The 123,079-nt window shown below is 40.7% G+C and overlaps 1 protein-coding gene across 1 annotated transcript; it reads left to right on the top strand.

Annotated features, from left to right (window-relative positions):
- Positions 1-11,577: 11,577 nt before the first annotated feature.
- LOC121166901 (potassium channel subfamily U member 1-like) lies at positions 11,578-104,517 on the top strand. The gene is given in 28 exon segments (XM_040996236.1): positions 11,578-11,772; positions 17,328-17,447; positions 25,003-25,064; positions 26,374-26,464; positions 28,227-28,338; positions 29,213-29,288; positions 31,745-31,820; positions 35,185-35,355; positions 36,391-36,482; positions 38,879-38,989; positions 49,497-49,602; positions 51,112-51,194; positions 52,331-52,400; positions 52,782-52,934; positions 53,177-53,289; positions 53,608-53,679; positions 57,121-57,210; positions 57,349-57,446; positions 69,166-69,280; positions 77,742-77,838; positions 80,901-81,125; positions 81,501-81,696; positions 86,993-87,002; positions 88,135-88,202; positions 91,174-91,313; positions 99,499-99,693; positions 101,481-101,605; positions 104,097-104,517. Coding segments are annotated over 28 exon segments (3,483 nt in total).
- The last annotated feature ends 18,562 nt before the right edge of the window (positions 104,518-123,079 follow it).

Consider the following 123,079-nt stretch of genomic DNA (forward strand, 5'->3'; position numbering starts at 1 on the left):
CTTTGGTTTTATACAAAATTAATGTTCCTGGGGCCCAGTGCAGCGGTTTAGCAGCTAAAGTCCTTGCCTTGAACACACTCAGATTCCATATGTGTGCTATTTCTAATCCCAGTGGCCGCACTTCGCATCCAGCTCCCTGATTCTGATAGGAAACCAGTTGAGGATGGCCCAAAGCCTTGGGACCCTGCACCCACCTGGGAGACCCAAAAGATTCATCGGATGAAAGATCTTCCTGTCTCTTCTCTCTGTATATCTGACTTTGCAATAAAAATAAATCTCCTAAAAAATTAGTGCTTCCAAGTATGTTTCTAGGTCAGCCTACATTTTCATGAATTTCAGTAGGACAAGTAGAACAAGTCCCATTCAAACCATTATCCCTTTCCCAAAACCCATCCAAGTTTCTGTCCTGAAAGACCTAGCAGCCTAGTGCTCCCTTCCTTCTGTTCTCACTTGCCCGCTTCCGGCCACAATGGTTGGCTGGGGTGTTAAGGAAAGCCTCTATCAAAAGGCACAGAAAAGCCTCATATGTGAAAGGTACCATTAAAATGTATGTAACAAATCAAGGATGGGAATATATGGTACGCAAGACAAAGTAGGAATATAAAATTAGCTTAGTAAAATAGAATCACCAAGTAGAGTCACCAAGAGCAAGTGCATTTACATCAAGCATTCCCAAGAAAATGGTCTATAAAGCAAAGGAAAGCAAGCATTTCTTTCTATCCAAAGCCTAGCTGAGCACATGGCTGGTACACAGCAAGGCACACCTTAATGGTGCTAAGTGTGTGTGGGATTGTATGTTACCTGGCTTCCTGAACTTTGGATGGAAGTGGTCTCTCTCCAAGTGACTGTGAGATAGACCTCAGGAAGATCTAAGAATCCAAAGCAAAGATCAATGAACTACACCCCATAGGTCAAATCCAGCCACTGCTTGTTTTGTGAATAAAGCCTTACGGGAACGTAGCAATGGTCAATTAAGCATAAATTATTTATGATTACTTCCATGCTACAAAGCAGCCAGCAGAGGCAAAGAGTTGGGAAATGATCTCAATAACTTCCATGCCTAAAATAATCACATAGCCCTTTCTAAAATAAATAAAATCCTGATGGACTGATCTAGGCCATCACATAATCTTTCTTTTTTTAAAAAAGATTTATTTATTATTTTGTATTACAAAGTCAGATATACTTAGAGGAGGAGAGACAGAGAAGAATGATTCACTCCCTAAGTGAGCAGCATGGCCGGTTCTGCACTGATCCAAAGCCAGGAACCTGGAACTTCTTCCAGGCACCCCACATGGGTGCAGGGTCCCAAGGCTTTGGGCCATCCTCAACTGCTTTCCTAGGCCACAAGCAGGGAGCTGAATGGGAAGTGTAGCTGCCGGGATTACAACCGGCGCCCATATGGAATCCTGGTGAGTTCAAGGTGAGGACTTTAGCCACTAGGCCACGCTGCCAGGCCCTCATCACATAATCTTTCAACTTCATTCACTCCTTGGACCTCAAAAAGAGAGACAATGACTGAACCATACCAGAAGGTGATACTTTAACATCACAGTTGGAAGTCCACTGATGCTTAACTGACACTTCTCCATTCTCCCTCCACATACTCACCTGTAGTTCTTGCAGTCTTCCTCATCTTTCTCCACGATGACCAGATCACTGGAACATGCTACACTGTCCAGCAGGCTGAGGTACTCTAGGTCTGGAGTCACTTTTTCCAGTAGACACTCCAAATCACTAATGTGACAAGAGTCGATGATCTGTGTCCAGGAAGCAAGAAAAGGCCTAGAAAGAAGCATGGACCATTAGCCTCACAGTGACCTATCCATGCTGCTCAGACAAAATGACACAGTAAGGGTCAAAATCAACTTAATTTGTAACAAGCCTACTTTTTCATCACATTGTCAGAAACCCTACTGAAGTTTTCTCTGGACAAGCAGGAATAACTCTAGCTCACCTGCAAGAGAATGAATACACAGAAGACTTATCACACTTTCTTCTTTAGTTCTTTTTTTTTTTTAAAGATAAAGCAAAAAGTTTGTATAGTAAAATATTTTATTATAATATGCAAGGGTTATTATTTTCTAGTAATGAAAACAATAGCTTATTTTCAAACACCACATTAAAAAATAAATATGCATTCAAAGAATTCCAGAACAACCATAAGCACAAAACAAACAAACCAGTCAAGAAATGGGAAAAGGGAGAATCAAGATGTCAGAACAGGGTAAGGACACATCTGAACAGAGAAATGTTTAATCAGGATGAAGCAGAGAGGTTACAGTCCAAGAAAGAGGAGAGAACAGAACAACAGCAGAGGGGTATCTGGAGACTGACAGACACAAGAAACCAGCAGACACAATGGTGTGGTGTTGCAGTGACTGATACTCCAGCGGCATTCAGCTAATGATGATCTGAACTCCACCAGCAGCTGGAACTCCACCAGCAACCAGGTGCGAAGGAACTTTTACCGGGAGCTTGGGAGGTGAACCCAGACCAAAAACAAACAAAAAAAAAAAACAGTCCATCCTGCTGGTATGTTTGATTTGACCAGGAGCAGAGACAGAGCAGCAGATCACAGATAGGCAGTGCAAGAACAGTGTGGATTTATCAGCCCAATTTGCTTCCTAGAGCTGAACTGGGCACCATTTTGGAAAACATCCCAAACTTTAACAATGCAAAATTATTGGTTGGTGTGGAGAAAGCCAGACAGCTTTTGTTTTCTTCTCTTTATGAAATAACAAAATGCAAATGAATCATTGTTTTTTTTTTTTTAAAGATTTATTTTTATTATTTTTTCATTGGAAAGGTGGATGTACAGAGAGAGGAGAGAGAGAGAGGAAGATCTTCCGTCCGATGATTCACTCCCCAAGTGAGCGCAACGGGCCGATACTATGCCGATCCGAAGCCAGGAGCCTCTTCCGGGTCTCCCGCACGGGTGCAGGTTCCCAAAGCTTTGGGCCGTCCTCCACTGCTTTCCCAGGCCACAGGCAGGGAGCTGGAAGGGAAGCGGGGCTGCCGGGATTAGAACCGGCGCCCATATGGGATCCCGGGCGTGCAAGGCGAGGACTTAACCACTTGCGCCACCGCGCCGGGCCCCCCAAATGAATCATTGTTAAAAAAAAAAAAAAAGAAATATGCCTCTCCCAAACCTGCCCTATAAACGATACTTCAAGATATTCTCTTGACAGAGAAGAGGAACAGCACCAAACAAAACCAAAGGCAACAAAATGACAACAGAAGACTAAACCAATGAACAATCCATTGCTAAAATGACAGGACCAAAGTAACACCCATACATATTAATCCTGAATGTAAATGGCTTAAACTCAATCATACGCCACAGTTTAGTAGACTGGATTAAAGAAAAAAAAAAAAAAAAACATCTATTTGTTGCCTACAGTAGACACACTTCACCAACAAAGATAAGCGGAAACTATATCTCATGGATTTTGATGTTTTTGTTGTTGTTAGTTTCATCTCTTCAAAACATTTTCTTGGGTAAGTAGCTGCTTGTGCAGTCACCCCGCCTGCTGGAAGGGTAGGGTTTTAAGGCACCTTTATAGCCCTGGACCTTCCTCTGCCCATCCAAGGTCTTCCACCCGGCCAGGAGCCCGCCATCTCAGCCTGGTGACCCTTCGCACCGGCCCGGCCCTCAGCACTGACTCGCAGGCCAGTGACCGCCCCCACCCCGGCCCGGCAGCCCACCACCCCGGCCCGGTGACTCTCAAGCCTCAGCCCGGTCCCTCACACTCACTATCCCGGCCGCGACTCACCTGGGCTCCCACGCGACTGCTCAGCTCAGCGTCCTGGCTCGACTGGTCTGTGTGAGTGATCCTGACGCCAGCGTGACCCCAGCGTGTGCGTGACCCCGGCGCCGACGTGAGGACGCACCTACGGGAGCCCAGAGTGCTGAAAATTGGCCGTCTTGCAGTTCGGCCAGAAGAGGAGAGCTGAGGTGCGCAAAACTGTAAGTTGATGATCTTCTTTAGCTGTCCTCTTCTCTAAATCTTCAATAACAATAAAATAAATCTTAAAAAACAAAAAAGTGAATCCTGATCTTCAGTCTCCAGGAAGCACATTGGTGCTTCTTCCGCAGGCCTGGGCAGGGTCTGCTCGGGGCTGACCCTTGGCCTCCTGGAGTGTTAGGGGATCCGGGGGCCTTCTGCGGCCCAGGTCGGGGGATGCTGCTTCAGCCCTCGGCCTCCTGGAGGGTTAGGGGATCCGGGGGCCTTCTGTGATCTGGGTCGGGGGTTGCTGTGTTAGCCCATAGCATCCAGGAGGGTTAGGGGATCTGGGGGCCTTCTACAGCCCAGGTTGGGGGATGCTCTTTGGGCTCCCGGCCTGCTGGAGGATTGTGGGATCTGAGGGCCTTCTGCAGCCCGGGTTGCACAATGCTCTGTCAGCCCCCAGCATCCTGGAGAGTAAAGGGATCTGGGGGGCTTCTGTGGCCCTGGTTGATGGATACTCTCAGCTGTTGGCCTCCCGGAGGATTAGGTGGTCTGGGGGCCTTCTGTGGCCCGAATGGGATGATGCTTTGTCTGGCCTTAGCATCTTGGAGGGGTAGGGGAACTGGGGGCGTTCTGCGGTCCTAGTTAGTGATGCTCTGTCACCCAGGCCTCCTGGAGGGTTAGGGGATCTGGGGGCGTTCTTTGGCAGAGGTCATGGGATGCACCATTGGCTGTTAGCATCCTGGAGGCTTAGAGGATCTTGGGGCCTTCTGTAGCCTGAGTCAGGGGATGCTCTTTCAGCCACCAGCATCCTGGAGGGTTAGGGGATCTTGGGGTCTTCTGCGGCCAATGTCTGTGTATGCTCTGACAGGCTGCAGCATCATTGAGGGTTAGGGTACTGGTGGCCTTCTGTGTCCCGGGTTGAGGGATGCTCTGTTGCCCCGGCCTTCTGGAGGGTTGGGGATCACAGAAACTTACATGATTCACTTGACATTGTATCTTAATGTCCCTCTAAAGTTTTTTTCAAGTTTCTTGAATTAAAAGGAATATTTACATTCCCTATGGTGACAGTAACAGTTTGAAATAGAACAACAGTTATATTCTCAGTTCACACTGTTACAATGGAAATAGTAAAATAAATCCCTGTCTAGGAATAACATACCAGTAAAATCCTCAGATACTGATAATGACTTAAAAGTCTCCCCTAAGATTAGAATCTTAGTATTATTCTTTGTGGATTTAACAAGATAGTGAAATAAACAGTCAAGCCAACTTCAATTCACTGAAGATATTGAGCATCAAATGGTTATGAAACTGTATGAAAGATTTTTCCACTTAAGACCTGTGGATGATCCCTCTAAGGAGATTGGGGCCCAAGCTGTGATGACCATGCTCAGAAAGATGGGATCACAGGAGATGCAAGGTGAGTAAAACAACACACAATGTATTGAACTCAACAGGGTGTATATATACTAGGCAGATTACATAGGCAACCACAGAAAGTCCCTCCAAAGATAGCCAAAGGAGTGAAATAACAATCACCATAGCAGCAATGGATTAAACATGTGTTTCAGGAATGGATCCTAGCAGTCAAACCAATGAACTGAGAAAGGGGATACAATCGGCTACAAGCAACTAATGAGAGAGTAGGCACAGGGAGGCACTGCTGATTCCCACCCTGCTTGGCCGGTGAAGCAGTCACAGTTGCACATAAGAAGTCTGCTTCCTGCTAACACTCTGTCTGCTGAGAGTGTGTGAGTTCTGGGATCCTTGGGCATCTGATGAACTGGTTCAGAGGCACACTTCCACAGTTCCTCCCATTTGATTTCTTAGACCAAAGCTTAGCCAAAAGATTTTCTAATGAACTGATTCAGAGGCACACTTCCACAAAGACCCCATCTAAAGTGAAAATGAGGGGTAGGCTTTTGAGAAATTTAGACAAAAGCATGCTTTTCAGATGTTCTTCATCATTCCATTCCTTAGATTGCCTAATATTTTTTCCCATTTCACTGTATTTTTTTAAAAAATGCACAAGAGGTGTCTTAAATATATTAAATATACATAATGAATACTTAAAAAGCAGATTCTTATGCCCTAGACAAAATTTCTTAAATTGTCTTCTAAAACAAGCCTGTAGTTTGTCACCTCACCTGTGCTCATAGGGAGGTGAGAGGTTGATCACGTATTTCTCAGCAGGACAGTGGGGTTAGGGCATAGATTAGCTTGTGTGTGTGAAGCTCTTCATAAATTTTTTCCAAGTTCGAAAGTCCAAGCAATATGCATGTGTATGTGTGCATTATTATTATTACGTGCCCTTTAACTAGTCCAACTTAAATTAAAATTGTTCAACTTTTGTTAATGCATGCTATTTAAATAAGGCTCAGTTTTATCAATATGTCCTAACGTTACATAGAGTGAGAACGTTAGCTTATTTGATTCAAAATCTACACTCCATTGTTTTGTTTTTTAATATTTATTTATGGGCCACAGGCATCATTGCCTAGCAGCTAAAGTCCTAGCCTTACGTGTGCCAGAATTCCATATAGGCACCAGTTCATGTCCTGGCAGTCCCTCTTTCCATCCAGCTCCCTGACTGTAGCCAGGGAAAGCAGTTGAAGATGGCCCAAAGCCTTGGGACTCTGCACTCACATGGGATATCAAGAAGAAGCTCCTGGCTCCTGTCTTTGGATTGGCTCATCTCTGGCCATTTCAGCCACTTGGGTAGTGAATCATTGGACAGAAAATCTTCCTCTCTATATTATACTTTCCAGTAAAAAGAAATAAATCTTGAAAAATAGATTTATTTACTTTTTGAAAGTTGAAACAAATCCTATTGTTTAAACATTAGAATGGTGTTTGTATTTAAGTTCAGTACAGTTGTAGAATACTGGAGTTATTCAAAACTATTCAAAGTTCATATGTTCATATGTTCATATATTCTAACTGTTGAAATACAATAATAAATTCTGGTATGTTGAGGAATTGCAAACCAGTGCAGCCAGTCTTCCTTTTCTCCACTCTTTTCAACCCCCAATGCTTCCCACCCAGCTAGTCTCACACAGCCTCCCCAAAACAACCTGGGGAGTAACTGCCTCCAGGCCTCAGCTGCTAACACAATGCATGGGCGTCCCCTGCACTCCTCTCTCCTTGAGAAATTGTATTCCCCCATCTACCAGGAATTCTTCCTTCCCACTTTCCTGTTTCTAATCATCACTGCTTTCCAGGATCAACCATACACTTTAGGAGCATGTGGACCAAATGGACCTGTTCAATTCATCCCTGTGCTCCCAGGGTCTAGCTGTTGGAACAATGTGTATCCCATATCTATGGATGCTACACCTGGGGAGTTTGCCAACCGTAATGGAAAATAACTGCAAGAAAAAAAAAAAGGGACAGGTTTATTATTGCTGATTTGTCCCATGCAGTGAGGCCTGGGACAGTTGTTTCTATACAAAACATTTCCTTGTCATTCATCAAAGCACATGAGATAGCCACCATAGAACCACAAATGGTATTACCTTCATGAGTATTATAAGTGAACCAGAGTTGATGTGCAATGCACAAGGTGATTATTCAGTCACTGCATCATTTTATATATGAACCTGGTGGCCTTGGATTTGGGACTCTGCTGGATCATGGAACCATCCGCCTTTAGATGGGCATGATTGTGGTTGTTCAGTATAAACACACACATATCAGGGATTCTGGCTTGTAGCAGAGAATTGATAGAATGATGACTTTTGATTTTCATCGATCTATCGAGCATAATGAGTGCCTCCTTAGATATTAAGTGTGGTAGCATGGCTTTGGAAATATCTATCACTCATGTCCTAAGTACCAAATGACTACCAACTTTCCTGGTGGCACATAGCCACCATGACAAACCAACTCAATCATGCCCGCAAAGATGATAACACTTTGGATATTACTTGACCCAACTCAGGTGCCCTTTACATTGTCCATGTACACATTTGCTTACACATTGAGCACACATACAATTGTTGTACCAGGGCTGGTGGACATTTTCTTCCTTGGAGCAGTTGACAGATGGGTGCTATAGTCAACTGTGGCTAACTCAGGCTATGGTCCATGCATTCTCAGTATTTTGATCATCTTAGAAACATTTTTGATGTTTTGCAACTTATTCATTGAATCTTCAACATATTACGTGTGTACAAAGGCCTGGTGTGTGCTAGGTAGAGAAGTGGATTCAGGGCATCTGTTGAAGAGTAAAACAGATGCAGTTTTCTATATCTATGAAACTTAGGGCCTTGTGAGAGATGCAAATCAGGCAACAAGGAAATGCCAGCAGCAAATAGGAGCACACTATGTGTTCTACAGGAAGTGGTCTGTTTGCAGTCCTGCAATGAGCGACTTGGACCCCGGACTGATGGTCAATAGGTGCAGTTTACCAGTAGCATCAGACTTTTTTTGGTAAGATTTATTTATTTTTATTGCAAATCAGATATATATAGACAGAGGAGGAGAAACAGAGAGAAATATTTTCCATCCAGTGATTCACTGCCCAAGTGATCAAAAGGGTTGGTACAGCACCAATTCGAAGCCAGGAGCCAGGAGCTCTTCTGGGTCTCCCATGAGGGTTCAGGGTGCCAAGGCTTTGAGCTGTCCTAGACTGCTTTCCCAGGCCACAAGCAGGGAGCTTGATGGGAAGCAGGGCTGCCAGGATTAGAACCAGCACCCGTATGGGATCCTGGCATGTTCAAGGTGAAGACTTTAGCCACTAGGCCACAGCACTGGACCCATGGCATCAAACTTTTATATACCAAGGTTCATATAGGATAAAGGAGGAGTTATTGAGCTTATCTATGGAACCCATCAATTGTTTCTACACCCTAGTTTGGAACTCTTTGGCTTTGTATATACCACCAAGTGTTCTCATTCACATGCTATCCACTCAGTTGTTCTCATACAAATCATGTCCAGTCAGTTATACAAAAGGTATCCATTTGGTTGTTTTCATACGAATTCTTTCCAGTCAGTCACACAATGGCATCCATACAGTTGTTCTCATACAAATGTTATCCTATCAATTGTAATCCTGTGCCCGTTGACCTTCTAGGGTCACAACGTTCTTCTACAGTGGTCAGAACAACAGCAGAGACCAGAGGGCAAGAATGGTCAGTGGGAACCAAGGCAACCTGAACAATGACCCAATACAGCAGCTAGAGATGTTGGAACGGAGACCACTCAGATCTGAGGGGTGCAGGGTGACCAGAACTGTGGTGTTTTTTATGATGCTCCAGCTACCCAGGGACAATGCGACAGCCTGGTTTCAAGAAAAATTTAGAGGTTCAGACTGTGAGACCACCCAGCCTGGATTATTACCCTGAATGCTGGAGGGACAGATTACCTTGCTATCTTCCCTGAACAAGCATCATCTTCGTTCAAAGAACAAATCCTGGGAAATACTGGAGGAGGCCCAGGTGACACTCTGCCCAGAATCAAACACATTGAAATCATTGCATAGATAGATATAAAAAAATGGCAAAGTCAAATTGGGGATGACGCTCATTGAATGATGCGGATGATGCATCATAGATGAACAAGCAAACTTTTTAGTGAAGACTTCATATGAATTACTCCAAATTATGTAAGCCCGTATGTATTTACATAAAGTCATAATATTTTAAATAGCCAATCATACACTTAAAAAAAAAAGAAAAGAAAATGCGTGAGTTTTGACTTGGACATGTTGATCTTATATTCCAAGTACCTATAAACCTAATTGTGTGTAGCTGATAATTTCGCTCCTTTCTCCTCCTCCTTCCACAGTTTCTTCCTATTTCCCTTCTCTCTCTTTTATTTTCCATAGTCAATGACATTCATAGAAGGAATGGAAATGACTGCAGGCATCTTTTCTGGTATACAGTTACATGTTTCTGAATATGCTCATACCATCTTGTGCAGTCATCACAATAATTCTTGTCAAACAGGTATTATCTCCAACATAAAGCAGGATTGTGAAAAATAAGACCACGTGTTAGATATTACACAACAACTTAACAGAAGCTCTCACCCCACCCCTAACTGGCTCCCAACTTGAAGATGGGAGTTCTTCCTAAGCCTGCCTTACATTATCAGTCAGTAATGAGACAACTGAGGTCTCATTCCTGTAAATGCTCTGTTTTCATGTAGATATAGTCCGCTACTCAGAGGTTTGTGTTCCCAGGGTAATACCTTTCCTCCAGGGTCTCCTCACCTTGCATCAGGTCACCTTCCTATTAACAGGGGTGAGCCAGACTCTGACATTTCACCTGCTACTTGGGCACACATAAAGGCATCACATTTTTCCACCATTGAAAGGGATGAAAGAAAGTCAAAGCCTCTGTCGTGCTGAGGCTTACCACTGTTGGACCAAAGGGGTGGCTCACAGGGCAGGGATGAAGAAAGGGATGTGTCCCATGAAGAAGACATAAGTGGACAATGTGAATCAACCAATGCTCACAAAGCAACACTGCCTACTGTAGTATCTGCACTCAATGCCATTCTTTCTTTTTAAATTATCTAGGAGATGCAAGTGTATGTGAGAGAAGGAGAGAGAGGGAAAAAGAAGAAAGAAAAAAGAGAGCAACTCCAACCTGCTGGTTCACTCCTCAAACACCCTGAATAGCCTGGAGACCAAAGTAAAGAAGCTGGAATTCAGCCCAGGTCTTCCAGCTGGCTGGCAGGAACCCACCTTCCTGAGTCATCACTGATGCCTCCACAGGTCTGCAGTAGTGGGAAATGACAGGCAAAAGCCACAGGTGGACAGAATCAAAACCAGGCACAGTGATACAAGACAGGAGTGTCGTACCCAACAACTTTGCCACTAAGTCAAACACGTATAACATCTCATTGTAGTGATTTATTGTTTTTAAGGTCATCCTTATTATATATTTAAGCAGTGTGGCATAATGTTTTGATATACAAGGAGACTTGAAATGCTTGTGTAAGTGCATTTTTGCAGCAAAATAGACTTCTCTTTTAATGCTGTGTTTCATGAGTGTTTTGGATTCCTCCACAGACATAGGGAAATGATTAATATAGTTGAGCAAAGCGACTTATTCCATCAACCCATTTGGTGTAGGTGTGTGACAAGAGCACCTAGGATCTTCTTGTTTCACAAAACAACAGAACATGATGCAATATTATTCACTTTCCTCTCCAGTTATACACCTCAGTCTCCAGACTTGTTTCCACCTACCTACTTGCACCTTTGTTTACAAGACAAACAAGAATTGGATTCTCTAAGAACACAGACTTGGATTCTCTAAGAACCAGTTAGTCATGTGACGGTTGATGGGCTTGGTTTCTTGCAAAGGCCACTGCCTTGAAATTGAATAAGCAGATTACATAGCCAACTAGTCCTAGCCAAGAGGAAGTGACTTTCTCAAAGTCAGGAACCCCCGAAGGGTGGAGCTCTTATCTTCTGACTGTTGAGATTTTGGGCCTTCTCTATTTGGTCACTCATTCGTTGGCCGTACAGTGAGCAGACAGTGATTGGCAGACCCTCATCCTTGGTCATCGTTCTGCCATTCAGAACACTACATTCCAAAGAACCCGAACTCGTGGGACAGTTGCCGTGCAATCATGACATCATAGAATAGTCTGACAATTCCGTCTCACCATGTTGCGAGCTCAAGAGGAAGATGAAAATGAGGAACCTTTGGGGAAAATATCCTGTACTGCAGAGATCCGGGCAGCCTTCATCCTCTCTTCCTTCGTGTTCTTCATCACAGGACTCATGATCTTGTTCATTTGCAGGCTGCTCTGGAGAGTCTTCAGGAAATGGAGAACTATCAAGGGAACAGGAATTATCTTGGTAAGTCTCATTCCAGACCCCTTTCTGTGAGACCAGGTTTGACACACATTTGTGTTTGGCTAATGATTTAGGCTGCACTGGGTTGTTTTTTCTGTTTGTTTATTTGTTTTCAGACTGATAGAGCCACCTATGGCCTGGTGCCTGGAAAGGGTGGGCCTTAGAGCCACTGGCCACCATGCCAAAGTTCTCAAGTGCCAAGCTAGGCCTCCCACCCCTCTACAAAGCCCTCTACTATGAAAGCCTTTTCTGATTGACAGCGATGATGTATTCAAACTGGAAACTGCTCACTCTTCCAAGAGAGTTCATGTATGCCTCTGCTTTGAATGTTGACAAGATAGTCACTAGGTACTACAGGGCAGGTGAAAGGCAACAAGACATTCATGCCAAACACACTTGCATGAATCATTCATGCACAATGGATTTGTGCTGTCAACTTCCCAGTGATGCGCAAACACATCCAACCCAGTCATACATAGCTACATCCAGAAATCTGCACACATCCCACACACACCTGTGCTTACCCCAGGCATCCAAGATCAAGCTCTCAGATGCTACCAAGGGATTGTTGTATTTTCTTTTTTTGCCAGAGATCAAAGACAAGATTGATTTGTTATATCCTGTGGACTCAGCTTATGTTTCTATTCTGCAAGTATTTTTTCTGTGTCTGACATTTTATCCACACGTGGTTGTACCTCTTGAAATCTGCTTTGATCATCCCTTTTCACAATAAATATTGACGCAAAATGACAGGACTTAGTATGTCTTGGCAAAAATTTAAGGCTATTGACAATAGGGACTTTAGGTTTCTATTTGGAAAAAAGGAACCAAGGTTGAAAATCAAGGATCTGGTGGCTAAATGGGTTCATTCTGTCAGTGGCTATGTCTGCATGAAAGACTTGTCTCCAAATTAGGGGACCAAATCTGGGATGTTGATAATGAGTGAGGGAGTCTGGCAGATCTGGCCCTCTGGTTTCTGTCTTTTTAAAAATTTTGTTGTAGTGAACAACTGATGCCTAGATGTTTATATCTCTATTCCTCTGCTCCGGGACACGCTCCTTCTTCTCCACTTACGTTCGTTCTGATGTGATTGGAGAAATGTAGGAGCACGTTTGTCAATCCGTGTTAACAATGCATTTCTTTTAAGTCAAGACACACTTTCAATTTCAAATATCAAACAAAATGGCACAAAATTTTCAGTGGCACCTGAGTACCCGCAACCACACTGCTCTGCCTTTAAATCTTGGGAGAATTTGAGAAAAGCTGAGTGACTTTTCAATAATGCATTACATTTAATTAAATTCAGAGTGGTCTGTTTTGCTCCAAGTCTGTGGAACAATATCACTAATGTGGGTAACTGTGAAAAGTTCTTTTAAAAATTATTTTGAGAGTTATGGTTTCTCCTGAAGTATGCATCTTAATGGTTTGCCTCATCATGAGATAATTTGGTTATATCTTAGGGTCAAATTGTTAAGCTGTAGATGAAAATTTAATGAAATTTTAAATGTGTGTTTTAATGTGTGCTTAATAATATCACACTATTATTTCAGTTTTAGAATATTTGTTTGTTTTTTGTATTTAAAATGCACAGTGACAGAGGAGAGAGAGAGAAATAGAGAGAAAAATGATCTTCCATCCACTGGTTCACTCCCCAGATGTCTGCAACGGCCAGTTATCTGGAATCCTATCAAGTCTCCCCTGTGGGTTGCAGAAGCCCAAGTTCTTTCTCATTCTCTGATGCCTTCCAAAGCATATTGGTAGGGATTTGGATTGGAAGTGCAACAGCTAACACTTGAAGCAGCATGGGCTACAGAATGCCCATGTCACAAGTGGTGCCTAACCCATGGCACCACAGCACATGACATGAGAATTGGAAAAAATATATATATATATATATGTATTTATGAAGTCAGATATATAGAGAGGAAGGGGAACAGAGAGAAATATCTTCCATCCAATGAGTCTCACCCAATGTGGCTGCAATGGCTGGAGCTGTGCTAAAATGAAGGCAGGAGCCAGGGGCCTCTTCCAGGGCTCCCAAGCAGTTTCAGGGTACCAAGGCTTTGGGTCATCCTCAACTGCTTTTCCAGGCCACAAGCAAGAAGCCAAATAGGAAGCAGGGCCACTGGGATTAGAACCGAAGCCCATATGGGATCCTGGCACGTTCATGGCAAGTACTTTAGCTGCTGGGCTACCGTGCCAGGCCCCTGGGTATTTTTTTAAACCAATTTCCAGACATTATCTCAGAAATGCAATTGAGATACCACTTGCACTGGGGGCAGATCAAAGGGCAAGATGTGAATTCTGCCAAGAGTCATTTTTTTGATATATTTTTATTTTGAATTTTGAATTATGTGGTACAATTTTGTATAGGCTGGGATTCCTCCCTCAAACTCACACCCCCCCATCAGATTTTTCCCATTTTGTAACAATAGTGTAGTCCTTCATAAGGAATCATGATTCTATCAGTCTCTTATTTAAGTGTACCCTGACACTGTTGGTACAGACAGTGTCAGACAGTCCAGCATCCCATTGACTACACATGTCTAACAGTTTCATTGGGAATCTATCTTTCGTTTGAATGCTGGGATGCATGTTCCCAAGAGTCTTTTATTGAGAAAAATAATTAAATGACTTAGAAACCTTGATTCCATGTAAGGTCACCTTTCCTGTAGGTCAGGGGAGACCCTAAGTGGCCATTTCCTGTTGGCAGCTTCTTTGGTATCAGCTTGAGGCCCCACTGCTTAGTTCTCAAAAAGGATATTCAACTCCTAGAATTTTCTCACTGCTGGAGCCTTAGGGAGACCATGGGATGGCCCTTTCCCTTAACTTCCTTAATAATCTAACTTTGAGGGCCTGGCGCGATGACACAGTGGTTAAGGTCCTCACCTTGCACGCCCGGGATCCCATATGGGCGCCAGTTCTAATCCCGGCAGTCCCGCTTCCCATCCAGCTCCCTGCCTGTGGCCTGGGAAAGCAGTCTAGGACGGCCAAAGCCTTGGGCCCCTGCCCCCTTGTGGGAGACCAGGAAGAGGCTTCTGGCTTCAGATTGGCATAGCATAGGCCATTGCGCTCACTTGGGGAGTGAATCATTGGACAAAAGATCTTCCTCTCTGTCTCTCCTCTCTGTATATCTGACTTTCCAATAAAAAAATAAAAATAAATCTTTCAAAAAAAAATCTAACATTGAGCCAACCATTCTTATTTCATCTACCTCATAGATGACTACACATTTCAAATACAGTCAGTAAAGGTACTGTATAAATGCTATGAAGGGTTATAAATTCAGGAGGATCTGACACCAGAAAAGGAATAGAAAGCCACATACAATAACTACAACTTTTCCCTCTTCCTTCCCTATTTTTGTACTTTTTAAAATGGAGGTTAGTTGGCACTGGACTCTTCCTTCCCCTTCCCCCAAGCTCCTTCCCCTGCTTTCCGTTCTCCCTTCCAGTTTCACAATTTGTGTCTTACGTGAATTTTCCAAAGTTCATCACGCTGTTGCTGGAGTGTCTGCCAACCATGTAGGAAACTGTCAGTCGTTTTGTTCAGAGTTCAGTCATGTATCCCAGTGCCCGAATGTAGGTACAATGAGGATTAGATCTTCCTTATTCATGGACAGTACAAATAACAGTGAGAAAAGAGCCATTGACCATATCAGGTGCTTATGAACAATTAGCCTCTTACGGATAGTTGATCAATTAATTTTATCTCATGATCTTATTACATAAGATACAGGTAAGTATTGTTTTCATAGCTGAGTAGTATTCCATAGTTTCTTTATCCAGTCCTCCGTTAATGGGTATTTAGGTTGCTTCCATGTTCTCATGGTATTGCTGGGTCATATGGTAGTGGGTTTTTAATCGCCCAAGTGTTCTCCATGCTGACATCCATAGTGGTTGCACCAGCCTGCACTCCCACCAGCAGTGCAGTAGGGTTCGTTTTTCCCTGCAACCTTGCCAGCAGGTGTTGTTGGTAGTTTGCTATATGTGGACATTTCTTTCTGGCGTTAAGTGGAACCTCAGTGTTGTTTTTTCTTGAATTCCCCTTGTTGCCAGAGAGCTTGAGCATTTCTTTTCATGTGTCTGCTAGTCATTTGAATTTGTTCCTTTGTAAAGTGTCTGCCCATTTCCTGTGCCCATTACTTGACTGGTTTGCATGTTTTGATGTTATTGTTCTGCAGTTCTTTCTAACTTTTTGAAATTAGCCCTTTGTCTCCTGTGTAGGCTAGAAAGATTTTCTCCCATTTTGTTGGTTGCTGTTTTTATTTTGTTGATTGTTTCCTTTGCCGTGCAGAAACTTCTTAGCTTAATGTAGTTTCATTTGTTTATTTTGGTCTTGACTTCCTTTGCTTTTGATGATTTTTCTAGGAAGTCTATGCCTACACCTCTATCTTGCAGAGTATTTCCAACTTTTTCTTCCAAACGTTTGATGGTTTCTGAGTGTAGGTTTAGATCTTTTACCCATTTAGGTTTGATCTTTGGGTATGGTGAAAGGTGTGCATCTTGCTTTTTATTTCTGCAGGATTTTAGCTGATTGTCCAAACAGCATCTACTGAAAAGACCTTCCTTTTTCTTTTCATTGTAGAAAATTAGATAGTTGTGTATTTGTGGGTTCTCTTCTGGATTTTCTATCCTACTCCATTGATCTACCTCTCTGTTTCTGTTCTAGTACCAGGCTGTTTTGATAACTACCACTTTATAATAAGTTTAAAGATCTGGGATTATGGTTCTTCCCACTAGCTTCTTAGTCTTCAGGACAGGTCAGGCTATTCGTGGTTTTTGTATTTCCAGATGAACCTTTGGGTCCTTTATGGCCAGCTCTGTAAAGAATGTTCTTGATAGTTTGACTCACCAGGTTTTGGTTGAGTCCCTGTTTGGTCCAGGTTGTATCCATCTCCGCCAGCTCAGGCTGCAGGTTGCCATTGTGAGGGTTTGTTTTTTTTTTTTCCCGGATTACTTTCTTGCCTGTGTGAGTTGTTTTGTTTCTGCTTACTCTGGGGAGCTTTGGACACCTTTAGCTATGATTCTACACTTCCTGCTCTCTCCTCTGCTTAATTCTTTCCCTCTCTCTTTTCACACTCAGCTACACCAACCTTCTGCAGTTGACCATCTTCTTTGTCAGCCTTTCTTCTCTCCTAAAAAAAAAAAACCAAGCAGACTTAAATTATCCACCTGATGTTGATGTGCAGTCTGTTTTCTTTGCTGGTGAATGGATGGAAAGTGTGAGGACACTCCCAGAGAAGAAATAATTCCTCCTGACCCTGTCTTCACCGTGAGGTCTGTTGGAAGGGCCTGGGACTGAGCATAGCAAAGAAGATACACAAGTGAAAACTGCAAAAATCAGTATGCAGAAACTGTGCAGAAAGCAAGGAAATGCACTCCCACGGAAACTCATCCTGTGAGATCCTGAGGTAGCCAGCCCTTCAGGCTTCCCAGGGCACAGTAAGACACCATTGATTCTAGCTCATGCAGGAGGCTCCATCAATGGGAATATGAGAGGTCACTCTTCATGCGGTAACCCCACTCACTCTGCCAATCCTTCTCTCTTGCCTGTAGGAACTCTTCACATCAGGTACCATTGATAGCAACCCATTAAGAAGACTTTATTTTAGTGACCTATTCCGCGATCGTATAGAAATGCTGCTTTCTGCACAGACTATTGTGGGGCAAGTGCTGGTAAGTGCGTTCATGGCTAGCTAACCAACTTCATCTGCTTTCTTGGCTTTTCCTAACAGATGCTAAAGCCCAGCCTTCCTGGGCTTACCCCAGTCCCAACAGTGAGAAAAGGAGAGAAAGCACTTCACTTTTTTGATACATTCCCCAGATGGCTGCAATGACCAGGGTCAGTACAGCTGAAAGTCAGAAATCCAAACATTTTGGAGTCCTCACACAGGTGACAGGGTCCAAGACACCAGGGCCATCTTTTGCTGCCTTCGCAGGCACCTTAGCAGAGAGCTGCCTAGGATGTTCTCATGTGATGTGTCAGCATCACGGACCATGGTTTAGCCCTCTTCATCACCATGCCAGTCCCTTAACTTTTAATTCCTTGTTTCTGTGATCTTTTAGAAGTCCCCTCATAGGTGAGACTATGCTTTACTTATATTTTTCACTTTTTCATTATTATCATCATTTTATGATACAGTTCCATAAGCCCTGGGATTTCCCTTACCTCTCCATAAATCCTCCATTCCCCACTGATTTCCCCTATATTATTACTATAGTATAGTTCTTCATAGAGTCGTAAGTCCATCATTGTGGGCATGGACAATGGCAGTAAGTCCAGTATCCTGTTGTCAAGATGTATTTAACAGTTTCATTGGGAAACCATCTTTAATCTGGAAGTAGAGATGTATACTGCATTGTATCCTCATATCTGGATGTGATAATCTCCATTAGGTAGTAGCTATACATACCCTTAGATGAAAAAAAAAAAACAACAAAACAAAATCAACAGGAAGAAAAATAGAAACTTACAACACCATGAAGTTAAATAACGTGCTACTGAATGACTGATGTGTCACTGAAGAAATGAAAAAGAAAATGAAAAAACCTTGAAGAAATTGCTGCTGCTGTATGACGTATGAGACAGTGAAGAATTCAATGAGAGAAAAATGTTTTGAAGAATGAAACTGAAAATCATTCTTTTTATGATCAAAAGACTAGCAGGAAATGTTATACTATTTGCACAGATTGTTTTGGTTTCATTGTTACCTTTTATGCTTTGGTCACTTCTGGATCATTGCATTGCCCTTTTAGGCACACAGTCTAATATTCAACTATAAACCTGAAAGCATGCATGATGAAAATTGAATTTTGTCTTCTCTCCAATTCCAAAAGCAAGCAGAGTTTCTTTCTTTCAAGCTGCAAATCCTTTGCAACATTGTCAAATGTTTTTTGATCTACAAAACATAAAATTGGAAATAAAGCAATTCATTATCCCCCGGTGACCATTCTTCATAGTGAGTAATAGAATGACTGGTTGATGGAAGTAGTGGAGTAAAATTAGATTTGAATTCAGTCAGCTCATTGATTTGTCTGCAAACAGAGACACAGCCTAGAGGAAGAGGAGGGAACTGGATGTCCTAAAGCTTGTCCGGGTTCTGTAACTCCAACTTTCCCAGGAGTTGTAACCTAAGACAACTCCTGCTGGGGACGCCTCTGCCAGTTTTCCATCCCCTCTGCTTTATCACCACGTGTTTTATCTAAGAAAGTTACTGTCGGGCCCGGCGCGGTGGCGCAAGTGGTTAAAGGTCCTCGCCTTGCACGCCCGGGATCCCATATGGGCGCCAGTTCTAATCCCGGCAGCCCTGCTTCCCTTCCAGCTCCCTGCCTGTGGCATGGGAAAGCAGTCCAGGACGGCCCAAAGCTTTGGGAACCTGCACCCGCGTGGGAGACCCGGAAGAGGCTCCTGGCTTCAGATCGGCATAGTATCGGCCCGTTGCGCTCACTTGGGGAGTGAATCATCGGACGGAAGATCTTCCTCTCTGTCTCTCCTCTCTGTATATACGCCTTTCCAATGAAAAAATAATAAAAATAAATCTTTAAAAAAAAAAAAAAGAAAGTTACTGTCATCACCTCCTTTTGGCCAAGGAAGCAACTCCGATATAGACAAGGAATAACACAGAAAACATAAACTAGAAATGAAACTATCCTGTATTAATTTCAAGGGGATCAATAAAATGTGAAAGTATCAACATAATATATCATTATATGATTAAGTGTACAGTATATCTGTGCCTAGCACTTTTGCTTTTATTTAAAAATATTACTATAAATATATTGATATTTATTAACATTTCGTAAATAGGATAACTCAGTGATTATATTCATAAACATGAGAGCACTAGTATTGATATTGAACAGTCTATCATCCTGGCAATCAGAAATATTCATAAAAAGATGTATTTGTTGAAAGCCTTCCTTTCATTTGATGGATTATGCATATTTTTACTAATCATGGAAAATCAGCAGCTTATAAAATACTATGTTGCTTTAATCAATTTTGTCTTACAATTATAATTACTATCCAACCCAGAGAAAATTTATAAAATAATAGTTACAGACAGTTATCAGGAACTTTAGATTCCCTTTTAGTTTCTTGCCCCTCTACTGAGATTTCAAGCCTGTTCCCCAATTCTTCATTTGACTACCATTTGTTGCAAGTGTGTTAAGCAGTGATTGCTAGTTCAATGTGATATTTTACATTATAACCAGGATGATCACATGGCCAAGCTTTTTTGGGTGTTCTAGTTTTGTTGTGAATAAATCCTCTTGCATTTTTGAGGTGTATATATCTGTACAATAAGTAACACAAATGGACTTCAAAACATTTGAGAAAAATCAATTATATAATTGTATATTTATGTAATTATCTATAATTACATAATTATAGATAATTATCTATATCTATGATAATGTAGTATAATTAGAATCTATATTATATCTATATCATAATATAGTGTAATTATAATTTACCTAGGTATAGATATAGATATATGATATATAATTATAGATTTGCTTGAATGTGTATGTGCAGACTTCATATACCTATATGTGTGTGTAATTATTATCATTTTTCCTTTTAAACAGTATCCATGTTTTTTCTACTTAACATGCTTTGTTTCTTTTTTTTTTGATAAGATTTCTTTTTTAAAAAGGCAGATTTACAGAGAGGAAGATCTTCCATCTGCTGGCTCCCCGAATGGCCACAAAAGCTGGAGTTGAGCCAGTCCCAAGCCAGGATCCAGGACCTTCTTCTGGATCTCACACATGAGTGCAGGATCCCAAAGGATTTGGGTCATCCTCCACTATTTTCCCAGGCCACAAGCAGGGAACTAGATCAAAAGTACAGCTGCCAGGACGTGAACTAGAGCCTGTATGGAATTGCAGCACTTACAAGTCAATTGAGCAACTGCACTGCATTTCTCTTATTTCCATTCTCCAGTTTTAATGAGTGATACTACTGTGCCCCATGATACACCAGTGTTAAAATCACTTCCTTTCATTTTATCTGACATTCCACCCAAAGCTCAGGGACAATGGTTGAATCGGTCTTCAAAGATGTTTTGGTAAGTGATTCCCAAAAGACATGTTTCATCTTTACAAGCAGTCAGGGCAAAGTTCTGGACCAAGGGAGAAGAGGTAGATAAGCAATAAACTCAATCCTTCTTGTAAAAGCCTGTTCTTGAAAAGAAACCTCCTGAAGGCATAGGTGTAATCGGCATAGCAGCAGCTCCTGTTGTCTCCTTGCACCCTCTGCATCTCACCAGCACTGGTGTCCTAGGCCTGAGCCATCTCAAGTTCTGCACTTTCTCCTAGTCAAGGGTCCTAGTGTTGCAAGCACCCAACAGTTCAACACCCCACTACCAACCTACATGAACTCCTTCCCCAGGCATCAGCAAACAAAATCTTCAAGGTGAAAGCAGCTGGTCAGCAAGGGCCACAGGAACAAGGGAAATGGCCATCCTTGAGAATGCCAGACAAGCCACCCAGGCTGATCTCCAGGTGTGACTTTTCAGTGCAGCACTGAGTTGTACCCAATGACTGCTTGGCATTTATTAATTGGCCACCTTTCCATGACTTCCCTGTATCTGTGATGTGAGGGATGTCTCTTTGCATCACCGTGTTGGTGAACCTGTTGATTACTGCATGTTCAGCTTCATCTGGCTGCCTTTCTTGACTCTGGTTGAGCTTCCCCTGGGGCAGCTCTGCCCAGTTGCTGGTGGTAGTATTCCTTGCCACTCCCCTGGATTCAGGATGATCAAGGTCCCTCTGCCATTGAGCAGCAAGGAAGCAGTTATTGCAAAGCATCTGCTGCATGCATCATCGGCCACCTTCTCACAGCCTTGTCTTCAGAATAGTTGTCTTGGTTGGAGTCATGTTTCAAGCTTTGTGAACCAAAACGGATCAAATTTTTTTTAGAGCCTTTTACCAACCGTTTCTCAAAGTCTCATAGAATTTTACAAGTAACATTCTTATTTTCAGTCATGCCTAATTCATTTTCTAAATTGTTTTACATTTTAACTTTGATTTCTCCTTTGAGAGTCATGATCTATGTCTTAGAGGAATGTTGCATATTTTTATGATTTTCCCCTTCTCTTTGGAGGAGGACTATTCGTTCTACTTCATCAGGAATGTGTGGTTTGCAAATAACTGCTTTTACGATTTTTACTTTATTGAATTGAGGAAGAAGTGTTTGTTCTCTTATGTGATCAATTTTTTTTAAACCACAGTTTACTGGATGTATATTCACTGTTGATATGCAGGCAGCACTGACTGCTTTATTTATTTTCTGTGTCCTCCATTATTTGATGAATGACTGAAGGGGTCATGTCAAACACCTTTATTTATGATTTGTCTTTTTTAGTATCTTTCATTTCCCATGGAATGCTGTGTTCCTATGTGGCAGCAATCACTGCATTTAGTTGCCTTTGAGTCTTCTCTGTTGTTCCCTTTGCCAAAGCAAATTATCGTTTCCACTGCTTTTTGTTGGAATGTCCAACACAGCATGGACTCCCCTGCTTCCATTTTATTAGTGCTTGACTAGTATGCCGTTGGCCAACTTTTTTCCATATTGTATTCTTTCATGTGTGTCTGTTATAAATGTCATGAAGCTGGATTTTATTCTTGCATTGATTTAAGAATACATTCACTTTTTATTTACCAAGGAAATTTAATCATGCCTCTTGATGATGATCCATTATATTGCTATTTATAATACTTAAAATTTAATTTCCTGCATAATGAGATATCTAAATCTCAGTGGCGTAGACAGAATTGTAGATGGGCAGTCAGAGGACAAGGAAACACAATGAGTATCAGTTCCACTACTGAGCCTCTGTGTGGTCTCTTTTTTTTTAGAGATTTATTTTTATTATTTTTTATTGGAAAGGCGTATATACAGAGAGGAGAGACAGAGAGGAAGATCTTCCATCCGATGATTCACTCCCCAAGTGAGCACAACAGTAGATGCTATGCCAATCCCAAGCCAGGAGCCTCTTCCGGGTCTCCCACGCGGGTGCAGGGTCCCAAAGCTTTGGGCCGTCCTCGACTGCTTTCCCGGGCCACAGGCAGGGAGCTGGAAGGGAAGTGGGGCTGCCGGGATAGAACCAGCGCCCATATGGGATCCCGGGCGTGCAAGGAGAGGACCTTAGCCACTGTGCCACCGCGCCGGGCCCATGTGTGGTCTCTTATTTTACTGAAGAAACCATGAGTCCTCCCTCCACTTCTCCTTCAGGAAAGCTTAATTATTGTAACCTGGATTTCATTCATAACCTTTAGTGGAATGTTAATTTCCCTGTCACATTCCTTCCACACTTGGTCCCGTATGTCTCTGTTGTCCCTCTCTGCATGGCTTGTTTGGCATGACCCCTCTCCCTCAGATGTCACCAGAAGCACTAGGAGACCCATGGAAACATTTAATCTGATCTGTTTACCTCGTTCGTGGGAGGCCCTTTCATGTATTTCCACTGCCTAATCTTCATGATTTTTTGCATTTTTCAATTGACTGGCAGTTTCTCAACATCTGTGAATACCCACAAGTTGAGGTTTAGATTTGCAGTGGTGTAAAACATCTGGCCTCCAGGCTGTGTAACAGCAGTAAAGCCATTTGGTCCAGACCTGCCAAAGCAGCCGCAGATGGGACTCCAATGCACTTATTATCGCAGGGTAATTTCTAAGTTGATCCTTATGTAATGAACCTTAGCAGAAAGAAAATATTCCCCTTCTCAACTTCATCCCCCACAATATCACTTATGAGTAGTTTCTCGTCCAAGGCCTCCCTGACTGATTATCCACTAACTTAATGGGAATTCTTTGCAACTTTTCCTGTAGAGATCACAGCCTCAGTGAAGTTTCTCTGCTCAAAAATAAACATGAGGGGTGTTGCTGGGACCAGCAACCCCACACACCAGGCTTTCTCTTGGTGAGATCTCATGGCTGATTTTCTCCACTGATATTCCAGGGTTTCTCTGAGAAACAGAAGCTGCTGCTGTTGCTAACCAGAGGTTCCTTTCCAGGAGTTTCTTGGCTTCAGGGTGGCTCCTGCAGGCTGCTGTTTGCTGAAGGACTCCATTCTCCCATCCACAGCCTCTGCAGCTCAGAGGGCATCTCCAACCCCAGGAACATCTGTGGGTCCTCACACAATGGGCTTCCATTTCTGCCTAATTCCTTACACAGGGCTCACAAGCAACAAGCTCTGATTGTCCTCTGTTGACTTATGAAATGCTTTTTCTGTTAATTCGTATTCCTTGATGATTTTCTATAGCATGACATAAGGACTCCTGAGTTTCAGTAAAACTAAACTTTTCTTCTTTAGCTTATGGTTGTTGTTGTCGTTCATCTCCTTGGTTTATAGAGTAAACACCTGACATGCTACCCCTTGGCAGATCTGTTGAAGTGTGATATATACTTGCATCTCTTTCTGGATTTAGGAAGAAAAGGGAAAAGAAATTTCATAAGTAGAAATTCAAAAGATTTAATGAAAAGCAATTAATAATGATCAATGTATTAAATATAAGGAAATCAATGCATTAGGTATCAATGTATAAGAATAAGATAAGCAGGAGTAAGTGGCAGATGTGTAATTGCCTACAGCTAACCTTAGCAGTCATGGAGCCTGCAATGATTTTCCTGCAAAGCAAGAAGGCTTTAAGTGGCGTTTTTTTAGATGACAGCCTGCTAGCCCTGTTTATGCTCCAGACCAGATAAGTGGACATATTGCAAGGACTGATTGTCTTCTTCTCATATGTAGCACTTTCTCTCCTGTCAAAATTCTCCCCTTTAGGGTGGATCTGTTAGGGATATTTCCTCCATAGTATCTTGGGCAAGTCAAACCTAGGATCTTTATGCAGCATTCTCCATTGTCTAGCAAGTAATAAAGGACATAATGCATGGATAAGCACTGAATAAATGTTTGGTAAGCTCCAGGAGAACAAAGGAAAAATTCTAAAATGTATGGGAGTTATAACTGCATAAATAAACTAGGCCCATGTTTCATTTATTCAGTGATTGGTAGAAGTCTCGTATATTTTCCCCAAGTAATGACTGAATAAATCTTCACATGTAAATAAACCACTACATATTCGCAGGCCAGGTAAAAAGAGAAAATGCAAGTCCTTTTCCTCCACCACTGCAGTAACAATGTGCACGCTACAAGAAAAAAAAAAGTACTGTTGTTTTATTTGTTCATGTCAGTGAAATGAAGTACACGTGTCTCTTTTTGTGCTTCCAGATGATCCTTGTCTTTGTGCTAAGCATTGGGTCTCTTATCATCTATTTCATCAATTCTACCGAGTGAGTACAATCCCCAGTCTCTTTCCTCACCCTCTCAGTCACTTGCTCAGCTAACTTCAAGGTTTTTACTATAAGAAAAACACACACACATGCTCTTAAATGATGCTAGGTGCTCAGCTTCCCCAGTAAGCACTCAGCCTCACTTTGCAAGAGAGGTGTGTTTCTCCTGCGTACTGCCATCTTCCTTACAGAAGGGTGGAAGTGGTGACCACTCTTAGGTTAAGAGGAGATTGAAAGAAATAGATAGCAGCTTTTAGGATAGGTAAAGGGTTTTATTAATCAGAGGAGAGAGTCTGTCGGACTGCTCCCTGGTAAGAGATTGCCTGGGAACCATTTTCACTTGTTGGAGTGACCACCTGAGGGAAATGGCAGCCCAAGATATACAGCACTGGGGCTTTTTAAGTCTTAGGCTCAAGGGATGGGGGAAGGTGGCAGCTCCTCTGTTTTTGCGTGTTTGTGACATGTAGCAGGGTGCTCATCATGGCTATTTCTTCTGTGCAGAAACAAAGCTAGGGTGTTCTTCCACACAGAAATGAACTTAGGGTGACTCTGCACTCCAGACATTTTAGGATGAGCGTGTCCATTTTCACCTCCGCAGGATGATGGAGTCACTTCTGCTCTGCACAACCTAACAACCTCAGATTTGCTCTAGGGCTTCCACCACTCTGAGCCCCCAACTCTCATATGTGCACCTGAACCCGTTAACATCTTCAAATACCTTGGGTATCAAAGCAGAAGTTCTGTAGCAGCTTCTAGGATTTCTTAGAGGTTTCCAAAACTTTTAAAGATTTTGGAAAGGAAAATGCTAACTCACGCACTTGGGATAAACCCATAGATTGTTGTCTGCTCCTGTTGAAATCACTCTCCCTTTCAATGGCTAGATTATTCTTTTTTCACAAACCCCAGTCCGATTGCACTGCATTCCTCCTCTCTGGTAATTATACTGGACTTCCAGCCAAACGGAAAGGGTACAACAATTAAAATATCCTAAACCAAGAAGAGCCACATAATTTCTCAGGGTCCAAATATCATTGATACAATTTAAATAGAACCATGAGCACTAGGAAAGAGATGGCACCTGATTCTCCCATTATTTTTTAGTCCTCTGGAATGTCCAATCATTTGCATTTATCTAGAATTCTACTCCCAAGAGAAAAGCAATTTCCTTGGGATGTGAACATTAGTGTGTGGACTGACCATTCATGAAAGATAAATAGAAAATCATCAGTTTTATCCTTTTTATTTGGTGTTATAGAGCCATAGTTTTATAATATTCATCTTCATAAATCTGTCCTTGTTTCTTTGGCAGCCCTGTAAGAAGCTGTTCTTCATACCAAGACAAAACCATCCCTTTTGATTTGATTATCAATGCCTTCTTCAGTTTCTATTTTGGATTGAGAGTAAGTACCCATCAGATGTGGGAATGAACCCAAAACCACAGTGCAACAGATATCTGTTACATTTTCAGGATGTACAGATGGGGAGTCTATGCTCTGAACTGTGAAACAGACAAAAAGAAAGAAAATCTATCCTATAGTTGGAACTACAAGCCGGGCCAAAGAATCCAATGCAATTGAGAATGATTTCCTTGTTAAATATCATCACCCAATCATCATGTCTACCTTATCGGTTGACATCTATCACTGAGAAAGCTTTAACAATAATTAGCAGTTGGCAGAATTAACAAATATCAGAAGAAGAGATTTCCTTTGCTCCATTAGTGATATGTTGCACCATGTAACCCTATATAGTGTTTTTGTACCTTTGCTTCATTTTGCAACCCACACTTACTAAATAGTTCTATTATCCCATAGCTGTTTATTAAATCCTGATTCTAGACCTACATTTACCCATTCCAAGTTTCTAGAAGACTGTATTTACACAGTGTACACACGTACACACCCACACTCACACAACAGTACAAAAACTGTGCAAAAATGAAATTGAATTACCACAAAAATTTTGCAGTTCATCCAGAATTTTCAAAATATGGCTTCCAAAAGCATTTTGGAGTACCTCTCTGTATTTGCATGTGCATAAAATCTGCTTAATATATATCCATGTATTATTAATATGTACAAATATATGACACAAATATATTTCATTAAATTCATGTGAAACAGAATTATAGCACAGGTTTAAACGTTTTAGTATTCAACATCTTGAAATCCATGCATATATGTATCTTTACAAGTCAATAAAATTTCTTTTTTTAGAAGAAAGTTTTGACTTGAAAGTCAGAGTTACAAAGACAGAGAGAGGGAGAGACAGAAAGAGCTCCACTTGCTTGTTCACTCCCCAAATGCCAGCAACAGCAAAAGCTGGGCTGATCCGAAGCAGGATCCAGGAGCATCTCTCCCACATGTGCCCATGACTTTGGTTCTTCTCCACTGCTTTCTCATGTCATAAGAAGGGGGCGGGATCAGAAAATGGAGCAGCCAGGATTTAAACTAGTGCCCATATGCAATGTCAACTCTTATAGGTAGAAGACTAGCCTAATATGCCACTATACTTGTGTGGTCGATAAAATTTCTTATTATGAAAAAAGTAAGCATGGATTTCAACTTTTTCTGTACCAATAGACTTATCATTTAATTCAATTTTTTCACAATTCTCTTTAAAGTACTCTCATGTACATGTCTACAACTTTCCTTTAACACCTATTCAGAACGTACTTTTCATCAGAATCTCATTTTGATAGCAGCCTGTCATTTTCTGGAAATGCTTGTTTAACCTCATTAGGGAAGTTCATAAATGTATGTCCTTCCAGCCAAGCTGCTCAGAAATTGTACTTTGACACTGGGGTTTATCCTAACTTACATCTAAACCATGGTGCTCACCAAGAGGGGCTACTGATATATCTACTTTTGTACACAGTTCACTTCCAGGAAGGTCCAGAGAGAAGTGCTAGTGTCAAGACCTAGTCAGTTAAAAAAAAAAGTCTGTGTGTTCCTTTGGTGCGTTCCCTTCAAAGTACAGCCTTTATAACTACATAGACATTGGCAGATCTGTGTGATGCATGTAGCATTGTATACCTGTGAAACAGAATGAGATCAAAACCTGAATGCATGAATGAAAGGTGGCTGAATGATGTCATCACTTATGCTCACTTTAAAATTCTTGAAGATAAGGGAGTTTGAATATTCTCTTTCCCTTCCATAGTTTTTAGCAGCTGATGACAAGATCAAGTTCTGGCTGGAGATGAATTCCATTGTAGACATTTTTACCATCCCACCAACATTTATTTCTTATTATTTGAAGAGCAATTGGCTAGGTGAGTGTTTTGTGGCTACTAAGTGATAATACCTATAAAATATTTCAACAATCTTTGATTTTTTTTTTCAATACTTAAGTGCCAAGAAAAAACTCCCCAACCTTGCTTGGGTAGTTTTGTCATATATTTGTAGAAACAACTCTAAAGACCAAACCCTATTCCTGGTAGACTCTAGGTGGCCAACCGTAGTTGTTGGGCTGAGTGTATACCCAACCTGTGAAGAAAGACCCCCAAAAGTTGCCTTTACGAGGCATCTTCATGCTGGAATCCCCAAAATGCTGGAAGACGTGAGAAGGCACTCTTGGCCTTTCAAAGCTCATTGCCATGTTCAGACCAGTATGACATGTTTGAGAATTAGGCAGTTGGTTGTTCTGTCTTCAAGACTGATGTGTTGCCAGTACTTGGGTACTATGCAGCCTTGAACAGTTTACATGCAACTTTATGTTATTATTTATTACTTGAAAAAGGCCTTTCCATAGTTTATGACCAAACTACCTAGAGCTAAATGCAACACAAACCTGAAGAAACATACCGTAGAGATTGCAAAATCAGGGGTTGAAGTGATTTATGGAAAATGTGTTAAGTTGAATAGAGCAAGATGAACAGTGCTGCTTTTGTGTTCTGTGCTCTGGGTTCACTCCACCTCTCCATGAGCATAAACACTCTTGTAATTCTCATTTGAAATTAAGGAGATTGCCTGAAATGGTAAGGATTCTGACCAGGATTTGAATTGTGTGGCTCAAATGGTTAAATCTATAATACTGTATTTGAGCATGTCAGGGCTCAAAGTACTGTGTGCCATCCCAATTGTGATGTAATTCAGCATGTACTGGATGACCCTTTTGACAACTTTCTCATTTTCATTGCCTTGTAGGTCTAAGATTCCTACGAGCACTGCGACTACTAGAACTGCCTCAAATCCTGCAAATTCTACAAGCCATCAGGACCAGGTAAATGCTAAACCTGCTTCACTGCTAGTTGCTAAGAATTTGAAAATGTGAGGACTCAATCTTCAGATCAACACATTTGATATCAGAATTTCAGTGCAGAAGTTATGAAATCTTTCTGTTCTCAAACTACTTCTCATTTACTTTCTCTATGTTTTATTGCACATACGTTGGATGGAAACTTTGAAATTCTCTTTGTTCTTTGCCTTTAAAACAACACACCTATTTACTTTTAGTTTAAAAGGTACAATGACAGAAAGATGGAGAGGCATATAGAGAGACCTTCCACTCATTAGTTCACTTGACTGATGTTTGCAGGAGCCAGGAACTCCATCCGAGTTCCCCTATGGGTGACTGGAACTGACACACTGGTGCAATCATTTATTGCCTCCCAAGCACAGTAATGGAGAGCTGGATTTATATAAGCAAAGTGCCTAAGATTTGAGCCAGCACTTTAATAGGTATTTATGCATTTCAAATAGCAGTTTAATCCAGTGCATCACAATGCCCCCTCCAATTGATTTTTAAAATGAGAGTGTGTGGAGGCCAGTGCTACCTGCTCAACTGGCTAACCCTCTGCCTACAAGCATCAAGATCTCCTATTGGTTCATGTCTCAGCTACTCCACTTCTAATCCAGCTCCTTGCTTATTACCTGGGAAAGCAGCAAAAGATGCCCCAAATTTGGAAACCCTGAACCAGCATGAGAGACCTCGTAGGCTCTGGCTCCTGGCTTCAGATCAGCTCAACTCTGGTTATTGCAGCCAATTTGGGGAGTGAAGCAGCAGATGGAAAAACTTTCTCTCTGTATCTCTCTCTATGGATCTGTCTTTTCAGTAAAAATAAATTAACCTGTAAGAAAAAGAGTACAATATATAAGCCCATATCGATCTTTGTTCTGTGTCCCTGCACCAGACATTCATGCATACACATACACAGTTACATACAAATGAAATCATTTCAAAGGTTTTGGATCTACATATTGTTTTTCATAAATCATGCCCATCCTGGCTAAGTAAAATAAATCTTTTATCATCTTAGAAGTATAGGGCCTGGCTCTGGGTATAAGCATTGTGTTGTCCATTATTATCACTGAACTATTCTCTACACATAGGGCTAACCATGTATCTCCCTAAGCAACAAAAATTCAAAGTATTTTTTAAATTATGATTTATTATATATACTTAATTATGTAATGTATCATATATAAAATACATAAAATTTTTGTAATATTGAAATATAATATTTTGAAGTTTTAAGCCAGATCATGTATCACTTAAAAATCTCCAATGCCTATACTTTCTCAATAGAAATGGCACATAATATTGGCCAGGTGGATTTCACTGCCATGTACCAGAAGGTTATGGGGAATCCTGGGAGGGGAAAGGCTGCACTTGTGTGACAGGTGGCCCTGGCTGAAAAACACAAAGTTTCCAGCTGAGCTCCAAGGTTTGTTGGGAAATAGGAGAGCCTCCGCCTATTGCTCCTTTTTCAACAACCTTTCAGTGGTTTCCAAAAATGTGAGCAAACTCACATCCCTGTGACTTACCTTAAACTTCACTTTGCCAGTCTACACTCAGAACCCCTTGCATAATGTGTTTTGCACCAAATGTTTAGACAACATTCCGACCTATTAAATCCATCTTACATGGGTACACCTGGCAGTACATCATTAAAAGCTTTAATATCAAGCTAACAAACGTCACCACAAAATCCAAACTTTGGAAGGAGTGTTTGTGGCCAGGGGGTTTCAGTCTGTGTTTCTCAAACTCTGTAATATGAGCACGAATGAAGTAGAAGCAGTTGTGTAGTGCAGGATGCCTAGACTGGGCTGTTGCCAGGTGTGAGAGAGATCACACTGACCCCAAGTGTAGGATGTTAGGAGGATTCTTTATTTCCCAAGCTTGGTGGCAGCAGCTCCCACTACACTCCATAGGCTGCTTCATCCAGTTGCAGAAGTCAGGGGTTTTAAGCTCTCATCTTCCAATCAGATTGAGAGTCATGCAATACAAAGTTTCAGGCAGGAAGGGAGTTACCAGAGACCAAAGTTACAGTTAACTAGCCTAAGGTAGCACAACAGGTTGCAGGAGGGGCCAGGTGCACAGAGCCTCCGAAGAAATTCCCACATGGTCAGGTGTGATGGTGCGAAAGGCAGGAGCAGGGTGCACTTTTTCACCTTCAATTAACTTGAATGTTGGGAGGGGATGTAGGAAGGGTGGAGTGCGGTTCTGTACACTGTCCACTGTCAAGCAGGAGTAAGCCATCAATGGTGATGCCCCATTATGGGGCAGGTCCTAGGCTTCTGTGTTTGTCATTTGCTCCCAGGTAAGGCCATCTATTCTTGTCCATGATGCCCACTTGAAGTAACAAGATCATAGAGGATGAGATGTTTGTGCTGCCCTAGAGCCCGTCCTACCAGAGGAAACCTGGGAGCTTCTTGTCTTTTTCTCTTTTTTTGTAGCCATTCAGTGAAGTTTGCCAAGCTGCTTTCAATAGTTCTAAGCACCTGGTTCACAGCTGCAGGATTTATTCACCTGGTAAGCATCTGGTCACAGTCCCTGTCATCCTTGCAGAGTCCTTGCAGAATTCTTTTTTCCACCCCTTTCCAACCCAGTATGAGGTTGCTCTCCACACCCACATTTCTCCCAAGCATGTGGCTCGTACAGGCAACAAGCCTCAGTTTCCTCCCTCTTTCCATGTCCAAAGCCTGCTCTTGGGGAAAGGCCTCATCGATTCCAGTGGTAGATGCAAGAGGTAAAACACATCACTCTGTCTCATGGTGAACAGCAATAGGTCCTGGGTTACTTGCCTTCTTTCTCTAACAAGGCAAAAAAGAATGAAATCAGTCTGAGTATTTCAAACTCACACAAAATGGACAGTTTTAGGGGAAGCTGCCACTGCAAAAGGGGCTCTGTTGAAACTAGCTGCTCAGGACACGAATCTGCACACTGAGGTGCCTCCTTAATTTATAGGAAAAGCTGTCACTTAGGATGAGGGCACCAAGGGCACAGCATGGTAAATGATGGTTGGCAGCAGGTCAGAAATCCCTGGGGCTAGACTGAGGACAGTGGCTGCCATCCAAAAATACAAAAACCGAAGAGGGATAGTAAAAGCCTGCAGAGGATTTGAGAGAAATAAAGCAGAGAATGGAGCAGAAGTCTTTAAGAGACTAAGAGAAATAGGGGGTTCTTGCCAGCTGTTCTATTCTCCAAATGGCCAGAATAACCCAAGCCTGGAATGGGTTGAAACTAGGAATTGAGAGCTTGGAATTTGGAATCCAATTGAATCTTCTATATGAGACGCAGAGACCCAATTATATGGGCCATCAGCTGCTGCCTCCAGAGTCTGCAGAAACAGGAAGTGGAGTTGAGAGAAAGAGTCATCACTCCCCAATGCAGCACTTTCATCATTAAGCCAACACCTGTCCCAAGTTGAATCTTTCAAACTTGATGAAGACAATAGCAATTAAATAGAAAAAAAAAACTGTTTAAAAAACCATCTTATTAATTAATCGGGAAAAATATTATGGGGGTGAGGGCAATTGGCACAGCTGGTAAGTCCACATTTGGGACACGCTCATCCTGCTTCCAAGGCTTCGTGCTAATGCACTCCCTGGTTGGCAGCTGGTGAGGCTTCACGCGGTTGCAGACTCTTTCACGGGAGACCCAGATTGAGTTTTAGACTTTAGCTTTGGGCCAGCTTGGTCTCATCTATTGTTGACATTTGAAGAGTAAGCCAATGGTTAAAAACTCTTTTGTCTCTGCCTCCCTGCTTTTCCAATAAACACAAATAGTAAATGCTTCAACCTTGGAAAAAGGAAACAGATATCAAAGCAAACTGCTTTATGAACATTCTAAAAATATGAAAATAGACCCATCCCTCCTCAGTACTCAAACAGGAGAGAAATTGTTTCAAAAGTAGTGACACAGTAGTCCCATCAAGTCCCTGGAGCCGTGAGCAAGCCATGACCATCAGTGCTCCTCGTCAGACCCATACCGATCATAGAATGCTAAAGCGTGAGCATGGGGGCACTCCTGTGGCTTTTCCCTGTAATCCCAACATGAGGCCTACATGTTTAGTGTGGCCTACAGGCATTTCATGTTTTTATTTTCTACTTTCCTCTTTTGTTATTAGTTGTCTATTTGTATGAAATGTTGACATGGAAGTTTGAGTTTCTGGATTCTTTGGGAAAGCAGAAGATTCAGGGACCCCCGCTTCCCCAACACCATCACCTGTCCCGGCTGGAAGCAGCGAGTGCTCTTGGATTGGGTAGTCATTCAGTCCCCTGGCGGTTTACTGTTGGCTTCTCCCTGTCAGCCAAGGGAGGTGAGCGAAGACATGCAATCGCTGTCCTCTCAGTCAATGCAGTATTACCAGTGCCCATATTCTTAACCTCAGTCTTAAAAAGTACGAACTTCTTCAAGTGGTGCTTTGCTTTAAAAAAGTGACCAGATAGCTGAGCAAACTACATGATTACTTTTTTTATTCCTGCCATTAACAAAACAACAAAAAACCTGTTTTCTGTAGATATCTTCATCACTTGATCATAATTTGTGCTAAAAAGAAACAGAAAACAAGTAGAAAATAGGCAAGCTATGAGGAAGAAAATTCATAAAATGGAATAAATAAGTTAATTGCACATAAGTGTACATATGTGTTATGTATAAAGCATGCATATAAAAGGAAACTTCCAGAAGTTCACAGATAATGGAATTAAAATATACATTTACTTTGGTATAACATTTTTGAAACCTATCCGTATTAAAAGATTTTCAGAAAGCTGATAGAAAGCTTATGTGAAAAACAGGTTAATAAATTTCAAAAACCCTTTGCAAAAAAATCATCTTTGTTTTCATATTCCCAGACCTTTTTGGAGAGTTCTGATTTAACACAGTAAAAGCAAGGTATATAAGCATGATAACACCATAAATATGAATTATAATATTATAATTTGTAGCCAATTTATCTATATATTCATGTATTATAAATAAAAATGCCTGCTATTCTTTATGTAATGTAAAAGGGATACTTTGATGAATTTAGTTTGCCTTAAAAGGTAAAAAAGGAGAAAATCAGAAGAAAATACTGTTGGGTGCTTTTTTAAAAGGTTATTTCCGTTTATTTGAAAGGCAGAGCAGCAGAGAGGGGAGCAGACAGGGAAAGAGCTATCCCATCCACCAGCTTACCCCCCACATGACTGCCATTTGTCTGGGGCTGGGTCAGGCCAAGGTCCGGAGCCCAGAACTCCATCTGGGTCTTTCACGTGGGTGTCAGGAGCCCGAGTACTTGGGCCAGTTTTCACCCCAGTGCACGCTCAGGGAGCCGAATGAGAATCAGAACAACCAAGCCAGGCCATTCACGTGAAATACTGTTGCAGCAGGCAGCATTCCAACTTGCTGGGCCATAGTGTTATCCTCCAGAGAGTTTTTATTTTAATCATTGAGTGAAGTTGGGCATGGAGGAAGAAGTCACAAGGTAACTTGATTGGCTTTCTTTACACGCTGGCATAAGCTCCATGAAGTGAAGTGCTTCTGTAGCTGTTCCCTGTTTTACTGTCACTCCTGATCAAGTGTGAATATGTGACTGAGCAGCAATTGCTCAGTCTGAGTGACTTCAGGGTGTGAAGATGTGCCACAAAGCCCATGGACAGCATAGTATTCCAGATCTAGTACTCTTGTCACATGTCCCTCAGGTCTCATCCATAATTACAACTAAGGAACCCACAGCTTCACAGTCATTGCTCACAATCGGAAAACCCTTTGCAGCTTGGGACTCATTTGTTATTTTCTTTGGTAGAATTAAAATGAAATGAACTCAACGTTTCTCCTGTTTTTCTTTTTTTTTAAACTTTCCCTTGTATTTCATCTAACTGCTTTTCCTGAGTCTTCTTTCTTTGGACAGGTGGAAAATTCTGGTGATCCCTGGCTCAAAATTGGAAATTCACAGAATATATCCTACTTTGACTCGGTTTACCTGGTGATGGCGACAACCTCAACTGTTGGCTTTGGTGATGTGGTGGCCAAGACTTCCCTGGGACGGGCCTTCATCATATTCTTCACTCTAGGGAGCTTGGTGAAGAATATTTTTAATAAGTTTTCAATATAGCTACCTAAACAAACAAAAAATTTCCTGGTTAATGGTGAGAAACAAAGCCATCTAGGTCAGTGGTGCATGGTGTAACTGCCTGGTTGCAAGAGATGAATAATGGTGGATAAGAGAGGTGATTTCCTTTACTGGCTCTTGCATGGTCACACAACCCTGTCTTCCCTCTTTAGCTAAGCAGATTACAGTAGTTATTTCTTTAAAATTTGATCTTAGGAAAGTTCTGTTCCTCCCAGGCCAGACAAGTAAGCCCTCACTATGCATGACAGCATTTAATTTTGAATGACTGCAGACTCTGCATTGTCCAGCAGCATAGCAAAGCCAAAACAAATGTCTTTTTTTTTTAAGACTTCCAATTCAATTTCTTCAAACTCTCGCCACTCCACCTCTATAATATTTTCTATTCATGTCAATCATTACCTAATTTTTAATGTTTGTTTGTTGTCTATTTGTAGTATAGAGAAGGACAGAAAGAGAGAGATTTTTGTTCCAGGGTTCAGTCCCTAAATGCCCAGAATCGCCATGGCTGGGCCAGACTCAAGCTGACAGAAATTCCCAGTATGAGTTACATGGGCCTCAGCACCTGAGTCATCATTTACATCTTTAGCATGAAACCTATTAGCCTGGACTCTAACCCATACTCTAATATAAGATGTGGTTGCTCTAAGTGTCGGCTTAAACCGCTAAGCCACACACCCGTGTGCTTAACTGTTCTCAAGCCTCAAAAGAGTGTGAAGCAAGGAAAGAAGTTAGGATGATGAGCAGAACCAGCAGGGAAGTTGCCTTACTGTCTCCCTTTGCTGTAATTGTTGGATATTAAATTTTAACCAAATCCAAAGGGTAAAATCACAAAAAATAGCGCTTTTTTTCTCAGCATGCAATTCAACATCATGCCCCTTCTCTATGGGAGAACATTGTGTATACCTTCTATCTCCCTGATAGTCATAGACTTCTGGGGAATCTGTCTAAATAATGAAACCAAAGGTTTTTGGCTGCCCATTTTAGGTGTTAGTTGCAAACTACATCCCTGAAATGCTGGAACTTTTGGCTAAAACAAGAAACTACACCGGCTCCTATGAAGTGGTAAAAGGAAAAAAGTAAGTAATCTTTCTGTTGTAATTTCCACGGTTTGAGATATTCGTTTATCATACATCCTGTTCTAGACGCCTTGTGCCTGCTGGTCTGGTTATAAAACCAAATGTGGAAAATGAATTGAAAAGAGAGGTTTATTTGGTGGAAAAAAACATACATGCTTTGAAGTTCATTCATATGAAGGAGCTTCAAAACATTCTTGGGAGGCCGACATGGCAGCGTAGCGGCTAAATGCTCACCTTGCATCTGCTGGAATCCCATATGGACATCGTTTCACGTCCCAGCTGCTCTACTTCCCATCCAGCTCCTTGCTTTGGTCTGAGAAAGCAGTCAAGGTTGAGCCAAAGTCTTGAGACCCTGCACCTGTGTGGGAGACCAGAAGATAATCCTGGCCCTGGATTTAGATGGGTTCAGCTCCAGCCATTGCAGCTACTTGGGGAGTAAACCAGTGGACAGAAGTTCTTTCTCTCAGTGTCTTCCCAACTCTGTAAATCTGCCTTTCCAATAAAAATAGATTTTCAAAAAAGAGTTCTTGGAAAATACATGTTTTGAGAAAACTGTGTTTGGCTTTTAAAATTTTTGTATGAAAGTAAGCTTCTGCTTTCATTCCATATCCTGCAAAGTTAAAATTTAGCCATTTTGCCAAGGTTCTTTTCTGCTAAAGAGAACACTGTGGGAATAAAAAACATGTGGAGATACTTGATACTGAATGCAGACTACTATGTAGCTACTCAGAAGAGCAGTAAATGAGCCATTGTGGCATATGATGTAATTTACCAGCACTAAAATATTAATTGTGGTCATATTTCTACATTCCACACTACTATAGTCTCATATCCATTACTGATTTTTTTTTACTCATTTTCATGAACACTTGACTTTGTACAGTGGATCAAATTAAAACCAAGTTTCACATTTTACTTATTTATATATATTTATATATCTATTTGAAAAGCTGAGTTACACAGAGAGATAAGGATATATGCAGAGAGAAAAGTCTTTCATCTACTGGTTCCCTCCCCAAATGACCAAAATGGACAGAGACAGTCCAGGCCAAAGTTAGGCATCAGGAACAGCTTACGGGTTTCCTTCATGGGCACAAGTCCCCGAACACTTGGGACATCTTTCTCTGCTTTCCAAGCATATTAGCAGGGAGTTTTATCATGCTGACAATGCGGGTGGCAGCTTTATGTGCTATGCCACAGCACTGACTCCCCAAGTTTCCCATTTTAAATAATTCTGTTCTGTTATCTTAGCAAACCCTCCCCATCACCCCAGATTTATGGAGCTCACTATGGGTAGATACATTTTTGAGGGAGGAGCATTTTCCTCCCTCCATTCTGCAGTATTTCCTGGGACATTGCGTTTGACCATGCAGGTGTTGGTTTCCAGGAGGCCCAATGCTTCTGTGACTGCAGGTAACCTCAGCTTCAGTGGCTCTTTTTCCCAAGTAATAGAAAGAAGGTGTTGGAGCAATTAAATTCAGTGTGTTTTTGTGTGTATTCAGTTGCTATGTGCTTGTTAGGAAAAAAAAAAAAACAGACAAACAAACAACTCCCTTGCAGTGGTCTCTCTATACAGTTCAAACCACTATTGGCTGAGGAGTATGAAGAAGAAAGGAAAAGAAAATACAGTGAAATGAATGAAACCATGAGGAACAGTGAAACAAATTAAGACATGTCAAAATCTTAAGAAAATCAACAGCTCTTTTCCTTAACCAGACCGTGTGCACAGATGTCTGCACCTGCTATACATGCTTTTCCAATGTACTCAATTTTCTGCTACTACCCCATCATTTCAGGCACAAAAAAAGTCACAAACAGAAATAACCTAGAATGTGGTGGTGCTACCTCAGTTGTAGGGTCTGACTGTGGAGGAAATCTCCATTCCCACTTAGGGAAACAAACAAACAAACAAATAAAAAAAAAAACTTAACCTACTTACAGATCAAGTTATCACTTAGTTCATCAAATGAGCCATCATCTTCAAAAAGTCCATGGTAAATCTGGATGTTGGAAAAATAATGCCTGGAGTTTCAATGCTTTCGGCACCAATGTAAACTTGACTTTTTCATTCTATTTTCCATGGATTTTTTGAACCACCTTCATCTACTAGGAAGAATTTAGTTAAAACAATGGTTACCCTCCTTATGTCTGAAGAGCTATCTGCAACTCAGATGTTTGGGATCATATTGCACTCAAGATGGACTAGAAGACTCCAGAAGTCTGATATTCCTACCATTGGCAAGACAGTCATTCCTGTTTCTCTTTTTAAAATCTGGAGTGAATCATGTATCAGCTGTATTGACAACAAAGTTTACCTTCGCTCACTGTCTCTAAACCTTGACAGCAAGGTGCTTCTGCTCCTCACAGGGTCCCCCTCCCCTGTTCTTGCTGCCTAGGTACATTGTGGTCTGTGGAAACATCACCGTAGACAGTGTGACGGCTTTCCTGAGGAATTTTCTTCGCCACAACTCAGGGGAGATCAACACAGAAATTGTTTTCCTGGGAGAGTAAGTGTGGCTAGGTTGTGATGTGTGAGTGCTACAGTGAGTACTGGACACGCATGTGGGTATCTTTAGTGGAATACAGTGACGTATGTCACATTCATAGAAAACTCACAAAGTGATAACAAGCAACAGCTGAACAAAGCAGAGAGGGGTAGTCTCATGACTTACGGTAATGTCTGCAAATAATCGGGACTGTCTCCTTCCGGCCGTTTTTCTGTGTGCGTGCTGACATGAAGTGGCCACTCTTTCGCCTTTAAACTTCCTGCTCTTATCATACACAATGATAGTTGTGGGCACAAGCCTAGAGCATTTGATCATTTTCATTGGTTGGTTCTCAGAATGTGAAATTCAGTTCTCCAAATGGAGGATGACTCCTCATGTATGCAATTCATGCACTTTCCTTTTCTATTAGCGTTTCAAGTCATATTGTTTGTCAAATATTGGGGAACACATGTTTAGTGCAAAAAGAAATTTAACTAGTATTTAAATATGCAAAATTGTTTCTTTTATTTTACGGTTTTCAATTTTGGTTTATAGTGAGATGGAGTGATTTTACACCTTAATCTGAGATCAATATGTTTTCATGTAAATTTTTTTCATAGATTGTGTCTATTTTGATGCTTCTTTTACCTTCTGATTTATTTACACTTTTGTTTTAATGCAGAAGCATGTGATTTTCATATGCTCCAGTCCATCACTTTTTCTCTTGCTTTTCTGTCATCCTTAGCTCTCTTTGTTCTACATTTAAGTGAATGTTTTCCTAGCGTTTCTGAGTTTGTATTGTAATTTTAGTATTTAGGCTCATGATAGTTTATTTTGTTCACTATGTCTAGAATCAAGTCGGTTTTTTTCTCAAGTTGACTAGTCAGTCACCCAAACATCATTCACTAAATATAGGACTCTTCAACTCTTCATGGAAAACGTATGTTACAAAAAATGTGGACATGAATTTCAAAACTTTTCACACAAAAATAAGCTTAACCTTTAATTCCATTTCCATAGACTTTTTGAAGGACCCTTGACAGTGAGCCAGATTTGAAGTGATATTTTGATTTTTTTTAAGAGTTTATTTCATTTTTATTGGAAAGGCAGATGTACAGAGGAGGAGAGGCAGAGAAGAAGATCTGCCCGATGGTTCATTCCCCAGGCGGCCACAACTGCTGGAGCTGAGCCAATCCCAAGCCAGGAGCCTCTTCCGGGTCTCCCACATGGGTGCAGGGTCCCAAAGCTTTGGGCCGTCCTTGACTGCTTTCCCAGGCCACAGGTGGGGAGCTGGATGGGAAGCGGGGCTGCCGGGATTAGAACTGGCGCCCATATGGGATCCCGGGCGTGCAAGGCAAGGACCTTAACCTCTATGCCATTGCGCCGGGCCCAATATTTTGATATTATATAGGATGGTGTGTGGGGCCACCTTAACCTTCACAGTTTTTTTTTTTAGTTGAACAGTCAGTACTTTCACACAGAGATGTCTGATACACCATAAAGTTGAATTTCTATAAATGTGAGATCCAACAGCATTTTCACCTACTTTATAATGCTGTAAGTGAATAGCCAGTGTTTTTGTTTCTTTAGCATGTCACTGTCTTTTGAGCAATTTGTGCATTCTTTTCATCATTAACAGGAAAAAATAAAAATTGAAAGTACTAAAACTAGTAATAAGCTCATAATTATAATCCAGGGTTTGAAAAATTGAATTATGAAGAATGATTTTATTGAATACTACATTTCTATGGGCTACTGTGGATTGTTTTTCATAATTATCAAGGTAATAAATAAAGTTTTATAAACAATGCAAATTTTAGAGGCATCTTCAGAATTTTGTTAGTTACATTTATACTCTAAGGACTGCAATTTACGTTCTTCATCAAATATTTTTGTAGATTATAAATTCAAGCATCCAATTGCTTACTGAAATTTTCCATAATCATATTTTAAGGTACCCTCTTCACCATTTTTTTTAAACAGGATTTCAGCTTTTAAACAAAATTAAAAAAAAAAGTTTTGGGACGAGCACAGTAGCCCAGTGTTTAAACCCTTGCCTTGCATCTGCCAGAATCCCATATAGGCACTGGATCATGTCCCGGCTACTCCATTTCCCTTCCAGCTCCCTATTTGTTGCCTGGGAAAGCAGTCAAGGATGGCTCAAAGCCTTGGGACCCTTCACCTAGGAGAAAATGGAAGAGGCTCCTGGCTCCTGGCTTCGGACACACTCAACTCTGGCCATTGTAGCCACCTGGAGAGTAAACCAGTAGCTGGAAGATCTCTCTCTCTGTCTTTTGTTCTCTCTGTAAATCTGATTTTCCGATAGATACTTATTTTAAGTGCAGAGTTACATAAAATGGGAAAGACAGAGAAATAGATCTTTTACCTGCTGGTTCACTCCCAAAACGGCAGTAATGGCTTGAGCTGAGCTGATCCAATCCAGAAGCCCGGGACTTCTTTTAGGTCTCTCATGTGGGTGTTGGGGCCCAAAGACCTGCATCATCCCCCACTTCTTTTCAGGAAGTAAGCAGAAAGATGGATTAAAGAAGTGAAGAAGGGCCTGCCATGTTAGCAAAAGGTTAAAGTTCCTGCCTTGAATGCTCCTGGGTACCATACAGGCATCAGTTGTAATCCTGGCAACCCCACTTCCCATCCAGCTCCCTGCCTGTGGCCTGGGAAAGCAGTGGAGGATGGCCCAAAGCTTTGGGACCCTGCACCTGTGTGGGAGACCTGGAAAAAGCTCCTGGCTCCTGGCTTGGGATTGGCTCAGCTCCAGCAGTTGTGGCTGCTAGGGGAGTGAACCATCGGGCGGATCTTCTTCTCTGCCTCTCATCCTCTCTGTACATCTGCCTTTCCAATGAAAAAGTTATAAATAAAAAAGTTCAAAAACGATTTTTATCAAAAAAATTTCAATTTTTTTTTCAAAAAAAAATCTTCAAAAGCAAGCTCATGTTTTACTCCATTTTCCACCTCATGAGAAAAAACAGGCAAAGGTTAAATGTGGAAAGCAAGGTGGCCAGTGTAGCTCAGCAGGTTAAGCTACTGTTTAAAGCACGTGACTCCTATGTTGCAGTTGCTCCACCTGCAATCCAGCCCCCAGTTACCACATAGTCAAGGCAAAGGATGATGGATCAAGTACTTGTGTACCTGCCACCTCTTTGGGAGATCTGCAAGGAATTCCGGGATGGTTCTGGCTTCTGCCTGGCCCAGCCTTGGCTAGTGCAGGCATCTGGGAAGTTTGTCAGCAGATAGAAGCTCTTCCTCTCTGTGTGTGTTGCTCTCTTTCTGTCTCTTTCTCACACTCTGCTTTTGAAGTGGAGACAATGAATCATAAATTATCATTCAAAAAGTTAAGGAATGTGAACAGCATCTTCCATCTGGGAAATGGGATAGGACTAGTGCAGCATCTGGAAACAGTGAGACGGGCATTTTCCTGGCAATCCCTGCCTCCCTTCATTCCCTTATAGATTTGTATCAGTCTCATCCACTTAGTTTCATAACAAAACCCGAATTCTGTTTTTGCTACCTTTTCCCACTATGATGATCCCATTTAGTTAAACCGTGTCTTCTGTGGATTAATAGGAAAAAAAAAAAAAAACAAAAACCCCTTCTCATTGGTTTGTGCTTTTGGTTCCTGGATCTGTTCCCATCCTTTAATACCCCCAGAGACCTTCCCATCCATCTTGTCTAAATAGGTATCCTTGACTTTCTTCTATCTCATTACTCTGCTCTATTCCCTTTTTTCTTTTTTTATAAAATTTATTTTGACATTCTTTACATAGTTAATTAGGGTAAGAAGGTTCAAGGGCTACAGGAAAGTTCTATTCCCTTTTATATAGTCATTACCCTTTGACTCTGCAGCTGATTTTCCTTTAATAAATACAACTGCTAGCATTTCCTTTTTCTACTGTGTAATCATGCTACCACTCTCCTTGAGTCTTGACTTGCAATGACTTGTGTTGATAAAGAGGATGTAGAGGCTCGGTTTGCCACATCCAGACTAGCCCTTCAGAGGAGGGTGTTTTCAGCTTTCACAGAGTATCCTGAGCCATCATGGAGAGAATGTCCAACCACCGATCAGCTCACCCACCTGCAACAGCAGTCACATGTGCAGTCATTTTGGATATTCTAAGTCTCAATCAAGCCCTCAGATGCACAGCCCCACTTAGCCAATGTTATACTGAGCAGAAGAAGTTAAATATCTGACACCATTCAAGCTACGAAAGTAGGAAGATTGTGTTGCTTAAGCTAATAAACAGTAGAAAGGTTTGCTTTACTAAAATGGACACCTGATACAAAAAGTGGTTATGTCAACATAAATTTCAACATGTAACCTTTTCCTATGACCTGGCAGTAGATACAGGCTCTGGAATTTGAAGGAGACTGTTGATAAATGCTAGAAATGCAGCGAAGAAATGGTTAATTAAAAGGAAAGCTATTCACGTTACCATAGCAGAATATCGGTAGCACTGTCAGTGGCAACAACCTGAGACATAGAAAATATAACCAATGAAATTATGAAGGTGGATAATAAAATTTCCCAAAAGAATGTCATCATTGGAGAAAAGATACTATAAGAAAGTTGAGCCAAAAGGAGAAATTCTTTGGTTTTCAAGCAGAACTTCAAATGTTGAAAGCCTAGAATATGGCTCCACTCACACAAAAAGCATGAAATCACAGGAAAATCAAATCTAACCTATAATATGCGTAAGATAGGATCTTCGGGGCCAAGACACGATCGAGAACACAGCTGTAAGGATAAGTGTCGGACGTGCATATGATTTAGGATGCCGAGTTAGAATGCTCACATCAGGTGAAAGGGTTTCAAGTATGCGCAAAGACCTTTCCAGAAGCCCGAGAAGCTCAAAATAAGGTGTTCTGTTCAGGGTTCTGTTCAGAGTTGTGTGTCGTGAAAGGAACCTAAATAAGCTTCACAGATAATCGTAATGCCTTCAACAAGCCTTCAGTGCTGTTATTCCTGTCAATTTGGAGTGCAAATTGCTTCCAGTGTTGGCTGTCCTGTCCTTCAGCCTTTCAGGGTCTGCTGGATGCCGAGGAGCGAGGAGGAGAATGTAGCCTATCCCAACCCAAGGGATTCAGACAGGGAGAGCAGTTGCCTTATCACCCCATCCAGGATTTTCACCGACAAGATCCAGGATTTTCAGCTGATGTCGAAGAGGTGGGACTCCAAGGGGAGAAAGTACCTTGAACAAGACTGGGATGGATGTGTTTAACAGACAGATCCTAGCAACATGACGACTCTTCTCCACTCTGTTGACTCTTGACTCATTTTAACCAATAAAATATGCACTAGTCACAGTGTTATCAGTTTGATCAGCCCTTACAGGTATGAAAGCTCCCATGTTTAGTTTCTGCAAGTAATGAACTACCACATAAGCAAATCAACCACCTGAGCTGGTGGGGTTGTGTAGCAAGGTAATCTTCCACTGTGGTGCTGGCATCTCAAATGGACATTGATTCAGATCCTCACTGCACTACTTCTACTCCAACACCCTGCACATTGCCTGAGAAAATAGTAAAGGATGGCTTTGAGTCCTTCCACCCATGTGGGAGACCTGGAGGAAATGCTTGGCTCCTCACGCCTGGCTCAGCACTGGCTGTTGTGACCATTTAAGGAGTTATTAAGCAGATGGAACATCTCTCTTTGTGTCTCTGCCTCTCCCTCCTTGAAACTCTGATTTTCATGTAAAATAAACAATAAATCTAAGAGGAAATTAAACCATTTACTGCCTGCTGTCTTGGTTGTCACCACCTTGTTAAACGCGTCAGGACTAGTGGTTCCCTAAATTTTGTTTGGTCTTTTATTTCTACAGATAAATGAATAAATGGTTAACAAAAGGAATCACAAAACTGGAACCACAAATGCAAATAAAAATCACAAAAAAGCTATTATTCATCTCAGTTAGAATGGCAACTAGCTAGCAAGAAGACAAAGGATAACAAAATTCAGTGATGATATGCAGAAAATGCGAACTGCTGGTAGTGTGGGCCAGAATGTAAATCACTGCATCTATTATGATAATTCATCTAGCATGGCAATTCCTAAAAAATTAAAACAGAATCATATAACCCAGCTATGTCACTACTGTGGTCCAAAGTGTGTGAAATTTGTATGGTGAAGAGATACTTGCATTGCCACATATTCTCTACAGTGCTGTTGACAATACCAAGAAACAGAATCAAATGTCCATCAAAAGAGGATTGGATAAAGAAATTGTCGTACATCTGCTCCATGAACTACCAGTTGGCCATGAAAAAGAGTGAAATTCTATTTCCAATAAAATGGTCCCAACTAGAGACTATTATGTTTAAATAAGCCAGTCACAAAAGGACAAATATAAAATGGCATTCATGCAAAATTCAAAACAAATAGATATATAGGTGAACAAGTATATAAATATATTTTCATAGAGGAACTATATGATAGAAACTAGCATACAAGGAAGTGAAAATATATAGTAGTACACACATTTGCTGGCTGTAACTAAACTGTTAAATATACCTTGACAATAAGATAATAGATTTTTCTACCATTGCCCAAGCCTACAATGTTATGATGCACTTAGATAGCAAAATTTTAAATTTATAACTTACTAAACTAATATAGTACATATTATATATAATATATAGGTATATATACACATATTATTATGTAATAATAGTATTCTATATAAACATTATCATATAATAATATGAGAAGAAATGGTGGGAGGGGACTACAGGGAGAAAGAAAAGGGAAGTAAGAGGGGAATCTCCATACCTACAAAACTATATCATGGAAAATAGTACAAATGCTTTTAAAATGCCTGAACAAAGAGGTAAGACACTCTTCATTCAGTGTACAGCCTTTTTATCTTTATTTTTTTCTCCATCAGTTTTAGCACAGCTTTAACTATAATATTAGGTTATTTTGCAAGGACCCAGGTTTTGCCCTCCTATCACTTCTGTTCTTTTGTTTCTCTTTTTCATTTTCTCACACTCTGTTTTTATTATCATCTGCTTATTTCTTTGTGTTTTTATATTATTTTTAATATTGAATTTTTGAATTATGTAGTATAATTTTGTATAGACTGGGTTTTCCTCCAAACTCCCACACCTCAACAAATTTTCTCCATTTTACTACAGTAGTGTAGTCCTTCATAAGAAATCATAATTCCATCAGTCTCTTCTTTAAGTGTACCCCAACATTGATGGTACAGAGGAAGTCAGACAGCCCAGCATCCCATGGTCTACACATGTCCAACAGTTTCATTGGGAATTTTTTTTTGTCTGGAAGCAAGAATGCATGTTGCATTATACCCCCACATCTGGATATATTAGACCCCAGAACTCAATCATTACACATTTTCATAATTGAGAAGCCATGAAACAAGGTAAACAACTAGTATGAGTTAGAACAACAGCCTCAACAGTGACAACATCATCAAATTACAGCACCATGAAAAAACATGCCATTGACTAACCAACTCATGGGTGACAAAAAAGGAAATACAAAATTCTCTTGGGAAAAATGATGCCACTGTGTAATCCATGAGCCAGCAATGAATTCAACAAGAAAAGAGAAAGTATTTGGATAAATAAAACTGAAATAAAAAACATTAAAACACATGGGATGCAGAAAAAAAAAACCCAGTATGGATCAGATGATTGAAGTTACACATTCCATGCTGGTTTCCTTATCATAGAGAGAACATATGGTATTTGTTCTCTTGTGATTGACTCATTTCACTGAGCATAAGAGTCTCCAGTTGGGACCACCTATTTGTAAATAGTATGCTTTCATTCCTCTCAATAGCTGAATAACATTCAATGGAGTAGTTGTACCACAGTTTTTTTAACCACTCCTCTTTGGATGGGCATCTGGATTGTTTTGATCGCTTTGCTATCATAGATTGTGCTGCTGATAAATATAAGATTTTAGATACCTTTCTTATAAACAGTTTTCATTTCTTTTTGGTATATTTCTAGGAGTGGGATAGCTGGCTCATAAGGCAGATTTATTTGCAATTCTCCAGGCACTCTCCATACTGATTTCCACAGTGGTTGTATTAGCCTACACTCCCACCAGCAGTGAAGGAAGGCACCTTTCTCCCCACATCCATGCCATCAGGTGTTGTGACCATACTACCAAAAGCAATATATAGATTTAATGCAATCCCAATCAAAATCCCAACATCATCCTTCTCAGAAATAGAAAAGATGATACAAAAGTTCATCTGGAATCACCAAAGACCACGAATAGCCAAAGCTATCCTGAAAAATAGAAATCAAGCCGGAGGAATAACAATTCCAGACCTCAAGACATAATATAGAGAAGTGGTTCTCAAAACAGTCTGAGACTGGCACAGAAACAGAGAAGATCAATGGAACAGGATAGAAACACTACAAGGGAGCCCGCACATGTGTAGCCAACTAATTTTTGACAAGAAAAGTGAAAACAAGCCAGGCAAAATGCCTGGTCTATTCAACAAATGCTGTTGGGAAAACTGGATAGCAGCCTGCAGAATTAAGAATCAAGACTCACATCAGTCACATTATATGAAAATCAGCTCTAAATGGATCAAGGACCTAAATCTACACCCAGAAACCATCAGACTATTAAAGGGAAACAGAGTAGGCACACTCCAAGATATAGGAACAGTGCAAGACTTCTTAGAAAAGACGCCAAAAGCACAGGCAACCAAAGCCAAAATGAACAAATGGGACTACATCAAATAGGAAGCTTCTGCACAGCAAAGGAAATGATCAAGAAAGTGAAGAAAAACCAAGAGAATGGGAGAAAATGTTTGCACACTACACAAATGATAGGGGACTAATATCCAGGATTTACTAAGAGTGTCAGAAATCCAGGGGCAGTTTTGAAAAAACTATTAAAATATGGGCAAAGGAAACAAACAGACATTTTGCAAAAGAACAGATTCAAATGGCTAACAGATATATGAAAAGATGCTCAGGCTTCCTAGCCATCAGGGAGTTACAAATGAAAACCACATTGAAGTACCACCTAACTCCAGTGAGACTGCCCTACATTCAGAACTCAACTTATTTCTTTGGTTTTATTCAAATATTAGTGTCTAAAACTATAAATTCCACTCAAACACTGTTGTTATTATATCCAAAGATATATGTAGTATTTTCCAAGTAATTTATTTCCAAGTTGTAAGTGTAAGAATCTCAACTGAACTTGAACTATGGTTATGCAGCAAGGTGGAGGAATCCACCATGGGGGGAGGGATATGGGGAGGGGTGGGGGGAATCCCCAGCGCCTATAAAACTGTACTACATAATACAGTGTAAGCAACAATAAAAAAAAAAAAGAATTATTTTAGATTTCTTCTTTGTCCACAACATTTTTAAGTATGTAGTTTTTATCATTCCTAAATGTGAGAAATATTTTTAGTCACCTCTTGGTTATTAACTTCTAACTTTATTATGTTGTATTCAAAATGATGATGTAGACAATATCTTTTGTAGTGTGTTGAGGCTTTCCTTCTTGGTTAAGTTAATTATCACTTTGGTAAACATCTCTGTGCTGTTGAGAAGACCTGATTTTTTAATGTTGACTGAAGAATTTCTGCATATGAAATGATGAATATATGTTCCAATTCCTGATTTCTTCTGTTTAGTGTATTAAAAATGGAGACATGTAGTGACGTTTCTCTTCACAGTAGGCAATTCATGAATTTCTCCTTCTAGTTGTGCCCGTTTGTGCTCATATTGTTGCAAGCTCTTTTATTCCATTCATTTTTGCTTTAAAATGTGATGTTTTTAATTAATTCAAATATTTGTATTATTTAGTGAACTTCTTCATTCACAGTCATTCCTTTTTGATTTTAAATTAGCATCCATTTCATTAGTATGTGTAAATTTGATAGTGCATCAACTACATGTGTATGGATGGAATTGGGTCATTGTTATGAATATTGCCTAATTCTTTAGATTAATATGAGAGGACAGATATTTCCTGAAGCATGGTAGTCATTAGGGACTGCTTAGTGTTTGAAATTAGATGCAAAACAGAGAAGGTGGTGGAGTAGGAACTCTAGACAAATTTATTAAAGATTAATAAATTCAGCAGCAATAGCCAACTTCAAGTATGCAAGTTGGAGCAGACACTTGGCAGGTACCCAGTCCTCCCACAGACTGGGCTGTTGATAGTTTAAAGGTCTCCAAGTATTTGGAGGTATTTGGAGGGGTGAGGGTGCAGGTGGAGCTTAGGCAGCTTTTCAGGGGCATTTCAAATGTCAGTGGACTTTTTCTCCCTGGGAGCTAGGTGGGTGGAGAGAAATGCAGAGGGTAAGGTGTGGTACAGTACCTGGCACAGATTGGGCTGATGTACTGAAACCCAAGAGCAAGTGTCTAAGGGAACTGGCTTTGTTTCCTGTCTGTGAGCTGCCTGGCTGAGGCTTCATTCCTTGCTCCATCATTAAGAGCATCTTACTGATTGCACCAATGAATAAGAGACAACATTCTCTTTTACATGTTTACCACTGCACTCCTTTGCCAGGACCCCTCCTTCCTTCGAACTGGAAACCATATTTAAGTGTAATTTGGCCTACACAACTTTTATCTGTGGATCTGCCATGAAGTGGAAGGACTTAAAGCGTGTTGCGGTAAGGCCTAGTTATCATTCTCCATGAAGTCTCTCTGGGCCACAAGACTTAAGATTGGGGCATATATGATGGTAGTGCAAGCTGATCCTCTGCCCTATGGCTCTGGCATTCTGTGTAAGCACTGGTTTGTGTCCCAGATGTTCTACCGCCAGTGCAAGTCTTTGCTTATGGCCTGGGAAAATAGTAGAGGGTGGCTCTAAAAAAAGCCTTGAATCCCCCTACCATGTGGGATTCTTGGAAGAAACTTATGATCTCCAGCTTCGTATCAGCTAAGCTCTGGGCTCTATAGGCATTTTGGGAAGTGAACGAGTAGATAGAAGACCTTTTCTGTGTCTCGCTCTGGGCAAATTCATCTTTAAAATAAAAAGAAATCTTTTCTAAAAACAGACCTAAAATGATAAATCTATGATTCTTTTGAAAGACTTTTTTAACAAATGTATTATTTCGCTTTTATTTGAAAGGCAAGAGATACAGTGAGCTAGAGAATTAGAGAGGAATATCTTCCACCCGCTGGTCTTGTTCTAGATTCTTTGATTGGTGGAGGGAGTATGCAGGGTGGGAGTATTGACCCCTTTCACTTCAGTAACTTCTCAGAAAGTTATGGATTAAACTCCCAACCTCCTATGATAACTATCAAGTACACCACAATACTTCTGACACATGTATACATTGTTCCTTTTATCAAGTTGTCTATTTACATAGGGTAGTTTTCTCACTGTAAGAAATAGAAAACATTTTTGGAAAGCAAAAGTGTATTTGATCTTGCTCCCAAATAGAGTTTTTAGCAGCAAAGCTCATCAGCTTTGCCCAATGTCTCTTCCTAAAACATGCTGAAGTGGCTTCTACTAGGAGAAACCAGAGGGAACATAGCAGAAATCCTAGCAAGGTTGGAGATTAAAATGATAAGCCAATGCTCTCTAGAGAGTTTTTGTTGAAGGTTTAAGCCAGCTTCCTGTCATGTTCTAAATTTTAAGGACTCAATAAACACTGAGATTTTAGTTGGAAGTTGAGACCTAGAGATCCAATATGAAGAACTGAAGCAGAAGATGACAGACTCAGCAGATTTTATCTTTCTCAATGCTTTGTGCTGGAATACCCACCCATAGCCTCTTAGCACTATCAGAGTCAAAATCCAGAAATGTGAAGGACCACTTCCTTGGGGCTGCACCAGCTCCCATGTCCTACAAAAGGTGAAAATACAGGCAGTTTCATTCCAAAGCTCTTATTGCTCATCATTTGCCATTTAAAGAGGGTGGTAGGTAATAAGAAAAGTGTGACTTGGTACTTGACCCACTTAAAAATAATCTTGCGTCTTACCTTAGGGACCTGTGCTCTGGTCCATCAGCTGCAATCCTCACTGGACTAAGAATGAATGTAAAAGCTGCTTCTCAAAGCATTCCTGTTCTTGTTGGCCATTCAGCGATGAAACCATTCAAGATCCCCAAAAGGAATGTTAGTGCATTTCTCGTGTGATTAACAAGATGGCTTCTGTTTCATCTTGAAACACAGGTGGAATCTGCAGAGGCATGCCTGATTCTAGCCAACCCTCTGTGCAGCGATTCGCATGCTGAAGATACTTCCAACATCATGAGGTAAGGATCCGGCATTGTGTCGGCTGGGTTATCGCTTACTCTACTTCCTCTGAAACAGAATCAAGTGCAGCGCATGTCGTCTGCTGCAGCATGGGTTTCATCATTTTCCACAACTTCGCATCTTTTTTTTGCCTTAATCTCCTACCAACTATGCAAACAGCTCCAAAGAGGTGCGAAGCAGAGTGCAAGGAGTGTGTACATGATGCTTTATGTATGACTCAGAAGTTGCATGAGGCTAGTACAAGGTGTCTTCAAAAATTCATGAAAGATTTGCATTACTTTTTAAAGTCCATTTTTTTCATGAGGTGCCTCAAAACTATCAGAATTCTAAAAAAATCAATCACACCAACAACTGATTACTGCTTGGCTAGGATAATGAATATAGTTAAGGTACTCTCCTCCTCAAAAAAAGTGTCGATTGAGAACTCTCACTAGCACAAATTTATTGAGATTATTTTTCACCAGTACAATGAAATATCATGTGAAGTTCAGTATGACACAATGAATAGTTAGTATCAATGGCCTCAGTTGTGAACTATCTCTGAGCAGTAACTTGATTTAAAGTGATAGTTAATGATGGTTTTGATGATAGTAGCACTACACCCAATGCAGATGAACTTCTGGTTCCCAGGAAAACACAAGTTCATGTAGCTGAGGATTATCCAGCAAGCAGCAAGAGACAGTTAAAAAATTATATCATGCCTAAACAGTAAAGTTGGCATAGATCTTATTTCTTGATTTCTAAAATGAGAAAATTCAATTACATAGCCTGTGACCTAGTTGATGTTAGATAAAACAGTAAAATCTCCATTGTTTTCTGTAATTCTTGTATTTGCATTTCAGGACAAATCTAAAAAATGTGAAACTGTTTATCTCTTCTTCAAGAGCTGGCCCTTACTTTTTGAATATCAATAGCTGACTTTTTCAGGTGATTTGGTTTAGGAAGTCACTGAACCAGTAGCACCCCACTGAGTATGTTGTTTAACAGACTATTTTTAGAAACCAGCATAGCAATGAACTTTGTAATATGATAAGTTTTCCTAGATTTACCCACACTCCAATTGAACTCTAAATTGAATAATACAGACACTTGGCTTCATGTGTGTTGCTGATGAGCACATTTTTTATTTGTGCAGGGTTCTCTCTGTCAAGAACTACTACCCTAAGACCAGAATCATCATACAGATTCTTCAGTCTCATAACAAGGTATTAGGATATATGAGAATTTTCAGTCCATTTCTCACTGAGTGTTTAAATTGCCATGAACCTGATTACTAGATAAAGAATCTACAAATAAAAACTTTCTGCCAACTGGACATGAAATTTGGAGCCTCACTGAGAATGTTAATCACTTGGTGGATACATTGGGAGCAGAATTAGAAATCTAAACCATTTGACCTAATGTTGTAATTGTAGCATTGCATTTGTTCTTATCACCTCCATTGTCCTGGGCAAAACATTATCCCAACCATGGTAAGGGATAAGTGGTATCAAGTAATTAAATGAAAGAAAACAACATCCATGCAAATAAGCTTCCTTGGGAAATCTGTACTCTGAATGATTGAACTACTTTCTCCTACAAAACAGGTCTATCTGCCGAAAATTCCCAGTTGGGACTGGAGCATGGGAGATAATATAATCTGCTTTGCTGAATTAAAGCTTGGATTCCTTGCCCAAGGCTGTTTGGTGCCTGGCTTGTGCACCTTTCTAACATCTCTATTTGTTGAGCAAAACAAAAAGGTAACCTTGTACATTGACATCAAACCTTGTCTCTAACCCCACGTCCCAATCTTAGGACAAGCTTTACAAAAACAAGCTAACAAAAAGCCTGAAGGCAAGTATTTTTCCCCCAATAAATGAGATTTGACTGCTACTGGAAGTGTCAAGGAGACTAGCTTACCATGTCACGTAAATTTCCTCTTGAATGACAGAATCCCAGATCCATGTGAACATGCTGTGTATGCCTGGGTTATATATTTCAGGTTATTCCTAAACAGACCTGGGAAAAACAATTCTTGGATGGACTGAAGAACAAAATTCTAACTCAACGTCTATCTGATGATTTTGCTGGAATGAGTTTCCCTGATGTTTCCCGGTAGGTTAAAGTCAAATATCCTCTCCTTATTCTTTCACACAACTGTTTCTATCCCACACTGGTCATCAAGGCCTCACCCTAGGCCAGCCTCTGTTATAAACCCTGAAGATAAAATCATGGACAGCTTTGAGTGTTTGTGGCACCCTTACTTCTGTCAGTTGCCTCAGGTGGTTTCCAGTCCCAGTGCCAATTCCTGCTGTGGGAGACCCTTGCTCTTCTGCTCACACTCGTGTTTCCTCTCTGTCACGCTCAAATTCTGATAAACCAAGCTCCCTAATCCTTCCTCTAATTCTCACACTTTCTTGTCTTACTCCCTAGGCTCTGCTTCGTGAAGTTAAACCTCATGCTGATAGCCATTGAAAACAGATCTGCCTTTCACGGTGTTTACTGGTACTATTAAGGCTTCTCATGTCTACAGTTACTTTCTAAGGAGAACAAGATTAAGACTGTTCAAAAGATACAATTAGAGCTGGGCTCATTGCCATGTGCTGGGAGTCAGCCTCCAGGTTGCTAAGCTCCCACCACTGTAGTGCCCTGAGTGCTGTCTCTAAGACTGGGGTTGGAACAGTAGCTCCAATGGGTAAACACTATGCCTTTGCACTTGTTCAGGTGGTCCCAGCCTGGTTCTCTCTCATGATCTTTTCAGATCTGTTCTTCTTAACAATATAATTAGATCTTATAAATCTCAGCCTTGAAAGGAAGCTAGGAAATAGAATAGCCTCTGATAAGATGCATAATTGTTCAGATTGGAGGTTTTATTGGCCCACTGGATCAAGTCGGCCATTGATAGAGTGAATAAAAGAAAGAGGCAATCTTAATAGGACATTAGCCTTTCCAGAGAATCCATAAGTCATAGAATGGTAACTTGTGTCATACCAAAAAAAAAAAAAAAAATCCAGGACGGAGGGAATCTGCATAGCCAGGTGGGAAACATAACAAAAGAATATGAATGAGCTACAGTGATCTTCTATAGAGACAAAAGATGCAGCAAAAAAAAAAAAAAAGAAAGAAAGAAAGAAAGAAAGAAAAAAAGAAAAAGTAGAGACCCAAATGTGATGGGGAGCAAGAAAGACTGTTATTACACTGGCTCATCTGTGTTCCTTAGTAGAAAATTAACTCAAGTTATAAACTGGAATCAACATGTTTGATGCTGATTTTGATTCTGATTTGCCAGCCTTGTGGCTTAAGTGAAGTTGATTAAATTAATCTCTAAAATCCTTTCCAGCTATAAAATTGGAATCCCTGGAAATTCTAGAATTGTAGAGAACCATTAAAATGTGTGCAGTATTGTAAGATGTTAGATAGAGCATGAAGGAATAATTTTATGTGAAAAAATTGAAAGAATTAAACTCCTGTTTGGATACAGAAGATCTAGAAAAAAACTGGATAGCAAAAATGTCAATAGATTACTGTTTAAAGTCATTAAGGAGACACTAGCAAGGGGTATTACTTGATAAAATTCTGTTTAACAATTCTGCCATGTTTAAGAATATCTCACAGCCTAAACCTATGCATATAGTTATCTGCACAAATGGACTTTGTTCTATAATATGTCGTATGCAAAGTGTAGACCTACAGCTGTAAGCTAGCCAGGTTGGGTCTCAGATTGACTAACATCTTGCTCAAATTTCAGTAGCATCTTTTGCCATCATCATCCTGGGGTTCTAAATGAACTTATTTATAAACTTTCAAAGATGCATAGTTTCTAAAAATTCATTTCAAACTTGACAAGATCTAAATTTCCTAAAATGGAGCCCAGAAATTTCTTCTTAAGTCTTTATGATATGTATTCAGGTTTTCACTGGCATGTAAACTACTGGGTCACATGTTTGTTTATATCTTCCCAGGGTTAACCCACTAGATTTCTATAAATTGTATTAAGGTGACTGTTAAGACATGATAGACCAGAAAATGAACATTTATTAAGCCACTAAATTTTGCATTGATTCAAGTGGTCTTGGTGCTGTTCACACATGGCACTTGTCTGTCACCAATCAAAGGGAGCCAGCTGGAACATAGCTTTAGCTTTGGTTTCCCTTTGAGGACTCACACCTTTCTAAGAGACTGATTTTTCAAAGACACTGGCAGCAGTTTTTCAGAAGATTGTTTCATGGACAAGACTGTTCCAGGCATTGTACATACACAGACTCTTGAAGCCTACAGCAGCACTACAAGATGGTAACAATCGCCAGTCCAATTGTATGGAGAAGGAAACTGAGGCCCAGCAGCATCAGAGTTTCTTGAGTTCCCAAGATCCCCAAGGGGCAGCAATACATTGTACACTCAGTCTATCTCAGTGGGCCATGCTTCAGAGCACATTGCTTCTAAAATAACCACAATCCCTATATATGGATAGAAATCTGATAATCTCCCTTTTTCAGAGCCACTTCAACAGGCTAAGATTTACAGAAGTCCTGAAGGAACCTAAAGAATTATCTTGGGCAATTATGTATCACCCGCTAAGGGGAGCAGCTGAATCTGACCTCAGCTGGAGAACATTCTGAGTTTGTTCGGGTGGCAGACCAGTTCTCAGAGAGGCTGGCTGTGATGTCTGAAGGAGACTGCTGAGGAATAATACCAATCTGAGATAATCCTCAAAAGAATTATGTATCTTCTCTCAAATATCCTCATAGCTACATTTGTAACATAAGTTCTGAGAACAATCCACACCCTTCTAAAAGACAAAGCAGAACACAACAAAGTCTATGCTTGCTGGTTAGTGAACACCAACCGAAGACAATTAAAGGGTCAAAAGTCCCCCTCCTCTTCATTTCAAAGACAAATGCAAGCATTGCACTCATTCACACCAGTCAGTGAACACTCAAGAAATGCCATCCATTGCTGTAGGTAACCAGGTCCCTGAACACTGCTAGTCATTCCCCTCCAGCTCTTTGGCCCAGGACTGAAGGGTTTTTATTGTGCCAACTCTTTTATTTCTGTAAGGGATTATTAACATTCGAAGATGACTTTGGGGTATCCTAACATCAGAGCAAATGGAAAATTGCCAAATGAAGACTAAACCTCACCAGTGTGAATATAAAAAGGAGTGACTTTTAGAAGGTACTGTCATCAGGCACAAAAACAAACAAGCAAAAAAAAAAAAAAAAGGCAATGAGGCCTCATCCCAATGGAAATGTGAGCAGAAGGAAATAAGGGGAGACTTTGATAAACAAGGAGAAATATAGGTCATGCAAAAAGTCATAGTATTAGTAGAGACCTACATCAAAGAAAAACAAGGATAGAAATTTATTGGACTGCCTTTTCAAGCACAGAATCCATAAGAAAACAAACAAAAAAATGCTTAATGCAGAAATAAAACAAAAATAGGCTTAAAAATCAACAATATCAATGTCAAGAGAAGTCTGCATTTCCAAACCTTACATAGTAAACAAAACACACTTGGAATTCATCTGGATAATTAGATAAAACTTATTGCTAAGCAGTAGGTGTGTGACCATAGAATGAGAACAGTATGGTCTTGGATTACTTGGCATTTGATAGCCTAAGTTAGCAAGGCAGGATTCACCTGGATTGATTAGACCACCTCATGACACAATCCAGGCAGGAACCACCAGCCACTCCTCTTAGCTGTGTAGGCAGCTGAGCAGCCAGGTTGTTACCTGACTCTCTGACACATTCAGCAGTAATCAAACAAAGAATCAAACACAAGTAGATGAACATTTTCCCACCATGTCTGATAGTAGAATGAGATTGAATTCTATGAACTCAGCAACCTAGAGAATCCACAGGTGATGATAGAATGAAATATCTACTATTGTCACAGAACTTCAAAGGGGGAAATTACTGCGTGTTTTTACTTTTCATTTCCAGTGGTTTGATGCTAAATCCCCCTGCACAAGTTAGGCTGCGTAAGAATACACTAGGCTTCTTTATTGCTGAATCTCCAAAAGAAGTCAAAAGGTAATTTCTGATTACTTTGTGGGGAGGAGGGAGCACTAAAGCAAATAAAACTTCATGGGAGGCAGACTGAGTCAGCACTGCATGTTTGCACCGTTAAGTCTCACATAAGTCATTCTTGATTTGCTTTTCTTTGTCCAGAGCCTTCCATTACTGTGTGAGCTGTCACGGTGATTTGACTAATCCTGAACTTATTGTACCATGTGCCTGCAGAAATAAGAGTTGGATTCACCTCACAGGTAATTGTGCTTTATGTCTGGCTGTTCTTAGTCTAGCTTCCTAATCAAGGAAAGAGAGAACATCATCTCTTCAGAGGCAATGCCCAAATGGACGGAGCTAAGATGTGGCAGACATTTCAAGAGTCAACAGTCAGTGATTCAGAGCTAGCAGGAACTACTAGTTATTTCATTATATTTCCTAAACGGCTATGCCAATTAATTCCCCCAAAGAGATTCAGAATTGTAACTGAAAGTTAGAGGTACCATAGTAGTGCCAACTCAGTCCCAAGCATGCTTTCTGCCTTTTGCTTTTTGTTATCCCATAAACTATATTTGACTTCTTGCTTATCCACAAGAAAGGCACTTCACGATCATTCCTTGAGCACCCTGTTTCCTGCATGAATCAGAAGTTAAAGGTTTGATCATTCTGACGCTGTGATAAGGGAATGCAGTTTTCTTTATTTTTCTCTACTTGAACTCAATGCATTAGAACAACCATTTCTATAACAGTGCAGAAAGGAACATTAATCTCAAGCACTTATGATGATTTAGTCCCTTCTGTCTTAAAACTTAATCTCTTCCAGGTGCATTCAGATTTCTTTGAGAAAAACCTCAGTGTTTCAGAATTTAATCTTCATAACTTAAGCATTTGAATTTCTTGCCAGATCTATTCCTATAATGAGACCTCTGACCTTCCTCTGCTCCCCAGCATGCTGCTTACACAGAGCAGTGAATTTACTTGGCATTCTGGTCATTTGGGCAATGGGCAGCAAGTCTTCCCTGATCCCTCTTACAGCAGGTGTTCCTCAACCCTATAGTCTGTTCCCTTCTGGGACCTCTACATTAACAATTAATGAAACTGTTCTTCTTAGCTTAAGTCCCCTTCTGTCATGTGTTCATGGAATCCATCCCCACTGTCACAGCCTCCAGTCTGGAGGTATCCTGAAACTCCCCGTTTTGTACCAGCAGTTTTTGTTTTTGTTGTTGTTGATGATGTTGTTCTACTTGTATTTAGGGTCTAGGTTCACTATCATTATTATTAATAACAGCCTTGTTGAGATATAGTTAAAATACCATGAAATTAAATGCTATATCCATTGAATATAATTCAGTGAGTTTTAGTGTATGAATGGAATCATGCAATGATCAATACAAGGAATTCTCAAACTTAATTCTGATAAAAGCCCATGCTCAATAGTAGACAATACCGTATTCTATACTATTTACAAACTTGGAAACAGCTCATGTAAATGTGCCTTTTTTTTGGTCATTTTTTCAAAAAGAGATGTATAGTATAGCCTCAATTCCCTGACTCCTTTTATGCATGTGTCAATATCCTATTTTTCAAGGCTCAAAAATATTTTATTATTTATACATGTGCATTTCTGTGCAACCCATGTCATTTTGGTTGCCCATTTATCAATGATAAATATTTATTACACAGAATGCTGTTATGAAGACTGGTGCTTAGATGTTTCGTGTAAGTTTCTGCTTTCAACTTATTTTATGTCTATATAACCAGAAATGTAACTAACATTAATTATATTTTCCTATTTGGTAAGAAACCAGTGGGCTGCTTGCACAGTTGCTAAGCTGTTTCACATTCCATAAAGCAAAGCACTTGAGTTACTTTGTGCATGAAAATTTCTCTCTGCATGTTGATTTCTCTAGAGTCCCATTAGTTTGCATTTTTTAAATTAACAGATATTTTAATGGCTATTAAGTGGTTTATAATTTGGTATGAATTTTCTTTATATTCAGATATTTAAATTTCTTCCTGAGGATCCTACATACCATTTACATATTATCTTTGAAAAATAATGCTCTCTTTTAATTTAATTGTATTCTTTATATTATTGAAATATATAAGACCTTCATGATTTCTAAATACAAATGTCTTTAAAATCATGTGATTGGCAAACATTTTATTTCTTCTATTCTGTGATTTATTTTCACTTCTTTCTTATTCTTTAAAACACAACATTTTAATTCTGATAAAATCTAATGACTTTTTTTTCGTTTTGTCATTTGTGCTTTTATGGAATATCTAATAACAGCTTGAGCAACATTAAATCATGATGATTTATTTCAGTATTTTATTCTCAGAATATCATATTTTGGCTTTTTTGTGTAGATCTGTAATTCAATTTGAGTTGATACATTTGGTATCAAAGGATTTAATGGCATTTTTGAAAGTGTGACTATATAGGGAGGTAGCATTTGGTATAACAAGCTGCCCCATGGAACACCTACATTCTGCATTGGAGTCCCTGAGTCTGAGTACCTATTTGGTTCCCAATTCCAGCTTTTTGCTCATGCACATCACACCATGGAAGCAGTCAAGGGGTATGACTCAAGCACCTGAGTGATTGCCATTCTGTGGGAGACCCAGATAAAGTTCCTTGTTTCTGTCTATTGTATAACCTCATCCTAGTTGTTGTAGACATCCAGGGAGTGATCCACCAGATGGGAAATTCTTTCTCTCTCTCTCCTATCAAATAAATAATACAATATTTTAATGTAGTTTATAATAAATGCATAGGATTCTGGATTCTTAATTCTGTTTTATTAATTCATCTTTCTAGCCCTATGCCAGAAGCATACTCTCTTGATTGCTACAGTTTGCCATGTTTTTTGACACTATGAAGCACAAATTAAATTAAATTGGTTTTTGTATATTGATCTTGTATTATGCAACCTTGTTACATCTGTTGATTAGTTCTATTAGATTTCTTGATTGCTTTCCATTTCCCTTTGTATCTAATTGCTATGGAAAAACTTGTAGTACATTGCAGACTAGAAATCAGATAACCTTTACTATTGTTTTCTTCCTGACCACAAGGAAAAATCCTTCAGCCTTTAGGGCTGATGTTAGCTGTGAGGTTTGTTTTGAGTCTTTTTTCCTGGAAATGTGGAGTGGGAAAAGTTTCCTTCTAGTACTAAATTCATTCTTTCTCTTTCTTTCTTTCTTTCTTTTCTCTTTCTTTTCTTTCTCTTCTCTTTCTTTCTTTCTCTTTCTTTCTTTCTTTCGCTAAAGTTTTATTTTGAATTTTGAGTTTTGTGGTACAATTTCATAGAGACTGGGGTTCCCCCCCCAAGAAAAATACCATACCCCAACAGATTTTTCCCACATTGCTACAATAGTATAGTCCTTCATAGGAGTCATGATTCCATCAGTCTGTTATTTAAGTGTACCCCAACATTGTTGGTACAGACAATGTCAGGCAGTCAGTATCATATTGTACACTCATGTCCAACAGTTTCATTGGGAGTCCATGATTGATTTGGAATCAGGAATACATATTGCATTGTATTCTCACATCTGGATGTGGCAGTCTCTATTATTCTATCATTATACATTCCCATAAATGAGAAACCTCAAAATAAGGTCAACAATTGGTATGAATTAGAACAATAAAAACAATAACAAAAAACCAAAATTACAGCACCATGGAGTTGAAAAAATTGCACCACTAAGTAACCAACTTATGGGTGACAAAAAGGAAATGCAAAAGTCTCTTGGGAAAATGATAATGATGCCACTGTGTAACCTATGAGCCAGCAATGAATTCAACAAGAAAAGAGAAGAATCTGGATAAATGAAACTGAAATAAAAAACATTAAAACACATGGGATGCAGGAAAAAAAAAACCAGTATGGATCAGATGATTGAAGTTACACATTCCATGCTGGTTTCCTTATCATAGAGAGAACATATGGTATTTGTTCTTTTGTGATTGATTCATTTCACTGAGCATAAGGGTCTGTAGTTGGGACCACCTATTTGTAAATAGTATGCTTTCATTCTTCTCAATAGCTGAATAACATTCCATGGAGTAGATGTAGCACAGTTTTTTTAACCACCCCTCTTTGGATGGGCATCTGGATTGTTTTGATCGTTTTGCTATCATAGATTGTGCTGTGGTAAATATAAGATTATAGATACCTTTCTCATAAACAGTTTTCATTTCTTTTGGGTATATTCCTAGGAGTGGGTAGTTGGTTCATATGACAGTCTTATTTGCAATTCTCCAAGCACTATTGATTTTCACAGTGGTTGTACTATCCTGCACACCAATCAGCAGTGAAGGAGGGTGCCTTTCTCCACATATCCATGCCAGCAGGTGTTGTTAGTAGAATTTTGAACGTAGGTCAGTCTCACTGGAGTTAGGTGGTACCTCATTATGGTTTTGTTTGTAGCTCTCTGACGGCTAGTGTGCCTGAGCATCTTTTCACATATCTGTTAGCCATTTGAATTCTTTCCTTAAAAAAAAAGAAAGAAAGAAAAGAGGTCTGTTCATTTCCTTAGTCCAGTTTTAACAGTTTTTTTTTTAACTGTCCCTGTATTTTTGACACTCTTTGTAAATCCTGGATATTACTCCCCTATCATTTGTGTAGTGTGCAAACATTTTCTCCCATTCTCTTGATTTTCTTCACTTTATTGATCATTTTCCTTTGTGTACAGAAGCTTCCTATTTGATGTAGTCCCATTTGTTCATTTTGGCTTTGGTTGCCTGTGCTTTTGGCGTCTTTTTAAAGAAGTCTTGCACTGTTCCTAATCTTGGAGTGTGCCTACTCTGTTTCCCTTTAATAGTTTGATGGTGTCTGAGTGTAGATTTAGGTCCTTGATCCATTTTGAGCTGATTTTCGTATAATGTGACTGATGTGGGTCTTGCTTCTTAATTCTGCAGGCTGCTATCCAGTTGTACCAACAGCATTTGTTGAATAGACCAGGCGTTTTGCCTGGCTTGTTTTCAGTTTTCTTGTCAAAGATTAGTTGGCTACACATGTGCGGGCTCCCTTGTAGTGTTCCTATCCTGTTCCATTGATCTTCTCTGTTTCTGTGCCAGTCCCAGACTGTTTTGAGAACCACTTCTCTATATTATGTCTTGAGGTCTGGAATTGTGATTCGTCCAGCTTGATTTCTATTTTTCAGGATAGCTTTGGCTATTCGTGATCTTTTGCGATTCCAGATGAACTTTTGTATCATCTTTTCTATTTCTGAGAAGGATGATGTTGGGATTTTGATTGGGATTGCATTAAATCTGTATATTACTTTTGGTGATATGTTCATTTTGATGATGTTGATCCTGCCACTCCAGAAACATGGTACGTTTCTCCTTGTTTCAATGTCTTCTTTTAAATCCTTTTTAATGTTTTACATTTTTCACCATAAAGGTCTTGCACCTAGTTAGCTCAATTCCTAGGTATTTAAATTCCTCTATGCTATTTCAAAAGTGACTACACTTACAATTTCTTTCTCACCCATGGAATTATTAGTATACACTAGTGCCATTGATTTGTGTTTCTTATTTTTGTGTCCTGCTACTCTGCCAAAACCTCTTATGAGATCCAGTAATCTCTTGACTGACTCTTTTGGCTCTCCTCTGTAGATAATCATGCCATCTGCAAATAGAGATAATTTCAGTTCTTCATTTCCAATTTAGAGTCCTTTAATTCCTTTGTCTTGCTTAGTAGCTGTGGCAATGACTTCTAATACTATATTATAGAGTAGTGGTGACATTGAATGCCCCTGTTTAGTTACAGATTTTAATGGGAAGGATTCCAATATTTCCCCATTAGTATGATGCTGCATTGGGTTTTTGTAAATTGCTTTGATGGGTTGTAGTATGTTCCTTCTATGCCTATCTTGCTTAGCATTTTCAGCATGAAGTGGTGTTTCATTTTATCAGATGCCTTCTCTGCACCTATTGAGATGATAATATGATTTTTATTTTTCAATTTGTTAATGTGATGTATCAGATTCATTGATTTGCAAATGTTGAACCATCTCTGCATGCCTGAGATGAATACCTGGTCTGAGTGAATAATCTCCCTGATGTGCTGTTGGATCCTGCTGGCTAGTATTTTGTTGAGGATCTTTGCATCTATGTTCATCAAGGATATTGGTTTATAGTTCTGTTTTTTTGTTGTTTCTCCCTCTGGCTTTAGTATTAAGGTGATGTTAGCTTCATAGAAAGATTTTTGGAAGTATTCTCTCCGTTTCTGTTGTTGAGAAAAGCGTGTAGAGAGTTGGGGTAAATTCCTCTTGAACCATTAGGTAGAATGCAAGAGTAAACCCGTCTGATCTAGGACCTTTCTTGGTTGAGAGGGCTTTAATTATTGATTCAATCTCAGTCAATGTTATAGGTTACAGGTTTAAACCTAGCTTTCTGTGCCTTCTGGATCTCCCATAACTCTTATATTTGACCTTTTAATAGCGTCTCTTAAATCTTGAATACTTTTTTTAGCTTGACCCAGCTCTTCTAGCTTTTTGATTGTTTCTCCATTTTGACAAGAAATGTCTTCCAATTTGAGATTCTTTCTTCTGCCTCATTCATTCTTTTATTGAGACTTTCCACTGAGTTTTTAATTTGCTATATTATGTCCTTCATTCCCCACAATATGGCTCAATTTTGCTTCAGTGTTGCTAGTCCCTGTATGTCTTATTCTTTAAATTCCTTGAAATCCTGTATGTGCTTCTCATTGTAAAAAAAACTTTATAATTAGTTTTCTGAAATCTGTTTCCCCTATTAACACTGAGGTTGGCAAAGGCTTTTGCTCCTTTGCAGGGGAGTCTTCAGTACTTTTAATTATGCCTCTGTCTGTGCTTTTGCTCTTGGTCATTGTACTTCTGGCTGAAATATTCTTCTCCTTGGGGCGGATTTCTGCACTCTCTTACCCGCTGGTCTACAGGTTAATGTTATTGATTGTGCTTGGTACCTGGCTCTTTGTTTGTAGTCATTTGTGCCACTCCCTCTAGTGAGGTTCAGGGCTGGGCTTTTGTGCTATGCTTCCACCACAGACTCCCTCCATAGCCCCAGTTTGTGGATCACCACTATGCACTGTGCATAATCCTGTGCTGTGACCACATCATTGTCTATACAGTCTTTCCCCCACTTCCAGTTCAAGCAGTGCCCAGGATCAGGGGAACATCTGCTGTTGTAAATAACTGGGTTTTCTGTAGTGCTGATCTTGCCCAAACCTGCTGGCTGTTATATCTGAGGGACATGTGCATCTCTCTTGGTTGGAATTTGCAAGGTATTATGTCAGTATGATCTTCTGTGGAAAATCAGGGTAATGCACTGAGTCTGAAATGATTTTTTTTTTTGCTGTTAACTGCTGTCCCAATAGTCCCACAGCCTTTGTCACACTGCACAAAATGATTCCTGACATGGTACCAATGGGTTTGTAGGGGCCACCCAGACCTATTTTGGGTAGAACTTGTGGAATGCCACATCGGAGCTGTTTCCTCTGGAGAAGCACTACAAAACACTGAGCTGGAAGTGAACTCGCTCCTACTCTAGTGTATGTGTAGCTCATCATGGTCTCTCCAGTCCCACAGCCTTTGGTCCTGTGCACAAAATGATGCCTGATCACTCCTTGTTCAGTGCATGCAAAGCTCACTGTTCTTCCTCCAGTCCCATAGCCTTTGCCCCACTACACAAAATGACACCCAATGTGGCACTGGTGGAGTTCTGGATCTGCTGGTTGTTAGATCTGGGAGCCACATGGACCCACTTTGTGTTGAACCTGCAGGATGCAAAGTTGGCACTGCGTTCCTTGTGTGATCAGTGTAATCTGCTGAGCTAGAAATAAGCCTGTTCTTGGCTGTCTCTCCAGTCCCACAAGTTTTGCCCCACTACACAAAACAGTGCCAGATACAGCACTGTTGTGGGTCTGTACAGTAATATTTGCCCTGTGCCTGCACAGCCTATTGGAGTCCACTGCTTCATCTCTGCTTGTGGCTGGGTCAAACAAATTAGAAAATTTGGCGATTCCCTAACTGTTTTCATATCCTGAGCCCCTGGTGAAGCTCCCTACCCCAACCACACACACACAATTGGCTGTCTCCAGAGCTCCAGCTGCCAGTGGACCTTGGGTTGTCACTTGCCAGCTGCTGCTGGGTCATCTGGTCACTGCAATACTGCTCTACTGTCTCCATCACTCCACTGTGCCTAAAGGTATCTAGGCACCCCTCCACCATCACCCCTTCCTCCAACCTTTCCTGCAATTTGCCCTCTGTGCTTCACCATGGCCAATGATTCTTCATCAGCTCCAACCCACCTTCCCCGTACACCAGCATCCTGCTTTCCCACTTCCATTGTGTCTGATAATAGGTCAGCTCTATGTCATATTGAGAACCTTGTGTACATGGTGAGTCACTTCACTTGTTGCTTTCAAGACTCTGTATCTTCAGATTAAACCAACTTCATTACAATATGTCCAGGAAGGTGGATATCAATATTTCACTTGTGATCAGTGCAATTCCTGGCTGTGTAAGGTTAGTGTGTATTCATCTAATTTAAGGAAACTTCAGATAATTATTTTCTACAATGTTGTTTCTACTCATTTTTCTTTTTCCTTTTTTGGGGGCTTTCATTAGATATGTTGGTTCATTTGACAATATCCCAGTTATCCAAGAGATCTGTTAGATTCTGTTCTTATTTAATCTTTCTTTTGTCTCTCAGATTGGATACTTTTCATTCACTTACCTTTCACTTTGTTGACACTTTCTTTTACATGGATTAATCTCATCTTGAGTTGCTGCACTCTTTTCTATTTTAATTATCATACTGTTCACAGACACTCCATAATGTATAACAGGCACTTCATAACATATAACAGACACTCCATAACATAGTTTCCATTTTGGTAGATAACACTCTTATAATCCTTTCAGTTTTCCCTTTTATTTTCTCAACATGATTTCCTTTAGATCTGTGAGCACACTTCAAATAACTGACTTAGAATCTGTCACCAGATCCCCCTTCTCACATGCAGATTGGGTATATTCCTAGGAGGAGTAACCATATATTACAGTAGCACAATCTACAATACCGAAGACATGGAAACAACCAATGAACTCACAATCAATGTGAATCAGAGTGCTTATGATCTACATCAAAAAATTGTAAAACCCAATATATCTTTAAAACCCTATGCTACTTGGAAATGGGGTGGGAGGGCAGAGAAATCTTCCATCTCCTTAGAATGTGTGAGGAAGACGTGAAGTATAGCCTGTCAGGAACATAAAAGGTAACTTATAGACAACAGATTCAAATCAGCATTAGACAACAGTAAAACTACAAAGACACACAGGGGCAATCAAGATCAATCCTGACAACCTAGTAAGAGGAGGTCATATACACAGAGCAAGGGGGGGATGCCAGAGTGGAGCAGGGGGACAGGAGGAAGCTTGTATCCCAACCCTGCACCAAGAACTACATCCCAACTGCCAAAGAGACTACGGGGAATTGGAGTGCCTTCAGAGGCTGAGAACTCTGAGGTCATCCACTGCCATTTGGATCTACCACACGGGATGGAAGAAGACCAAATCCTTCCTTTAAATGCTCCAAGGTCATCAGAACAACAGCCAGGAACCCTGAACGGTCTGCAGAAACAGAATAATAAACTTCCTTCGGGACTAGGGGGAGGAGTTTTCTCTGGTCCTTGCTTAGTTCCAACTTTGGATCCACACCCTCTCTTGCAATGACCATCAGGATTGCTTCACAGCTCCACCATAAACACACACACACACAATCACACACACACACACACACACAAATTAGACTAGTCAGAGTCAGATAGAGAATAAAAAGGAAAGCTTGGAACCAGACAGGAAATGGTCAGCGTGGACTCAAACATACCTTACCAGGTAGGACACAAAGATTAGTTACTCCTCACTAAGGTATTAAAGATTTCTCTGCACACCCCTCCTAAAATTGTTCTGCACCTCACCTGTTGTTAAGAGTTATAACCCAGTTTAGACTATCCTAAATTCTGCCAAGTTCAGCAAAATTAATGCTTCAACACAATGAACTGCTAAATACTAAAGTGAAAATATACATGAGACAGCTGAATAGTAATCTATAGCCATTTTAAGGCATATAAAAGTCAGTAGTATATAAACTAAAATTGAAATGTCAATGAAGTAGTCACAGGGTGTGGTTAAGAAACTGCGTTTTTTTTTTTTTTTAGCATATTGGTTACTCAATACCATGTCAATTAATTCCATAATGTTGTAAATTGTCATTGATGTTATGTTGTGGCTTTAAATTGATCGGGATGATATTCTGCCAGCTCTGCCTTCAGACCAGAGATGGTCTCCCCAAGAAACTGTTGAATTTATCTGGACAATAAGAAGCTGGACTCTATGCTTGGTACATGCTTGCAATGAAAGAATCTTGACTGAATCTGAAATGTAATTCAGCAACAAGGTGGAGGAATCCACCATGGGGGGAGGGTACGGGGAGGGTTTGGGGGAATCCCAGAGCCTATGAAACTGTGTCATATATATATATATATATGTATATATATATATATATATGTCATGCAGAGAATTACATTCTGCTCTAAAGTGCATGCATTACACACAAATGAACATGTTCTCTCTAGTCCTGAGAATATACAGTATTTTTCAAACTACTGATTTGTTGATGAGCTAGATATGGTACTAGTGCAAATTAATCCATCATTCATATTTTCTGTTTTAATTATCATGCTGTTATACTGAAATTGTTTGCTTTACTTTATTAAATACTTCTTGGGTTACTGCTGGCTAGTTTGGAGAGCCACCCCCTCCAATTCTCTGACATTTTATCAATTTATTTTTATTTGTAAAAAAAATTATTTATTTGAAAGGTAACTTTTTTTTAAAGATTTATTTTTATTATTTTTTTATTGGAAAGGCGGATATACAGAGAGGAGGGACAGAGAGGAAGATCTTCCGTCCAATGATTCACTCCCCAAGTGAGCGCAATGGCTGATGCTAGGCCGATCCGAAGCCAGGAGCCTCTTCCAGGTCTCCCACGCAGGTGCAGGGTCCCAAAGCTTTGGGCCCTCCTGGACTGCTTTCCCTGGCCACAGGCAGGGAGCTGGAAGGGAAGTGGAGCTGCTGGGATTAGAACCAGCGCCCATATGGGATCCCGGGCGTGCAAGGCGAGGACTTTAACCACTTGCGCCACCGCGCCGGGTCCTGAAAAGTAACTTTACAGAGAAAATGAGAGAGAGAGAGAGAGAGCAATCTTTCATCTGTTGGTTCACTCCCCAAATAGCTACAATAGCCATAGCTGTGCCTATCTGCAGCTAGGAGCCAGCAACCTCCCCTAGGTCTCCCACATGGGTGTTATCATGCTGTTATTACTGAAATTGTTTGCTTTACTTTATTAAATACTCCTTGGGTTACTGCTGGTTAGTTTGGAGAGCTCCACCCTCCCCCCCACACACAATTCTCTGACATTTTACCAATTTACTTTTATTTGTAAAAATATTAACTTATTTATTTAAAAGGTAACTTTACAGAGAAAATGAGAGAGAAAAAAATGAGAGAGAGCAATCTTTCATCTGTTGGTTCACTCCCCAAATAGCTACAATAGCCATAGCTGTGCCTATCTGCAGCTAGGAGCCAGCAACCTCACCTGGGTCTCCCACATAGGTGCAGGGACCCAAGAACCTGAGCCATCCTCTGCAGCTTTCCCAGGCCATAAGCAGTGAGCTGGATTGAAAGTGTAGCAGCTGGGCCTTGAACCAGGAACTATATGGGGTACTGGTGCACTGGCAAAAGATTAGCCTAACATGGCTCCCAACTTGCTCTTTTGTATGCAAAATATTTCTACTCCATTTTTTTCTTCTTAGTAACTATCATTTTTTTTAATAACTGCAGAATACAAACTTATTGGCTAACACCCTTTGTGAAGGGTCATCAGGTCAACTAACTGAGTTTGTAATGATATTGCAGGTACAATAAAAGCAATTAAAAGCAACATAAAAGAAAATCCCTCAGCTTCAGCAGCACAGAATCATATAATAGTGAGGCCATTAAGCATGGACAGCTGGAGCAGCCTGGCCAGCAGGTAAGAACCTGAAAGAACTTTGATCCCTAAGGTATCCTTAGACTCTCTTGCAAATAAAACACATACCAGAACAGTTTTGTTTTTATCAGCTCCTATACTAACCAATGGGACTGCTCCTCAGCACAATGAATTCATATCTACTTTCCCCCATATTGTTAAGCCAAGCAAATATAGCTTCTTTCATCATTGATCACATTATCTATACTCATAACAATCAAATGCTATACACCCATTCTCTTATATAACCTTTTAGGTCCTACAGAAATATTGCTGGGGCTAAGTTTAGCTTCTCCTAAATGTGTCTTTTCCATTCCCTTTTACAAATGAATTGGTGAAGAAATGGTCTTAGTGTTTGCATCTGCAGAACACTACCAATGCGTTGCTCCCCTTCCACCTTTTTTTTTTCTCCCTCAGCTCCTTAATACATTTAAACCCCTATCAAGTCTTTAGATGGAGGATAAATGGTTTACTTGATTTTAAATAATGAATCCAGAAGTTCTGTCATTTTGAACTTTAAGGGAAAAAACTGTGTGTGTATTGAAAACATTCCAGTTTGGCAGATACAATAAACTAAGAAGATCTGCAGTGATTGAGGATAGTGATTGTGTAAGTAAGCATTATATTACCAGTAGAGCATAACCATGATGCTCTAGCATTATATAATGCATTGCATACTTTGTAGAAGCCTTTATGTAATGCCGGAATGAGATTAAGTATTTAAGGCATTTTGATGTACAGCCATTATAGAAGACAGTATGAAGCTTTCTAAAACATTGAAAATAACACACACATGATGTAGCAATCTCATTTCTGGGTATTTATGCAAAGGTAGTGAAATCAGAATCTCAAATTTTACTGTGCTCTTATGTCCCATAATCAACCTCAGTGTCAGATAAAGATGAGTGATTAAGCAAATGGCACACACACAGAGTCATATACACTCACATTCTCACACTGGACTAATATTCATTCTTTTAAAAGAAGGAAATGCTGCCATTGCAACAACACAGATGGACCTGGAGGACACTGCACTGAGGTAATCCAGATACAGAAAAACAAATTACATGATCTCACTCATGTGTGAAAATTCTGAGAGCACTCACAGGATCGGAGAGTAGAATGATGGCTGGCTGAGGTTGTGTGGTGGAAGAAAGAGGGTGATGTTATCAAAAGGGTGCAAAAAATACAGTGTGTAAAATCCTGCTATCAGTAAGCACTGGCTAAATGTTTCTTATTGTTGTAATTATCAAGCCTCATGTCCAGGAAAGTATATGAAAATGGGTTGAGTAAATACACATCAGTCCATGGTACTTGATCTTGCTTTTAATATAGCTTAACTCCCTTCAAATATGAAGAATCATGCTTCCATTTAACTGAAGATTCTGGGTTTACATGTCTGGTTGATGGAGGTTCTCCCATACCTTCCAAACAAAGCATGGCAGATTATCAAGTGTCTGAGCCACCACTTGGTACACGAACTTTGTAACATGGGGGTACTTAATTTCTGCCTTTTCCAGGGTTTTATGAAACATGGTGATATAGTTGTGATTATTTCTGGGAGAGGGTGAAGAACTGTATGAGAAAAAAGGCACTAACCAATTTCTGGAACTCTAATTTTTCTTCACTATTTCTAACAACCAAAAGCTATACACTAGAATTAGGAGTGCAAATTATTTTTATTTTGGTTTGCCTTTGAAAATCATTGGAAAATTAGTTTTCATGGGGTGATTGTTGTGTACTAATTAGGCATTGTGAGGTACTTTTGTGGACATTAGAAACTGTGTTGCCAACCCTCAACAATAGTTCAGTAAACAAGGTAAATCCAGAAAAGCAGAAAATACAGAGGCCAGTTGAAGCAGCATTCTTTCAACAGGTACAGGGATAGTTCTAAAAGAAAGTTGGAGAAGGAATAGGTCAGCAAGAACTAGGTAAACTGTGACACGGACAACATGGCACCTTCTCTGGCCAGCCTGAGGGGCAATGTCATGAAAAACAATATTTCACGTTTCTCAGGAAAACATACTTCTGAGTATTAGCATTGGGCATGTGTATGTCTCTGTACGTTATGCTTATGTTCATGCAAAGTTGTCACAAGAACATCATTCAGATTCAGAAATGGTCTTGAGGCTATGAAGCCAGCATATGCAATAGCCTATAAAATGCTCCAATCACATTTGTGCTTTCTTATGTACTTGTCCACATTGTTTCCTCTCTGGTAGCAAAAGCTTAGCAAGCCATAGATCACCAAAAGTCCCAGGAAATTCTGAAATGAAATTCTCAGCATTGCTTTACTGGCTTTTTACTTTAGCCCAGCTGCAAACACAAAATATCACTGTGATTTGTCTCGTTGTTCATGATAAAGGAGGAAATGGGCTTCATGTAGGATTGGTGCAGGCAGTCTGGTCCACCTGTACACCTCCTCCATCAGTCATGCATTTAGTTAAAGAATCCCCCAAATCGCTTTAAAAGCCCTAGAAAGGGTCAAGCACATTATAGGAACCCGGCCAGATCATTTCTGCAATTGAGGATCAATTCAATTTCACTTCTTAATTCAGTAACAAGATGTGTTGTTCTTGAATTGACCCACACAACTCGGAAGGACGACTAAAGCCACACTGTTGATCCTCTCACATGCAGCTACCATGTTTTGGTGATTTTGCCTTCTACCACTTTAGTTGAAGTCAATCAGGGCTCAAAAATATTCAGTGGAAAATTCCAGAAAGAAAAAAATTCATATGATTTTGAAAAGTCATCTTAATATATTATTGTAGTAGTTCTATTTTGTTGTTATGATTGTTAACCTCTAAGGTGGCGTGAGTTTTAAGTTGGACTTTATCATGGGTATTTATATATAGCTTACACTGCCATTTGGTGTTTGTAAAGTGTTGGGAGATGTGGGAAAGAGCACTTCAAAATACATCTTCATGCTGAACAGATCGACAGAGGAAATTGCTCTCAACAGATATGCAGCTTACCCTGAGCCCCAAACTTTCCCGCCCAGGACACAGATACTGGCTTTTATTAATGGTGTCAACTGTTCTGGGTTATGTCTCATTTGTTCTCACATTGTAGAAAATCCCCAATACAAGATTCATAAGATATGAAGGGATTTAAATGATGGTCCCTGTGGGGAATGAGTGAGAAAGAGGGAAATTATCTTTTTTATCTTTCTCCTTGATCTTCCATCTTCTAATGATTTCAGCTCCGAGAAACCCACACGCATGTTTTCCCAGAAACTCTTCTGCACAAAAGCTGTCAGTTTGTACTTACCAGACACAAAGCAAAGCTTTACAGAGACACGTTCCTCTGTGAGCTCAGCCTTGGGTTTATATAATGGAAACACCATCCAGTTGCTGCTTTCACCTGTGCTGGACCACTCTGATCTTGGCTCACACTTTTCAGCAACGAAGAGGGACGGAGGAGTGATAGGTCTTTGTGGAGACTTTATAAACAGAAAATGCGAACATGGATTTGATAGAATCCCTCTGTAATGCTGCTTTAAAGGCAAACAAAGTGCTTCCATAGCAGATGAGGTTTGCCTTAGAACATAGTTTACACTTTCCTACATGAACTCAGATAAGATTACATTGACTCAAATGATAACCTGAATTTAGATCCACCTTTAGTTTAAGACAGCGTTTGCAAATGGAACTGTCATACCATCCTTTGCTATTCAACGTGATCTCTGCTGTCAATAGTTTACAGTGGTTCATGGTCTATTGAAGACTTTGTGTATGCAGAAAATCAGAACATGCCAGGATCCACCGGGAAGGGTAGAAAATAAAACTCACCAGAAGCCCAGTTACACTCATGCATTCAATGCTTTGGGGCCATGTAATTGTGCTCCTACCACTGAAAATGGCCAAAGATCATTCATAAACACGGGAGTACAGAAGGCTATCTGGGCAGAGGGTTTCAAGTGTTCTCTCTCTCACATGCATTCTTCCTCCTGCCTTGCCAGCTTTTCCAATGGGCAGGAGAAGCATTTCTCTTGTAGCATTGAAGTGACCAATTTAAGTCTTGCGAGTGTTATATCCCAGGAAACCCCAGTCACAAGCAAAGTGGAGCAGTGGATCACATTTCAATGGCCAAGAGCACATTTTTTTTTTTTAATTTTTGTCTTTCCAAATATGTTCTACAGGTTTTTCCAGATGACAGTCTGGCTATTGGCCACATCTGACTTAGCTTCAAATCATACAGTAAGGAATTAAAATATGTTTGCTTTCATGCAAAATAAATTTAGAGATTTAGGAGCCAGTGTTGTGACCTGGCCAATTAAGCCATCCCTGCAATGCCAGCATCCCATGTGGTAGCAGTTCATGTCCTGATTGCACCAGTTCTGACACAGCTCACTGATAAAGTGCTTGGGAAAGCAGCAGATGATGGCCTAAGCCATGTACACATGTGGGAGACACTGAATAGCCTGCTGTTTCCTGGCTCCCAGCTGGCCCAGCCCTGGATGTGGTAGTGATTTAGCCATTTAGGGAATGGTGCTCTCTCTCTCACTCTCTCTCTCTCTCTCTCTCTCTCTCTCTCTCTCTCTCTCTGTATCTCTGTATGTATGTATATATATACAGAGAGAGAGAGAGAGATACCCTTTAAAGGTTGTCATCTACCTACTTGGGGATGAGGACCCCCGGGTACGCTGTGTTGAAGCAACCTTCTTGATAAGGTACTTGCTCTTTCCATCTGCTCCGCCTTTCTGGATGAAGGAAGAGGGCCAGGATATATATATATAATATATATATATATATATATATATATAAGAGAGAGAGAGAGAGATGAGAGAGAGAGAGAGACCCTTTAAAAGGAATAAAAAACTTTAAAAAATAAAACCTGGTCATATGAATGATCCTTCAGAAGTTCACAGGAAATGTGTGTTATATATATAAAAAATTACATGTGGATTTCTAAAAGTTTGCCATCAAAATAAATTTATGTTTTCATTTTCCTTTTCCACAAGGTATTTTTTTAAGATTTTTTTATTTGAAGGGAACAACTACAACCAGAGAGAAAAAGCTCTCCAGGTGAGTGTAGTAAGCCAGTGCTGGTCCAGGCTGAAGCATGGGTGGCAGGGGCCCAAGAACTTGGCCCATTCTCTGCTGCTTTCTCAGGTTCATTTGCAAGGGAGCAGGATCAGAAATGGAGCAGCAAGGACAAAAATTGGGATGCCAGTGTCACAGGTGGCAGTTCTACCGGCTACATCATGATGCTGCAACTATCCCCAACTCAAACTTGGTGAAATATCTTCATGCATCATGTCCCATGAGATATCATGATAGATGTGCTCCCATTTTATCCAATAGGGTGAACTCAGCAGGGATGGCTGGCGACGCTGCTGAGTGGCAGCTCAGATGGCAGCTCATGGCACAGGAAATGACCACAAAGATCTCCCCAACCTAGAAAAGGGACTGCACCCTCTTCCTCTGGAGATCCTTCCATGATTGGTCCTGACTATTTCTTGGAGTTCACAAGATCCTCTTTGGCTTGTCAGATGCTGCTTCATTAGGAGAAAAGAAACAATCTAACAGCATTTGCTTTTTGAAACTTTTTCTCTAACAGGTTAAAAAAAATTATGTCAAACCAACAAACACAGAAAAGTGACATTAGATTAGACTCAGATTCTTCTATTTGACTGTGGTGTGTATGTGCAGGTTTTACAGATGTGTGTGTGTGTGTGTGTGTGTGTGTGAGAAAAAGAGAGAGGAAAGAAAGAGAGTTAGAAGGGAAGAAATGAAGCAGGATACAGTGGGAAAAAGTGACTACTTAATCTTCCCTTAGAGTCACAAGTTTGGTGATTTCTCTATTTTTTTCCCATATGACTAAAAGCAATGGTCAAAGTCAACAATCAATCAGGTTTTTCAAGACAGACATGTACTGCCTCACATTTTTGCTATGTACAAAGTTGCCAGACAGAAGATAGTTGTTGCCTGAAAGATACAAAATTCCCAGCACCATCAAAGATTATAGGCTCATGATTTATGGTTGTTTAAACCACCGGATGTGTGGCACAATAAGCAGGAAGAATAAGACATTTCAGTCAAGCTGACATCAAGGCAGATATTGCAATATCTTGCAGTTAGATAAAGGGCAAGAGCTCACTAAATCTACTAAATGTATAGGCAGGCCTTAAGTGCAGAAGAAGATAAAGGATTGCATCATGACCTTGGCTGATCTGAGGAGAAAATTACCTTCTCAGTGTTTCCAAGAACTTTTCCCTGCTTTGTTCCTCTTCCTGTCCCACAAGCTTATGTCTGATACTTGTGTCTCACTTTGAGTAACTTTATTTTGCCTGAAACTATGACTTTATGATAGCAAATTAGAAATGAAGGTGACTGGGGAAAACAAATTTGCTGACCACTTTCTAAGCATGATATCTTCAGATGAAGTGCTAAGTAACAAGGTGTTTTAGCTCCAAGGAGTAAACCCTAATCGTTAAACTTGGATAGCAAAAGGTTGTGCTTCTCCTAGGAGGTGAAGCAAAGAGTCACAGGAGAGAGCTCTCACAAGCTGCCCACCGCCAGGGCTGGATTTGGTGACATAGCACAGAATGCCACCAAAAGATGTTTTGGGAACAATGACAGATATTTTTAAATATGTGAATAACGTAAAGAAAGAAATAAGCATAGAGGCAGATAAGTAAAAGCTCTTGTGGCCAGAGGAGCTCCTGGTATGCTGGATTATGTGATTTATTGTCTTTATTGTGAGACTTTTTAGAATCTTTCCTTTGCTAAAGCACAGTGTGAATTTCCAAGAGGGACCATGTCCCCTTGATTTTATTTGACAACAGAAACATTTCATAAGGACTTTTTCTGTTGCTAATATGCCTTGGAAAGTATTTTGGGGGAAGGGTTTTACAGTAGATTTGTGCTATGGAAATCTCTGAGATCTTGGCAGCTCAACATCATGCAGGTTTGTTTCTTGTTTATGCTATATGTGCAGAGCAGGTCAAGTAATCACCCATGCACACAATGACCCGAGCTGTGAGAGAGGCTGAAGCATCATGCAGGGGCCCTTCATCACCTCTGCCAGCATTGGAATTTCATGGAACCAAATCAGTCCAATGGCTCCATCAAACTGTCCATATACAAGAGACTAACTGAAAGGGCTATTGTGAAAATGGCTAGTCTCAACCTCAGCATCGTATTAAGCTGCCAACTCTACAATTTGGTAGTTCTTTGATTTGTAGCACTGACAGTGTCTGGCAGAAATAAATGCTCACCGGATTTGTCTATTGCTTCCCATGCTCCCCAGCCCTCATAAAGTTAGCAGAAGCCATATGACTAGTTCTGCCCAATGAGATGTATGCTGCAATGCTACCAGTCACTTTGTGCCAGTAGTGATTAGAAGTGTGAGCTTGATTCTCCAGTGGCTCTCTAATCCCCTGGCTGCTGATGGAGAGAAGGTAATTTCCCTTCCTCTGGCCCAGGTGATAGATGTAACAAGGATTTGAATAGCTGTATGCGGTTGATGCCTATTTAACTGAGTAAAATAAAAGGGAAATTTAAAAATATATGGGAAGGATAACTTATTTTGAAGCAAAGAAATGTGGAAATCTATGCACAGATGTTTTCATGATATGCATGGACTCTTTGAAGGTTGTTGAATACAGTGTGGGTTGGGAGCACATGATGCTATGTTAGATATCCTGGGATTCTGAGGCTCTTCTCCCGCCTGAGTCTAGAATTCCCCGGATGTACCTCTGACATCTCTAACCCTGAACTTTCTGTGACTCCAGAGGGATAATTCAGTTTCCCCCCAAATTCAAATGTGTATGCCCTAGCATTTGTATCGCTTTTTGAGATGTCATCTAATGATTTGATTAAAATTATTGCAGAGCAGCATTGTGCCTAGCAGCAGTGTGTGATGGTCATGTGGACAATTTTTGTCAGGACCTAGGTCAGGATGGAGCCAGGTCCAAGCTCCAGTGAGGAGGCTAGTGACAGAAACTGTCAGGAGGGCAAAATGCATTTGGTATGTAAGGGGGTTTCAATAGGGACTTAAGGCCAAAGATCTGGAAGAGACTTGGGAATAGAAAATAGGTTAAGGATAGGGAGGTCTCCGGTGATGATTCTGTCACTGCCTGTTCAGTTCTACATGGAAGTGCCACAAACTAGTCATGATTCCCACCATAGAATCATGGCAGCAATGTTAAGAGCAGACATAATGGTTGTCAAAGTACACATTGTGTAAGTTAAAAAGAGGGTTTAGCTTAAAGTACTAAGATGTTCTTTAACCATGACTGGGTCTGGTCATTCGGCTTCTGTTGCCCTTCATGAAAACTTATTCTGGAGTCTCACAACCCAGACATCACTCTCCTTATGTTTTGTTTATTTGTTTGTTTGTTTGTTTGTTTTGATTCTACCTTGGGCCAAGGCTCTGATGATGAGGTTGACATCCTGGCATTGTTATGTGGAGCCCCAAATGTTCTCACATGAATTCTGGCCTTCTCTCTGCCTAGGACTTATCTCAGTGATGTGGAGAGAGAAAATGAGCAGCTGGACAGCAGCGGCATGTTCCACTGGTGCAAAGCAGTCGCTCTGGAAAAGGTGATCTTGGTAGGTCATCTCTCATCAACACTCAGGATAGCACCTAGCATCTCTGGTTAAATGCTCTCTCATGGCCATCTGTCATTTCTCTGTCACCTGTGAATTTGATAGGACAAATTCATACCTCCCTTGGTACATAAGTGGTATGCAACATATGTGGTATTCAACAAACTCTGGGTTTAATGCAACTAGATATCCTCATCTGTTTATTTCTCCTTTTTACATGTCAGCTGAATCAGTTACAGAGTCATGCTCTCCTGAAATTTGCTAGTGAATCTGACAAACTTGAAAGCACACAAGAAATGCGCAGCTTTCAAGGACTGAATAGTCTTTGCTCTGTTTTAAAGTAAATGCACATTTCTCTAATTTATTGGTTTGAATTTTTTGGACTTCTTTTCATAGTTAAACTTGGCTTTTCCTTAATGCTGTATTTTTAGTTAATACATTAACCAAGAAAGTGTTTCTTAATTGCTTCACTTTTCAGGCCCATACAATCTTGATACAGCCTATCTCTGTCTAAAAGAGGTGAACTCACTCAGTTTACGGGAATAGCAACAGCTGGGATTTTCAAAGCCTGCTCACCTAATCTAGGCTCTGACACCAATTTTCTGAAACCCCATATGTGCTTTTTCCCAGATTTAAAAACTTAAGTATAATCTTGGGTGTTTACTTCACAAGAAATATTTAGTAAATCCAACTAACAGTAATGACCCATTCCATGTTGTGTGAGTGACAATTCATTTTCTCATCTTTGGCTAATTTCAGATAATGGCAATAATTAGCAATAAATCATCCTCATCATTTCTCCTTCCAAAATCAGTTTAGTTCATTTTTTCCTGTCACACACACACACACACACTCTTTGTGAATCATGGTCTGTGTCCTTGTGTCTTAACAGAATGTGATCCAGTTCCTTTTTTTTTTTTTTTTTTGACATGACAATCACTCATTTGATCAGAAGCAGATAGTATCAACAGAGCTGTCGTATCAACAGAAAAACTATTAGGGCTATAGGAACTCATCATTTTTCTCAGCATATTAGCAGCAATGTTCTATGGTAAAGTACACAGAATCAATATCCATTAAGAAGGCCAAACACAATTTCAGTGCAAGGCAAAGCTTCAGAAAGTTTGGGAGGTTGGTTGCAGACTGAGGCTCCCAAGAGGTTAACACATGGAAAGAGCAGACCTTGTATTAGCTCATATTGACTAGGCACACAGATCTCTATGACAGCTATTCCCCTTATTAAATTTGATGTGAATTAGTTCAGGATGGCAGCTGACTGGTAAAGTTAAGCAATGGCTTCTTGCTTTAGAAAAACTAAGACTTCGAAACTTTTATCCCTATGGGAGGAATGTCTATATTGCAAAGTACAGGGAGTCTTTGAGCTGGATATTTTTCTGCAGGAAAGTCAACTGGAAATGGTTGATCTGGGGTACTTTTGCACACATAGGACATCATTCTCTTATAAAAGGCACCATCTTTTAAAATTGTGACATAGTTTTGTGCAAAATTGCCTCCTGAGCTGTGCCCATCAGCACACTCCACTGTAGATCTTGTTTTTAATTGTTTATCTCCACTCAGAAGAACAGTTGGTGGATTTCAAACACTGCATTAAATACGATTAGAGGCTTCATTATTCATGTAAAGTCTAATCAGAATAGCTAGAAAGAATTATTTAATAGATTTGGTTAAGATTCTACCACTGTATAGGAAGGGTCTCTAGACAGGTATCTTTATTTCCCTTCACAGGGAGATTCAATAGTTTACTAAGCAAGAGTTCCCTGTAAACACTAATTTGATCCACTTTAATGTTTGAAATGTCACACGTTACTTACTTATCCTGAAAGATGTTGACAATTGCAATCAGGAAAACCTACTTGGGGATCAACAAGGGAAACATCATAGATCCATGGGAAATATTCTAAAATTTTATGTACCTGGAAAGGCATAAGATGCCCTTACATGAAATTTAAATCCATTTCATTTCTCCTGTGTAAGCTTCCAGGTCCTTTGAAGAGCTAGAAATTCAGTGAGATTTACACTGAATTAAGTTAATTCATGTGTTGAGCATGGTATTCCTTTGATTTTTGTGGTGGTATGTCTCAAAATTTCCAGGGTATGCTAAAACACACAGCAGCACAAGTTCCCTAAATAAAATGGCACAGTAGTAACTAACTCACACAAGCTTGGATACTTAGTATCATTTCTAGATTACTTATAAATACCCATTACTTATAAATCACTTATAAATACTACAATGTAAGCTCCATGGAAATAGGTATTAACTGTATTAGGGAATAATGACAAGGAAAAAGAAGTCCGTATGTGTTGAGAACAGACCCATTTTAGTTTTCTTTGGTTTATAATCTTGTGTTCGTTCAATCTGTCAATGTACATACCCAAAATGTGAAGAGTGGCCTATACAATGTTTTCAGCTTATGAGTTCATTTTCACCGATGGGAGGGGTGTTTTACCATTTAAAAATAACTACTTGGTGATAAGAAAGGTTAGGCATTTTGTTCAGTCGTAAGGGAAGGGTAGTTTAAGAATACAAGATGAAATTCCACCCCCTCCAAGTTGGGTGCTCTCTTTTATTACATCCTGAGGTGAGTGGTCCAATCACTGAAGGAAACCAGACATAGGTTTGCCATAAGTCCCCTACAGAAGTATTTGGGAGACACCTAATTTAAATGTATTGTTTTCAGCTTAAAAGTACAGGGGGCATGTATTAATATGCAATGTTTCACATAAGGCATATTCAAATGTTTAGGATGAAATAGAATTCTCATAGCCATGACATTTTTTTGTGTACTTTGCAAAATGAATTTCCTCAATTGGATCTGTTTAATCAGTTTAGTGTATCAATTTGAATCATGTGAAGCTGCCAGTATTCAATTACTTTTAAGTAAATAAGAAAGAGAAGGAAGGAAGGAAGGGAGAGAGAAGGAAAAAGAAAGAAGTGAGGAAGAAAGGGAGGCAGAGGTGGAAAGAGAGAATATGATATGTGATGGAACAGATTTCAAGGGTAAACACTGAAAGTGATCACATTCTAACATGCTTCTGCTTAGAAACGCTCAGGTAAATCAAAACTCAAGTTTCGGAACCACATCGTCGCATGTGTCTTTGGGGACAATCACTCCACACTGATGGGTCTTCGGAACTTTGTAATGCCCTTGAGAGCAAGCAACTACACTCGGCGGGAGCTGAAGGACATTGTGTTCATCGGGTCTCTGGATTATATGCAGAAAGAATGGCGGTTTCTTCGGAATTTCCCACAGATTTATGTTATGCCTGTAAGTGTACCACACATAATTGTGAATGTTTGTAATAATATAATACATAATACAATAGTACTAGCATTGATATGATAATAGTAATAATAACTTGCCTTTGTGTCATACATGTTGAGTACCAGAAACTGTTCTGAAACTTCTAGAAATCTATCTAGATGGACAAGTGGATAGATACACATTGACTCTGAGAAACTTACACACAGCTGCTAACAAATGATAGGGAAAACTGTGTCAGATAGCAGCTAAATAAGTTACAAAAATCAAACCAGTGAAGGCTGAAGGGCTTTGCATCAAGCCACCCATCAGTCCCCTGAGCCGGGAAACAAAGTCCACCACCTGACAAACTTGTCCCTACAACCATCTCTCTCTCCTTAGGGATCGGCACTCTACCCTGCAGACCTGCGTGTGGCCAACATAGAGTACTGCTCCATGTGTGCCATCTTATCACCCCCCTCCAGGCCGTCCAGCAGCAAGATTCAGGTAGACACAGAGGCAATCATGGCTACCTTGAACATCGGATCCCTGCGCGTCAGCACCAGTGCCCACACCACGACAGGTCAGAGCAGCACTTGTGGCAGGAAGATGCTAGAAAACATGGAATAGGCAAGGAGGAAAACTTGTCTCTAATGAGCTTGAAACACAGGGGAGAAAGAGGTTGAACAATCAAGATCTTTTCCCTGAAAAGGATTTCCTTTAAGACCCTGCCCACCTCTTGCAATTCTGTAGCAGGATTGTAATACTACATCGCCCTATAATTTAGTACTAAGAGGCAAAACCGTAAGGAGTTATATGCAGTATTGTTTTCCTACGTTAGAAAGAAAGTTCACAGAGTTGTAACAATTATTATTTCTGTTGTTATTTGAATATCGGTGAGCAGAGCAATTGTTGTGTTCATTATAAATCAGTTCTCATTGGATCTTACAGATATATAAGTTATAAATTTTGATTCCACGAAAGCATGGGACTACAGTTGTTGAACAAAAACTGCTACAAGATTAGGCACACCCTCACCAGGCAATCAAACCTGACTCAGTATCCAGGGTCTCAGGGTGTCATAGCCTTTGCAAAGCAGCTCTTTGTGGCTGACAAAGTGCTGCACAAAACCAAACTAAAACAAACAAACAACAAACAAAACAAAAACAAAAAACATCAGAGGCTCCCAAAACATGCTGTTGCATTCTGCCACACGAAGCCTTAGTTCAGCTACTTGGGTCACTGTTCATATTTGTACATAATTTACAAGCAAACGCTTATGCATGTTGTGACTCTCCATAATGGGACAAAGAAGAAGTATCTACTGTAAGGGAAAAAAATTATCCATGTACACATGAAAATTTGCACACAAAAGTCCAGGATGAACTGACAACACTGTAAACCATTTAGTTAATGATGAGTGTGAGTAGAGGGCTTCCCACTATGATTCGTTTTGAAACCTCACCTCCTATATCAGCTAGAAAGACATAAACCCATGATTCTAACTCTGGTTTCCTTTATACCTAGCAATTTTTAACATGCCTTCCTCTAACAGATACAGACTGCTTTTGTAATCCGTGTCAGGTACTCCGGCACAGGCCAGAAGATGCAAGAATAAATGATGGGCTTGGTTGAAGAAGAGATGTGATGGTGGGGATGGTGGCGTGAGGAGAGGATTGCGAACAGAAAGGAATGTGATGTTGTAGTATTTGAGTGGTAGTACAGTCTGAAGAGGTGCTTTTCCCAAAGATGAAAAGAACAGATGAAGGAGCATTGTACAGCATAGGCAGGCTTTGTGACACTTCCTTGAGGTGGGGATTTTCCTTTCTGTGTAGAAATAATACAGGTCTGTAGAGGCTTCAATGACCCATCTAGCAAAAATCATCAAGTCTGTTTACCTAATATAAAGCCACGGCCAGACTGTGAGCCTATTTCAAGGAGACATGAAAAGCACATGCATTTTTCCAGTTACAATTGCTGATGAAGGAATCTAGCTAGAGTTTGTTAGCACACAATCTCATTCTCTAGAGAAACGTGTCTGGCCCCCTTGCCCTTCTTCCTGTTTCATGTCTATATTCCTCTTCTATCCCAGCTTCAGGATAGAAATGTGAACACTTTCAAGAATTTGAAGTATAACAGGTGGGATTCTCCCAGAAGGTAGAAAACATCTTTGATAGTGTGCTTCAGAAGATGCTGGTTGATGCACAGTTTTCATTCCCTTTCTGTAGCTCTGTGGTTCTCATGCAGGTGCGATTTTGTCACCTAATGTCTTTTGATCATTCTTTTGGCTATCACAATTGAAGAATTGATAGCTTATCTAGCAGGGAGACGTCTGAGATGCTGATAAACCTCTTATACTGCCAAAGACAACTCCACATGGTACAAAAGTGGGATGTGGTGTTCAGTTTAGTGAGTAAGAATCCAGTACTCCACTTTGTACTCTCCAGGCTTCATCCCTGGCTCCTGCTGCCATTGCTAGCTTCACACCAATGCAAACTGCATTACTCAAGTATAATTGGATCCCTCTTCCCTCCATTGGAGGAATGAATTGAATTCCCATGCCAACCCTGGCTATTGTAGGCTTCTAGGAAGTGAATCCATGGATAAGAGCAGCAAACCCTTTCTCTCAAAAAGGAAAGGCATGTCAACAGTGTCAGAGACTTTGCCATTGGATATCTGGTGACAACTCTAAGATCAGTGGGCTTTTCCCACATCTTCACAACCATTAAAAACTTACAAAGCCAAGCCCGAGCTGCCAAGACTTCCACACAGATTTGCCAGGGGAGCTTAAGGATTGAGGGATAGCAGAATCCAGAGGATCAGTAAGAACATCAGGCCTCCTGGATGTCTCCCCGGAAAACATCAGGTTTTCCACTAGTGCTCTCATTACTGCCCTGTCATGTCACCCAGAGAACAGGTTGGCAAACCTCGATACAAAACTGAATAATCCGTGGCATAATCTGTACATATATAATGGTAATTAAGTCTGACAACTTAATGTGTTACTGAAATTGAAATGTATAGTAGGAATCTATCATTAAGCAAGCTTTTGGAGTAGCGCCCTGCAAGGCTGGAAGATTCCAGGTATATCATGCGCTATTAGGTAGCAAAAATATTGACATTAGTAAAATGTACTGGGGCTATGATTGGACACATGCTTAAATTAACCATTGCTCTACAAGAGAATAGAGCAACAGACAGAAATCCAGTTACGATCCTTCAATGGAATAACCCAAATAAATATTTGTGCAGCCCCTTCAGTGAAGGTGGGTGTATCTGTATTCAATCAAAACGCTGGATTCTGAAACCTGGATTTTCTTTTATTTTTAAAGATTTAATATTCATTTATTTTGGAAAGGCAGATATACAGAGAGGAAAATCTTCTTCCTGGAAATTCATTCCCCAAGTGGCCGCAACAGCTGGAGCTAGCCAATCCGAAGCCAGCAGCCAGGAGCTTCCTCCCTATCTCCCACGCGGGTGCAGGATCCCAAGGCTTTGGGCCGTCCTTGACTGCTTTCCCAGGCCACAAGCAGGGAGCTGGATGGGAAGCAGAGCTGCTGGGTTAGAACCAGCATCCATATGGGATCCCAATTTGTTCAAGGCAAGGACTTTAACCACTAATATATGGTGCCGGGCCCTGAAAGCTGGATTTTCAAAGCTGTTCACTGACAGGGGACTGAAACCGGAAAATGAGGTTCAAAGGAGAGTTTCTCCAGACAGGGGTTTGCTCACTGAGGAGAGATGATCTCAGGCTTTTCTGAAAATGCCATTCAAACCTTGTAGCAGGTGTCAAACTGCTCGTTGAGATGCCCACCTCCCATGATTCGGTGCCAAAGTGTGAGTTCCAGCTGCACTCCCAGTTCTGGCCTCCTGCCAGTGCATGTTTGAGAGGAAGCAGGAAATGCCTCATGTAACTGGATCACCATCTTCTTTTTTTTTTTTTTTTAAGAATTTATTTATTGGAAAGTCAGATATACAGAGAGGAGGAGAGACAGAGAAAAAGATCTTCTGTCCGATGATTCACTCCCCAAGTGAGCGCAATGGCTGATGCTAGGCTGATCCGAAGCCAGGATCCAGGAACTTCTTTCGGGTATCCCACATGGTGCAGGGTCTCAAAGCATTGGGCCGTCCTCGACTGTTTTCCCAGGGCACAAGCAGGAAGGTAGATGGCAAGTGGAGCTGCTGGGATTAGGACCGGAGCCCATATGGGATCCCGGGCACGTTCAAGGGAAGGAGTTTAGCTGCTAGGCCACGCTGCTGGGCCTTGGCTCACCATCTTCTACATAAGAAACCTAGACTGATTTCTCACTCCCCTGCTTCATCAGGCCCAATCAGGGCTGGGATGGATTTTTGGAAAGTGAACTACTTTTCAAATAAAATTGATTTTAATAAAATTCTTTTTCCCACAGAAAGACTTTTAAATGTATGCAGGTTTTTTTTTCAATATACTCATCCTCATGAACGTTTTGAAGACCCACATGTGTATGTATATGTTTAATTTTACACTAATATAAATATACCATTAATTCCAATATCCATAAACCTGTTGAAGTATCTCCTTATATTTTAAAGGGACTTTAAAAGAGATACCATGGAAAAGGCATGCACTTTGAGTTTGGCACTAGTCAGGATATGAAACCCCATTCATCCGTGACAAGCCACATGATTCTGGAAAAGTTATGCCAAACTTGAATTGGAGTTCTGACTTCCTCACCTTCAAAGATGGTGTAGCTACACTGCAGTCATGGAGGTTATGTCACAGATACACACGTCTTATCCCCTGCAGTGTCTACTACTGATAATATCAGAGGGATCTTTCAAAAATATTTACCTCTCTGTCAACATATATTCACCATGTATCAAATATTCCCTATTCCTGCCTTAAAATTCAGACTTTTTTGATGCTTATAGCAACATATGACAAATAGATTCAGCAGGAACTGTCCACAACCCTAGTGTGGAACAGGTGCCTTTTAGATGTTTGTGCTCAGGACAAAGGAAGGGAAAGAGGTAGGAAAGTAGGGGGAGAAGGAGAATGGGAGACAGGAAAGGGTGAAGTTTGAGAACATAAGTGGAGAGAGCATCTGGCATAGTTATAGGTATCAAGTTCTATAAAATTCACATTTTAAAAGGAAAAATAGCCCATGTTATTCATGTCCCATCACGAGTAAGATTTCCTGATGAACTGCTTATCTTGGCACCAAGTTATTATTCCTTATTAAATAGCTGTGTTAGTCTACTCAATCTTGAAGGTTTTTAGTCAAACATAAGGGACAACTGCTGGCTCTGTCATGAACCAAATGCCTGGACTCTTCACATGGAGCTTCGGGGCTTAGCGTAGTTAAATGACTCAAAATTTTTCGTGGACATTAGAAATATATTCAGCTCTGTTCTGCACTAACATGTGGTTCTTTTGATTAACACAGAGTACTTTAAAAATCTCATGTGAAAGTGGAATTGAGATAAATTTGTTGTGGTGCAAAAACAGCTTGAAATCCATACAATGTTTTCTTTTTTTTTCAAAATGCACATTGTCCATGAACTTTTTGAAGTACTTTTTCATTTCTTGGAGAGATGAAGGGGTGTTAAATATTGCAACACACAGCACTCCTTCTGTAAAAAATTACATCTCCCTTTGGATTTCCTCTTGCCCATCTCTACTTTCTTGCCTGAATGCCTCATCATTTTCACTTTTGTCTGTACCTGTATGGCTTTCCTATGTCACTCACCTCCATTTACTACTTCTCCTATTCTGCCTTCCTCTTCCAATGACCTAAATTAGCGAAGGACTCTCCAAGTATTTCCTTTTCTTCCAAAGCAACAGAGTCTTAATTGATAACACATTTTGAACTTTCCTGGTATTTTCAGCCTGTTACACAGCACTCTCACAGAAGTTCCAGGACAGTTATTAATAGTTGAAAGCATAACTCCCACCGAGAGAACGTGTGCTTAAGTGCAGCCTAGCTTGCAATATCTCTCTGCTCGCTACAGTTTTCGTGTAACAGCAAATTTCTGGTATCAGGCTTATTCTTCAAGCAGGTAGCTGCATGACAAAACCATGTGTGATGCTTCATCCCTTGCCTGGGTGACTATATCACATCCGAAGCAGGGAAAAAGGCATGTATAACTGAGTCGCACCAGCCTCCTCAAGTGCTCACAGTCAGTGTCATTTTATGAGAGCAGCAAGCAGCCTCTTCTCCAGAGGTAAACAAAGCCATAAGTAACCCTGCAGGCCAGAGAGGATCCACAAGACTCAGACAGGTGATAGCAGGAAGTGGAAGCAGTGGCTCATGAGTACTTCCAGAATGCTGCTGCTGATTAAATCCATTTCCTAAGCATTCTGGAAACAGATTGACATAGTAGGGGTGGGGAGGGGGGGTCCTGCTGGACTGAGTGGTCACTCAGTGCTACTGCTGCTAAGGGAAGAATCACATCTTAGGTATGATGTCAGCAAGCAGCTCTTGAGAGAGGGCTCAGCCACTGCTGTCATTCATTGAAAGAGCAGTTTGGCCAACATGTGTTTGCACACACCACACTCTGATCCTTCTCTCACCACTTCTCTAAAGGAGATGCTCAGGAAATTCAGATAACCACCAGCCTTCCGTATCAACAGGTTCTACAATCACACAACCAACTATACCAACAATACTTGGAAAAATACTCAGGTGTGCGGCACTGAACACACACAGAATGTTTTTTTCTTCTCATTGTTTCCTTAACAATACACTATTTCCATTGTATTAGGCTTTATAAGAAATCTAGAAAATTAAGCCATATAAGAAGAATATATATTAGGGACTTGTACATCATTGAATTTTGGGAGCTTGAACATCTTGTCAACATTCTCCAAAAAGGACTGAGGAGTGATCATAATGTATATATTTTGATTTGGAAATGAGAGGACTGTGCTAAAATAAAGCAACAAGTTAACATGTTTTTTTTTTTAATGTCCTTGTCAGGTTCTGCAAGCTAATTTCCTGGCATTTATCATCTTGTTTTTTCTCCTTGACTTTTCTGTATTGCCTATAGATAGAAGATCAACTATCTATAATGAAGATTTGATGAGACCAAAATACCGAAGAATCCCCATTATCACTGAACTGAGTAAGTGATGTTTCAAGAGCAAAATTGCAGGGAGAAATCCTTCTGAAGCATACTGATGTCCCAAGGTTCTTTGTAGCATGTAGTCAAAGGACAGAGGAACAAGAATGGAGCCCAGAGAGCTGGAAATGTCTGCTGGATGTTACACTAGACCCGTTCCTGACAAGTGGGCCAAGCCTGCCACCTCTGAGGTCTGGGGTTAGAGATGAGATCTTCATTTGCTACTTTCTAGTTACCAGGAGTTGAAGGAAGACCAACAACTGGCTCAGTTTTAGGCAACAGGAGAGGATATGAATCTGAAGACTGACAGAATTTCCCTGGACTGACTTTTCTACCCATCCTGGGACTTTCAGTCAAGTCTAGGAAGAATGTGAATCTTCCAACGCTGATTTTGAGGAGGCACTCACCTGGGAAGCTTTTAAATTTTGTGTCCCGGGTATCTCATTGCATCATTTCAATCCCAGCTTTGAGTGGTGCTCCTCTAAAATGGAAACACTCTTGTGAGCAATGACAGAATAAGCTGTTGTCTTATGCCAACCCCTTACTAACATTCGACTTCCTTTGATGGCAGCAATTCTGGGGCCAGGAAGCTATGCAGGGGAATACAAGGAAAGTTACCCAATATGCATTGAGGGGTCTTTAGGAGACCCATTAGAATTCACTACTCACAGTAAGTCATTGAAGAGAAGGGGAAAGATACTGTAGAATTACAGAACATTACCTTGCCCCCCCTCAACCCACACAGATTAAGCCAACCCAAAGTCAATCTCTAAAGCTGGTCCAGGGAATTGTAATATAGTGAAATGCCTGACAGAGATTTAGCTGAGTTGGAGCCATGTAACAATAGACGAACAGATCTCTTGGTCTTAGAAACAAATCAGGGGCAGTTGGAGAGGAATCAGAAGGTCCCAGTGCCACGTGAGCTTGAGGTGACATTGTAGTAGGTGGGACCCTAGCCTCATCGCTCTCATTCTGGAGCAGACATTCCTAAGATTCATCTTCGAGCATCTGAAACTCCTGGATTATGACCCGAACCTGTCAGCCTATTGGTAATTACTTCTATTTTTTCTTCCATTTGGGGCCATCTCTATCTTCTGAGGTATATATACATACTAAGTACATTAAGTAAAAACAGACTGTCTATTAGAGTGGTTGTAAGAAAATCAGTTAACTGCCTTGCTGGCCCTGAGGAACACCCACTCACTCTCTTGGGACTTCTAATCTCAGTTCAATCAAAGAATAGCTGCACCTAACAATTCACCTGTCACTTAGCCCAAGTACTTGTTCTTTGGATGGCTGAAAAGGGCCATACAGATATGACAACTGTAGGGCTGACTGCCAGCATTTTGGTAGAGAACATACCAAGGTCTACAGGAACATGGCTAGAAAAGTTGAGGCCATGGGTATAAGATGACACAGCAATATTTGGACAAAGCTCCATGCATGTTTCTTATCCTGGTGACACAAGGATAAGAAAGTCTGAGTATACGGAGGGGTGGGGTGGGATTAGTCCCCTCTTGTTCATGTTTTATCAAAAATACTATTGTACTTGGGGTAAAAAAAGATTGTTTCACTTCCCCCCAATTTATTAACACTTTAGGGGATTAAGGAATAAACAACTCTAATTGAAGAATGTATTCTGACCTTTATGTCCAGTGGGTTTGTTTTGATCTGTATTATCAAGAACTTCAATGGCCAGATCTGTGAACTGCTGACATCTTCATTCTGCTAACAAACCAAGAAGTTAACCACAGGTCTCGTGGATGCTAGCCAGAACGCAAAACAAAGCAAAACTTGCATCTTATATTCTTTACAAGAGTAAGAGTAGCTAGAGGATCACCATTTTGGTGCTTATTGCTCAAATCTTACTTCCCAAAGGGAGACATGAATGAGAGCAAAGACACAACCGTATCAAGAGTCTATAGAAAAAGAACCTGAGTTTAGGGAATCACAATCTTATATGATGGAGAGTAAGCATGCTTTTCCATCTGCTGTTCTCTCCCTGGACAAATATTTTTGAAGCAATAGTTCAGGAAGGCAGCAGCCAATGCATCCAATCTCACTTTTAACAATGATCAGTATTATTCATGGCAGAGACCATGTATGGAGTAATAGTTGCAGGCTGGAGACAGATAGAAAAAAAGAAATGAACAATTTAGCTGTCATTGCACTAGCCTCAATTAGAATGATTCTGTAAACCCTTGCTACTCTATATAGAGCATGAATCAGGAGCATCAATAGCTTCTGGGGGCTGGCTAGATATGTGGACTTCCAGACCCCACCCTAAATGGAATGAGTTAAGAGTTTGCATTGTCACAAGATCACCAGGTGGTTCAAAGTACTGCTCCAGTTCAATCTGGACTCAAGTAATTCTAGGAATCCCAGCAGACATGTGGAAATCTGTGACATTGTATTGTGAGAAGATTACAGCTGGGATGACCATAGGTTCCTCTATTGTGCCTTTTGCCCCAGTACAGTTACTCAATGTTCCCTTTGGTCCCCAAATTGCTTTGTTTGGAAAGACAAGCAACACAAGGGATCTATCAAATGGTCAAGGAAAATGTATACTCTGAAAAAAGCAATGTGCCTGATTTTCAAATGTTCTGCACCAAAATCACTACCATTTTATTCAATTTTCACACAAAATGTTGAAAGCGTCCTCACAGCAATGGGGCACCCAGAATATTGATCTGCAGCAACTTGGACCTGCTGTGGCAAACTGTCCCTAAGAGGACAGACGGATGCCGGGAGGTGGGGCAGGCATGATTTCAAGGGAGGAAAATGCATAAAAAGAAAAAAATGCCTCCAAGTGGGGGGTCAATCACACAGAGACATCAAGTGGGGGCCAATCCCACAGAGACCCCAAAGAGGCTCTGTCCCTGGACCAGGGGGCCACATCAGCCTGTGTTTTGTGGATGTCCTTGTATTTTTAAACCTCTCAATATGTGTGTCTTCTTTGCCATCTGCCTTGCAGAAAATCCTTCCAACATCCACTTTATCGAACAACTTGGTGGGCTGGAGGGGAACCTGAAAGAAAACAACCTGCTCCTTAGCACTTCCTTTTCCGCGGGAACCGTCTTTTCTGGCAACTTCCTGGACTCCCTCCTGGCCACGGTAAGTGTAGTCGGGTCCAAAAGGGGTCCCAGGCCGAGGGGTGACTGGGTAAGTTAGAGCTGGGCAGACGACAATACTTCACCATTCCAAGTCCTCTCTGATCTTCAAAGCTGAATCTTATCCATGTACATCATCTCATCTCCATGCATGACTGCAAGGAAAGATTTAAAAAAAAAGTTCACATTCTTGACACGAAAAAATTGATGCCCATGAAGCCAGAGTAGCCAAAACCAGGAGGAAGGAATTCTGATCCTTCCACTTCAACTGTGGATCAACAACCAGGCCTTTGGTATTGCAGCCTGGATGATATTCTCTCTGCTCTGCCTAGCGTCACCCTGGCAACACCTACTGAAACTGGCCATCATGAAATCCTGGGGTTCAGAGTTAATTCAAATATATAACGGGCATATGTATTTTTTCTTTAACATCGTAGTTGTTCTCAGCATTTCTTCAGGCAATAAACACACACCTTCATCCATGATAAGATTTCCATAAGCAGACATAACTCATCATCCTACAAATGCCTAGTGAAATTTTACACTGCACAATGTGTGATGTCTAGAGTAGTGATAAAACAAGAAGACATCTCCACCATGTAGAGTTTGCACCAAGTGGAGGAGTTTGGCAAGAACATCCTAAGTAACAAGCAGTCACAGGTCTAAGGAAATGTTAGTTGGGAGTCGTAGGGATGGGGCAAAAGGGTGTAGGTTATAATACATGGCCAGGAGAGGCTACCTGTGAATGAAGCTCTAAATCAGAAGACCTGATACAGGTCATGCAGACCTCTCACACAAGACATACCCCAGGCAGAAGCAATGAGGTGGCAGCAAGCCAAGGATATTCAAAGATTTTGGATTTGACTACCCCAAGATAACACACATATAACCATTTGTGGATGACTGCATTTAACTCCTATAAACGAACATCCTCTTTTCTCCTCCTACTCAGATTTGTGGAAAGGGTTGCAAAATGGCTGAGCATCAATATACAGGTGTTCAGGTTTGCGAAGGACCGAGCATAAGACGATGAGTTCATTGTTGTTTGGAAACCCCATATAGAAACAACATTGTTCTTAAGCTGAAGGCACGCCTTGAGCACAGCATACACAAGTGAGAGGAACACAGCTGGTGCATACAAATATCCCTTGGACATCAATGCCATCTGGTACTCGTTAGGAGTGCTATGCATCCCAGCTGTGCTGGAGGTATCATGGATCTCACTGAGCTCTCAGATGCAGAATCCTGTACTTCAGGTATAGTTAGCACTAACCAAGCCGGTTACCAGAGTTACTTCAGAGTTATTAAAGGGTTAAACAAGACTCAACCTAGACTGCAGGAGAAAGGGATCTGCTGGAGAGAAGAGGGTTTGGTGACTTTGGTGGGGAGGTGGCTCTGACAGAAAGCCCGTTGCACCATCCTATTTTCTGTTCCTGATATGTCAGTTAGCTTGCCTGGAATTAACGACTGCTGTGTCAGGTGACTTGAGGTGATCTTAACTTGTTGGCATGAGATGGTTTTAAGGTCCCAGCTCTCTTTAGATTGTTCAGTGGCAGACAGATTCATGCCTTAAATTAAGCTGAAGACTTAATTAAATCAGACCTGCCCACACTGGCAAGAGCAAAGTCACAGATTTCATTTGGAGTTGGGCAGAAGGGCAGCATTTCAGTCTGTGCAGTGTTGCTGTAGCTGAGACTGGGAAATTGATAAAACAATAGGAGATTGCGTGCATCCCTTCCTCCTCATCCTGGAAGCTGGGATGTCCAAACGCATGGCACCATGTCTACTTGGCATGATATTTAAGGGCTTGGTGTTGGGTCATAACATGGAAGAAGGCAAAAAGGTGGGGGGGGGGAGTAAGAGAGACAAAGAGGGGAGGGCCTCGATATCAAACTCAACCTTTTACTCAGACACCCACTCCAAGAAAACTTGTACTCTCCCAGCATAAGGACATTCGTCTGCTGAAGATGGCTCTGCTTCCCATCTCCCAACACCATGGCATTGGGGGAAAGGTTTTTGACACTAACTTAAAAGGGGAACATACTGAAGCAAATCAGGCAGGAAGGACAGATACCTGCTGAAAGAATGGAAATGAAAACAAATGAGCACACTCCACACAACAGCCCATAAAACAACACCTAGACTAAAGAGCATTGCTCTTACGGCAGGAGGTTACAGCACTGGGCCCAAGGCTCCCCATCCCTCTACTGGTTAGGGTGGTCTGAGAATGGCTGTTTTGTCCTCAGCCTGCCCATCAACTCAGGGTTCTGCTGGCTCGGGCAGTTCGAGCAGGGCTGCATCTTCCCCAGTCTGCCCAGTGAAAGGTTTTGTTTTGTTTAAGCTGGAAAACAAAATGAATCATATAAAGTCTTTGCAATTTGAGGCCTTGTGGCGACATGTGCAAGACAGAAAAGCAACCACATAGTGTGGACTGACATAGAGGTTGTTATATGTGGGTATACCTCACATTGAATCAACAGCTTGCGCTGAGTAAACCCTAGTAGGGGGCCTGAGTTAGCACTGGCACTTGGTCAATTGAAGCAGAGTTTGGGGATGGCAACCCCCAAGGGACAAGGCAGCATCCCTGTTAAGGACACTAATAGGACCTTTAAATCTCTCACTAGGCCATTGGACTTCTGTTCTAGCTACTCAAGCATAAGTGAAGGATCATGCTGCAAAATGAATTCACATTAACGCTGCTGCAACAAAGAATGGAAGCAACCATTGTTGACAGTCTGTAAATGCTCTGCCTAATTCTGTTCCTTTTGCTATAGGCATATTCTACTGGATTTATTTGTGCTTTCTATTGTTTTTAGAAAGATTTATTTAACTTTTTCTAGAGAAAGAGAGAAGGAAAGCCAGAGGTCTTCCATCTGCTGGTTCACTCCCCAGATGGCCATAATGGTTGGAGCTGAGCTAATTGGAAGCCAGGATAATCCTCCAGGTTCCCCATGTGGGTGCAGAGGACTGAGGACTTGAGCTGTCCTGCACTGATTTCCTAGCCCAAAATCAGGGAGCTGGATTGGAAGCGAAGCAACCCAGGGCATTAACTGGCTTCCATTTGCAGGAGCTTAGCCTGGTATACATGGTGCCAACACCTCTATTTGACCTTTTAAGAATGGACCTTCCTACCATATCATCCACATGGAAAGAAAGAACACAAGAGCAGGCCCAAGTCTCCAATTATTACTCTTCTGACTATCATTTGATCTTGACTAATTTCCCCTCCACCCACTCAGTCTTATCATTTAGAAACAACCCCAAGCAAGAAGAGAATACTGATTGTTTCCTAATAAAACAACTAGAGTGGCTGAGTGGCTCTGGGATATGTTCATAAATGCTCGGGTTGCTTCGCCATGCATGCTCAACATTGCTGGAAGCTGGGAGGTAGGCAAAGACCTCCATCTCCCCAAGAAGTTTTGTCTCATTGCTGGCACAGGCCATTCATCACTGGGGAGCGCAGTGGTCCTCTTCTCCAGCACTAATTTATGCTTGATTCTTTCCCAGATACAGACCTTCATGAAACTTTCTCCAAAAAAGTTTAGATAATAAGTTGAGCTTATATCAGCAACAATAGCAGTACTATCTGCCATAGAAGGAGTAATTACATTGCTCAAGCACTGACATTGTGCCAAGGTCACAGCACACATGGCCTCACTGAATTCTCCTATCCATTCAGCTAGGAGAACACTCATCATCGGCCTCTTATATAGATGTTGACAGTTAGGCCATTAGTCATACATTGCTTGTAAGTCAATCGTTGGTTTTCATACTCACCTGTGAGGAATTCCTGAGTCATATGATTGTCACCCACATGTCTCTCGTGGGGACATTTATCTTCAGTCACCAACTTTCTTCCAATGCTGGGCTTTCCAAGTCTTGCTTAAAGGAATCCATGACCAAGAGTGCTCAGGGCTGATGAAGAGACACAAATATGTGGCTCCCATAACATTCATTGCAGTTAGAACAACTCTGCTTTTCTCTGATATGCCAGGAAAAGGTTGTACTGGAAGAAAATTTTCTTTTGCAAATATTTTCAAGACAGTTTCTCTCTAAGTTGAAATACATCACCAAGAGAGAGATGTAACCTAGACAACATCCTGGAACTCTGTTCTAAGACAGGCATCCGTTCTCCAGGCAGAAGTCCTGTGAAAGTAGGTTGAGGCAGGAGCTGGTCATTCCAGTCCATTTTGCCTGTCTCTTTCACCCAAAAAGATCCCATACCCAAGGAGCGTCCTCTAGGGTTCATTCTTGTGACTGCTGCCCAGTGTGACACCACAGGAGCCATGTAGCTGGTTGCTGAAGAGGCAGAGGCCATATCAGTCTCAACAGGCCTGTTCCCTTTATGCTCTCCTTTCACGGAGGAGCAAAGCTGGCATCAGCAGTGCTCAAAGCAGGCTCCCTCTGGAAAGGGACCAATCCTATCAAGGTATGAGCACCACCTTCATTTCCATGTTGGTGAACTCTATACCTGACATGGTATTTCCAGGTTCTCTTTCTTCCCCAGTGAACTCAGAAAACAGTGCTTGTTCAGCTTTGCCTCCCCTTCATGGGAGACAAATGTGTGCCTCCCAGAGGTAGCACGGCATAGCAGGGTTGAGTTTAAACTTGGTTCTGCTTGGAAATGCTGAGTTTTTATGTTACATTTTTATACATTTTTAAAGACTTATTTATTTTTATTGGAAAGGCAAATATACAGAGAAGAGGAGAGACAGAGAGGAAGATCTTCCATCTGATGCTTCACTCCCCAAGTGAGCATAATGGCTGTAGTTGAGCCAATCTGAACCCAGGAGCCAGGAGCTCTTCTGGGTCTCCCACACAGGTGCAGGGTCCCAAAGATTTGGGTCATCCTCAACTGCTGTCGCAGGCCACAAGCAGGGAGCTAGATGGGAAGCAGGGCTGCTGGGATTAGAACCAGCACCCATATGGGATCCCAGCGCATCCAAGGCAAGGACTTTAACCACTATGCTATTGCCCCAGGCCCACATTTTTACATAATTTTTAAAACTTTATCAGCACAATAGATCCATGATATTTGGTTGAATATAACTGGATGTGCTTTCTCTCTGAATGTCCTGATACAATGAGCAGTGGCTGACAACAAATACCGCCCTGCTAGTCTATCATAAACTCCAGCGCAAAGCAAATATGTACACACACTATATCAATTAGACCCACTCTTAATCCTCTGGTATTTCAATTCTGTAAAGATTTAAATATGAAGTAGGCAGATCTCCTTACAGGACTCCTGGATGGCTGTACACTAAGAGTTTCAAAAACAATCATGAGCATGTGGAGTATTTTTCCTTTTCTGATGAGGAGATAAGTTCTCCCACATCACAGCTGTTTCTTAGGTCACTGAGCTGAACAGTTCACTATGAGTGGGTAGTGCCGTCCCCCCAAATTTTTGATCTTAAGGCTGCAGCATTTTTTAATACTGGAAGTCCAAGCTCTAGCAGACATGATTACATTATAGAATAACTGCCCAAGTTTAGGAATCTGAACATATTGCAAGAGCATTTCCACTTGCAGGTATCCTTGAGAAAGAAAAAAGAGAGAGAGAGAGAGAGAGAGAGAGAGAGGAGGGAAAAGGAGAAAAAAAGAGAGGCTCCTACAGGCCAGTGCCAGGGAAGCCAGGATAATCAGAAAAGGAGAGGAGCTCCCAGAACAAAGGTGACACACAAATCCCATTATTCTCCTTAATATATTCTCTCAATGCTTGTGATGTCAAAGCTGAAGAAATGACATGTTCCACAGCTAAGCCTCCAAGTTAAATATGTAACGCACATGTTGAGTTAGAGCCACTGACATCAGGATAGCCCTGGAATTTACGGGTTTTCATTAATCATTGGAGAATTACCCTAACAGTATCAGGCTTGATCACTCTATGTGATGGCCACATGCTTCTTAAATGGATTGTCGCCCAACCCTGGATTTGCAACCTCAGAGCTCTCCTGGATGTCACGGTTGACTTGGCAGGTGCTTTTCAGTGTGGTTCTGAAGCAGAACAAAGCAACAGCATAGCAGGATGGGACAGAGGTGTGGGACTAATCATTAGGTGTGGGACTAATCATTGGATTGGGCATCTTCATCTAAAAACTAGTGTCAAAGTTCTTTTCATTGTCTCTGAATTCACATAAATTGGGTAAGAGCATTTTTAAGAGTTGGTGGATGCTGAGAGTGAAAGATGAGTTGCTTTTGGCAGCCAAGTTTTAAAATCCCAGCCTTTTTCTTTTTCTTTTTGTTTTTCATGAAAGAGTTAATGATGAACACACAGGGATTTAAAAAATCCACCAAAATCAACTTCTCTTTATCTCCATGTTTTTTCAACTGTTGAAAATATTCTCATATTATTTCTTAGGTGAACTTGTACCCATTGCCTCTATAAGCAGGATTTGCACATTTGATGGAAATCACCTGCCTGCTGTAATCAGTATTCTTTTTGTTTGTTTGTTTGTTTTAAAGATTTATTCTGTTTTCCTTTGTAAGGCAGAATTAGGTAGAGAGAAGAAGAGGCAGAGATCTTTCATCCAATAGTTCACTCCCCAAATGGCTGCAGTAGATGGAGTTAAACAAATCTGATGCCAGGGGCCAGGAAAGTTTCCTGGGTGCCCCACGTGGGTGCAGGGGTCCAAGAATTTGGGCCATGATTTGCTTCTCTCTCAGACTGTAAACAGAAATGGATAGAAGTAGAGCAGCCAGGCCACCAACCTGCACTCACATGGGATGCTGGTGCCACAACTTGAGGTTTAGCTCACCATACACAGCAATGACCATTGCAATCAGTACTTTTACGTCACCCAAACATTTGTGCATCCGATGCATCTGTGAAGGTTTGAATGTTAAAGAGACAAAGTCCATCCTCTGAGGAGCACTTTGTTTGTTTGTTTACCTGTGTTTTGAGGATTTGTTCAGACAGTTACATGAGTTTGGGGAAGATGAGCCACACTGTACCAGTAACAACAGAGAAATTCTCACTTTAACTGGACTAAACAGCTAATTCAGATATGGCAGAGGGTGAACATTTTTAAAACACCACATATTTACTAGTCAAAGAAGAAGAAATAGGTATACTACCATGGCATTTGCAATGTGTATGAATGCCTTGTCTATTCATTATGGTTTGAATTCTGGGAAAAGGGAATTTGTGAAAATGGGGAGGATTATTCAATGTGAAACGTGTTTCACAATAAGAAATTGACCTACATGCCCCCTTCTGGTTTCATTATGATGCAAATTATTTGATTCTAAAACTCCATTCATGTACTTTTTCTTCCCTAGCCGCTTCTGAAAGATACAAAAAGAATTGGGCTAAATCCAGTCATTAATAATATCTGAGCCAGTACCTGAACCCAAATGGACCATACCCATGTTACATATATATGTAGACTCACACCAGGAACACTCAAATATGAATGAAAATAGTAGTAAAGGTGATCTCATTAAATATGTGTACATTTATAGAGATGCATAAATATGTTATATATGTATATATGTTTGCATATATATGATTATTAGGGCATCTGGGCCCAAAGTTCTTCTCTGGTCATGTTTTTTTTTAAAGATTTTTTTTATTTTTATTACAAAATCAGATATACAGGGAGGAGGAGAGACAGAGAGGAAGATCTTTTGTCTGATAATTCATTCCCCAAGTGACCGCAACCGCCATTGCTGCACCAATCCGAACCCAGGTACCAGGAACTTCATTCCAGGTCTCCCACGTGGGTGCAGGGTCCCAAAGCATTGGGCCATCCTTGACTGCTTTCCCAGGCCACAAGTAGGGAGCTGGATGGGAAGTGGAGCTGCCAGGACTAGAACCGGCGCCCACATGGGATCCTGGTGCGTTCAAGGCGAGGACTTTAGCCAATAGACCACGGCGCCAGGCCCCTCTGGTCATGTTTTGAAGGGAAGAATCCTTGGTGGCAGCCTAATGACCCACACCCCTCTTGTACAGTGTGGATTTGAGGAGACCAGGAACTAGGTCAGTGTTTTCCTCACTTTGCCTAATCCAGAATACCACCCGAACTGCCATATTTGATTAGACTCTGATGATGGGAATGATAAACACTGCTCTGCACCATCAGATTCATTGCAAGCAGTGATGTCCACTCACTCTCCGAGCGTTTCCTCCTCCACCATTCACACATCAGCTCCTTGGGATGTGATCACAGCTTCTCCTTACTTTCTAGGCCTTCTACAACTATCACGTCTTGGAATTACTCCAGATGCTGGTGACAGGAGGGATAAGCTCCCAGCTGGAACAACATCTGGATAAGGAGAAATTCTGTGACATGACTGACAGCTGCAGTACTTTCTCCTCTGGAAGATTGCGGTGTAGGCTGGGGCTTCTGTCCTTAGACCAAAACATTCTGTCATCTGTTAAAGTGAGTATACTCTTATCACAATGAAGTTTCCCATCTCCTCACTTCTCTTGAGTTTCTGAAGGTGATCCAACCTCTCTGAAGTGTTAGATAGCTTCTAACACAAAAGTAATCAGTAATACATAGGCTGTTTTACAATTCACTCTATTTCATAGAGTCCTACAATCAACACCCTTCACATTTGTAACAATCCTAAGGGGCAAATAAAGCAGCCACTATTATCCCCACCTTCTAGCTAAGTAAGTCAGGAAGCCTCAGGAATTCTAAATGACATGGCTTGAATGAGGTCTCTGAAGTTCATTTTTGGAAACTTAATTCCCAAACTCATAATATTGAAGGGTAGGATCTTCCAGGGGTCATGGAGGACTCTGTTCTGTGGACCCGATCAACGCTGTAATCTTCAAAGTGGATTAGTTATCACTGGAGTGAATTCCAAAATTAATGAATGACTTTGGCCCCTTTCTCTTTCTCTCCACTGTTCTTTATTTCTATCCCCCCACCCCTACCATACACCCTGCCATGCTTTCTTGCCCTTCTGCCATCCTTTATTGGATGATACAAGATTCCTGAACCTGGAGGACATGCCATCATTCAGAACTCTGACACATAAATCTCTGTTATGTATATAGGGCTGAATCTCATATATTCAACAGCATAAGACATCCAATGACTTTGTGCCCCCACCAGGAAGTTTATTACAATTTCAATGCTAATATTTACTAAATCTTTTCCTTGTGCCAATATAGTTTTTCTCACATCGTCTGAGGATTTAAAGGGCAGGCAGTATTACTGATTGCTTTAAAAAAGTAAGAATCTGAAACCCAGAGAAGCAGGAACTCGCTTAAAGCTAAATTGTCAACCAGTGCCTGAGCAGGGGTCCATTTGCTGATATCTGACCCGGAGTCTGATCCAAGCTGTTCCTTGTTGAGAATAAGTCTTTACAAGGAAATAAACTCTGTTACTCTGTAGTATATCACCTGGAGAGCTTAACAAGGAGCCCACTCTTGCAAGCCTCTGTTCCCAGTGTACATCTCAACATATGCTACCAATACAAATGGCAAATCCTTTGTTATATGCATATGTGCATGGACAAAGAGTCTCCAACAAGTCCCTTGGAATCATCCAGTCTTTTTCTATCTCTGGTCCTGTGTTCCTTAGTGACAGCTGACTTGTGAGTGACCCTATGCCCTGGAAACTACTGCTGACAACTTCCTACTGTATTAGAGGTTATAGGAGATTAGACCAGACTCCTCCTCTTTATACCCACATGATTCCCATCCTCACTTTTCTATTTATCTCAGGAAGACCGGAACTGAGCAAATACTGTCTTTTCATTTGACTGGATTCATTAACTTCTGCTTTTGAACCTGTTATCTGTTCTCAGTGGTTTGGTTGGACAAAACCTGAGCAAGGACATGTAAGAGTGGAATAACATGACTCTTTGAGGATGCTTACCAACTCAAGTTATCATGTACCCAAAAAATTAGTTGTCAAGCCTTTTTTTATGTGTTAATTTTTAGTAGTTACCAAACAACCACACGTCACACCACATGTGCTTGGAATTCTTGCAAGAACCAGAAAATAATGAGCCTAACCACTGAGGTTAAAGTTTCAAACCTAATAATAAACTTAACTACATTCCCAATTAATATGATCATCATAAAGTTTTACAAGATACGGTTTTGCTGTCTCCCAAACTTCTCGCAAATGCCAATGGCATGCTAGTAGATGCTTGTTATTACCGAGCCTTAAGTATCCAGCAGATATTTGTTTTTATCTTCTTTCTTTAGCCAAGAGAAACCTTTGGACAACTGTTCTGTGGCACATTGGATAATCTTGGAATCCTGTGTGTTGGTTTATACCGCATGATAGAAGATGAGGAGCGTAATCCGGAGAACAAAAGGGGAGTATGCTAGTTTGGAAAATGTGTGTCAACTTGCCAAATGTAGCAGCCAGGGTTAATTTCCTTCAATGCCTGAGGTCCACAGTTGCAAGAAAGGCAAATTTAATAATAATGGCACAGGCTACAAACATCAAGAACTGCAATGCAAAACACAGTAGAGTCCTGTTCCCAGTGAAAACAGAAAAAGAGAAGAAAATCTTAAGTCAGAATTCTTTTGCAGTTACTTTAATCAGTGTCCATGCAAGTTTCTAAACCTGAAAAGCCATTGTCAGCATTGTAAAGACTCCCTTGTATTCTTTTGGGCTTGTTGGACTTGGCTGGATCATAGGATGCTTTTTATCTAGCAACTGCGCTGGCACATATGATTCATGGTAGTGGTGTGTTCATTTTTTTTTCTTTAAGATCAATGTGATAAAAATGTGAAATTAAGAGTAAATGGTGAAAGGGGGTGGGACGAGAAGGAAAGAAGCATTTCAAATGAGCATTATCAAGCATGTTCTCATTAAGATTCTCATGGTGGAGATAGACAGCATCTAGAAGGCTAAGAAGAGTAAGTTAAAGTTAATGGAATAGAAATGGAGCAATGGAACCTGTTGCTGGAGAAAGGAGGGAAGCCAAATTACTCAGTGAAATGGTCTGGAATAGAAAAGAAAAAAACATGTTTCTGTTCATAAGAGAGAAAAGGAAGCAAAGCAAAGATGTTAAAGCAGCTATGGCTCTGTGTAAGGAACATGCTAGTGAGAGTTTTTATTTAGCAGCAGGATTTCTCAGCCAATGCTCAGAGAGAAGAGGGAAGAAACATTACAGAGAATTGAGAAAAAAAATGGAGGCTTAGACTGAGTGCTGAGAGGGGCAGAAGAGGAGGCTTATTGGGGATTTGAGAAGTAACGTTAGACCATAAAGTGAAGGGAGAGGATTGGAAATCCTGATGAAATGAAAGGGTAGTTGAACTCTTGAGTGTGGCAATAACTCAGGAAGGATGATGGGAAACTGTGGTCAGAGTGATTGATTGAAGCTTAAGATTGTTGAGATGATACAGTGCCAGTAAATTGTGACACCCAGAATGTGGGCAGGAAACTGGTTTAGAGAAAAAGATCATTGCATGCTAGATGATATAGAGATGGGTCCAGATGGTGGGCTTAGAAACCACAGAGACACTACAGGTGCATAAGATGACAGTGGCATTAGAGTTTGAAAGAATATTCATTCTGAGTTCAAAGACCTCAATAAACCTGTATGAGTATGGATGACACTGATGAATCTGGAGAGAGTGTTGAGGCTCTACAGAACTCATGAAGACAGTCAGTGGGAGGCTGGAAGAGAAGTGATGTTTTGAAAGCAGCACTGGGAAGCAGGAATGACATCCACATCCACCACTCATTCTTTCATTCTCTTTCTACCTGCCACCTTCCCTCCCGCTCTAAAGTTTCTCCTCCATCCACAACAGCTCTAGGAGGTCTATAGAACACAATCCTAGGAAAATGTTCAGCTTAAAAAAGGGTACTTCAACAGGTTCATGGAAAATGTAATTTAAACAAATAGATCCCTTTTGGCTCAAAAAATCAGAAATCCATAGGCAGCTTTTTCTCTGAATACCCATCTCCCATGAGTTTAGGAAGATCCCTGACACCTGAGAAGACTTCAGGAACCCAAGTGCCATTTCCATGTTTTAGGGAGTATATGCTTTCTGAGAGTTTTGCTTAGGACAGAATAGGGTTCTAGAGGATGGAGTGGAAGAGACCTAGTGGCTGGATTATTCCATGAAGAAAGAAGGATCCCTAATGTGATCTTGTAGATGGGAGGGGAGAAACACAGGCTGCAGGTCCTGCAAGATGAGCCTGAAAGGCTGTTCTGACACGAATATTGAGCTTTTGATTAATGTATCTCACATGAATGAAGAATGTGCTTTATACCTGGTTAGTAGTTAAGGCAACTTGCTTCCCTACAGTCTTCCAATGCAGGTCTAGTCTCTGAGTGTTCTTGACATTCATTTTTCACAACTCTTATTAGTCAGGCTGTTATTCTATGTGAAATCTGGCAGCTTATGCATTATGTTATCATGCACTTAAACCAAGAACAGAATATAGAGGATACATGTGATATTCCAGTTAGACAAAGTATCACTAAGTGCCCAGCAGTGTGCCAGTTAAATTCATGAGTGTGTTTTAAAAGCAAGTACCATAGATTAACTTCTCCCACCAATTATGGGGAAAGTCATGACTAAGGCCAAAAGTGTCTGGATTCAGAGACAGAGTTGAAAGCCAGCCTCCTAATCCCAATTCCAGGGACTCTCCTATCCCAGGGTGCCATAGAGATTTACTATTTATCAAGAATCAATGAAGCAAGGCAACACACACACACACACACACACACACACACACACACACACACACATCTTTCAGCCCAGCAAAATGGCCTCTTGGCCTCTTGGGTTGGCCACAGAACCAGGAGCCACCCAACCCTGCAGCTTCAGAAGCTAACAATTCTCTGGCTTTTCTTACAGGTTTGTGATTACCCGGCCAGCCAACGAATTTAAGCTGCTCCCCTCGGATCTTGTATTTTGTGCTATCCCTTTTGGCATGGCCTTTTATGAAAGGGAGGAGGTGTCTTTGTCCTGTCAATATGAAATTATAGATACAATGCCAGTGCTACCAGAGTTGAACACAGAGTTGAGTTTTGCCCCCACAATAAGCTCTGAGAAGAGGAGCACAGCACCACCATCCTACGCACCAGGGAACAGTTTGGATCCCAGAACTTGCTTCTATTCGACCTCTCAGCAAGCAAGCCCAACTCAAACCAGTAGGCTATCACCAACACAGTCAAAATTAGGAGGCCTCACACAAACTGCTGACAAGGGCCAGAGGCAGGAAACCCTGGAAGACAATGTTTACGAAGTACAACTAGATCCACTGATGCTCTCTTAGTGCTCTAACCTGCTGCGTAGATCCCAGGCATCGCCACCACACGTGTCTTTGAAAGGAGACCATAAGAATGCTGCCGAGCTCATGCCTTTCAGTTTGTGGTTCTGATCTTCCCCAATTGGGTCTGATGTGATAAATAAAGAAATTTATTATGCAATGCCCCCAAAGGAAAGTGCCTCACTCAGTGCCTCCTTGAACAGAAAGTATGGTACCTGGAGCAGCTTTTACAGTAGTGTGTGCAGCACCAGCTCAGCTCCTCAGATCCAAGGAAGGTAAGTTATCAGGTTAAACATGAGAAGGCCTTGCACACAGGGTCAAACTCTGTCCGAAAAACACTCGAGAATCTTACACTATCTATCCCAGAATAGGCAAATAATAGACAAGTACGTATTCACCACCAGCAATGACTCCTACCCAACCCCCAACTCCCATGCCATGTTTTTTCTTAATTTACCTCTTTCTGTAGGATGCAAGAAAAGCCATATGGGGAAATGTTGGTGGGAACTGGTAATGTAGCTATCAACACGAGCCACCTTTAGGCCCAGCATCCAATAGGTGTTTAACAAGGAATAGCTGAGTCTTGTGGGACACGGATGCCAAAGTGAAATCAAGTCAAGTACAAGAGGCTACCTTCCAACTTGTCTGCTTCAGGAGTTGAGATGTCAGTGGGAAAAAAGGTGGGAAACATGTCCCCATCTCCACAATCCAAAATTAAACCACTCCATCGCTCTGTACACCCTATCTTCAAGTCAGCCACTTAACCTCAGCATTACTGGATTAACACACTAAAAGTTCAATGCATTAAAGAAGTTCTTACTCCAAGCTGGTTTTTTTTTGTAATGATAAGCCTCTCATAGGTGAAGCCATATTCCATTAGAGGACACCACTTCAAAAGTTTATTGTACATTTATTGTCGTAAGACTATGCATGCATTCCAAAAATTTTTGCAGAGAAATAAACATATCTTTCAATTTTGTTTCCAGTGAGGTTTTTGCTTGTTTGTTTGTTCTATCTTCTTTTGCTTTGAAGCTCCCTGAAATATGTGCTAGGTAAAAAGGGGGATGAAAGAAAATAATAAACTATTTTTCATAAATCATTTTATTTAACATCTTTATAGCTTCTACATTTTGACAACATCTTTGTTGACTTGATATTATGTCTGTTTTACAGAGGAAGAAACTGTGTCACCAACAGTGTTGCCAAATAAAGTACCCTCAGTTAAATTTATTTTGAGACAATGCATACATTTCTAGTTTAAAAATGTACAAATCATTGCACCAAACTAGTAGCACACAGATTTGAACTGCTTTGTTTTACTATAGCAATTTTATACATTTTATGTCCAAACATACAAATAAAATAAAGAAAAAAGCCCCCAAATGAAATAACAGCTAGATTTAATTATTAACAATCACTTCAGAAAATATAATAGTTTTATTTATTTTTTTACATTTTATTATTATTATTGTTGTTAATTTATGATATAGTTCCATAGACTCCTGGTATTTCCCTTATCCCAGCCCCCATTTCCTCCCTCCCCACTGAATAGTGCCTCTGTATCATTACTAAAATGTAGTTCTTCATACACAGTCATATGTCCATCATTGTGGGCATGGACAATGGCAGAGACTCCAGAATCCTATTGTCAAGATATAGTAAACAGTTTCATTAGGAGTCCATCTTTATCTAGAAGTAGAAATGCATACTGCATCATATCCTCAAATCTGGATGTCAGCCTCCATTTCATAGCTACTGTACATCCCCTCAAATGAAAAGTCATAATAAATCAACAATAGAAAGAAAATAGAAATTTACATAGCCATGAAGTTAAATAATATGTCACTAGATATGACAGTCTCCTTTACACAGCTACTATGCATCCCCTTAAATGAAGAGCCACAAACAAAACATCAGAGAGAAAAAAGAAATTGACAACACCAAGAACTTAAATAACATGCTACTAAATGACTACGTTAGCTGAAGAAATGAAAATCAAGAACCTTCTTGCAGAAAATGATGCTACTCTATGATCTATGAGTCATTGAATGATTTAATCAGAAGAAAGTGTTTTGAAGAGATTAAACTAACTGAAAACATCAAATCTCATACGATATAGTTTCCGCTGATTTTTGTTTGTGAAATGTGTCTCTTCTACACAACAAATAGATGAGTTTTTTAATCCAGTCTACTAATCTATGACGTTTGATTGAACTTAAGCCATTTACATTCAGAATTAATATGTATGGGTGGTACTTTGGCCCTGTCATTTTAGGAATGGGTTGTTCATTGATTTAGTCTTCTGTTCTGATTTTACTGTGATGTTCTTCCTATTTGCTTTTGTTTTTGTTTAGTGCTATTCCTCTTCTCTGTCAAGAGAACAACTTGAAGTATCATTTGTAGGGCAGGTTTGGAAGAGGCAAATTCTTTTAACGTTTCTTTACTATGGAAGAATTTTATTTCATTTTTGAAGTGAAAAGAAAGCTTTGCTGGATATGCTATCCTAGGCTGACATTTTTTTTTTCTTTTAGAATCTGGAGTATGTCACTCCATTCTCTTCTCACCTGTAGAATTTCCTGTGAGAGATCTCCCGTGAGTTTAAGTGGCATTCATTCCTTTATATGCCAACTAATTTTTTTTAACGTGCACATTTAAGGATCTTTTCCTTATGTTCAATTGAACAGAGCTTGATGATCATGTGTCGTGGCGAAGATCGCTTTTGATCAAGCCTGTTGGGAGTTCTGTACCCTTGCTGGATGTTGTTCTCAATTCTTTCTCTAGATTAGGGAAATTTTCCTTTATTATTGCATTAAATATATTTGGAAAACCAGTTTCTCTTTCTGCATCTTCTGGGACTCCCATAACTCTTATGTTAGGCCTCTTCATAGTGTCTTTCAATTCTTGAATACTTTTTTGGCCTGATCCATCTCTGCTTCCAGCTTTTTGTTTGCTTTTCCCTGATGACAGAAAATATCTTCCAACTCTGAGATTCTTTTTTCTGCTTGCTTCATTCTACTTTGGAGACTCTCCATAGTACTTTTAATTTGCTCTACTGTGTTCTTAATTTCTGATATATCAGCCTTGATTTGCTTTACTGCTTCCTTAACTTCTTTGAACTCTTGTATGTGCTTCTCATTGTTGATCAGAAGCTTTACAATGCGTTTTATGAATTCTGTGTGCCTAGCTTTCTCGATGTCTTCCTCTATTAACTCTGAGGTTGGCAAAGGATTTTGCTCCTTTGCAGGGGAGTTTTCAATAATATTCATTGCTCTTGCTTCTTTTGCTCTTGGTCATTGTACCTCTGATTAGCAGAGTCTTCTTCTTGGGGTAGGTTTTAAGCTCTGTCACCCACAGGTCTACAAAGCAATTTTACTTACTGCAATTGGTACACAACTTTTTGCTTGCAGCCACTTGTGCCACAACCTCCAGTGAGCTCCAGGTCTGGGTTCTTATGTTAGAGTTCCAGCAAGAAATCCATAGCCCCAACTCCTGGCTCATAAATCCCCACCACCTGTGATATCGTGCTGAGGTTGCACCATTGTCTCTCCAACCTTTCTCCCACTTTTGGTTGGAGTAGGCCCCAGGATTAGAGAGACACCAGATATCCTATATATCTAGGTTGTTGGTGGTGCTAATCTTGCCAGAACCTGTTGAGTGTTAGATCTGTCTGCCACACAGACCTATTTTGACTTACGATGCCACAGTCAGTATTATTATATGTTGGACCAGTGCAATCCACGGAACTCAGTGAGTTCTCGTGAGCTCGGCACATGCACAGTTCTCTGTTGTCCCATGCAGTCCTAAAGCATTTGCCACAGTGCACAAAATGGCACCTGATACACCACTGCTAGAGTTCTTGATCTGCTGGCCATCAGATCTGAGGGCTACCCAGACCTGTCTTGGGTGGAACCTGTAGAATGCCATGCTGATGCAGTTCACTGAGTCAGAAATGAGTTCACTCCAAGCTAAGCATATGCTCAGTCCTTTCCCTTGCCTTTGCCTCCTTACTCAAAATGGCGCCCAGTCGGCTCTAGGGGGCTGACTGGGTTGTGAAATTTACCCTGTTCTTGCACTGACCGTCTGGGATCTGCTGCTCTATCTCTCCTCCTGGTCAAATCAAACTGACCAGCAGGGCAGACAGTTCTTTGTCTGGCTCCCATTGAAAGTCTCTTCCCACCTGGTTGCTGGTGGAGTTCCGGCTGCTGGTGGAGTTTGGATCACTGTTAGCTGAATGCCACTGGAGTATCAGTCACTGCAACACCACACAATTGTGTCCACTGCTTTCCTGTGTGAGTCAGTCTCCAGGTACCCCTCTGCTGTTTCCTACTTCTTGGAATGTGTCCTCTCTGCTTCATCCTGATTTAATGTTTCTCTGTCCATTTAAACGTTTAAACTAATTTTCTAACAGGTGACTACATCAGGGAATCAGTTACTAGACAGGAGGATTCAGAAGGGGGTTATTGAGTACATGCCCAGGGTTCACCATCTGCTGGAATTTGGTCCCACTTCACAGCCACAGAGATAGTGGTAGAGTCCAGGATATGGGCCAACATAACCACATCCAATGGATCATGCAGCCAATAGAACAGGAACAACATATCTAATACAGGAGGTGCCATGAGTCACAATGAATTCTCCTCGTGGAAGTTTCCCATGCCCCCTTCAATCTGCCTGCTAAGATGCCCATACACACACTTTTTTCCCAACCACATCTTCTGAGTTCCTACCTCTCCTGAGTTGTCACCTCTGTTCAGCAGGAAGCAGCCAGATAAGACCAGTGGTGCCCTATTATACCAAAGAGGAGGGAATATTAGCCCAGAGGGCCCAGGGACAAGCGGAAAACCCACAGGTGGAGCCAAAGTTTCCCATCAAGAATAGCCAGCCCAGATTCATCTTAGTATGCCATCTACTGCTCCATCTAAGCCACCAAGGAGGCCCAAATCTGACACAAGCACTCCACAGTCATTCCAAAGGTCATACAATTCTGCCCATGGTTGGAGTTCTGAGTTCAGTGGTTCAATTGGGGGAATCCCAAAGAAACCTTGTCTGAAGTGATCCCAGACCTGACATATGTGTGCTTGCCAATATGGAGTATTGCTCACCCACATCCACTATGCATGCACTGGTGGTCACTCATACTAAGTGCAGCTCCCACTGGTATACATGAGGACTGAGTGTATAATGGTTTGGGTTGGGCTGGGCCACAGCATCCAATGGTTTGTGTGGAAGGTAGGCCTGGAGACAAAAACTGACCCAGCAATTGCACCCACCAGTGCATGCATAGGTGGATGTGTACTGTGTAGTGGGGTTGGTCAGGCTGAGTTAGGTTCCAACACGCTTTGAGGTGTACAAGAGCTGAATGGGATATAAGACAGGCTGGACTAGTCTGCTATTTACAATGGCATGTGCAAGAACCAGAGATGAGGATGGGTCGGGTGGGGGCTACTGGGGCTTGCCCCATCTAAGCTAGAGTGCTGCTAAGACGCATGAGGACCAAGTGTGATGGGCTGGGAAGGGCTAGACTACAAGCATACATTGGTTTGCATATGATTTAGGCTTTGGACTGGAACTCACTGGGTGACTGCAACCACCAGTGTATGTGTAGGCTGATGTGGGTGATGAACTGAGCTGCATCCTGCACTGGCTGGAACACACAGGAGTTGGGTTTTGATTCACCTCTGGTGAGGTTTCTTTGGGGATCCCCAAATAGATCACTGGTATTGGAACTCCAACCATGATGAAAATCATAGGACCTGTGATCTGCCCAATGCAGTTCATGTGTCAGAACTGGATCTCCTCAGTTGTTGAAGCCTGTGTAGCAGACAGCATGCATAGATGCACATGGGGAACATGAGAACCAGCACATTGAGGCCTGCAAAGGATATCTAGTACTTTGGAGAGTAGAAGAAATTTGAAAGCTCTCCCATTCAAGCTTAGACAGTGATTATCTGGGCTAGTGGAGACTCTAAGGTGGATTATGTCAGCTAATGGACCTTGGGAATATTTCCTCAGCTACAGAGAAATGAAATAAACAGCATCTCAGAATTATCAACACCACTTAAACTATAGGTTAGAAAATACTCCACATTGGGTACCCTAGGATGACATTGGTTGGCCATCCCCCATTCCTGGATACTGATGCAACTGGGCTGCTGTGAGCAGCACTGTTCCATTCTATCCCCAACTTCCCCAGATACAAGAAGGGAAAAGCAACCTGGAAACAGTTGTCTTATCCACTTTCCCCCATTCCTCAACCCTCTCCACCCAAATTGGTGGTACACATGGGTATATGTACTTGAATCGAAAATACTTGTAGGAATATGCATAAATGTAGAAAAATGAAAAAAAAAACTGTCCTGCCTCAGTTTCTCTAGCATACTGGACAAAAGGCTGTGCATTGAAGCCTGTTCTAGCTTGCTCCTGGAGCCTCACCTGTGGAAAACAAAAATGAGTTATGCGCCATTTCACTCTGGCACATGGCCATACTTTAAAATATATTAACAGCGCCATGGTGGCTTTTCTAGGCCAGAATGTGCTTCTGCTCTGGGTCCTGTGTTTTTGGCACATTCAGCCTCTGGGTAAACCATGTGTTTTCTTCTCTTAAAAAACTAACCAATTTTTATTATTATATTGTAATGCAAAATGATTTTGAAGATACAATGAGTAATAAATAAAAACAAATAATGTAGCAAAATGGGTGGAATTGTAGGGCATTATGAAGTCATCTAGACACAGAAAGACAAAACCACAGTGTGTCACATCTGTGCAGCTGAACACACAACAGGGATAACTAGGGGCAGGGAAGGAGAGGGCAGAGGGAGAATGAAGCAATAAAGGAAACCACCCACATTGGCTAGAAAGGAGGACCAAGCTCCTGGTGTTACACAGCATATTGGGGGTGATCACAGGTCACAGTGGCCTATTAGATATTTCTGTGCAAACAGAAGACAGGAGCTCATAGGCTGCAGACTTTAAGTCAGTACAAAGAGGGAAAATGTTAAACACCCTGACTTTCTCTGCACATATTGATTTCAGCTTTAGCATGTCATACTGCATCTCATCCATATCTGTAATTATTTTAATCAAATATTATTTAATATTGAAAAATGAAATGCTTACTAATCTGATGTGATCATCACTCACTGAACACAAGCGCTGACTCTTCACTTTGTATACCATAACTATGTCCAATTGCAATAGTTTTAAGAAATTGTTATTCTAAAAGTTTGATCAGGGCCCGGCGCGGTGGTGCAAGTGGCTAAAGGTCCTCGCCTTGCACGCCCGGGATCCCATATGGGCGCCGGTTCTATCCCGGCAGCCCCGCTTCCCTTCCAGCTCCCTGCCTGTGGCCTGGGAAAGCAGTCGAGGACGGCCCAAAGCTTTGGGACCCTGCACCCGCGTGGGAGACCCGGAAGAGGCTCCTGGCTTCGGATCGGCATAGTATCGGCTAGTTGCGCTCACTTGGGGAGTGAATCATCGGACGGAAGATCTTCCTCTCTGTCTCTCCTCTCTGTATATCCGCCTTTCCAATGAAAAAATAATAAAAATAAATCTTTAAAAAAAAAAAGTTTGATCAAAGTTCTTGCACGTGAGTTACAGGTAAAGGTAAATGAAATACTGATGAAAAAGTGTGAATTTGTATTAGCAATGAGGACATCACTTACCCGGTTTATGTGTCAAGGTAGAATGCCTGAGTTTGATTTCCAAATACAGTGTAGGAAGCTAAGGTAGGAGCGGTGCCACCCAGAGTACACAGAGTACTGATTGTACACTGTGTGCCAGCGGCTGGGCAACTGCACAGCGGGCAGAGGCTGTGAAAGTGCCAGATGACAGGTGGATTGCACATGGAACCAAAATTTGTAGGCTTTAAATTGAAAAGCTCAATACCTGCCTGAGGCTGGGGAAGTCAAATGCTGAGGAGAGTGAAAGTACAAGGTGACAGCAGGTGACAAACACTGTAGTTGGCTGGCCACCTGATGACCTTGAATCCCACAGAGCAACAGACAAATACAGTGTTTCCAGAAACCCCCAAAAGCCCTTCAGAGGCTAAAATCTCAAAACAACATGAAAGCACAAAGGAATGGGGAGGAGTACCAGAAAAACTAAGTATTCAGATGAAAGAGCCAGGACTCTTCCCAAAAATGGCCAAAAAACAATTTCAATCAAAGAGTTGTAACACAAAGACATCAATGTGCTAACAGATAAGAACTACAAAAAAAAAAAGGAAGAAAGAGAAGAAGAGAAAGAAAGAAAGAAAAAAGAAAAGAGAAAGAAAGAAAGAAACTTCAAACTCTTCAGAGAAAATGAGAAGTGTTAAGAAGAGCTCAGAGAATTGAAAAATAACATTATCACAAAAATTAAGTAGGTCTAACATAAAATTTCACAACTGAAAAACACAATAGCAAGCCTAACAACAGCATGAACAATATAGAGGAAAGAATATCACATGTAGAAGATAACCAAAATAAGAACACACAACTAATAGAGTATCTGGGGAAAAAATCTGATCAAAACCAAAAAATGTATCAAGAAATAAAAATACTACCTGTCACCTTACACAAAAATGAGCTCTAAATGAGTCAAGAACATACGTTTTCACTCAGAAACCAGCAAGATATCAGAGGAATACATAAGACACACTTCTTAGAAAAGTCTCCAAAAGCATAGGCAGTGAACGTTAAAATAAACACATGGGATTACATCAGTAGGAAGCTTATGTACAGCAAAGCAAATGAAAAATAAAGTGAAGAAAAACCAGCAGAATGTGAGAAAATCTTTGCACATTACACAACTGTGAGGGGACTAATATCCAGGATTTTAAGAGCTTCAGAAATTCAGTGACAACAAAACAAACAACCCTGTGAAGAACTTAGTGAAGGAAATGAACAGACATTTTTCAAAACAACAAACTCAAGTAACAATTAGACATATGAAAAAATGCTCAGGATATCAGGGAAATACAAATAAAGACTACACTCAGATTCAAGCAGTTCCAGTGAGATTGACCATCGCTCTGAACTCGACTAACAACACTTGCTGGCATGGATGTGGGAAGAATGTCACCCTATTCCATTGTTGATGGGAGTGCAGGCTAGTACAACGACTGTGGAAGTCAGGATGGAGAGTGCTAAGAGAATCGAATATTGATCTACCATATGACTTATCCTTTCCTACTTGTGGGAATATATCCAAAGGAAATTAAATCTGCATGAGAAAATGACCTGTAATCCTATTTTTACAGCAGCACAATTTGCAATACTGATGAAATGGAAACAACCCGGATGGCCACGGAAAGAGGAAAGTATATAGAAAATATGGCATATCTACTCTGTGGGGAAAAAGGATATCCTGCCATTTGCAACAAAATGGGCTCAACTAGAGTTTGTTAAGCTCAGCAAAATAAGCCAGTTCAATTCTAAATCAACCTTCATACAAAATGCAAGATAAATACATTTTAGATAAACATGTATATACATATATTCACTTTTAGGAACTCTTTAATGGAGATTGTCATATTGACAGGTGAAGATACATTATAGTATGCCTCTCTACTGAAAAAAAGATGAACTCCCAATGAAATTGTGACATATGTCTTGACAACAGCATGCTTCAGTTTCTACCAGTGTCTGTACCTACAATGTCAGGATACACTTAAATAGCACAATGATGGACTTGCTACTGCTGTTGAAGACTACAGTATTTAAATAATATAGGAGAAATGAACATGTGGGGAAGGGAATGGGAAGCAGTTTATGGAACTGATGCATGAAAAATAAAATATTACAAATAAATTATATAAACCTTGTGTTTGCTTGTGCTTTATTAGTATGACAAACTGGGTGCCATGTTGCCAAATGACTCATCTGATATCCTGCAGCTCTTTGAGGAAAATTCAACAGCCAATCATCTAACTCACAGTCCTCTGCTTTTCCCTTTGTTCTTGCTAGTAGCCAAAGCTGAGCCCTTAACTCCCTGGATTCTTCTGCCAATGGATCTGTGACAACAGTGTTGTAAAGTGTCAAGACTAGAATACGAAGCCCGGCCCAATGGCCTAGTGCCTAAATCCTCACCTTTGCATGTGCCAAGATCCCAGATGAGTGCCAGTTCTTGTTCTGGCTTCTCCACTTCCCAGCCAGGTCTCTCTGCTTGTGGCTTGGGAACGCAGTAGAGGATGGCCTAAAGCTTTGAGACCATGCACCCACGTGGGTGATCCGGAACTTGCAGAGTGAGGCAGTGCATAACCGATCTGATCCTTCCATGTCTCTCCTTCTCTCTGTAAATCTTTCAAAGAAAAAAAAATGCATCATTAAAGAGGAAAAAATAGACTCTGGACTTTGAATCAAACAAGCTATCTTTCTCACTCCAAGTTACCGTGTAAACTTTGCCCAGGATATAAGATGCTGCTTTTAAGAATCACATTCTGAACATTTAAGAAAGATCTAGTACTATAGTAAAGAGCACATTTAAAACAATCAGTGGGGTTAGAAAAGATATTAGATAATCTTAGGAATGGGATGACAAAAAAATTCTGTAAGCCATGTTGTTGCTCATAGCTCTCAAATGTGTATGCACTCATTATCACTTTAGAGAGGGGCTTAACAGGGAATATTTTTCATGCAGTTTCATAATCATTTGAAGCTTAATGTTTTTAGTGAATTCAAGCTGGTCTTGTGATATCCACACAGAATAGCACTAAGATTCTAGTCTTAGGGGAGACTTTGTAGTCATTATCAGTATCTGAGGATTTTACCGCTAAGCTATTCCTTGATAGGGATGTATTTTACTATTTCCAGTGTAGCAGAATAATAACTGCTACATATAGAATTTGTTATTATATATAAAATTGTAACTGTCTGCAGGGAGTGTAAATATTGTGTCAAATTCAAGAAAGTTGAACCAAACCAAAGGAGAGAAGAAGGAAGTATTATATTCCTAGAACTGTAAATTATATTGACTGTTATAATTGTAAATTATCTTTAAAAATTTAAAAATACTAGTTAATCATCAAAATAAGAAAAATAACTCTAGAACACTTCTTTTTTTAAAAATTTATTTTTTTATTTTTTCATTGGAAAGGCGGATATACAGAGAGGAGAGACAGAGAGGAAGATCTTCCCTCCGATGATTCACTCCCCAAGTGAGCGCAACGGGCCGATACTATGCTGATCCAAAGCCAGGAGCCTCTTCCGGGTCTCCCACGCGGGTGCAGGGTCCCAAAGCTTTGGTCTGTCCTTGACTGCTTTCCCAGGCCACAAGCAGGGAGCTGGAAGGGAAGCGGGGCTGCCAGGATTAGAACCGGCGCCCATATGGGATCCCAGGCGTGCAAGGCGAGGACCTTTAACCACTTGCGCCACTGCGCCGGGTCCTAGAACACTTCTTAAGCTTTAGATTACTAAAGCTAATGTTCAATTGTTTTTAGAATAAATATTTATTTAAAAGACTATTTATTTTTTGGACTACAAAGAGTTTGCATTTTATTGCATCATTGTTCATGAGAAGATTATTAAAATCATTCCATTGTGTTCATAAATATGGGAAATGATCATAGGCCCATTATTTCCATGAAAACTTGATAAATGCTTTAGAAAGGATACTCAGATGAGTTTAGTTCAGTTTCAACCACTTGCCAATGTTATCATTAACTTCAAAATATAACGCTTCTGGAGCCTGGTGCCGAGGCCTGGCAGCTAAAGTCCTCGCCTTGAACGTGCTGGATTCCATATGGGTGCCGGTTCTAATCCAGGAAGCTCCACTTCCCATCCAGCTCCCTGCTTGTGACCAGGACAGCCCAAAGCGTTGGGACTCTGCACCCATGTGGGAGACCCGGAAGAGGTTCCTGGTTCCCGGCTTCGGATGGGCACATCACCGGTTGTTGTGGTCACTTGGAGAGTGAATCATCGGACAGAAGTTCTTCCTCTCTATCTCTCCTCCTCTCTATGTATCAGACTTTGTAATAAAAATAAATAAATCTTTAAAAAAATATATAATGCTTTGAACATGCCAGAATTCTGCATTCCAATAATGAATTAATTCAAATAATTTTATTTTTAGCTGACACTTAAAGTTTATATAATTAAAAATTGTTCACTAAAAATTCACTGAGTGTTCCAATTTTTTCAAACCTCTTTGAGGACTGGTGTTGCAGTAGTCCTCCCATAGTGCAGATCTTACACTTGAGTCTGGAGTTATAGCTGCTCCACTTCCAGGCCAGTTCCTGTTCACTGCCCTGGGATAGCAGCAGGAGGTATCTCGGGTGCTGAGGTCACTGTCACTTGCATGGAATCTTTTGCAGGCATTTTGGGATGAACCAACCAAGATTCATATATTTTATTTCTGTATCTCATGATTACTTCTTTCAAGCAAACAAAGACTCAGAGACGCTTTCATCATCATTATTATTATTCCATCTTACTAAAAGGTCAGAGAGGTGGAGAGAGACAGAGACAGAAAGACAGAGAATTTTCTATCCTCCGACTCACTTCCTGAGTGACTTCAAATCCAGGTCTGGGACAGAGTGAAGCCAGAAATGCAGAACATCACCTGGATGGGCATGTGAGTAATAGTAACCCATCTATGTGAGCCATCACCTGCTAGCTCACAGCAGGAAATTGCAAGCAGGAGTTGAGGTGGGATTCAAATCCAGGGCACTACATTGCTTGTGGCCTGGGACAGCAGTCAAGGACGGCCCAAAGCCTTGTGATCCTGCACCCATGTGGGAGACCTGGACGAAGTTCATGGCTCCCGGCTTTGGATAGGCACAGCACTGGCCACTGTGCTCATTTGGGGAGTGAATCTTCAGATGGAAGATCTCCCTCTCTGTCTCTCCTCCTCTCTGTATATCTGAATTTCTAATAAAAGCAAATCTTAAAAACAAAGAACAAACCAAACTCAAAATCAGCAGCATGAGAAACTGTAAGACTCAGAGTAGAAATAAGTGATGTTGAAGTGATGTTATACACACACACAGGCACACACACACACGGCTGTAACACACCCAAAAATGCAAGAAAACAAAAAGTCATTTATAAAAAGAGAGATAAACCTCTAGGCCGACTAACAAAAAAACAAGTGAGAAAAATTTATGAAAAAGGAGACATTACGATTGACACCAAAGAAATAAAAAGGATCAGGAATGACTCTGTGGCATAGAAAGCTAATCCTCAGCCTATGGTGCCAACATTCCACAAAGGTATCACTTTGAGTTCTAGTAGTGCCACCTCTGACTTAGCTCTCTGATAATATGCATGGGACAGCAGCACAAGATGGCCTGACTGCTTGGGTCCCTGCCTTCAGACCAGCCCACCTCCAGATACTTTAGCCATTTGCGGAGTAACCGACAGACAAAAAGTCTCTCTCTTGCTAGCCTCCTTGCTCCTTCTCTCTGTAACTGGCATTTAAACAAATAAATAACTAAATAAATCCTGTTTCACATGAAAAGAAATTAAAAGGAAAGGATCATAAGAAAATACTGAGAGCTACAGGGAAATGAACTGGAGACTCCTGAGGTAATGCATAAATTCCTGCATGCATGTAACCTGCTGAGAGTAAATACAGAAGACATAGACAGTTCTGTTACAAGGAAACCTAAACAAACCTACTACAAGCAATGAGATGGTAGTAGTAATCAGAAGGCTTCCATTCAGAAGAATTCTGGGGCCTGATGACCTCACTACAAAAACCCACAAAATAACAAAAGACAAGGTAGCTCCTATACTTTTTCAACTATTCCAAAATGTTGAGCAAAATGGAATTCAGCCAAATTCTCTATGAGGTCAAGTTCATTCTGATAATAAAAATCAAAGTCATGACCAAAAAGAAACCACAGACCTATCCTTGATGAACGTCCATGCCAAGATGCTCAACAAGACGAGTAAATTGAACCCAAAACCACATCTTGATCAAGTGACATTTATTCTGAGAATGCAGCAACATTCCCAAATCCAAGAAACGTTACAAATCACATCAACAGTATGAAGAAGAAATCTATTTGGTCCTCTCAATGGATGCAGAAAAAGCATGTGATAAAACCCTAGCCAGAATCACAAAGAAAAGAAAAAGGAAAAACTCAAATACACAAAACAAGTGAACAAAAAGGAAACACTACATCTGACACCAATGAAACAAAAAGGATCAGGAGTGTTTGTGTGGCATAGCTATACCACTGTGTAGTAAAAATCCTCTGCAAATGAGATCTAACAGGAACTCACCTCAAGCCCTGAGGCCCTGCTTCCCATCCTGCTACCTGGGAGAGCTGTCCAGGACCAGCCAAGTCCTTGGGAACCTGCACTCATGTGGAAGACCCAGAAGAGGCTCCTGGCTCCTAACTTTGCATAGGCTCAGCTGCAGCCATTGCAGACACTTGGGGAGTGAATCAAACGTCAGAAGGGGAGAATGTCTTTGGGGTCTGCAACATCTTTTCATCCTTCAATGACACCTTTGTTCTCATCACTGATCTTTCTGGCAAGGAAACCATGTGCCGTGTGACTGGTGGAATGAAGGTGAAGGCTGATCGAGATGAATCCTCACCATATGCTGCCATGTTGGCTCCCCAGGATGTGGCCCAGAGGTCCAAAGAGCTAGGTATCACTGCCCTACACATCAAACTGTGGGCCACAGGAGGAAATAGGACCAAAACCCCTGGACCTGGAGCCCAGTCAGCTCTCAGACCTCTTGCCCGCTCGGGGATGAAAATTGGGTGAATTGAGGATGTCATCCCCATCCCCTCCGACAGCACCTGCAGGAAGGGGGGTCGCCAAGGTTGCCGCCTGTGAACAGGACTCGCCACATTATTTTCTGTTAATAAATGGTCATCATGTAAAAAAAGAAAAGAATAAAACATCAAAGCTAAATCATCAGCAACAACAACACATCATCCAGCCTGCTGACCCTGTGGTGATTTTACGTTGATTTATTTTCTGAAAGATAACTGAGTACAAATGTATTTCAGCTGACACATTCAGTCTTCATGTCTGAAAAATAAGCTGTTTTCTTTACATTGTTTAGTGCAGCAAGTTACACCTATACTTTAGCTTGTCCTAAATGTGCATTGAAATCATGTAACTTTGTGGCTTTTTAAGTTTATAAAATTTAATTTACATTTGAGATGACTAGGATTATTCTTTGTTGAAAGAGAAAGTATTAATGTTCTCCACTGGCTAACCACCTTCCTGGATTCACATCCTTTGGCAATGTGTCACACCCATGTTACACACTACAACATGCTGCTGAATGGACAGTGGGTAATACAAGATATCAAACAAGCAATAATCAAAGTCAGGTATGAAATAAATAGAGACCAAAATAACAATGGATAAAATCACTGAATCAAGAAGCTGGTTCTTTTAAAGAAAGAATCAACCATATAGACACAAAACTAACCCAAATAATCAGCAAAAGAGGGAGAAGATACAAATCAATTCCATCACAGACAAAATATAATAAAGAGTAGCTCCGACGTACAAAGAATAATCTGGAAATAATATAAGCAATTATAGGCCAAGAAATCAAAAGACTTAGAAGAAATGGACAGACTGCTGGCTCAAAAAAATCACCAAACCTGAATCATGAATTCATTCAAAACTGAAACAGACCTATAATCAGGACATACATTGAATTAGGAGTTCAATCTCTTGTAACAAAGAAAAGCCCTGTACCACATGACTTCACTGCTGAATTCTAAAAAATAGTGCAATAACATACCCCCATCCTCCACAAGCAAGCCTTCCATACTCTTTCTATGAAGCCAGCATCACTTTAACACCAAAGCAGATTGAGACACAACAGAGAAAGAGAACTACAGATTAATATTCCTGATGACCACTGATGCAAAAGTCATTAACAAAATATGATCCAGTGGAATCCAAAAATACACCAGACAGATGACTGACCTGGACTAGGTGGGATCTATCCCTGACATGCAGGAATGCTTTAACCTTACCAAATAAATACACATGATACACAAAATCTACAAAATGAAGTATAAAAACCATATGATCATCTCACTAGATGCGAAGAAGGCATCTCATAAAATCCAACACCATTTCATGCTAAAAAAATCCTAAGCAAAATAGACATAGGAGGAATATTATACAACACAAGCATTGGAATCCATAAAAAATCCAATGCCATCTTCAAACTGAATGGGGAAAATAGGGAAGCTTTTCTCCTAAGATGTCCACTTTCACCACTGCTAGTCCACATAGTATTGGAAGTCCTCCCTAGAGCTACTATGCAAGAAGAAATTAAAGAAGTTCAAACTGGACACAAAGAAGCAACAATTTCTGTTTGCAGATGACATGATTCTATACAGAGGATAGTTATATATAGAAGACTCATTTAAGACACTATTGGAACTAATAAATGAGCTTGGAAAGCAAGCAGGGAACACAAACTTAATGAACATACATTGATGGCACTAGTATTCGCAAATAGTTCCAAGACTGAGAAAGATCTTGTAAGGCCAATCCCTTTCAAAATAGCAGAGAAGAACCTGATATACACTGAAATAAACCTAACCAGAAAGACATAGAAGATGACATTGAAAGACAGATACGTCTACCATGTTCTTGGATCAGCAGAACAACATCATCAAAATGTCCATAAGGCTGAACATACTATACAGATTCAAGGCAATACCAATGAAAATCTCCACATTCTTCTCAGACATAGGTAAAATCATATAAAAGTTCATTTGGAAATACAAACGACCATGATTAGCCAAAGCTATCTTGAAGAATAAAAATAAAGTTGGAAGAATCACAATAACAGATTTCAAGACACACTACAGGGCATTGGTCATCCAAACAATCTGGTACTGGTACAGAAACAGAAATGGTCAAGGGAACAGAATAGAAGGCAGCCCACACATGGACAGCCAACTCATCCTGGACAAGAGAACTGAACATGCCCCAGGAAGGACGGAGGGTCTCTTCAACAAATGCTCTTGTAGTATTTGCATATCCATTCCCAGAAGTAAGAAAAAGGCCCCTCACCTCTTCTGGCTCACCATACAAAAAACAAATACTGTCTCAGCACCACTATGAAAATACTACTGACCTCCTGTCATAATTCTGAGGTGTTCTGGAGAACTGCAGGATTTTTGAAGACCATCCTTTGAGAATTCTGCTTGGGATAACATAACTAAAAAATTAAAAGGAGTGATAGAATAAAGAAGGGAAATGAAAAAACGTCTAGGGAAAAACTCAAAATTGTAGAATTAAATTACACTCCAGTTGTGAAGCACAGTAAAACAGGGTATGATTTTTGCAGTTGTGCAATGGTCTTAGCCATGTCAACATTTTCCTTGCACAGTGTAGGTCTTCTGATATTAGAGCAGAAATACATAAATAATCCTTTGATATTTTGGTAACCAACTGACTACTCTTTCTGCAGTCAGAAAATTCAGTTTATTTACTTGCAACCTCAAACATGGACAAATTGTGTAAGATTTTGGAATGAGAAAAAAAAAATCATGGATTCACATTGTCTGCATAAAACAAGAACACACCAAGGAGGCAGTTTGGTAGAGGGCAGGAAAAGGGTGGGGCTAAATAAAAGTGTTCTAAAATAGACAACAGATCACTCACAGCCACTGGGGGGAAAAAAAAAACTTTAAAGAAACGATTGCAAAGCCCATTGTAATAATAAAATTAATCATGCAGCATAAATGAAGCTGTGGAGACAGATGATGGTGTGATCCAGGTTTCCCTTCGACTCTAGGGAAGGGATCAGTAGCTACCCCTCCAAGCACGTTAAAACCAGTACACAACAAAATGAAACATCTGCTGATGGAATTAGTGGAGAAACCTGATAGAACTCAGCTTCTATAAGAAAGACCAATTGGAAGAACAATCAGCCTGGCAAGCTTTAGGTCTTCTGTCAGTGCTTTTGATCAAATAGATGAGGTTATTAAATAATCAGATAGGGTCTGATGTGAGAACCTCATGGCTAAATCCTAACGTTGCATTTGCCAGGATCCCATATGGGCACTGGTTCATATTCCGGATGCTCCACTTCACATCCAGCTCATTGCTTGAGGCCTTCCAAAGCTGTTCAGGATGGCTCAAAGACTTGGGATTCTAAACCCACTGTGGAGGCCTGTAAAATGCTTGTAGCTTTGGATCAGCTCAGCGCTAGCCATTGGTGCCACTTGGGAAGTGAACCAGTGGACTGAAGATCTTTCTCTGTCTCTCCTTCTGAAAACCTGGCTTTCCAATACAAAATAAATCTTTAAAACATTGGATAGTTACATATGAAAGAAACAGTATACAGGTTACACAGTAACTATAACATGTGTACATGTATAGGTCATATGCTGTGGTTATATATTGCAATGCTTATTTCATATGTACCTTATTGGCCTCATAATTGTATAAATCAATAACATTTTATCTTTTTAATTCATATGTGAATCTCATGCTAGAAACCATTAATACAAGTTCTAATTCTCTAGAGTAGGTTGACTTTGTTCTTCAAGTACTAATGTTTAGTACAATATCAAGTATTCAGTAGGAGCTCAGTAAGAATGCAGTGGATGTACAGCTGCCACGATAGAAGTGTAGCCCCCAGA

The sequence above is a fragment of the Ochotona curzoniae genome, unplaced genomic scaffold (genome assembly GCF_017591425.1).
Source record: "Ochotona curzoniae isolate NIBS_2020 unplaced genomic scaffold, NIBS_Ocur_1.0 contig_1129, whole genome shotgun sequence".
NCBI classification, from domain to species: domain Eukaryota; kingdom Metazoa; phylum Chordata; class Mammalia; order Lagomorpha; family Ochotonidae; genus Ochotona; species Ochotona curzoniae.